General features: G+C 38.0%; 3 protein-coding genes across 7 annotated transcripts in view; 1 reads left to right on the forward strand and 2 right to left on the reverse strand.

Annotated features, from left to right (window-relative positions):
• Positions 1-6,519, reverse strand: part of LOC131427885 (V-type proton ATPase subunit E) — a 12,442-nt gene extending 5,923 nt beyond the window's left edge. Inside the window, exons 1-2 of the mRNA XM_058591452.1 lie at positions 6,366-6,519; positions 6,198-6,261 (exon numbers count right to left, since the gene is read on the reverse strand). Of these exons, the coding sequence (XP_058447435.1) occupies positions 6,198-6,230 (33 nt within the window). The 5' untranslated portion in view covers positions 6,231-6,261; positions 6,366-6,519. The remainder of the gene's footprint in view (positions 1-6,197; positions 6,262-6,365) is intronic.
• Positions 6,520-16,235: 9,716 nt separating this feature from the next.
• On the forward strand, positions 16,236-96,654 carry LOC131427498 (regulator of gene activity). Of its 5 annotated transcripts, none has more exons than XM_058590731.1 (8): positions 16,236-16,388; positions 17,768-18,250; positions 45,735-46,295; positions 73,917-74,145; positions 87,397-87,696; positions 87,779-87,983; positions 96,076-96,240; positions 96,341-96,654. In XM_058590731.1, exons 3-8 carry the CDS (start codon positions 45,738-45,740, stop codon positions 96,564-96,566), a joined length of 1,683 nt encoding a protein of 560 aa, XP_058446714.1. In that variant the 5' UTR covers positions 16,236-16,388; positions 17,768-18,250; positions 45,735-45,737; the 3' UTR covers positions 96,567-96,654. The 5 variants fall into 5 exon arrangements, with proteins under 5 accessions (XP_058446714.1, XP_058446718.1, XP_058446717.1 ...); XM_058590735.1 differs by having other exon boundaries at positions 73,917-74,139; XM_058590734.1 differs by having other exon boundaries at positions 16,242-16,388; positions 17,803-18,250.
• A 20,245-nt stretch (positions 96,655-116,899) lies between these two features.
• Positions 116,900-122,481, reverse strand: part of LOC131429448 (uncharacterized) — a 12,503-nt gene continuing 6,921 nt past the window's right edge. The window contains exons 3-5 of the mRNA XM_058593578.1: positions 118,559-119,522; positions 117,596-118,495; positions 116,900-117,533 (exon numbers count right to left, since the gene is read on the reverse strand). Of these exons, the coding sequence (XP_058449561.1) occupies positions 117,336-117,533; positions 117,596-118,495; positions 118,559-119,522 (2,062 nt within the window). The 3' untranslated portion in view covers positions 116,900-117,335. The remainder of the gene's footprint in view (positions 117,534-117,595; positions 118,496-118,558; positions 119,523-122,481) is intronic.

Here is a 122,481-nt window from a genome sequence, read left to right on the forward strand (position 1 = left end):
ACGTGTGTTTTTCTTGAGTTAATAATTTGTACCCCTATATAGAAAACAAAAATATGTTCCACATTAAAATTTATAAAAAAAATCGTTTTCCATGTAATGACCAATTTAACACACATAAGATTGGTAATGATGAAAAGACTTCATGAGTCAGTCTATATGAATACAACGTAGGTTTCGTGATCCAATTCTCACGTCTCCACACGAAAAATAAACTACAATTCATTTCTACTTAGTATTAGGTTTTTTACCGTCACTGCTAACCTCAATCGGATGAACACATTTTGACAATTCAGCGGTACTGTTTGTAAATAGACTTTTTTTGTTTGTGTTTGTTTGTCTGTTGACAAACGGATGAGAACGTTCACGGTCCATATCGCCTAAATAGTGTTTCAAAACATTTGTTAACGATTCGTTTCAGAGATTTATTGAATAAAAGTGGCTAGTTGTGAAGTGTAGAGATGATTGTTTGAGATGTGTTTCTCGATTTTGTTCAGACTTGTTTGTAAACAGTACCGTTGAACTGTTGAGGATGAATTCTTGTTCATTTGTGACGTCACGATAAAAAATCTAATTAGGTTTTTTACCGTCACTGCTAACCTCAATCGGATGAACACTTTTTGACAGTCCAGCAGTACTGTTTGTAAACAGAAATTTCTTTTGTTTGTTTATTGACAAATTGGATCAGACCATTTACGGTCCGTATCGTCTAAATAAAGTTTTTAAACATTTGTTCACAATTGAATACGGTTCGTTTTTGATATTTATTAAATAAAAGTGACTGGTTGAAAAGTGTAAAGATGATTGTTTTAGATGTGCTCTTCGATTTTTGTTTAAGCTTGTTTGTAAACAGTACCGCTGAACTGTCAAGGATGAATACTTGTTCATTTGTGTCGTCACGATAAAAAACCTAATAGAATCACAATTAGATTTTACATGACCAAGACATAACCTCACAAAATGAGCTTGAGCTTGAGCGACCACCCCTGGTTGCTACTCCGTTACTGATCGGGATTAGCTGAAATTGTACAGGGAGTTTCTAGATGATCCGACCTGGGACTGGTAAATCATCCTTCAATGTACATCTTCTGGTAATCCCAGAATTCAATGATCAGTACTGGCGCCGGCCAGGCCCGAACGTAGATCGTCTAAGGAATGGGAAGGGATGTTAGTCCAACACTTGTTGTTACTAGAGGCCGTATATACTACTGCGCACTCCACAAGTGTCACGGGAGGAGGATATTTGTTAGTAAAAATTTCAGTATTGGTATTATTCGCGCGCGGCTCAGTATGTTCCGGTTTCAAGATGCTCGGATGCACCACTAAACTCACTGATTTCCCGAGTGAACGTTTCAACAATATTCTATATTGAAGTCCCGGAAAGTCTTGATTCACAGCTCTTATTCGAGTAAACTGAAGAAAGATTTGAAACACTATCGCGAAACGAATAAAAACTTACCTATTTTTTATAAATGAAATTACGTGATACAAAATAAACGAGTGAATAGGATTTACACAAAATAGTTGATTCATTGCATTGACATATACAAAACAGTTGTTATTAAGTCATTTTAAATCACCAAATAAAGGTAAAAAGATTTCCAGCTTTATTATTTTAATTATTTAATAAAATTATTAATTGGTTATATTGGTTGATCTGGGCAGCCGGCTACCGAGAAAAATATTAATTTGTTGTTTGAAATAATAATATCAAGTGTGTTTTACTATGTATTCAATATACCGATATATGTTATCTCTATTATTAACTTTGTAATATCAACGGATTTGCGCAATAGTTATCAATTCAATTTATAATCCTGAAAGACAATCAATAACATGGAAGAAGAAAACATTCCAAATAAAACTAGACGGAAATTGATAGATTGAAACGAACGAAGCTAGACGGAAATTGATAGATTGAATGAAGAGATAATTTAGTAAAATAGAGTAATCAGAAGTGAAACATTGAAAATTTCTGATAACTGAAAGGAAAAAGAAACTCCAGCAATTGTCGCCTTTTACGACATGGAAGCAGGAACCCAGTGGATCTATTCTTGGTTCATTTTTTTCCGCCGGATTCCACACGGCATCTAGGCTGGTACTGTCCGGAGAGAGCTAATAGGTAATATCAATCTCCTAGTGGACCCCAGCCCCTTCCAAGACATAACCTCACAAAATGAACAGAATAAACTTTTTTTGACAGCCACCGGTGATTTGTTTACAGTTTAAAAGTTCATCAGATGTTCATCGTTTGAATTTAAACATTTCAAGTCGCCTCACACTAAACAGATTTATTCAAATATCACTCCTTGATGCTGGAAACGCATACGTGGCAACCTTTTTAGTTCTTTTCACTGTGGAACACATTTTTAAGGTGAAATGTAGCGGAATGCGAAAATCTCATTTTTGATCAATTATTCAAAAACTAGACCGATTTTCGAAAAACCAAAAACGCTTAAGTTTTCGAAATCAAATTTATCATAACTAAGTATTCTTAGAGTCCCGGGTTGGTGGTTCAAAGCATAGGACGCTGGTCATACAAGCCAGTTGTCGTATGTTCAAGCCCCGATCTGGAAGGATTCTTAGTGTCAGTAGGATCCATAGTACTAGCCATGCAATGATTCTGTACGCTAAGAATCGGCTGCGAAGTCTGTTCAAACAGAAAGGTCAAATTCCACAAAAGGAATGTAATGCCAAGACCTCGCTTTGCTAAGTATTTTTAGAATTTTGAAATTTTGCTTTGCCGAGCCGTAATTGGTTTTTGAAATGTATAAACGGTTACTGTTCCGTTCCACGGGAATGATTTTAGTACTGAAAAGTAGTGTTTGTAGCAGAATTTCACTAAGAATCTGAAAATGCAACTCAAAATTATAAAATTTTAGCTAAAACAACCGAAATTTGAAAAAGTTTACATAAACTTTTCCGCATGTTTTTATTGCTTGCGCGCTGCTGTTTCCTATTGAGGTGGTGTGAGAAATGCACGGTGGGCACGGTGGCATTATATCGTTAGCAAAAATGACATATCAAATAATGACGCGAATTTATGCAGTATTGGGTTTTGTGTTGAAATAAAAACGAGTTGAATACAATAAAATGGGTATTGTAAGAAATCGTTTATTTTCTAAGTAGCTGTCATTTATAATGCTAATAATGTCCAACTCTGTTGAGTTCAATGCATTGATGTTGCTGAAGCAATAATGCTTGGCTGTGTAATATCGTATAACAGGTATTATTTTAGATTGTAGCAATTTTTATAGCAAAACTATAACTTCATCATTGACAAGCTACTGAATGAATTACAAACCAAGTATTATCGTGATACAAACAATGTGATAAACATTGAAAAACAACAGGCATATACATGGTTAGCAAGTTGGTCAATACATACATATAACCTCATGTTAGTCATTCATAATTACTAAGAGTAATCACTAACAATAACGATTGAATTAGCATATATTCAAAGTGTGAAGGATTAAAAAATCCATTACGTCCAGTCTTTTTTATAAGCCAATATAACAAGAGGTTAGCCCACAGCGCTCAATCATTGAAAAAAGTTCTTGTTTCTATGTGTCCGTTTTTCTTGGTATGCTTTGTGCGACGGTTCGTTTATCTGAAGCGGATAAAATTTTGCGCGCATTTTATGACGCTACATTTCACCTTAACAGGTACATTTTCGTCATTTTTCAATTTTGAATTTGCAGTCGCGAACCAAAACAAACGACCGGCGGCTGTCAAAAATGAACTTGATTCCTCGGCAGTTCATTTGTGTCATCATCGTGTGAAACCTAATAATAACATACAACAACATTTCTTCCAATAGATTCAACATTTTGAAGCCGTTACCAGCTAAATGGTCAAGTCTTTTAGAATTTGTATCATTTGATGTATAATTCATCATCATCCGTCGTAAATGATTCAATCATTGGTCTACAGCGCAACTGTCGGAGCATCAAGTCTAAACATGATTCATTTAAAGTGTTATTTTACGGCCAACGATGTGATGAATTTGCTTTGTGTGAAATATGACTTACATCAAACATAACTTTCAATTTTAATGATTTTAACATTATTTGTCTTGATCTAGAGCTAAACTCTTCATACGGTGTAGTGAATTTAGCAATTCAATTAGATCACTGCTAACCTCAATCGGATGAACACATTTTGACAGTTCAGCAGTACTGTTTGTAAACAGAGATTTTTTTGTTTGTTTGTTGACAAATTGGATCAAATCATTTTCGGTCCATATCGCCTAAATTAAATTTTAAAAAATTTGTTCACGATTGAATACGGTTCGTTTTTGAGATTTATTAAATAAAAGTGATTAGTTATAAAGTGTAAAGATGAATGTTCTTCGATTTTTGTTTAAACTTGTTTGTAAACAGTACCGCTGAACTGTCAAGGATGAATGCTTGCTCTTCTGCATAGTTTCCTTAGTCTAGCAAGTTCAGCATTCCACCAAGGATTTCCTCTAGTAGCTCGCACAATCCGAAGTGGACAAGCCTGTTCATATGCTGCAACTATGAGTGAGTTTGTCTCACATTTTCCAAACCAATTGGCGTTTCAATTGTTGGTTTGTATCCGTAAAATCTAGTCGCCAAGCCCTCTTCATAGAGGTCCCAGTTTGTAGATTTGGGATTACGATATGTGATAATATCAAATTTAACGTTTGAATGATCAAAGAATATGTACTTATGATCAGATAACGAAGGTTCATCGGAGACGAGCCAATTTACCAACCTATGCGAAACTCTATCAGAGAAGAGAGTTACACCCAAAACCTCATCTCTTCCAGATCTCGCAAAAGTTGGACGATTTCCTACATTGACTATGTGCAGGTTTGTACTGCTCACAAATTCCATCATATCAGAGCCTCTCGAATTTATATCTGTGCTGCCCCAAATGATATGGTGAGCATTTATACCACTGCCGATTATAAGCGGTAGATAACTTTTGCAGGAGTACAGCCTTTTTAAAGTAATCGCTTGACTATCCTCCTTGCAACCTCCACTTAAACTCAACATTAGGAATTTTAATCATTTAGGTATCGAGGCATCAATCAGAAAGTAGCAAATTTTATTTCAAGTAGAATCAGGTGATGTAATACTCGACTCGATGAATATCTGATATTTCTAGGAAAGATAGCCCAGATTGTTGCTGTTGTTGTCGTTTATTAGCGGCTTTTACCACATGTGGATCGTTCGCCGCATTAGCCTAGATCCTTTCTTACACAAAGAATTATCCTTGAGTCTTCTCCCAATAATGATCCTAATAATAGTATTTTTTTTCCTGTTACAGGACTCAAAGCTGTTAGTTTGCAAAAACCCTTGCTAGATTGCATTGGATGAGTTGTCCATTTGAACTGTTAAGATGGGCATCGAATTCTCTATGGAGAAAAAAGAGCTGGTTGTCTTTCCAAGGAAACATGATCTCGCTTAACTTCAGATCCAGATAATTGCAATTCATATCTAGCCAGAGTTAGATATTACTGTTTAATTCATTTATTAATATGAATTTATTTACATATTTCTTATATGATTTTTTTTTAAATTCAAGTTGTCATGTTTATTGAATGCATTGGAAACGTGCCTCAATAACATGGCGATGCTCTTTTACACATTACGCTACGATGGTAGTGGTCATGTGACACTTTTGTTTTCACTCGAACCCGTGCCGAATGAACTAATTGGTAAAAGTTTCTACTGCGAATAGTAAACGCATTCAGTCATTTGATTCAAAGAATAAAACAATCGTTTCGAACAAAACAGTAAAACGGCACAAGTTCGTGGCTTTATAATTTCCCAGCTGTTTTTCATTGCATTGCTTTTATCTTTTATTAGTTAAAAATGGCCTCACACATACACACGGTGGCGATGTCATTCATTTCACATGACGAGTCCCGTGACCAGCAAAGTATGTGGAAACTGCTTTTTTCGGAAGATATCTATTTGATTTGCACTTTTTGCAAGCCTGCACGATAAAATAAAATACATTTTATATTCACTGATCAGGTTATCAACTTCGATGGTGCTCTTCGTTGAGAAAACCGTGATTCTCACTAGTTTTCTGGGAAACCCGTTCACAATATGACCACTTTTGCAAGAAGTTTTTATGCAAATAAGCGAAGATATCCCGGGGCAGGAGTGCATGTTACGCAACGATTACATCCTAAATTAACCAGTTCCGAAGATATCACTCACCTGCTTCTGGACATCTGCGTCGCTGAGGGCCATTTTGCCAGCGGAATTAATGGAATTTGTTCAACTGAAAATAGAACGATTTATGAAATTTGTTGCAGTGGACTTTTCGTTACCAAAATTGAAAATAGGGGAATAGTTGTAACAGAAGGGATTAACAAAAATTCTTACCGGAGAGAAATGAAGTTCACTAATTGCTGCTGTTATTGCAACTCCGCTCGTCGGCTGCTCTTATCCACTACTAAAAAGGTAGCTCCTTGCTAGTAATTTGACGTGCTTAGTAGTCAATGATGGGCGAAAGAAAAATATCTCACATGACAGATTTGCGAAGTGAGAATGAAATATTTTTATGAGAGAAACAACTTCTCTCTGAATTGCTGTGACAGCTGTTCTTTGACAACGTTGAGCCCAAGGGAAAAACTATGGTCGAATGGAAGAATGTATTTTCTCCAGCAGCGTTGCCATACGGATAGCGGCCTTGAAATAAAAATTATTTTTCAAGGGTTGAATTAATTCCGATTCCAGTTGAGAAGTAAGTCTTGTGATGAAAATTCACTTATATTACAACATCAAAATTCTTCGAAATGCACATTATTCTTTTTAATGCAAACAAGAGATGATACATCCACATGCATCTCTACAAAATATTAACGCAGCTTAGTAACAAAGTTTTTTCTGTCAACTTGAATGTTTTATTGCTTAGACTTTTCTCTACTCTAATTTGAATTTTGCTATTTAAGTTCTTACTAGTAAGGTTCAAAACGGGAACTCTTTTTCCCTTTGGTATTAAATAAAATGAGTGATAAAAAGTTACTGACTAGTTTTGGCACAGTGTTCATCATTTTTTCATCGTGAATTTGCAGCAATAGTCAACTTTTGTCATTGAAAAGTGATAGATTTTATTCATATAATATTACGACACACTATTTTTTACAAATTTATTTATATTTCGAATTACATGTTAATGTTTTTTTTTAATTTTTATTAAATCCAATATTTCCTTATTGAATTACAATATTTTGAGCAGGCAAGTGAGCAGGCATTGTTCGAGTGAAATAGGCGAAATCATAAATGCGATAAATTATTTGCTATTGATCTCATTTTATCTATAGTATTCAAATTAGTAAATAAAAGTCCTCGTTGGTCTATCGCTATTATCAATAGCTTCTTCTGATTAGACACAATGTACTTTTTTCCTGGAACAGAAGAATTATTAGGAATGTGTTTTACACCTAATACATTCAACATCTGTAGACATTAGGATTATTTAGAGAGAAAAATGCTTTGAGTCTTCTTTCTTACGTCATTTCTTCCCTGACAAATAGTTTCAATGTTCACATTTCAAATACATGGAGTTACAACCCGAATAAAAAATACTGTTGAAAAACAATACGATTTGCTGTTACAAAACGTGCCACAATTTTGCTTTGACCATTGAAAAATATTTTAATGTATTGTTATACACTATTCAATCAATTGTGAAATTGATTTCTACAATAGAATGTATAGGTTGTTAAGTATCGTAACAATTCAAATCATAAAGATTTCTCATACATGTTTTCTTGGAAAACAATAAAATGTACAGTTTACATATTGTTTGAAACACCACGTGTACAATAAATTCAATTGTAGAATCGTAGGAACAATATATTGAATCGTTGGAAATGAAAAAAATCTTGTCAAGATACAATAAAATTTATTGTAATCCATATATCTAATTGTGAATAAATTGTTTATGCTGTAAAATCAATGGTTTATTTTTTTACGGGAAGCTATTACTCCTAAAATAATAGGTTGAATTAGAAATTAATAGGTTGATAAGTTGACTTACCATCTTTCAATCTTACGAAGTGTGTGTGTGTTTAATTAGCAGATTCGAGCATGACTGGTTTAGGATTTCTAATGAAAATGAAATCTCACTGATTGCTGTCAATAATATTATTATACGTGTTGTCATAGCAGTAACCATACTACACATGCAGTATGCTGAAAAACTATTCATGAATATTCATGAAAAGTATAGATAAATTGATGATATACCTAAAAAGATCTGAAAAACGAGATTTACTTTTCATATTCTAATAATATTGGAAAAAATGACGCGCACGAGAATAAAGTTAAGCGCAGTTGAGTAAAACGCTAGCATATTTATCATTAGACACAGTGAAATGAATTACTGTCATCCCCCTCGTTATTTTTGTCATTTTTAATGATGACTAATGTCGTTTTCGCTTGATACCAAACCTAACCCAGTTTCCACCCTAACTGCTGTCAAACCGTTTGTTTGAAGCTAGTTTCGAACCTAGTTTTAACGTTGTTGAACTGAAAATCGAGTCAGTTTCGAACCTGGTTGTTATATCAGGTTTGCTCAAACCGCCGTTGCTAAGCGCGAAAACAACACAGTTTCGTGAAAAGTGTTTGTTTGAAGAAACTACCCTGGGTCAGTTTCAGTGTTCTCAAGCGAAAACGACATAAGTAAAGATATTTGAAATTTGCATAGAAAACTCGTCAATACTACACCATACACGTTCATTAAAATGATATTTATTTTTATAATAATGACACTTTTAATGATTGTGTAAGGTCCGCTGATGATTATGTACATTTATCAGAAAAATTTCGGTTGTTTAAAATCACGAAACGATTAGTTTCCCATCGAACCTAAATAATAATTGTTTCAATTGAGATATCGCAGATTCAAACAAAATATGCTAGTTTTAAACTAAAATATGATTGTTTTTTATTGTTTAAAAAAATCATTGGTTGAATCGAATCTGAAGTGCTATTGTCACTATATCAACGAAAATTCGTTAGCATTACTTGGAATGTATTTATTTTTCACAATACTATTTTCAGCGTGTAGGTTAATACCAGTTCTAATTATTGAGGTGAATAAACCGAAAACATATCTCTTGGTTAAACAACATATTGCATGATATTTCACAGTTTACAGCAAATCGAGCTTCACTGTATGAAAGTGTGCTGATTCATTTTATGCTTAGTTTCTTCTTTGTTCGTTGTCAATTTGGTGAGCAGCGTCATCAGTTCAAGATTACGTTAATATTTGAAAATACTTTTTATTAACTTTTAATTGGCTGCCTTGCTTGTGCAAGTGGCTAAGGAAATGCACCCAGCTCCAACTTTGAATGCGATAGTCAATTAATAAATTGTTCCGTGTGTTGTTCTCATATCGGTTGTAATAGATTAAATAAAAAGCGACATATTTTGTAATATTATTGTTTCGTATAATCAACTCGATAACACGACTTTTTTTTGTAAAAATTAGAAGAGAAATAATTTGTTTTATAATCTATTACATCATATCGATCACAAAGCAAAATATTCGCTTGTGAGAAATTCGGACAATCGACAGAAACCTGGCTGCTGTCAAAATTGCCCATGCGAAATTGTGTCATTCTCTTACCGGACGTGTCTTACTGATTCGCTCTTCCTCTTAATATTCTTCAGTCCTGCATGTAAAAATAACGCTGGCTGTTTTGAGAAAACAATATGTATTAACAGTGAGTTTCTTGTAAAACGAAGGAAAAAAAATATATAAGCCACCTGAGTTTGATTGAATTATGTTCATGTTTATTTATTTATCATTTATTGAAAGTACATTATACTAGCAGTTCACTCATTTTTATCACAGATTTGTCTAGAAGTTCCTCTAGCAGATTCAGTCCTCTATCCAGAATTTATGCCTCGTGAAGTCCCTTGCAAACATTTCCGGGGCTGACAAAAAATAACTGTAATAGAGCTGAAAGATAAAAAAAATTAACAGTTGATCTTTTTCCTTCAACAAAGCATGATCTTCTTACGTTTTGTACTCACATAAAAGATTTTTTCCTTAGAATTGTTCTTGATAGTTTTCAGGAAGAAAAAAAAGGAACACGATCACATGTCAAGAAAGAAATGTTTAGAATAATATATTCAGCACTCGCTGCGAGTCAGTTATTCAGTAATTGAAAAAAAAATGTTTCCTATATCGGCTGGTGTTAAAATCAACCCGAATAAAAATATTGTAGAGAAATTATACGATTTATTCGAAAATATCCAATACTTTTTTTTGGTGAACCGAATCCTTCAAACACACAACAATGAATTTCCCTTCAATATTTTTTTCTTTTTTTTTCCAGTCAAGCATCGTTTTGTATAGGGTAAAAGAGATTAGCTATCGCTCCGAAACCAAGTGAAAAGTTTTGTAAGATTGAGGCATATAGACGAGTTTACATATTCCGCATGTAAAAGTGCAATTGGGTAAGGGTATTAAATTATTCAATGCGTAATCTAAACGATATTCTTAAACGTTTGACCACAGACTAACAGACATGACAGTATGAGTAAATTCTAATAAAAATTATTTTTCGTGATGCACTAGTTCCACCTATATTGTACTGCGCGAACTATTTACTATCTGTACACCCCTTGTGTTATGTAAAAGTTTTTTTACTAGTTGGTTTCCCCTCGTTTGTCAACACCGATCAGCTGCTTGCAGGGAAGCCTGATTTCATCAAAATATTTGAAAATGAATCGTCACAATGATTTATTGGATTACGTTGATAATATATTTAACTTTTTCTTGATGTTGGAGGGTAACCATTTATTCGACTCAAATTTGTTCACCTAGACTATTTTTTATTGTGTTGGTAGTTTTCACCCGAAATTAAGTGGCGGCAGACCAGAAGCAAGTAAATATTGTAACAAAACGGGTTCGATTTTTTATTGAGTTGGAGGATGAGAAGTAGGCGCAATTATGTATATAGTCTAGACAATATCAAAGATAAACGCAAGATAGAGTAGTCTGCGATTTCTTAGGTATCATTTGAATAGGACCCCTCGATGAGCTCGGTTCACTGTCAATTTGAGTATTTTGAAGCAAAACAACAAGTGTCTGATCACTAGATGCGTCGTAACTATGACAATGATTGTTTATGTTTGGAAAAATTATCAAGTTACAGTATGAACGATATTGAGAAATTTCGCTTTATATCAGTGATTCTTAGAATAAGAAAGTGAAAACTACTTAGAACCATTGTCTAGAATTTATTTAGTTTGTTATAGCCTCATCCCATGAAGCATCAGTTGTGGCAAGAAATCATTATATGCTGAATGTAAACATATGTGTGCTTCCTTTCTAACTTGTATTGTTTCCATGGCATTTTGTCGGAACTAGTCGACGCTTGTTAACGGAGGGTCAATAAAATTACATTATTACTGAACCAACTGGTTCACGATTACTGACCCAACATTTTTCAATGAAACGTATGGAACATTGTAATCTTCAGTTTATCTTTGGCAATATGTATTAAATCTGTATCCTGCATGAAATTCGCATGGACGTATACAAATCAATACATTACAGGTAATTCTGTATGAATGGCAACTCTGTTGGTAAATGACAAAAATAAAGACAGTCTAGATGACAGACATGATGTTTTTGATAGGGTAACGTGGCGCCATCATGACACATGTGAGTACTGTCCCAAATAATGGAATATTCGAAATGACCGTTAAAATGATTGAAGAATCAAATTTGAGTGTCCTGTCTGTTAGTCTGTGGTTTGACGATATCTAGTATAGTTTGTTTATTATATTCGTTTATGCGGGGAATGTTATCATATATAAAGTTTACTCTTTTCTTTAGAAAAAATAATTCGCGAGATGGTCCACGGCCTAAGAAATGCAACTAAATTTAAAACGTAGCTCAAGCACAGACTAACAGACATGACAGTATGAGTAAATTCTTATAAAAATAATTTTTCGTGATGCACTAGTTCCACCTATATTGTACTGCGCGAACTATTTACTATCTGTACACCCCTTGTGGTATGTAAGTTTTTTTACTAGTTGGTTTCCCCTCGTTTGTCAACACCGATCAGCTGCTTGCAGGGATGCCTGATTTCATCAAAATATTTGAAAATGAATCGTCACAATAAATTATTGGATTACGTTGATAATATATTTAACTTTTTCGCGATGTTGGAAGGTAACCATTTATTTGACTCAACGTTGTTCATCTAGACTATTTTTTATTGTGTTGGTAGTTTTCAACCCGAAATTAAGTGGCGGCAGACCAGAAGCAAGTAAATATTGTAACAAAACGGGTTCGATTTTGTATTGCGTTGGAGGATGAGAAGTAGACATAACTATGTATATAGTTTTAGCAATATGTATTAAATCTGTATCCTGCATCCGCATCTGTATCCTGTATCCGACGACACGACCTGCCACTCGGCTATCAAAACTGTGTCGCAAATTTAACTACCCCTCAGTAACTCGTAATGTCAAAACTGAATCGTTCGAAAAATATTAAAAACTGGCAACTAAGAATAAACCACTGTACTTCTAATAACAGTTACCTTAGAAACTGATGTTACCGTAGAAACTGGTGTTTATTATCGAATCAAATTAATTTTGTCGAAATTCGATGAATAGTTTTGTTGAAATAAACCATAAACGTTCAAAAGACAAAATAAAATGATTTAATGTTCGAGCAATACGTCGTAAAACCTGGAGAATGAGAACAATGCTGAGTGAAAAGGTAGTGATTATCTTAGACAAACATCGTCAGTTCTTTATTGGGATGCCACGACTGAACCCAAGTAGAAAATTCGAAGATAAGAAATTATTGCATGCTCTTCATATGCTTCAGATATTTAAAAATATGTACATAAGCACCGGAGAACACTTATGTTTGAAGATTTTAAGGCGTTCTCTTTGAAAACGACGTATTGGACATACTGGAAATATTCATAATTTTTAATTCTGATTCTGATCGAAAAACTTAACAGAAGCTAGCATATGAACAAATTGGGATCAATTATTTGCATATTTCTATATCTATATAAAAAATCAACTCGCGTGTTCTCTATGATAGTTTCATAAAATATATTAAAAATATTATCGGAAAAATGCACCTTTCTCAGTCAAATGGATATAGGCAAACGATTTGTTTATAAAATTGCCCGACGTTTCGGCCGTTTTTGATGGCCTTTTTCAAGGGAAATTTGGTCTAATAGACCCTTTCCCTTGAAAAAGGCCATCAAAAACGGCCGAAACGTTGGGCAATTTTATAAACAAATCGTTTGCCTATATCCATTTGACTGAGAAAGCCGCATTTTTCCGATAAAACTCCAAAACAGTCGATATATACAAACTTGACTATATTAAAAAAATTCAGTTGAAAATTCGTTGCAGTTCAAAGGTAGCATCGTTTGCCTTCGTTATCTTGATTCAAATAAAACATTGTCAGTCACTCAAAAATTGAGTAGAACGGCCAACTAACTTTGTTGTAATTAATATACAATTTTATTTCCTCAATGTTGCTAATCTTTGATTCACATGATGAGCATACACAATTCCAAGAATTGGCGAGGTTGATAACAGTTCTTCTTCTGCGTGATTTCATTCATTGGCGAATTTTTTTTCCAGTTCTCTATAAAAGCAATATTTCGTTAGCTACGAAATGAAATTCTTTCAATTAATAATGTGTTGTTACTCGTATGCATGATAGATTCCTTGATGGCCATCATTATCACAGTCGTGATATCAACCCGATTTATCCGGTGTGCCAATACCTTTGATTCGTAATATTTTTTTTAAAACCTCCTTTGAAAAATTTTTTTGATTTCTTCGTTTAATACTTCTAGTACCGGTAATATCAAACCTGAAATCGAAAATGTTTTTCAATAAATTAAATTTTGGGCTTCGTTGATTGTCTTTACCTAAGTCATCCTAAGTCATACAGAAACAATTTGTTAAACTGAGCTTGTATTCTCGAGAATAGTATCCCGCTGAATATATAACTTTTACATTTGTTTATGTTTACTTGTACTATTGGGATACCCTGGTAACAAACTCGTAACAACCACAACAGTGTTGCTCAAGAAGATTATTTTCATCATTATCAAGGGGTCGCTATATTTGTGGTAACTGGTAGTAAATCGCTCACGGACACTTTTTATTTCAATTTTTCTTCTGAGTATCTGGTCGTGTCGTCGCTGTATCCGCATGTACGTATACAAATCAATACATTACAGCAAAGATATCATATTAACAAGATATCCAGCTCTTACATTTCCTGGAAAAATCCTTGGCAACATCCTCTTTTGCGCGCATGGCGCCCTCAGACGAGTCTGCATCGAATCTCATACATAGAAGTAGGGGAGAGAAATGTTTTTGATAGGGTAACGTGGCGCCATCATGACACATGTGAGTACTGTCCCAAATAAAGGAATATTCGAAATGACCGTTAAAATGATTGAAGAATCTAATTTGAGTGTCCTGTCTGTTAGTTTGTGATGTTATCAAATATAAAATTCAATCATTTCTTCAGTGCTCAACACTTCATATCTGTTTCTAAAAGATGCAACTATAACTAATACGTAACTCAAATTTTGTATAATTCTTGACCAAAAATTAAAGAGCACAAGGCAAGAATAATAGCATTATATGCGATATCTATTAACCGTAAATGTTTATTCAGTCTTAGATTCTCACTTTAAAATCCTGAATTATTAGCGTTCTTTTCTGGAACAAGTTATTTAAAAATGTTCAATTCAGTGAACGCGTTTTTGGCATCTCTGATCTCTCATGGTTATTTTATTTTCACTGGACCATTGAGTTAATGTTCTGTCAGGGTCCGCTCCCAGCTTTTCTGACATAATGACAGCTTTTTCGCCCGAAACATTGCTCTCTCACCTTACATTCTGTTGATTTCTCTTGCCGGCGAAGCCATAGGTACTAAGTTAGACCAGACACAGTTATCGATGCAACGGTAATGATAAGTTTTAGCACTGACTGATTCAAAAGTGGCCCTTACATGAGTCAATATTTGTCAATTTTGATAGTAAATGATTGTGTTCATGGAAATGGGATAGCCGTATTAATCACTCACTTCTCTTTCGATGGGAAGAATTTCTCCGTACTGCGACATAATATGTCGAGAAAATATTATTTTCTCGAGCTGTCACTGTCCTACGAGAGAAGTACACATTATTGCACCGCCGTCCACCACGTCCATAGGGATTTTGTTTTTAAAGTTTTCATATTCGACACTGTGCACCTCATTGTTAACCGAAGCGAATGCAATTGCGTCTCTCACGTTTAAACATAAAGTACACTGAGTTCGACGTCTTGTTGAATCGAATCTTATTTACATCATTAACGTCTAGATTCAAAAGAATTTTAATTTCGTTCACTGCTGGTCAAACTTTGCAGCGCTTGAAATCAATACAAATTGAATTTTGTCTTGAAGGCCACGTTTAGGCTTTTGTAAATCGTGTTTGCCCATTTCGTATACTCTATTGTTCATTACACTGTATTGTCTTTGTTGCTGTCATCTCGACCGTTAGCAATTTTCGACAGTGTCGGATGGGATGCGAACACGAACTGAGTTCTAAGCATTGAATTCAGGCATGTTGTACATACTTTCTGTCTTCCAGATTATATAGATTATATTGTGTATGTAAGAGTTTTAGAGCAAAGTAATGAGGACTTTATTTTGTAATATATGTAAGGGCCTATTGTACGATATGCCCTAGCAACACAATCAGAAAAAATAATATTATATTAAAATCCATTGAGCCAATATTGAGCTAAATAATTAAGAACAATGTTGCTGAGCTAGTTTTCTAGGGAACTAAGTTTAATGTTTTGTTTACCTATCTTTTGCTGCTATTTTAAAGTAAGAATTACTCATAAATTTTCTGAAATGATACGAACTGTTTGCCTTAATCATTAGTATACAGAAATTCGCATTTTGCTTGTGCTAGCTATAAAACATTCGCTTTTTTGTTTATGACGAACAATTAAACAGTTTAACTGACAACTACCTAATTTTAATTCAAAGATATAAATATTTCTTAGAATGTCGTTTGAAGCATTTTGATTATTTACTATACAGCAAACTACCTGACTGTATAGAGTCTGTGCTTCAGAGGGGACTGCCATTTTGATATGCTCTCGCGCGTATACACTCTCTTCCGCGGCTGCTGTTCAAATTTCGCCCGCTCGCTAAAAAACTTGCTCTCACGGTTTCCTATATCTCGCACATATTCCAATATGTCAGCCATTGTTTGAAATTGAACTCCCTTTACTAGAAATTGTTCGCAGTTTTCGATCATTTTCCGCGTTTTTCCTGTGCAAAGTTTAGCCAGTTTGGTGCGGTAGTAATATAGTGTTGAATTTACGGTAAAATTGCGTGTTCCCGTTGGCGTTGTTGGCCACTGTAGCGGATTATTTTTCGTGCCCCGTTTCGTGTTTCTGTGGCGATTCCTTTCCCCAATAGTTGGTTCTCGTTATTATTTTTTGTCGAAAAGTGGCTATGAAAATTCGCGTCTCGCGATTGTCCAGGTAAAGACAATCGAATGGGCTCGATTGGTGCGAACCGTGCTGGTACTGGCCAAACGGCAGTGAGAAGAAAAAGTCAATTGAAGAGTTTTTTTCCTTCATCAGCTTTGCACTGGAGGAAAACCAGCAGCAGCAGCAGCCTATCGATTGATGGAGTAACACATACGAGGAGAAAAAAAAAGCGTTGGAAAAGCGGATCCAGCGAAGACGTGGAACTGTTCGGAAGAGTGGCAAATAAAGTGGATTGAAGTTTTACTACTATTCCGGTCCGGGTTGAGCTTACCGAAGCAGATTAACTGCGATTGTTCCTGTTTTTTTTTGTTGCGGAACACATTACACTCTGTGGGTTCTGATTTGATATGGGCTATTGGCAAGAGCCGACGAGCAAGAGGGTGGCAAATGATGCAAATTGTGGAACAAGCCAAGTGGGATGAAGATGGGCTGGCTGGTGAATCTGCAGAAAGGCTACTACCTATTTGGCAATTGTTTCACGATGTTGTTAAAGTTTGACGTTTACTAGAGACGAACAAATAATGCATTTGTGACTAATGTAGCCAGGAGGACAGTGGTCTCTTGAGGCAGTTTTTAATGACTTTTTCATGAGATGAGTTGTATACAAACCTTATCATGGAAAATATGTGCTTTGCAACTTTTACTCGCAATGTTCTAACGTTGACTTTTGGGAAATGCATCCACATAAGTAGTTTTTATGATTTTTGTATTTTCCGACATAGAACGAACACAATCTGTCCTATAGAAGTGGTGTAGAATTGGCATAAAACTAACTGGGATTCTAACAGTATTTAATAAACCGGTTGATTTTTTTTTATTTTGGGAAGGTTTGTGTTTACTACAAACTGTTCAAACATCGAATGCCGCAAACCGCTGCGCTAACATACTCCAGTTTTGCGCTTTTTTTCTGCGACATTGGCCATTTTTGCCGCAAAAGAAAGTGCATCGACGTCTCTCGTTGGTCGTTCCTCGGTTGCCGTGCAATGAAGAATGCCCCAACATGCGAAAGCGCTATAGGCTAGTTTTTTTTTCGTGTGTCTCCCTCTGTTTGCGCTTCTCTGCTCTGGCTTTATATGATGATAGTTGGTTGGGTTTGTCATGGTATACGTTCTTCTGGAGGTCTCCCAAACCATCTGCTTTCCCGGTACTGCTGGGCTCAAGTGTTGTATCATTATTACACGAGTTTTGCTTGCTGTATCTTCATTCAGGTCTCTGTGTTTTTTTTTGGTAAATTTCCGAGAAGTGCAGCAAAGCCGATGAAAGTAGTGCACAAGTGAGTGGTCATTCCAACAAATACACACACGCGCGGAACCCGGCCAGCGAGTGCGAGTTGATGAAGAAAAGTGATCTGACCAATCTAGTTGAGTGAAATAGTGTGCGAAGTTTGCGAAAAAAAAAGAAAAGAAGTTGACGGAAGAAGTGTGTCCGGAATATGATTGTTTGGTCGTGATATCGGAATTCTTCAATACCAACGTCTGAAGCGTACACATAGAGCAGCAGCAAACCGTAAGGAATCGACGCGCTCTGGATTAAACCAGTTTGCTTCCTAACCCACAATAAAGAGTAATCACCATCACAGCCACCAGAAACAACCATCGGCAAACCGGTCTTCTGGTTTGAGTCGGCTGTTTTCGTTTACTATAGAGGATCCTAAGGATACAGTTTTTATGAATCATTTCCCATTAAGTTAGGTAAGTGGATTGGCGTAGGTGGTTCGATTATGTTGTCTATTAATATCTGCTTATAATGTACTATTTTGCTGCAATTAGAATTTCACGTGAGTTTGTTTACTGGGCCAGACTATCTGTGGACGAATGAAAATTTTACATTCTTCGACTACATTGTAAGTTATTTTTGTTTTCGGTGTCATGAGATGAATTGTACTTTTGAAACTTGAGAAAACTTTTCTTAGAAAATATTAGAATCAAATCCAATTCAATCTGAACCGGTTTAATTACGCGTAAATTGCGAACTTAAAACCATACCAAACTGAGCTGTTTACATTGAAGATAAAGCAAGTGTACTCAATTGGCAAACAAGACAATAAAATCTCCTATTATAATCCAGTAAAGGATAGAATGGAGACTGACTTGGTACGACTTTTTAGTGTTTGCTTGCAGTCGAAACTGCTATGTTGTTTTTAACCAGATTACCTTCTTTACATTGATCAAGATTTTGTTGTTGTTGTTACTTTGGTTCAGTAAATTCGTTCCGATAATTTTGAAGTCGTATAAAAATTGCATAACAAATTGCACTAGTCTTCGGATGATGAGGCCGTTTTTAGCGGGAATCAGTTTATGCTTCTTAGGGGTTTAGATTGAATTTCGACGAGGATCCAAAAATCGACTGTATTTCAATTGTGGATTTAATTTGACTGTACGCGCTTGAAATAGACGATTAGTCTGTTTACCAATTTGATTTGGTCTGATGCGGTTGTAATAAATCTTGCACTAAAACATTCGCCCTCATCGGAGACATTTAATTTATGCGTTGTCTACTGGGTAGGTACAAAAAGGTGATGTGAAGCAAGGGTATATTAAGCACCTCATTTTGGTTGGTTCAGGTCCAGAACTCAGTTTCCAATATTAGGAATTCAGTTCTTGAATATAGCTACAAGTTCAGAACTCTCAGTTCTAGAATCAAGCGTTCAGTTTCAAATGGAGTTAGAATATTCTGCTGTTCCCGCGAACACGAGCCTGGTGAGAAGGGTCAACAGTATAAGGAGAATCCTGGCCATGGACCAGACATGGAGCGGCCCTGGCTCAAGGTGACCGGGAAGAAAAAGAAGAAAGTTCCCATAGAACAAAAGGCTTTGCTGGTCAAAACAGACAAGGAGAAATACGCCGACGTCCTCAAGGCAATGCGGAGCGAGGCAAAGCTTGGACCGACCTTGAAAAGGAGGTTCGCTCTATTAGACGTACTAGCTCAGCAAGTTCTAGGCGACGAGGTCGAAGTGAGAACTTTGCAAAACAAGGTTAAACTTCAGTGTAAACGGCTGGACGAGATCGCGAGCGCCGAAGAGCTTATCACGGTCATTATGGAGCAAGGAGGGGTGGACGTCTCACAGCAATTCATTTGCCTGAGAAAAGGACCCCAAGGCACCCAGATAGCCACGTTCAAACTATCAGTCATGGACGCTAATAAGGTTCTAAAAGTTAGCAAGCTGAAAGTTGGTTGGTCGGTTTGCCCAGTGACTGCATACCAACCGCCGATGATATATATGTGCTTCAGGTGCTTCGAATCTGGTTAAAAGTCTTGGGACTTCAAAGGCCCACACCGGAGTAACCTATGTAAGCGTTGCGGTGGCGAAGACCACAAGGGGTTTGTTTGCAACAAAACACCACGGTGTGTGAAGAAGGCGCGAACAAGAAGAAGGCTCAAAACCACGCCATGGGCGGCCTCGTCTGCCCCTTCGGCGGAGGAAATATGACGGTCTAAACGTTAGTGCAACTACATCTCAACCACTGTGCAGCTGCGCAGCAATTGCTGCATCAGTCGATTGCAGAATGGAGTATAGACGTCGTTATCATCTCGGACCCCTATCGCATCCCCGCCGACAATGGGAACTGGGTTGCGGACAGATCCGGGTCAGCGACCATCTGGACCACGGGTCATTATCCAATTCAGGAAGTGGTGACAACGCAAGCCGAGGGAGTAGCCATTGCGAAGATAAATGGCGTATACTATTGCAGCTGCTACGCACCACCGCGGTGGCCAATAGACCAGTTCACCCAACTGGTCGACAGGCTGACCGTAGACCTGGTGGGTAAAAAGCCAGTCGTGATAGCAGGAGATTTCAACGCATGGGCAACGGCGTGGGGTAGCCGCCACACTAACCAGAGAGAGCAGGCGCTGCTAGAGGCATTCGCCAAGCTAGAACGACGGTGCCAAAAGTACCTTCCAGCGGAACTGAGTTGAGTCGTTCATCGACGTGACTTGTTGCAGTCCCGGCCTGGCCGGAGACTTAAACTGGAGAGTGGAAGATGGCTATACCTATAGCGACCACCTAGCCATACGCTACACGATAGGTAGCCTAGCGAGGTATAACAGTAGGGGGAATGCTCCCGGTACCCGAGCGTGGAAGGTTGTCGACTTCGACCGTGAAACGTGTAGTGCAGATCTCGCACTGGAGAACCACCTAGCGAACTTAGATTGGGAAGAATTGGTAGCCGTCCTGACACGGGCGTGCGACGCGACAATGCCGAGGAAGGCACGACCGTGGAACAACAAACAACCGGTCTACTGGTGCAACGAGAAAATTACAGACCTTCGAGCGACCTGCTCAAGGGCCAGGAGAAGTATGCAAAGAGCTAGATCACCGGAGACAAGAGCAGTTAGAAACGAAGCGCTCAAAGCGGCCAAGCTTGCTCTGAACAAGGCTATTCGCGTAAGCAAAAAAGCCTGATTTGAAAACCTGTGTCAGTATGCCAACTCTAACCCATGGGGTGATGCCTACAGGATGGTTATGGCCAAAACTAGTGGGGCACTAGCATCCCCTGAACGTAGTTCGGCGAAGCTGAAGGAGTTCATAAGAGTCCTCTTCCCTCACCACGACACGTCTCCGTGGCCGCCAGCACCGCTACCAACAAATGATGTTAGCAGAGTGAAGAGTTGTTGTCAGTGGCGAGATCGCCGGACACTAAGAAAGCCCCCGGGCCAGATGGTATCCCGAACGCGGCTCTAAAGGTTGCTATAACCTCCAAACCGGACATGTTCAGGAAGGTCATGCAGAGAGCACGCACACATGTGTCTTCGTGTGATCAGTGCGTACCGTACGGTATCTGGGGACGTAGCCTGCGTGGTGGCGTGCATGATGCCTATTGGACTGCTCATCAAGGAGGGCGCGGAGGGACAGGAACGCCCGTAGAACTGCCAACGCAGCCTCCCTACGCGAACGGCAAAGGAAATGGGACATCTCAACCAAGGGCAGGTGGACACGTCCTGTTCGCCTGTCCCCGCTTTGCGACACAAAGGAATGGTCTACTGAATGTATGTGGCAGAGAAACTACACCAGAGAACCTAGTCCAGAGAATGTGCCACAGTGAGGAGAACTGGAATGCCGTGTCGACCGGGACCTCCCAGATTGCGGGCATCTTGCAACGGAATTGGAGCGCAGAACAACAGACAGCCGCGACCGCCGGCTGCTAAAGAGGGATCAGCGAACAAGCGTCGGTTCGGGAGTTTTTCCGTTGTCGGGGAACTCTCCGTCGGTGTAGTCTAAATCCTTCGCCGGGGATTATACGAGTAGATTGTGACGTAGTTTCGGTATGGATCGTCGGGGCGCCAGTGAACCGGAAGCCATCTCTCAACCGGAATCATTGGAGCGACCCAGACATCCTGCAGATCGATCCGTTCACGGGTATCGGTAGCGACGGGTACGGGAGAACTTCTATCGCCGGGGAATTCTTCGCCGGTGTAGGCTAGATCCTTTGTCGGGGACTAGCCGGATAGAAGCCACAGTACCGAAGTCGAGTCGTCGGGTTGCCAGTGAACCGGAAGCTATGCTCCAACCGGAATCACCGGATCGACCTCGGTACTCCTTCGAGTGTCCCATGCAGCGTTGCCAGGTCATTTTTCCGAAAATCTATCTGTATCATATCGATATCAAAAACTCTTTTACATAAGTACCAGGAAAATGTCACCAAGACTCATATTGGTAAGCAAAAAAAAAAGGTCCCACGACAACCTTTTCTCATGTCTATTCAAGCTAAAAACCAAAATCGATATTTATCTTTATGATCCGTGAATTATCGGTATTTTGGGAGTACATAACTGCATTGCGGTATAGAGCTCAAAAATCTGTATAAATACCGAGAAATTGGTATACCTGGCAACGTTGATCCCGTGTGGCAAAACACGAGATTCGGTGTCGGGAGAAACTCTTTCGTCGGGGAGCTCTCCATCGGCGTAGTCTAGATTCTTAGACGGGGATTAGATGAGTAGTCGGCGACGTAACTTCGGTATGGATCGTCGGTGCGCCAGTGAACCGGAACATCGTGGGTGAAATTTTCCGTAGGTGTAGGCTAGATCCATCGTCGGGGATTAGCCGAGTAGTTCGTGACGTTGACCAGCCCTGGGTCGTCGAGGCGCCAGCGAACCGGAAGCTAAGCTCCAACCGGAATCGCCGAACCGACCTCGACGTCCTCCTGGTGGATCCCTTGTAGCGAAATGAGTGGCTCAAAATGGGGAGATAAATGGCCCAAAAGTAGGAGAGAACGACGCAGACGTCCATGACGATGCATAAGTCCGGGAAAGGTGCTTTGAGCACCGATTGCCTTCCACCCCGAAGTAATACCTAACGGTAGTTCCGGGGAGGTAGGGTTGGAGATCCTAGGTGTTTTAGTGGGTAGTTCCAATTATACAGTGGTAGTCCTGAGAAGAGTCCCGCACTTTGTGCGTAAATGTATTTCTGCTTGTAAAAAAAGCCCACCTAGAGATTAGAATTATTATGCCATATTCGTCGAATACCAGTACCAGTAAAAGTTACATTCCTGTTTATAATTCAGAATAGAAATATGCGGAATAGCATGAAAAAAAACGAGAGTTCATTTCGAACCCTCGTCTTTAGGAGCCGATGATCTATTCCTCTTGCAGCATGCTCGCGTGCTTCTTCGTAATCTAATGAACTGAGTAGCGAATTAATGAGCAAGAAGCTGCGGAGATTTTCGATATCACATATGAGTTGTTTATGCGGCACCCAGTTGACCACCTTTCGGAACGATCCCATTGCTTCTAAACGTAAAACAATGGCTGGTTGAGAACCGGTATAGCTGAAATCGGTTCTTTTGACCAGCAAATAGCATAACCCTTTAAGTTGAAATAGTTTTGAACTAAATTTAGAAGAATTTTAACGTTTTCTACATTATCGCTCTATATGATAGGATGCAATTTCATGCACACTTCCCTGTATTTCCGGAATGGGATCTCAGATTTAGATAAAATTCTACATCGACTAATGGAAACATAATACTTTCCATTTAAATCTGAGTTTGCGAAAATCGGTCTGGCCGTTTCTGAGAAATTGGAGTGATTTTCGATTTAGAGTACTCGATCACTTTTCCGAAACCGGGGACGATGCTCTGGTTTGATGAGCTGAGAAAATCGAGTACACTGTTTCAGTTCATTTTGCACATTACCCCGTAACGCCGGAACCGGAAGTCGGATCTATATTAAATTCAGTAGTAGGCTATGGGACTATAAAGCCTTTAATTTGAATCTGAATTAAAGAAAACCCGTTTAGCGGTCTCTGAAAAATCGAGTGCACTTTTTTCATTTTTTTACTCATTTTACCCCGTTATTTCCGAACCGGAAGTTCAATCAGAGTAAAATTCAATAGCAGGCTAGGGAACCAAGACATTTCATTTGAACCTACCTTACTTTACCTAACAGCTGTATCAAGCATACGTCTCCACATAACTCAGTCTATGGGAGTCTCGTCGCCAGCCACACAAGACCCAGTCCATCATAGCCGTTCGATTCTAGCTGTCCATACGATGGGTGGTTTTAGCTGCTGTTGCAATTCGTGGATCATACGCGGTGTCCACGTTCCATTCTCTGTTAACACAGTCCAGCGCTCCTGGCCATAGAGAACAACCGGTCTAATGAGCGTTTTGTAGATGGTCAATTTCGTGCGGAGGCGTACTTTTCTCGATCGAAGGGGTTTTCGGAGTCCAAAGTACGCACGATTTCCTGCCAAAATACTCCTCTGAATTTCTCTACTGGTATCATTATTGGCGATCAAAATAAGTCCAAAAACACGAAGTCGTCAACCATGTCTATATCGTCACCGTCTATCCATATTCGTGGTGGGAGGCGTAGTATTACTTCTCTAGAGCCTCTTCCTCTCAAGTATTATATTTTAGACGCATTTATGGCCGATCCGGTACGCCTAGCTTCGGCTTTCAGTCCGATGTATGTTTCCATCATCTTATCAAGGTTACGTGTTTAAATATGAACGTCGTCTCTTCGAATTACACATTCCAAAGCAATATTAAACAAGAGACAAGAGAGTCCATCACCTTGCCGTAGCTCTGTTCAAGGTTCGAAGGGACTAGTGAGCGTCTTAGATACTCGGCCGTAGCACATCACTTTGTCCATCGTTGCTTTGACCAATCACGTCAGTATATCCGGAAAACCGTATTCGTGCATGATCTGCCATAGCTGGTCTCGATCGATTGTGTCGTGGCCGATTTGATTTTCCGTGTGTTGATCAGGTGATCGGCAGGTGGCTTAGTGGACATCTTCAGACCACCACTCCTCGGGAGACTGCAAAGTTCACGCATCGTTGGCCGTTTTCATTTGTTGTCGCGTGCAGGCTCTTCAAACCGATCACGGACCTACTTGGGGCATTCAAGTCGCCGATGGCGAGTTTTACATTCCACTGTGGACAGCTGTGTGTAGAATGGTTCCTTCTCTCCATCGGCTCTCGTTCCATGCGGGCAGTGCACGTTGATGATGCTGTAGTTGAAGAAGCGGCCCTTGATCTTGATCCTGTTTAGAGTCCCACGCATACACAAGGGCGATAATCAACCGCCCTAATATGGAGAACATACGCTAGGATAGCTTCGCTGTCTGAAAAGAGGAGACAAACTCTTTTTTGTGCGTATGTGTTAAATAATCTCACTAGGTTTTTTTGGAGATGGCTGAACAGATTTTCACAAACTTCAAAAGAAAGGTCCTGTGGTCTCATACGGAATACCTGAGTTTCATCCGGATCCGACTTCCGGTTCCGGAGTTATAGTGTAAAGTGTGTTAAATATTGTACACCGTCACCGAAACAAAAACCGTAAAAAATGTACAAAACAAAAACCGTAAAACTGGATTCTAAACCGTTATTCATAATCTTAGGGTCAAATGAAAGGTCTTATGGTCTTATCAAAAATTACTGCATATTTTCGGATACAACAAAAAGTACGGGTGTGTAATGTCAGAGACATAACTGGATGTCGTGAATACGAATATGACACACTTTATTTATGCTTCCGAATTCGAATTGGTAGTTCATCGATTGTTTGAATTGTGCAACTTTCCCCTCTTTCATTACTAGAAATTTAAACGATGCGCCTAGACTAAATTACAGATTAGTTACATTAAACATTCTGAAACGCACTTAAATACTATGAAATATGCAGTATAGTTCTTTATAATAAAAAAATGGTGACGATTTGAGTTAGTTCAGCACGCAGACTCTGAATTCTAAACCCATATTCCAGAACTAAGCTCTAAAACATGAAGACGATTTTTCGCCATGACTACCAGAATGGGTTTTATAGAGTACAGTAAATTAAATTTCCGCATAATTCTTTAGGAGTATTATTATGGTTCTAAAAAGAACCGAATAGAAGAAGTCTGGAATAAAGAACTGGATCCTGAGTTCAAGAACTAAATTTAGAACCAATAACAGACTCAGAATCCAGTTTCAATTCTAGAATTGCAATTTCGAAACTCAAATTAGTTGCGGAATACAGTTCCAGAATCCAGTTTCAGCACGCAGGCTCTGAATTCTAAACCTATATTGCGGAACTAAAATCTGAAAATTGAACTTCTCGTTACGACTACCGAAAACCAAATGATGGCAGGTGCTCTCTCCGTCGCTGATGGTTTAACTCTCGCGATGACAGTCTGCTCGCCTTGAAGGCCAGCAAACGAATGAAAGTTGCTACCTGAGCGTTTGAGGTTTTAACCACGCAGAAGGCGCTCTCTCCGTCGCTGCTGGTTGAAGGTTTAACTCCCACGACGTCTGCTCCCATCGAACGCACGAAAAGAAATGATCGATTTTCACCAAGGTTCCCCTTTTATACGCATTCAGTTGAAGATATGTGCGTGACTACCTCAAAATCGTCGTCCTTGCGCGAAAAACCCAAGCGAAAGTAAAGAGTTTTCCGCATTATTTTGAAATTTTGAGAAAACTTAATTTTTGAGTTGTTTGTGGTTATCTCACACTGTTCAAAATATTATCCCAAATTCCTGATCATATTTTTGATGAAATGGTGAAAGAATTATGTTGCTACCATTAATACAAGTCGAGATATTCACGATTAAGTTCTGCCCATTCTTCCATATGGCTAATTTTGAAAAGGTAAGTCGTATTCACGACAAAATTTAAATCGTCGTTTAGAGTACGACGACAAAATTGTGTCACAGTCGTTCGCACCGCACGCGTATAGCTCTTGCCTTCCTGAAATTTTTTCTGGATACCTAGAGTTTCATTGATTCAAGGCTTCAGTCTTTTTCAAGGCTACTTGTATCACTAACAGTCTTTTTAAAGACTAACAATTAGTCAGCCTTTCTCAAGGCTATACAAAGAGTGATATTCTAATAAAATCAGTCTTTATTAAAACTACCACAAAATCAGTCTTTTCCAAACTAGGAGTCTAATCGAAGACTAATTTTGCCTAGTTAATTTAATTTCAAATTTCATTCATTTCAAAAATGCCTGTGTCCAACCGGGAAGGCAACAAACCTAAGGCTTAAAATAATTCAATACGGAATTAATCACAATCCGTTTTTCAACATTTTTCTAATAACATTCACGATCTTATGGAATCTGAATGTAAAAATAAAAGACAACGGACGAATTTCCCTTCCGTTGATCCTATGCCGTCTAACAATATTTACAAGATTCTTCCTGAATCCGATTGTAGCGACATAGAAGAAAATTGTTCTAAAATTCCCGAAGTGGACGCTTGTCGTTCTGGGAAGAAACTACAATCTATGCTTCCAGTGACGGTGATGATTTCCGACTTCAAAGCATTCCGTACTGAGCTTTCTACTTTTCTCCCGGAAGTAAAAGTATCATTCCAAATCGGACGAAGAGGCAAATTTTGAGTCTTGGTTGATGGATTGGAAGATTATTTTATTCATATGATATAAAATCAGACAGACCCTTCAAGGCTGTCTTGAGAGGCTTATCAAATGATCAAAGTACTGATGAAATTAAAAATGAACTGAAAGAATTACTTGGTTTTGCCCAAGTCATACTTATGGAAAAAAAGAGCGAATGGTACTTCTAAACCACGCTCTGGAATTTCCCATGAATTTGACCTAATACACTTCAATCGAAGTGATGTAAACAATTTGAAAACTTTAGAAAAAGTACGTTTCATTTCTCACATTAAAACCCATTGGGAACATTATAAACGGCATAATCGTATTGCAAACTTAACGCAATGTCGTCGTTGCCAAGGCTTCGGCCATGGAACCAAAAATTGTCATATGGATATACGGTGTTTGAATTGTGGTAAATCGCATTCGAAAGACGTTTGTCCAATGAATGAAACCACTGATAAATTTTCATGTTCAAATTGCGAAGGAAATCATAAATCCAATTATTTGAAATGTCCTGTCAGGAAAAAAATTAAACGCTCGTTCGCTTAGACAACCAGTCAAATGAACGACCTTAAATTTACAGAACATACCTGAAAATCAAAAAAACGTTACAAATGCCACGCCTAATTCTTCTAAGGCACTTATTTCTTCGAATTCGAAACAAAAAACAGGTACGCCTGCCAATTCGTCTTCTAACGAAAACAATTTATTGACAGGTAGATCGACCTCGTCATAATCTTCTTCTAATGTCAGTTATGCTAGTATAACAGGCAGAAATCTACCACTTAATTCTTCTAATGTAAATAATCAAAACACACGACCGCCTTGCAGTTCATCTTCTAACGAAAACAATTTATTAATAGGTAGATCGGTCATATCATCTTCTTCTAATGGCAGTTCTAATGACAGTTTACCTACAAATATTCCTTCAATGCCATTCGCTTCTTTAAATGAAGTTGATTTAGGCGATATAACTGAAAATAAAATGATCTACCTACAAGATCAACTTTTTCAAATGGTCATCCGAATGAATTCGACTTCATCACTTTTTGAAGCATTTCAAAACGGATGGCAATTTGCAAATAATATTATAATGAATTTAAAATTTAACAGTGATGTTAAATAATTATTTGAATATTTTAAATTGGAATGCTCGATATTTGAAATCGAGTGAAGATGAATTTTATAATTTTCTCAAAGTTCACAAAATTCATATTGCCATTGTGACAGAAACTTTCCTTAAACCAAATGTAAAATTGAAAAGCAATCCATTTGACAGGTTTACATCGATTTGACAGGTTTACTGGGTGGTGGAGTTGCCATTTTTGTCCAACGGCAAATTAAACATCGAATTTTACCTTCTTTCAATACTAAAGTTATTGAAAGCTTGGGAATCGAAGTTGAAACCATTCATGGAATTTATTTCATCGCTGAAGCATATTTGCCATTCCAATGCACCGGCGAACAATTAAATTTCTTTAAAGGCGATTTGCAAAAACTCACAAGATATCGATCGACATTTTTTCGTAATAGGGGACTTAAATGCTAAGCATGTCCAGTGGAATTGTAGGCAAAATAACAGTAATGGTAAAATACTTCATAATCAACTCTCAGCTGGTTACTTCACAGTTCTTCATCCCAGTAATCCGACTTGTTTCTCTTCCGTGAAAAACCCGTCTACAATTGATCTGGTTCCAACGGATCAAAGTCACATTTGTAGTGAACCGATTACACATGCTGACTTTGACTCAGATCATCTTCCAGTAACATTCAGACTTCCCAACGAAGCTATAATTAATCCGATTAGTTCTATATTCAACTATCATAGAGCTAATTGGTTGGATTACAGATCTCACATTGAAAATCATGTGGATCATGCAACTATTTTAGAAAATTCTGCGGACATCGACACAGCAATTGATAATTTGAATCATTACATTATCGAAGCTAGAAATCTTTCAGTTCCCAAAGCTCCAACTAAATTAAATTCTCCTATCATCGATGACAATCTTCAACTGCTCATTCGGTTGAAGAATGTTCGTCGACGACAATATCAACGTTCTCGTGATCCTGCTATGAAAAACATAGTTAAGGATTTACAAAAAGAAATTAAACATACATTTACTCTTTTGCGAAATGAAAATTTCGCTAAAGAAGATGAACAAATTAAACCATATTCTAAACCTTTCTGGAAACTTTCTAAGGTTCTTAAGAAACCTCAGAAACCAATTCCTGCTCTCAAGGAAGGAAATCAAATACTTCTTACAAATGGTGAAAAAGCTCAAAAGCTAGCTCAGCAGTTCGAGAGTGTCCACAATTTTAATTTGAACGTTGTGAGTCCTATTGAAAATGAAGTCTCACTGAAATATGCGCATATTTCAACCCAAGTGTTATCACAAGATGACATTATTGAGACGAATTTTGACGAAATTAAATCAATTATTAGGAAACTCAAAAACATGAAGGCTCCTGGTAATGATGGAATTTTTAATATTCTTATTAAAAATCTTCCCGATGTTGCCTTGAGACTCCTGGTTAAAATTTTCAACAAGTGTTTTTCATTAGCTTACTTCCCAAAAAGATGGAAAAACGTCAAAGTAATTCCTATCCTGAAACCTGATAAAAATCCAGCAGAAACATCAAGTTATCGACCAATTAGCTTACTTTCTTCTATCAGTAAACTTTTTGAAAAAATTATCTTGTTGAGAATGATGTCTCATATAAATGAGAATTCAATTTTTTTACCAGAACAGTTTGGATTTCGTCATGAACATTCAACTACTCATCAACTTGTCAGAGTAACGAACATGATAAAATCAAATAAATCTTCTGGGTTATCCACTGGAGTTGCTCTTCTAGACATAGAAAAAGCATTCGACAGTGTTTGGCACAAAGGTTTAATAGCAAAAATGTCTGATTTCCAGTTTCCTATTTATTTGATCAAAATGATTCAAAATTATTTAACTGATCGTACTCTTCAGGTTAGCTATCAGAATTGTAAATCTGAATTGCTACCCGTACGAGCCGGTGTTCCGCAGGGATCGAGCGTAGCTCCAATCTTGTATAATATTTTCACTTCTGATCTTCCAAATCTACCCGTTGGTTGTCAGAAATCGCTATTCTGTGACGACACAAGTCTGTTAGCCACGGGTAGAAATCTAAGAGTGATCTGCAGTCGCCTGCAAAGAAGTTTAAATATTTTCAGTGATTATCTGTCAAAATGGAAAATTAAACCAAATGCAGCAAAAACGCAATTAATTGTCTTTCCTCATAAGCCAAGAGCTTCTTTTCTTAAACCAAACAATAATCACATTCTCGAATTGAATGGCTTGGAATTGACATGGTCTGATGAAGCTAAATACTTAGGTTTAACATATGACAAAAAACTCACTTTCAAGGGTCACATTGAAGGAATCCAGGCAAAGTGTAATAAATATATTAAATGTTTATATCCTCTTATAAACAGAAATTCTAAGCTCTGTCTAAAAAACAAGTTGTTAATTTACAAACAAATTTTCAGACCAGCCATGCTTTATGCGGTACCAATTTGGTCAAGCTGTTGTTCCACCAGGAAGAAAACGCTTCAAAGGATTCAGAATAAAATTCTGAAAATGATTTTGAAGCGTCCTCCCTGGTTTAGTACAAATGAGTTACACAGACTCACAAATATAGAACCATTAGATGTAATGTCACATAATATTATAAGCAAATTCCGACAAAAATCGATGCAATCTTCAATTGAATCGACTCGCTCTCTGTATTAGTTAGTAAGTTAGTATATAAGTTCCTTTTCCCCATTACACAATACAAGTAGGTTTAGAATTTTCCCTACACAAAAATCTCAGAATTGCGGAAGCAAATGATGTCCTCATGGAAATAATCAAATCATATACCACTTGTGGCTGAACACCAAATTTTAATCTTAGTAATTTAATTTTAACTCATATTCCAATGAATAGTTATTGAAAAAGGTGTCTGACTTTCAACTTGCCGCGGATTTCGCGCGTTTCGATTTTGAAATTTTTCGTAACAACCCTTTAGAGCAAAAGAAATCGATAAAACTGTTTTCCAAACTTTTAAATTTGCAGTATTTCGACGAATCATAGTCTAATGTAGAAGGTCATTACCTTCATTAATATGAGAAAGGCATCATTACATCGCAAGGTGAATCAAACTTGGATTGTCGGTTAATTTTCAAGGATTTTTCTAGACGTGTGCAAAGTGTCGCCTACGTCGAAGCAAGTCGATCGTGATTTCCTGCTATTCAATTCAAGAGTTGCTTGTTAACGCTTTACTCTGATTTAAGATATAATAAAAACTAAAAGTCATAGTGACTCAGAACAATGCTTACTACTTTGCCGAAAAAGTAAAGAATTGAACAGAACAGTTTGTACGCGGGGTCGTAGGACCATTTCTGTCAATCTCCCAGGGATGAGTATGTGATTGTTATCTATGTCAAAAAGTGTATGCGTTGAAATGACCTAGAAGACAAAGAGGAGGTTCACATTGTACCGGACACTTTGACCGGAATAACGGTCTTGGGACTCGGCCGAGTTACAATTAGCCTATGGGCAGCCTGTAGCAAAACTGTGATGAATGATGATGATTCAAATGCAAACTCTGTCTAATGTCGGGGAACATAGAAGTGAGATGCAAACAAGATGACCTGCAGGTCATTGCTCTATTTAAGAGAGCACACTTGGTCGAGATAGCATTATGTCAGGATACTGTCAGTATGAAGAGCCACGCAGAGAGAGAGAGAGAGAGAGAGAGAGAGAAACTCAACCAAAAACATTCTGTGCAATTGTCACAAAAATCGGGATGCGTGGGCTTCGTTCTAGGTATAGAAATTTTTTTATCAATAAAAATCCAAATGAACAGAAAAGCTGTCTTTCTACGAGCGAAGCTTACAAATGTTTCGAACCTTTAATTTTGAATAACTCTCCATAGGTGGGCAAAGCCGGAACGTGACAAAACCGAGCAAAGGATTTAAGAGTGTTTATGCCGGCACGGCACTGCCAGAGCCCCCGTCCATGTTCCACGTTCGGTGGTAATGGATTTGTCAGATGGCGCTGAAATGTGATTATGTACCAGGACACCTTCATAGTGGCGCGAACGGGATACGTGAGCCAATGACGAAACAACGTCGCTGTGTTTGTGTGTTCCCGTAGCTACCGCGACGGACGGACGGACGGACGGACGGACCACCGAGGGGCTCTGATAAGTGGTGGGTGTGCGCACGCAAGAGGAAGCGTTGATTCGCAGCAAGCAAATGGAGATCTTTCCTCATTATGTAAGAGACGTAAGAGCGAACGAACAAAAAAAAACGAGAATCAAGAACATGGAAAAAGCACGTAAAATATTTCCGACGGGCTCTCTGGTCGTGCGATGTCAAACCGGGTTGGGTGGAATCGGAACTCATGCCGTGTGGGGAGGGGAAGGACTGGAGGAAGAACGGCTTTTGTCTGACTATGCACAGAATGTAAATAAAATTGCGTTTAACGTCGGAAATTCTGGGCATCCCTACGAAAACCGATGGTCGGGTTAGATGTGAAGCTTTACAAGTGCCGAACGTGCATGGATGAATGCCAAACAAATTTTGAACCATTTTTGCTTACTGAAGTTTCAAATCAGATCGACACGAACATTTATGTTTTGGTCGAATAAACAGCGAAGATGGAGTTTTGGCAATCGGTTAGGGATCAATAGTTTGGAGTTCCTTGTTTGCCTGCTTCACAAGTTTGGTATCAAATGATAGAAACTATCAAACTTTATTCCGTTTATTATTGAAACGATAAAATGAAAGTTAATTTACACACAACATACAAAAATAGTTTAATCCAATCAGACCTCGGAATGGTGATCGATCGAGTTATTGTGCTTTGCGATTGGATTCCGACTGTAGACTGTCACTGAAAGCAAGAGCATACTTTCCTTCTGTACTCCTACTTTCCCCTAAACGACACAGTTTTCGTCGAGAACTAGTATTTCATCGCTTTGGAAAAAGCGAATTTTTATTAAAAAAATCGCGAGAACGATGTTGCCTAGATAAACACTAGGTTTCACTGCAAAAAAAAAGATCTGGCAGGCAGTTTTCTCTTGCGGCAAATTTACGGAGTCATACATTGTTAATGAAACAATGAATGAAGATATTAAATAAATGATTGATAAAATATCTGTTACACGAAAAACCAGTAATTTTCGGAATCAACTTTACTTCTGGTCATTACGCTCCAATGTCCTGAAATTCGCACCCTTGAAAAAAGTCGAGACTCTAGTCGAGAGGTATCTTCGTGAAACAGTGAAAAAGTTCAAACCAGATTGAACACGAACGACGTTTAAAATAGTTGCTAACCATTCGGTTCAGAAGCTTGTGAAGAGCGTTAGATGAAAAATTCGAGAACTTGCTCATAAATGAAAAGGTGTGTGTGTGTGACAAAAAATGTCACTCGATTTCCTCAGAGATGGCCGAACCGATTTTCACAAATTCAGATTCAAACGAAAGGTCTTATGGTCCCATAGATCGCTGTTGAATTTTATCCCGATCCGACTTTCGGTTCCGGAATTATAAAGCAATATGTGCAAATCTATGAGAAAATGCGTACTCAATTGTCTCGAACATTTCTTAACCGATTTTTACAAACTAAAATGCAAATGAAAGGTCTTGAGATTCTTTAAAAAGTTCCCAAAAAGTTGATCCAGATCCGACTTCCAGTTCCGGTATTACAGTGCGATTAGTAGGTATTTTTTCACAAGCCAAGGCGAAACGAGGTGCACATTTTTATAAAACTTACTGCTAAATGCATCTAGTTGGCAGATCTTGTTAGTTAGTGGGTATATAAACCTACTTTGCGACTACTAGTCTCCGGTTTCCGCTTCCAGAAGCACCGATAATTGTGAAGAAAAGCTCGAAAACCGGAACTCACGTAGATTTGTCAGCAACGGTTAAACCAATTTTCACAAATCATGATTCAAATTAAAGCTCTCATTGTCCTCAAAGATACTGTGCAATTTCATACAGATCCGACTTCCGGTTCCGAAATTATAGGGCAATGAGTAACAAAACTTTCAAACTGTCATACAAAATGATACAAAATCGGTATGTGCTGGTACGGAAAAGGAAAACACCACCGCCTAGCACACAGCGTGCTTTGTTCAATTTTGTATAGCGCCCAGAGTTGCCAAATTTAAATCTACATTAACTTGACATAACTGTTTACAAATTGAAAAGGTGATGACGTAAGAGCGCCACCAGAGAAATTTTTTGATTTTATTCAAGTTTGAAAAAAAAATCATGACAGAATCTTCTAGTGATGTTTTGCAAATATAAGTAATATGAGAAAGGCATCATTACACCACTAGGTGGATTAAAAAAGGTTTTTGAACATGATATCGCGTAAATGGCCATCTTTGGCCTTGAGTACCAAATGTGTCCTGTTTTTGGCGTTTTCCTTCGTTTTGGCCAATGTATCGGCCATATCGACCGATTGTTTCATGTTGGATGTTGTCTTTGAGTTGAGATATGGTTCTTGGCAGCGTATACCTTGGATTTCATATAATTTCACAAAAAATAGTCTGGTTTTTTTTGCCAGGAATGGGATTTCGCAGTGAACTTTTTTACTTAGAGATACAAATTGAAACATGTCGCGTGTATTATTTCGTCATCAAATCGAACACCTGGTAGTTTGATTGCATGATAATAGTGGTTTACTGCAAGGTAGAATAAATGGATTGCTATTCCGAACGCTTGTAATTCCTCTCGTTGTCGTATTCCTAGAATTGGTGCTTGTATCAGAAGGATCATACAAGTGTCAAAATATACAGATCGAGAATAGGTTAGTTAGTGGTATTAGACATATGAAGTTTGTTATCCTTGTATATAACAAACTCGATTTGAAAGAATATCCACAAGTCGAATTTACCGCCATCTTGGATGTTAAGATTAAAATAAAATAAAATAAAATCAAACAGTACAGTCACCTTCCTGCTGCCATCGGATTATTGTTGAGAAACAATAATAGCTCAGGAACGAATAACTTCTTAATGCTTTCAATTCTATTCTATAAAAATCGTTATAGATTCTTTAATTACTATTAAATCGATGTTTTTTATTGAATGTTAAAGAAAACTTATTTTCAAGGTGAAAATAAGTTTTCTGTAACATTCAATAAAATTTCAATGTAAAATAATAAGTAAAAAGAACTATCAATCTTTAATGCACTAAAAAAGTGTGTGCAAAATGACGTACAGAAAATAGAACACATAATAAATGATTTATGTGCAACGTCCACAAGTACATGAAATCGTTTCGTAGAATGCCATAACTAACTATTTATTTTACTATTCTGATAATTGAAGCAATTAAAGCAATAAATTAAATTACGATATAATAAACCCAACTCTTCTTTTATTTATTTGTAAGAATCATAGGGGAAAATATTTCCCATGAAATTATAGGAAACTTATGCACCCTGCTATGTTTTTCTGGTGATGTTCTCTTAATTTACACCCCCAATAGCTAAAATATTGTCTTGTACTGACATATTTCGTCCTGCACATCTTATGGTCGTGAAAGGGTTAAAAAACACTTTCGTCGAGTAGAATTTGAATATGCGTTCTCTTAATCACTAGTAAGACTCGTTATCAATCCAACATCAGATAACTGTGATGATCAATCTAACGTTACAATCTAAACCCGAAAATTTAGCAATATGTTTCCTTCAGAAGTGTGCAAATATCGATACACTTTTGGAAGGGATTTTTTTATAGAACTTAATTCGTATCATCGATACAATAGAAGCAAATCTGTCAATTATGTCATCAATGAAACCACTCAGACGTTGCAACTGAGACACCCAAGCTTGCCAGGTCATTTTTTGTTAAATCTGTGTTCTAATCAAAAATCAGCCTGAGCATAAAAACAAAAGCTTCCGCAACTTTTGAACTCTCTGTAGGATACATTGTTTTCCCTAGCAATTTAAATACTTTCAGGGGCTCATTTTAAGTCTGTGATTTAATCTGTGTCTTTTTTTAAATCTGTGCAGCGTACACAGAATCTGCGATACTCAGATTAATCCGTGAACCTAGCATCTCTGGAGACAGCAATTTGTTTTCAACTGCCATACGCATAAACCACTGAAGCCACTGAAGTCTGAAGGTGTGCATACGAGTTCTCACAAAGCCAAACGTGACAGAGAGAACAACAAATCTCAAAGTTGAGCTGAGTGCAGCTCATGTGTACGCAATAACTCATGTGCACGGAAAACACTGCGTCAAGAGATACTTGAAATTTTAAGTTGTATGGAAAGCGTGTTGTTTTAAGAGCTTGCTAATTTAAAATTTAAATGAAATACACGCCCAATTATGAAATGGCCGACTTTTTCTAGTTGGTAGATATTTTTTTTCCATAAATACGTTTATTTCATAGGCAATATACATAAGTTTTTCTTAGCCGTGGCATCCACAATATATGTCAGGTGTACAACTTTGCTTCCGCCGTTTTTTTTTTCAAAGTTAAAAGCTTCATTGCGAAAAAGTGCTTACAGATGTATTATTCAAAGTATTGTCCGTCGCTAGCGACAACTTTCTCCCATCTTTACGGCAATTTTCGGATCCCGGCTCGAAAAAAGGAGTCCTCTTTTGACGCTATCCCTGAAACAATCCATTTTTCCAACTCTTCGAAGGATTGAAAATGTTGATCTGCCAGGCCGTGTGCCATCGAACGGAATAAGTGGAAGTCAGAAGGGGCGACATCTGGGGAATACGGCGAGTGGGACAAGACTTTCTATTTCAGCGTTTCCAGGTACTTTTTGATCACTTTTGCGACGTGAGACCGAGCATTGTCGTGTTGGAGGATGACTTTGTCCTGTAGCTCTTGATATTGTGGTCGCTTTTCTTCTAGCGCGCAACTAAGGTGCATCATTTGCGTTCGGTAGTGATCTCATGTGATGGTTTCACCCGGTTTAAATGAGCTCGTAGTAAATCACACCGAGCTGATCCCACCAAATACAAATCATAACCTTGGCGCCGTGAATATTCGGTTTTGCCTTCGACGAAGCAGCATGCCCGGGCTTACCCCATGATTTTCTGCGTTTAGGATTATCGTATCGAACCCACTTTTCATCACCGGTTACGATTCGATGTAAAACCCCCTTACGATTTTGTCTTTGAAGCAGTTGCTCACATACAAATAGACGGCGCTCGATGTCCCTCGGTTTCAACTCGTACGGCACCCAGTTTCCTTCTTTCTGAATCATACCCAGGGCCTCGAGACGTTTTGAAATGGCTTGCTGACTCACTCTCAACGATTCGGCAAGCTCTTCTTGGGTTTGGCACGAATCTTCATCAAGCAATGCTTCTAGTTGTTCATCTTTGAAGGTTTTTTCTTTTCCACCACCATGTTTGCCTTCGACATCGAAATCATCATTTTTAAAACGTTGGAACCACTCCCGACACGTTCTTTTACTCAGAGCAGCATCACCGAAAGTTTCTAAGAGCATTCGATGCGCTTCAGCTGCATTTTTTTCGAATTGTAACAGAAAAGTAAAACTTCCCGCAAATGGCGAGAATTGGGCACATAAACAGACATTTTCGAGCGTGAATAATACGAAAACAAGAACAACTACCACTGAAACGGCGATGACAATTCGTTAGGCACTGTACACACTCACTTTAAAGGCACTATCATCTATGTATTTTGACCAGCATCAGCCGGTACAGCCACCTATCGGAAAACGGCAGAAGCAAAGTTGTACACCTAATAGTACTTTAGACCTAATACATTTCGAATATCATATTAGTATGTTGGTATTCATTAGTTAATCTAAACACTGTATGTATCAAGTGAGTTGCTATTACAAATTACATTAAATAAAATACATTTATTTTGTACATGATCTTATAACTATTTCAGGTTTGCTTGTATGAGTTCATCACTTTTATTCAATATCATATAGTTGGCTGTTGGTTGAACTCATGGAAGAGAAAACAGTCTAACATAAAATAAAATTTAAAATTGAACTCCAATGGACTTAATGAAATGATAAAGAAGTTTCATGTAAGGAAGGTCACGACAAGCAAGAATGTCACGAACTGGGACATTGGATAGTCTACCTTGAGTACGCATGGAATTTATTACATCACGATACTCCACGCATGTCCAAACGACATGATCAATGTCGCGATCACCTTCGCCACAAGCACAATGATTATTTTCGGAAAGTCCAATTCGAAGGAGGTGTGCATCAAACGTGTAGTGATTGGACATGAGTCTGGACATCACACGAATGAAGTCCCTACTCACATCCAGTCCCCTGAACCATGCCTTTGTCGATATTTTAGGAATAATTGAGTGCATCCACCGTCCCAGATCATCTCTATCCCAAGAAGCTTGCCAGCTGGCAAGTGTTCTTTAGCGAGACGCGCTATAGAATTCGTTGAAAGAAATCGGTCTCTTATTAATTTCACCCTCAAAAGCACGACGTTTGGCTAAAATATCGGCTCCTTCATTGCCTGGAATGGAGCAATGAGCCGGAACCCAAACTATTGTGATTTGATAATTATTATTCAATATGACGTTCAGGCACTGTTTTATTTTGCCCAAGAAAACAGGTTCATTTTTGCCAGCAGCGTTTGAGCGAATGGCTTCAATTGCACTCAGACTATCTGTGAAGAGAAAATAATGGTTTGGAGATAATGTGACGATTACACTCAAACTATAATGAACTGCTGCTAACTCTGCTATATAAACAGATGCAGGTTCTTGAAGCCTAAATGAAACCGAAACATTATTGTTGAATATACCAAACCCAGTAGCCGCTTCCATTCGTGATCCGTCCGTGTGAAATATTTTCTCAGAGTAAATATGCCTGAACTTACTTGTAAATATTTTTGGGATTCCCATCGAGCGTAGGTGTTCCGGGTTTCCACGCACTTCGCGCTGCATGTATGAGCCGAAAAATAAAGTTGAGTCAGGGACATTTAGGAGGCTGTCACGGATAGGAATATATCTTAAAGGGTCGATTTCCTGTGACATATGGTTAAAGTATACTGTCATGAATCTTGTTTGAGATTGAAGTTTAGCCAGCCTTTCAGTACCTCACATCTTATTAGCAGTCGCGATGAAAGCTCCCAAAAACGATCTATCAATGGAAGAACTCCCGCCAGAACTTCATGACTCATTGTATGTGTCGAATGCATGTAGCCTAAGGCAAGTCGCAAACAACGATACTGAATTCGCTCAAGTTTGATAATATGAGAGTTGGCAGCGGAACGAAAGCAAACGCATCCATATTCCATCACTGAAAGTATCGTTGTCTGATACAATTTTATTAGATCTTCCGGATGAGCACCCCACCAAGATCCTATTATTGTTCGAAGAAAATTTACTCTTTGTTGGCATTTTGTTATCAGATACCTAATGTGTCCTCCCCACGTGCATTTGGAATCAAACCACACCCCGAGGTATTTGAAAGTCAAAAACTGTTGGATCATTCTTGCCATCATATGAAGCTGAAGCTGCGCGGGATCGTGCTTTCTTGAAAATACGACCAGCATTGTTTTATTTAAATATGATTTCGGACATTTGGCCGCCACGACTATTTTTCACAAAGGTCATTCTGAAGGTCTATTTTTCGACCATTTTTTCAAGCATTTGAGGGTGTATTTTAGCAATGCCACGTTGAATATTGGTTTCCAAAGCATCAATCGTTGCTGGTTTATCCACAATAAGTTGATTGCTTCGGGCGCACAGTAACACCATCCTGTTTAAATCACATTTTGTCCACATCCATATCTTGAAGATTTGGGAACAAAAATTCATTGATCATGCTTTTGTATCCATTTCCATTCACGGTAACGCGTCGTCTTTCCTCATTTTTAAAGAAATAAGGACCGATGATTCCACCAGCCCATAGACCGCACCAAACAGTACATTTATCGGGATGCATTTAATCGAGAATGCGCTCCATCACAGAAGAGAGTTTTGCGCTATGAACAGTTTTGATTGAACACAGATTAAAAAAAAATTCCACGATTTGGAGCGTTGTTCTGAAGCTAACCTATATTCGTAATGATATGCCAAACAATACTGAGTAGAGACGTAAGTTTACACTGCCAAACAACTTTCAGACATTAGAGTAATCCCTGTTGGAAAAAACCGCTCACTATTTTCTATGAACTTAGCGAAGTACCTTTTGCCGATGATAATGCAAATAGGTGAATAATTTGTTGCTGGTTAGTTGCTAATTAGTTAAAAGTAATTTTGAACTTGTTAGTCAGTTTATTTTTTATTTTTTGAGTACTTCGTTAAGCACCCCTCCCAAATAAACTTGAAAAAAATTGAAACCCATTTGATAGTTGGTTGCTAATTAGTTACGGTAAATTTTTGCTCGATTTATTTTATTTTTTTGAGTACTTCGCTAAGTTCAAATGAAGTTAAGGAAGCACCTCTTCTAAATAAGCTTGAGAGCAAATCGAAACCCAGTGGATAACTTGTTGCTAATTAGTTACGGTGGTTTTGATTTTGTTGCTATTTAGTTAAATTTTTTTGGATTACTTCGCCAAGTTCGCACTAGGTTTCGATTTGTTTTCAAGTTTATTAAGGAGGGTGTAACTAGTTAGCAACTAATAAGCAACAAATTATCCACTGCGTTTCGATTTGCTTTCAAGCTGGAGCCGGTGGAGTTAGTTTCTGTCAAACTTGCTCTCCAACAGGCATAAAACCTCCTCATCTTTTGCATCAACAGATTACAATCATCGAAATAATACATTTCACTAAAACATAGCATATCTGAACTAACTAAAACTAAAACTAATTAGATAGTAACCCTAGGAACAATTTCTTGACAACGTTTCGTGATAGATTGAAGTCGAATGAATTGGAACAGTGGTTGAATGTTCGGCACATACTGGCAAAAGGCTTGCTGTATCCATAATTAGTTCTAGCATAAGGGGTTCCTAAGAAAAGAATAGTTTCTAAGATTATGGCGATGGATATCAATTTGTAAATGCTGTATGAACTTGGAGCAGTCTATTCTTGATTGGAGTAGATCAGCCACAAAAGTAGCTTTGCTGACATCGCGACGGACAGATAACAAATCGAGATCAATCAGTTTGCATCTGGCATGGTAGCTCGAAAGGTTCCAAGGGTTTCTCCAAGGAAGCCGACGTAGGGCAAATCGAACAAATTTTCGTTGAATTGCTTCAATGCGTTGGATATCGTTATTGTAGCACGGTGACCAAACAACCGAGGCGTATTCGAACGTAGAGCGAGCTAAGGCACAATATAATGCTTTCAAGCAATGTACATCATCGAATTCTTTAGCTTAATAGAAACACACATTTTTGCCAAAATTCGTTTTTATTATTCAACATAATTGCCATCAGAGGCGATACAGCGATTATAGCGATCTTCCAGCTTTTCGATACCATTTTTGTAGTACGATTTGTCCTTTGCCTCAAAATAGGCCTCAGTTTCAGCGATCACCTCTTCATTGCTTCTAAATTTTTTACCAGCGAGCATTCTCTTGAGGTCTGAGAACAGGAAAAAGTCACTGGGGCCAAATCTAAAGAATACGATGGATGAGGGAGCAATTCGAAGCCCAATTCGTTTAATTTCAGCATGGTTTTCATCGACTTGTGACACGGTGCATTGCCTTGATGGAACAAAACTTTTTTCTTCTTCAAATGAGGCCGTTTTTTTAAAAATTTCGTCCTTCAAACGCTCTAATAACGCTATATAATAGTCACTGTTGATGGTTTTTTCCCTTTTCAAGGTAGTCGATGAAAATTATACCATGCGAATCCCAAAATACAGACGCCATAACCTTACCGGCCGATTGTTGAGTCTTTCCACGCTTTGGGTTCGGTTCATCGCGTGCAGTCCACTCAGCTGACTGTCGATTGGACTCCGGAGTGAAGTGATGGAGCCATGTTTCGTCCATTGTTATATATCTACGAAAAAAATCGGTTTTATTTCGATATAACAGCTCCAAACACTGCTCAGAATCATCAATTCGTTGTTATTATTATTGATATCATTTATTTTACCCCGGCTTTAATTTTTGGTCGTTCACCAGGGATTTCGTTGTTGTTTTTGATCGATTGTGAGCTCACGCGGCACCCATTTTGCACAAAGCTTTCTCATATCCAAATATTCGTGAATAATATGTCCAACACGTTCCTTTGATATCTTTAGGGTGTCAGCTATCTCGATCAACTTCACTTTACGGTCATTGAAAATCATTTTGTGGATTTTTTTCACGTTTTCATCGGTAACAGCCTCTTTTGTACGTCCACTGCGTTCATCGTCTTCGGTGACCAGTACGAAATTTTGTAAACCACTTACGAATTGTTGCTTCGCCCGGTGCAGAATCTGGATAACACTCATCAAGCCATTTTGTCGTGAATACGACTTACTTTACTATGGGGTGCCTTTTCAAAATTAGCCATATGGAAGAATGGGCAGAACTTAATCGTGAATATCTCGACTTGTATTAATGATAGCAACATAATTCTTTCACCATTCCATCAAAAATATGATCAGGAATTTAGGATAATAATTTGAACAGTGTGAGATAACCACAAACAACTCAAAAATTAAGTTTTTTCAAAATTTGAAAATAATGCGGAAAACTATTTACTTTCGCTTGGGTTTTTCGTGCAAGGACGACGATTTTGAGGTAGTCAGGCACATATCTTCAACTGACTGTGTATAAAAGGGGAACCGTGGTCGAAAATCGATAATTTCTTTACGTGCGTTCGATGGAAGCAGAAACCGTGGGAGTTAAACCTTCAACCAGCAGCGACGGAGAGTGCACCTTCTGCGTGGTTAAAACCTCAAACGCTCAGGTCGCAACTCTCATTTGCTTTTCGGTAGTCATAACGAGAAGTTCAAGTTTCAGATTTTAGTTCCGCAGTATAGGTTTAGAATGCAGAGCCTGCGTGCTGAAACTGGATTCTGAGTCTGGTATTGGTTCTAAATTTAGTTTTTGAACTCAGGGTCCAGCAGTTCTTTATTCCAGACTTAATCTATTCGGTTCTTTTTAGAACCATAATAATACTCCTAAAGAATTATGCGGAATTTTACTTTACTGTACTCTACACAACCCATTCTGGTAGTCATGGCGAAAAATCGTCTTCAAGTTTCAGAGCTTAGTTTCGGAATATGGGTTTAGAATTCCGAGTCTGTGTGCTGAACTAACTCAGCTCGTCACTCTTCATCACGAACGCTTTCACAAAAAGTTCTTTTCAGAGTCACCATTATTTTATTATAAAGAACTATACTGCTTATTTCATAATATTCAATTGCGTTTCAGAATGTTTATTGTAACTAATCTGTAATTTAGTCTAGGCGCATCGTTTAAAATTCTAGTAATGAAAGAGGGGAAAGCTGCACAATTCGAACAATCGATCAAGCAAATCAATCTAGACTAACTCAGACAAATAAACTAATTTTATGCCGAATAAGGATTTCTGAAAGCTCACTTACAAACACAAATGCAAATGAGATTGGTTTGTTTTCATCAGGGAACGCCTGCATTAAAATGTGCGGGTGTGTAATGTCAGAGACATAACTGGATGTCATGAATACGAATATGACACGCTTTATTTATGCTTCCGAATTCGAATCGGTAGTTGAATTCGGAAGCATAAATAAAGCGTGTCGTATTCGTATTCACGACATCCAGTTATGTCTCTGACATTACACACCCGTACTTTTTTGGTATCGGCGGCACTTTTTTTCATCAAAAAGTAGTGTTTCATCAACACACGAAATTCCTTTTTTTCCATTTTTTTCACAATAACAAAAGTAGCTTCACTCAAAATGCAATATCTCACAAACTAATAATCAGACAGCTGTCAAATTTATACACGTATCTTTTGAAGGTTGGTACTAACTGAAAATGGTATGGATTTAAATCCACAAGACTTAAGCAAATTTTTTTTTATGTCGACTGAGGTTCTTGAAATCGATTTTTTTTATGCCAAATTTCTCAGATAGACACATGAAACGTCGAGATCTGGTGTAATCTAAAAAAAGGGTTGGTGAGTTCGGGATAACATTAGATTTCGACGTTTTATTCATTTCTAAGACAAAACATGAAAAGCGGATAACTCTGTAAATTGGTGTAAAAAACAACACGTGATTTCGGAAATTCGCGTAACTTCGGAAGTCCACGTAACTTCGGAAATCCGCGTAAAAATATCATGTAGCATTGTACTAGAAGGCTAAGGAGACAGAGTACCTAATTATTGACCATAAACTAGCGAACTTCAAGTGTAGCAAATTGCACTAGGTCAATGTGGGGGAAACAATCAATATCAAAATGTCAACACAAAATAATAACCTTCAGGCCGTGTGATTATAAAATGCTTGTATATCGCACTAACTTTAATCTTTGCTTGAAAATTTTAACCAACTTTACCGAGAGGCTTCTGCGCTAGGCCGGCGCTCGGAAATTCAATTGAAACTGTTGTAAATATTGCAATTTAAATGTCCTACATAACCCCTTTCTCTCACAACCCCGTCGATACGGTCGTCGATTACCGAAACCGGTATCGGTTCTTCTCTTTCGCTCATTCGGTTAGACTGCGGAGTTTGAACGAACATTTGCGTGTGAACATTTTAGCATACCCCGAATCGAATGCCACTGGTTTTAGAAAGAAGAGACATCGAAAAAGCTGTGTTAAATGCACTTCTTTTTAAGACCGATGCAATATCATTTGTCACCAATTTTATTGCCTGCCAATACCAAGGCCTGCCTCCAATCGAAGTAAAGGCCTCTACTGGTTCCGATTATGCATGATTAGCAGAATTTAAATTCCAGGCAGGTTGTAATTGTGATTCTACCGTTTCTCGGTTTTTGACGCGCGGTTGGATCCAATACCTAAGAAGGTTTACACTAAACAATAATTTTGCTCAAGAATATTGCCGACACAAAGTGATGTCGAAGTCCCATTGTTCAGGGGAAAGAAAATTCTTTACTGTTTTTTTGCCGGTCCCGTTCCGCTGTTTTTTCTTTTTCTTTTCATATTTTTGTTTGTAAACCCCAGTCCCCAGGGAACTCACGAGGGCATGGAGCTTTGGTATTTGACTTGATGTCGAAGACAACGGAAGACACCCTCGGTGTATTTGTGAATCATGTATTTACTGCGATGCGATGAAACAAACGAATCTGGAGAAGAAGTGCATTAATTCATGTTCTCTTCTATTTTCTTCTCTCTTTTCATATGCGTTCTGCTTCGATTCATGCCATGACAATGGTATCGACAACAACAACAACAACAACCTCGATGATGCTGCCCGAAACGAAACCACGAAAATAAAACCCGATTCGCTCTGGGCAGGTTATGGCAAACTTGAATTTCCAACAGCCTCCGAGAAGTATACCAAGTAGTGCATCGTTGAGTGGGAGAGGAGGTACTGCGGGTGGCTTCGGTAGCTCATTATCGGGCCATGTCACACCAACGTCTGGTATGTTTCCAACTGCAGCAACGGGAGCAGGAAGTTTCGGATCGAGTCAACCACCTCATTCGCAACAGCAGCAGCAGCAGCAGCAGCAACAGCAACAACAGCAGCAGCAGCAACAACAGCAGCAGCAGCAGGGGCAGCAATCGGTGGGCCAAAGTGGCCAGAATCAACCCCCGCAGCTGTCGCCGGGTGGCGCTGGCGCACGAAACGGTGGAAACGGTGGAGCGTCGAGTGGTGGTTCCAGTAGCGGTGGAAGTGTGGTTGGCGGAAGCAGTGCGAACCCAGCTACCTCTAGTGCTAGCACCAACGGATCCCAGCAGCTTTCCTCCTCGAACTCATCGGCGTCCAGTGCGGCGAACGCGAGGAATAACCTCTTCGGTGGACAACGAGGTTTCGCGGACCGAAGGGCATTGCCGGCACTTAGTGGAACGACAATGGTGAGTGACGCTTAGAAGTAGCAGTAGAAATAGAAATATAATATGAACAGATTAGTTGGTGGAGTTCACGTTGTGCTTCGAACTGACCTCCGATTGCGAATGCATTTAATGGAAAATTGAACGGACAACGTTGGTTTGGGTATTATTACTAGTTACTCTCTAGTTGTTAATAGGATCATCGAACTAGCAATGCAATTGCTGATGTAGATTTGGTTGCGAAGTCTGTTGAAACAGAATGACCATAAAGAGTGTACGGAATCAAGTTGCATCACTATTAAATGGCTGTAATTTTCTTCCCTTTCTGTATTTTAAATTATAATTTTGATTGAAACTAGTTTAATGTGTAATGTTTACATCGTGTAAGTGAAGATGCAGTTGGAAGAACAGCGCTGGCGTAAAATCGTACCATCGGTAGGAAACTGGGGATAGTTCAATCTACGGTTTTTTGTATCTTAAATCAGTACAACGAAAGTTTCACTGTTAACAAAAGAAAAAATAAACCACCAGATTGGATTTCTATATAGTGAAAAAGATCACAAACAGGTAGTTCAAGATTCCTCTTGAAGTTCAGTAAAAGATGTGGTGGAAAAAAAACTTGAAAATGAACTTAGCGAAGCACCTATCGCCGATGATAACGAAAATAAGAGTATAATTTGTTGCCAATTTGTTGCTAAATAGTTTCGGTAGTGTTGAATCGGTTACTCATTTATTTTAATTTTTGACGTAGGACTACGTGTTGTTTTACTATGTTCACCTGGGTGCATTTTCAAAATATCACAACACGAAAGTGTAACGGAATTACTCCAGATTTAATTTCTCAACAACGTTTTCCCTGTTTGTGTATTGTCTCTAATTCTTTCACGAAACGAATGGAAAAAGATGTAAGATTGTTATTAATACCACGAAATATTACGAAAACAAATAGTGCGAACACGAAACGTTCAAATCAACCGAATCTATAAATAGACCCTGTTTCACGTTTGATAGCTTTAGTCAATGATAATCCGTGAACGGAGTCACATCGGGTGCGCAGGCTGCCATCTACGCCAAGACAGTGGAACTACGCCCGGCATTATTCAGTCGGTGCTTCAGTCAATGGCGAATATGAGATTCCGTTCCTCAAGCTCAAACGCAGAAAAAACAACAACTAGTTCTTCTGTGCGCAAACAAAAGTGATTGCATCATTCAGCTTCTGGTTGTTTGCATTGGAGGAAAAGAAAACGAAAAGTGGACAACGATGGGGAACATTATGCAAAATTAGCCGTTCTATCGGCTCTGAATGACATCTAAAGAACTATCAAGATTACTTTCTTTGCAAATCAAAGGTAAAAATCATCAGTTTAGCGCAAATCTAAAATAATTTGCTAGATTGTGCACTTTTCGCACCAAACGAATGCAAATGAAGTCAGCATACGGTGTATCAATATCGTAGAAAATAACACCTACTGAAAGCCTGAAATGAATCCAACGATCACATCCTTCAGTTGCTGGTCGTTTGCGTGCGAGTAATAGGAAAAATACATACAATCGCCCGAAAAATGATAATCCGAAATGATGTAGTCAACCTTTAAAATTTTATACGTTGGTAATTTTGTAGACGTTAGAATCACTCTTCTGAATTTTTGATCTATTATTTTCAGTGTCCTACATAGAATCAAGCAAGGAATTAATTATATTTCCTCATATACATTGATTTGATTTTATAAAATCGGTTTTCAACCAGAATAAGTTTTCAATCAGAATAAGTGTCGTCACTAATACATACAACGTTCAACATCATGGGTGCCACGACTCGGTGCGGAACGTTAGCGCTGTAGGGAAGGGCACACAAACATGTGGTAGATTTACTTTGTGCGTAGTTCGCCAAACGAGAAGCAACCGATTTGTTCGGAACTTTGCCCGTGGAAATAATTGTCAACTGCGTTGAATGTTGGAACAATGGCAACCTTCGTTTCTTTTCAGAATCCAAAGCATTTTACAAAGATCTGAATAATTTGTTTCTAATAAGTTATAGAAATTTTTGAATTTGCTGCCCATTTTTTTTTCGAGTAACTCGCTGTGTTCATAACACATGGGCTGAAATGTTCCGGGCCTAACACATAGATGGCGCAAGTTTCATTGCAGTCACCTTTTTTGCAGTTAATACTAATCTTCAAAAGACAGCTGTTCAAATTTCATGATATTCTATTCATTAGTTTTTGAGTTAGTGTGCTGAGAATGACGCTACTTTTGTTATTTTCAGAACAATGGATCAAAAACAATTTCGTGTTTTAATAATACACTGCTTCTTGATGGGGAAAATAGCGTTAAAGCACAGCAATGGCTTGAAAAGTGTTATGGAGACTCCGCTCCACCAGAAACAACAATAAAACGTTGATTTGCTAACTTCAATCGTGGTCGTAGAGGCACCGATGTTGCAGAACACAGTGGACGTTCGGATTTTGAATGATCGAAAAATGAAGTTGCGTGAGTTAGCTGACATCGTAAAGATATCAAAAGAACGTGTTGGTTTTATATTGCATGGGCATTTGACTATGAGAAAGCTCTGTTCAAAGTGGGCTGCATTTGCTCACTGTTGACCAAAAACTAGAACGTGTTGATGATTCTGAGCAGCGTTTGGCCATGTAACAAACCGGAATTTTTGCGTCGATATGTGACAATTGATGAAACATGGATTTAACACTTCACTCCGGAATCAAAATAATTGTCATCTGAGTGGACTGCAACTGGCGAACCTCGTCCAAAGCGCAACAATCGTCTGGAAAGGTTATGGCCTCGGTATTTTGGGATGTGCGGGGTGTAATATTTATCGACTATCTTGAGAAACGAAATACCATTATTGGAGCGTTTGAAAGCTGAAATTGCATAGAAATGACTACATATGGCAAAGAAAAAAATTTTGTTTCATCAAGACAATTCACCGTGTCACAAGTCAATCAAAATAATGGCAAAACTACATGAAATGAACTTCGAATTGCTCCCACATCCACCGTATTCGTCAGATTTAGCTCCAAGAGACTACTGGCTGTTCGCAGACCTGAAAAAATGCTCGCCGGTAAGAAATTTCGCACGAATGAAGAGGTTATCGCTGAGGCCTATTTTGAGACAAAAGATAAATCGTTTAGCAAAAGTGGTATTGAAATGTTAGAGCGGCGCTGGAATGAAAGGCGTTGATGGAAAAAGTTAATTTGTTAGGTCCGAGACTTTTCAGCCCATGTGTTATGAGGTTAACGAAGCCTAGTGGATTGTAACCTAGTCGACAATTTGATGCTAATTTGTTGCCGATTTATTTTTTATTTTTTTGAGTACTTCGCGAAGTTTATATGAATTTAACGAAGCACCCCTCCTAAATAAACTAAAAAACAAATTGAAATCCAGTGGATAATTTATTGCTAATAAGTTACTAATTAGTAACGGTTATTTTGAATTTGTTGCTCATTTTTTTCAGTACTTCGTTAAGTTTATGTGAAGATAAAGAAGCACACGTTATAAATAAGCTTGAAAACAAATCGTAGCCCAGTGAGCAATTTGTTTTTAATAGGTTGCTAATTAGTTACGGTAGTTTTGCATTTATTGTTCATTTTTGGAGCACTTCGCCAAAGTCATATGAATTCAACGAAGCTCCCCTCTAAAATAATTTTGAAAACAAATTGAAACCCAGTGGGTACTTAGTTATTCATTAGTTACGATAAATTTGAATTTTTGGCTCAAATATTTAAGTTTATTTAAATGATTTGTTGCAAATTAGTTTCTAATAAGTAACAGATTTTTTTTTATACTTCGCTAAACTCATATGAACTTAACAAAGCTCTCTTCCTAAATCAGCTTGAAAACAATTCGAAACCCATTGAATAATTAATTACAGTGGTTTTGAATTGAAGAACTTGGTGCTACCCGTTCAGTGCATCAGCGAGCGGTGTCTGTGTTGACTGTGAAGTTTAGCAGGCATCTCTGCGTAATTTTGGCGCAATAAAAAAAAGCACTGGGATTTGTCGGTTACGTTACGACAGAAAGTGCCATAAAACGATTTGAAGCTTCAATTGGTATGCTCTGATCTTGTGTCATGCAAGATTGGATGGAATCCCATGTATAGTTATAACTCTTTTGACAATCTATTTTTCCAACTCTTCGAAGGGTTGAAAATGTTGATCTGCCAAGCCGTGTGCCATCGAACGGAATAGGTGGAAGTCAGAAGGAGCGACATCTGGGGAATACGGCGGGTCGGGTAAGACTTCCCATTTCAGCGTTGCCAGGTACTTTTAGATCACTTTTGCGACGTGAGGCCGAGCCTTGTTGTGTTGGAGGATGACTTTGTCATGTCGCTCTTGGTATTGTGGCCGCTTTTCTTTTAGCGCGCGACTAAGGCGCATCAGTTGCGTTCGGTAGTGATTTCCTGTGATGGTTTCACCCGGTTTTAACACATGGATCAATAAGTCCCGAGACTAACAATGGAAACAACATTTTTTTTGCAAAATTTTTTTTTATTCATCAACATAATCACCTTTTAGGGTGATACAATGGTTCCAACGTTTTTCCAATTTTTCAATACCATGTTTATAAAAAAAACTTATCTTTCGATTCAAAATAAGCTTCAGTTTCAGCGATGACCTCCTCATTTGAGCCAAATCTTTTTCCCTGGAGCATTTTTTAAGATCAGCAAAGAGCCAGTAGTCACTGGGGGCTAAATCTGGCGAGTATGGGGGATGGGGAAGCAGATCAAAGCCCAATTCGTTCAATTTCGCCATTGTATTCATCGACTTGTGGCAGGGTGCATTTTGTTCCATCGAAAGCAATCGCGGCACCCACTTGGAAAAAACCTTTTTCATGCTCAATTTTTCATGAAGGATAGTAAATACACTTCCATATGATATCTGTGTCATCTCAGCAATCTCACGGAGCTTCACTTTACGATCTTTCATTATAATTTTTGTCACTTCACTCACATTTTCCGGTGTAACGGCTTCCGCAGGTCTACCCGAGCGTTTCGCGTCATTTGTGTCGGTACGACCACGTTTAAACTCGGCGAACCACCGACAAATCGTTGCTTTTGATGGACAAGAGTCCGGATAACATTTTTCAATCCATTGTTTCGCTTGCACGGTGTTTTTACCCATTTAAAAACAATGTTTTATCAAAACACTAAACTCGATTTTTTCCATTTTTTAAACAAACTACAAAACGACTTTACTCCAACCTCGATAACTCAGCTGTTTCTGGTTGGAACGACTAAAAATTTTGACCCGTTTTAAGCAAAGGTTAGTACTCTAGAAAGAAGTGGTTACTGGTTTACTACGAGCGCCATCTCTGCTTTAGTCTCGGGACTTATTGATCCATGTGTTAAGAGCTCGTAGTAAATCATTAGTTCATCTTTGAAGGTTTTTTCTCTCCATCACCATGTTTGTCTTCGACATCGAAATCACCATTTTTAAAACGTTGAAACTACTCCCGACACGTTCTTTTACTGAGAGCATTCTATGCGCTTCAGCTGCATTTTTTTTTTCGAATTGTAACAGAAAAGTAAAACTTCCCGCAAATGGCGAGAATTGGACACATAAAAAGACATTTTTGAGCGTGAATAATACGAAAACAAGAGCAACTATCATTGAAACGCCGATGACAATTCGTTAGACAGTGTACACACTCACTTTAAAGGCATTATCATCTATGTATTTTGACCAGCCTCAACCGGTACAGCCTCCTATCGGAAAACGGCGGAAGCAAAGTTGTACACCTGATATAAAATGCGCACAAACTTTGTATGCGGGAGAAAAAATGCTCATGGTTTGTATGAAATAAAACTAATACGGTTAATTTAAATAGTAAACTTAGTTGTATTATCACACAAATAAGATCATAGACAAATTAAACCAAATTTTTCTTGATATAATGAACTTGTTCATTTGAGTTTTGAACTTGTTGGAATCGGTTTAGTCATCACTGAGAAAACAGCCCTTTAAACTTCCAATTCTCAATGACTCAACAGTAACCTTCAAACTAGCATAAGTGAGCTGAAATGATTAACCACAATAGTTTATCGATTTTATAGAACTAAATCGGAAACTTATTAGATTGTTATGCTGGCACAATCGTGTCGTAGAGCAATTAAACATCAGCTGAGTTTGACGAGAAAACTGATGTACTTATGTTCAGCGTACAGTTTCACGGATGTGAACCAGGTTAACGTTGTCCGAGTCCTACCTCAGGGGAGGCACTTTTTCGCAAGTTTCATTTTCACTTTTTCATTAGTCTATTTTTTCAATCTATTTCTGATTGAGTATGGACAAAATGTCATTAATTGTGCACGAGTAATGCAAGAATATATCTTTGTCATACAAATGTATATTGTTGATATTCAATTTTGCTTGACTCCAGACGTACACGATGCTGATCATAAACCCGAGCATTCGAAGCATCAGTATCAGCAAACGCAACCCCGTTTCAACTCCGGGATCTCATATAACTTAGTTAATCGCTTGCCTTACTTGCCGACTCGTTCACGTCGGTGAAAGTGTAGACATGGACGCTGTTACAGCTCTACACAAGTAAACAGTAAAGTATGATGCAGAGTATCATCCATGATTTTACATCGCCTCACGTTGGGAAATTATGGTAATTACATGTATCAATGTTACCTGTAGCCGCTAATAAAATCCCTACATGCATCGATGGCGCCGGAGACGAGCGTGGAAAAATCACTAATGATAGTTCGCGTATTATTAGCAATTTTAATGTTTCTGCTAACCGGCGTACGATCGTCGTCGATTGTTGCACACTAATATGTCAAAATCAGTTGAATCAAAACGGAATTGCTTTTAAACCTACACACGGTAAGCATTGTAACAGCGTTCTGCGTGCCCTTGCCTGAAGGGGAGGCAGACGACGACGACGACAGCGGGGTTTCAGTGTTTGAAAAAATAAACAAATGATAATCCACGCGGTCAGCTCACCAAACATTGGTTGGATAACGTTTTCTGATATGAGATCCAAATGTGGTAGGTCGTACAGACGCACGAAAACATTTCATTTGCTAATGAGATGCCCTATTTGGAGTGGTTGCGAAATTTTCAAACTGAAACATTACGACCGATCAGTTTAGTTTGCCTGCCCAATCTATTAGGTTTATGGTGATCGTTATAATCAAGCATTTTTTACATAATAATGCTTGAATATATATGTGATGTTTGAACTTGACGTAGCATATTTTCACCCGCATATTGCGTTGAAAAAACTACTATTATTAGGCGGAAAATCAATAGTGAACAATTTTGTAACAGTTCTGGAGCTCGTTTCATGATTCTGGAATAGTTTTTCATGTGGAGCATCTACGTTCCCTCTAAAGGGATACAATTGAAAATTTAATAGAACTACATTAAAATTGATTAGTTTTTAAACACATGCAGCTTAGATTAGAGATATTTTCGCACCCACACTGGTTGAAACTATATATATTTTCAATATTCAGGGCCAGCAATTTGAATTGAATACTGTGTTGTTTCACTGGTTGTCTATGCTTCGGCTTCTCGGATATCCATGGAAAATGATCTTCAATGTTAATTTCCCATTCCAAGCATTTTAGTCTGCCAAATAATCAAGGGTTTAACATTTCGTTTTAGACTTATCAAAGCATTAGCAGCTTATGTTGAACTGCTTAGCGATTCATGTTGAATCACGAGGTGGCATTACAAGTTCAACATAAACTGCGAATGCACTGATGAGTCGAAGACGACACGTAAAACATAAGAAAATGATCAATACAAAACGGATGCCCTTTGAGGTTCAAAACCTTCAAATGACCAACCAAGTAGTTTTGGTAGTTTTACTCAACTGGTCTGGCCAGAGGTCGGGTAGACCGTTTGACATCCAACCAAGTACCCGAGTAGAGTGTGAGATCAAAAAGAAAACTCAATTCGATGTTGGGCTGTTCGTATACATCGATTACTTAATTTGCTATCGTTTTGGTCGGGTTAAACGGTTAAAAGTTCCAAATCGAAAGCAACAAAAAAGAATGCTGTGTGACATCAAACTGGAAACTAGTTTTGCTCTCAGTAAAAGCACTTTGAGAACTTAATATGATATATATTTTCTCGAAATGACACGTCACGAGCAAAAGGTAAAAATAGAACAGTCCAAAAAGGTCCGGGATAGTGTACATTTAGGCGATATTACTCGCAAGCAAGAAAAAAGATTTTATGCAATCTCCACATTAGTCGCAAGCAAGAAAAAATATTTCATGCAATCGCCACACTATCGCGGAGAGAATCCGGTTTCGAATTTAGGTGATTTGGAAAGCGAAATTTTTGCGATTGCTATGGACTGTAAGTGCTAGCTATAAGGAGATGGAAAATGTTCGGTTATATGACAATCAGTGTTTTTTCACAAAGTTGTATGCAGGTAATTTCTGTCAATGCACACTCGTTGCGTCGCTTCCATCCCGCATCCATCGTGAATAGCAGTGTGGCTATTTGAGCACAGTATGAAAATGTTCTCTTTGTCCTTCTCATATCCAAAGCTGTAGCATTCGAACATTATAACATTAAATTGAGTTATCTACTTGATCTCACAAAACTTGCACATGTAATCACTTTGAAATACGAATTTAGAGGCTCTGAAGACCGAACGTTTTACAGTGAAGTCTTCTACAACACAGGGAACGTGGATTAGGAATCCGGTAATAAGGTATCCCAGATCATTTGTTTTCTCGACTAATTGGGACAATGAACGATTATCTCGCTTCTGACCACAGATAGAACCAGAATCTTTTCAGTAAATTTTTAGTTCTTGTGTAGACTTATAATTTACAATCATTTGGTGCAGAATTAGTCATGTGACTCAAAATTATGAAGTTAGTTAGACGGTTTCTTTAGAAAAGTGTATTAAAGTTCCAAGATCTATTAGATGATTGATAAAATACTTCTCATAGTATCTAGCGTTAGTGACTATATGAAATTCTAAGCATTTCCCAAGTAGCAAATGTAACTTATTGAACTTTCAAGATGTTATACAATTGATTTAGAAATGTTATTTATGTTAGATATGTTTAGAAATATATCATAAACTTGGTTGTGCAACTTATCACTGTTAAGTTACACAATACTACCGAAAAAATCACTGTAGAACAACTTTCAGTACATCTAAAACAATTGTGCAGTAAATAACCAACTTATTAATGTTTCACTAGAAGCTCTACAAAAAATTTCACATCGTCGTGTAAAACGGGAGTAACTATAACAATTGTGCAACTTATAAAAAACTTTCTAAACGGCTGTCATAATTATACCGGGCACAATATGTCGAAATTGCTCTTCCATTGAAACTTAACTTTGTATTTTTGTGTTGCCATTTGAAATTTGCTCAATTTCAATGGATTAACTAAGTTGTTGATTTTAATATTTTCATTTTTTGAGTTTCATAAAACGTTTGCCTTCAAACAGCAAAATGATAACATAATGTGATATTAATTAAAAATTGAATGAGTCGATATCATATTAGGATTTCAATCTGATGTTGCTATCATAATCAGATTTCAATTTGTTCTCATTTTGATGTTAGACTTTACTCGGAGATTGATGCACTGAATTTCGGTTAAACGACGTGAAAGCTACTTAAAAGACAAGAACTCTTAGTTCAAGATGTAGCTTCGTACTGACGGCTTGATGAATACAAGAGTTTAAATGGGTTTATCGTGAATGGAACATTTTGGAGCGATATTCTGACTCAATGGACGTTTCGATTCTTCAACATTCGAAGTATTTGAGTATGTTCTAGCTATTATGGTTCGGGCCGTGAAGAAAACTTCCTCGTCGGAAAGTTGTTAAATCCGGTATAAGCAGTTTTTAGCAAATTTTCGTGGTCCACGTGAAATGCCTCGTGCGTGCATATTTGCAAATAGTTTTATCTATGTATAAAAAGTATTTGAGTTGTTACAGTTAGACTGACAATTGATAATATAGACTAAAATGTGTATATTTTGTGGTTTAGTGATGATTTCGAAAAAGTTGTATCACATACTGCAAAAGTATTTCGTCGCTAATAACCGGTTATGATGGAAATTTATAAATCAAACGAAAAACGTGAAATATCATATATTTACTTATTATGATTATCCACAAATATGAAATGCTGCAACTGAATGCCATGCCATGAATTGATTGCCAAAACTAGTTGAATATTTTCATTGCATTTGAATTCCAGACTGGACTCTGACTGGACATTGAAAACTCAATTATCTCACGATTGTTCTTCATTGTATTGAGTGTTATTTGTTTCATGTGATTGATTATGAAACTTTATGTCACTCAACATGTCGCTGTTGATAAATAACAATAGGTACTTTTAAAATCGCACATTTAATATTCCATAATTTATGATCTGAAATCATCAAGACATGCTATCCACGAATGTTTCGGTATATTTTTTCGAAAATATCTTCAAAACTTCCAACACACTCTATTGTGACATTTTAGGTCGATATACTGTCATTGGTTTTCGCTCTCATGCTAATGCCTATTGCTTGGCAAGAGGTAAAAAAGCCTATGGTGTGTATTTGTTTTTTGGAAACAAATACACAGTTTCGAATACCTGTTTTTGACAAGAATGAATTTTGACCTTCTTTCATATCCGAGAAATTTTTGTGCATCAAAAGACACTGGGGTTTGTCATCTCTTGAACCGGGAATGTTCGCCATAACCTTTCCAAATTTGAATAACATTGCTATCTTTAAAAAAATCCTAAGTTTTCTGAAATTCGTTGAGTCGTCTTCGAGATAATTCAGTCGATGAAAAATGTGCGGCTAATAGGTTACGACACTTATATCATTGTATCTCCGGAAGTGACAGCCATTTACTTTTTGAACTTGATCCACAACTCATTAGTAGCTTCGAAACGAGCTTAGACTCAGCTCACTTCGAAAAAAATTGTGTGATATAAAAACAATGCGTTTTGTCGGTTACGTCGTTGATATCATTATATCTTCAGAACCAGAAGTGACAGCCATAGCAAAAGCTGTTCACGTCAAAACAACTTCCTTTTTTCTTTGAGAATTTATTCGTGGATTCTGTTCGGGTTAAAAACGTATCCGAAGGAAATCTCGATGAACATGAGAATATATGTCCTATGTGTAAATGACAAACTCTCTTTGTTTACTTTCTCTTTCGATTATTTCGGTACACTTAGCAATCCTTCTCCCTAACTATTTGCAGAGAATAATTACTAAAACTATCGTATTTTTATCTACACTGAAAAAATTATCGAAAAATACAGAAATATTCCATAATAATTGAAAGAAAAAGTAAACAAAGAGATACTGCAATTTGCACTTGGGCCCTAATCTAATGTTCATTTAGGCATACTTATACTTATCCAGCAAACTGCAGTTCAAGGCTGGGTTCCTCCAAAAACCGTGTTTTTTTCAATTCCACTTATTGTTGAAACAATATTCCGAAATTATTCTTTATAATACTCTAAAAAAAATCTATTTTCTTCAATATGGCGGCTCTGAACTTCAATATGGCCGCTGCTTAAACTTGTTCGATTTGCTGGTGGGTGTCATCATTTCTTGAAAACCAATAATCGGAAAGCAAAAAGCAAACCAGTTTCATATTCTGTTTTGAATAGGCTATAGTCGGAACTAGAATTAAAAATTTCCACTGAGTAAAAACAAAATGGCAGCCATTTCGACTCTTTTCTTGCAGTTTTAATTGATAATAGTTTCGAACCGTGTATATTTTTTTTGAGAGCAAGCCTCCAGTTCGAGTTCTAGTTTTCATAAATCTATGGAAAAAGACGCACGAGCGTTCATGCTTTAAAGCTACGTTTAAATTGAATGATTTGCGGTACAGATTGGTCCATCATCCCCCATATTCTCTTGACCTGGCCCCCAGCGACTATTATCTATTTTCAAAGAAGTTTTTTGTCGAATGCTGAGGTTATTGCTGAAACGGAAACCTATTTTGAAGGTCTTGACTAATCTTTTTTTCCGAAGGGTTTCAAAAAGTTGGAGGACCGCTGGGTCAAGTGTAATCGACTGTTTATTTGTTAGGTACGGTACTCTCTCCATGTAATAACTTTTTTAAATAACAATGAATATTGTTGGATGTATTTGGTTCATGTTGATACGTGCAAAAGTTTTGGAATACGAGTGACACCCAGTTAAAAAAATGCGGTTTCGAGAGAAAACCGATCAAAGTTTTCATTCGCGACTAATCGTGTCTGGACGCGCACCGTTCCCCTTTGTTTTCTACCAACTTCTCGGCCGCGTGTACTAGGGACTAATTCTATATAATTTCTAAAAGTATTTTCTAGAAATTTATTGAAAAAAAAATTTTCAGGTGTTTTAAACACTGTTTGGAGGAACCTGGCCTTAAGGCTTGCATGTGACCAAATTCTAACAGATGAATTTTGGAACAAAACAAATTTGCCGTTAGTTCAATACAAGATTAAATTTTTTTATTCGTTTAATTGTGCATTTTAAATCATCTTAAAACTAATTACAGCTGATTAAGAAGGCTGCCTGAAAAAAAACTACCAACTTTTGAGTATACTTCAGCCGTTCGGGTCTTTGCAGACTTCTCTTCAACCGATTTACACGCTTTTGTCCAAGAATTTTGAAATTTCTCCATAGTTGTATATTGCTGTTTATATTAAGAGAGTTTTCTCTAAACACAAGAGCTCAATACCGCTCGATAGATCGCAACTTTAGACAGTTAGATGAATTTGTTTCTTTCGGTACAACATGGACTCCGTTCGCTTTATACCATTCCAAAACATCTTTGGCGTAGTGGCAAGATGCCAAACCAAACCAGAATAGCGAGGAAGGGAGCGTCATGGCTACGTAGGTATGGTAACAATCGTTTCTTTAGGCATTCTTCACTGTATACTACTTTGTTTGCCGTTCCGGTAGTGATTAGGCGTTGGATTGCTTGACCACAGCTGCACATTACATGCTAAACCGAATATTTTTTGGGAAACTGTCTTTTTCTTCCTTCCTGAAATGCTCCTCTACGCTGTTCCGTTGCATGGCAGTATAAAAAGAAAGCTGTTTATTGTCTTCCAGCACAAAATTTCCATGGTCCATTATCGCTGTGCCAAATATTTGCGATGCAACTTGCGAGACCACACTGTGGACAGTGCTAAACCAAGCTTTTTTGTATGTTTCCTTACTGACAGATTCGGTTTTTTTGCTCTTGCTCTTCTTTCGACGCCATCGTCGATCTAAAAGCTTGTAGTATCATCAAAAATAAATTTTAAATGTGTAAACAGACATACAGATGAGCATGAATTTAGCGAGGCATCTCTCGCCGATGATAACGCAAATAGGTGAATAATTTGTTTCTAATCAGTTACGGTAATTTTGAATTTGTTGCTCATTTTTTTAAGTACTTCGCTAAGTTCATATGAAGTTAGCGAAGCCCCCATTCCAAATATGCTTCAAAACAAATCGAAGCCCAGTAAATAATTTGTTGCTAATTAGTTACGGTAGTTTTGAATTTGCTGCTCAATCTTTTATTTATTTCTTCAAGTGCTTCGCTATGTTCATATGAGGTTAGCGAAGTACTCAAAAATACAAAAAAGGCGGGTAGGTAATGTCAGAGACATAACTGGATGTCGTGAATACGAAAACAACTGACATGTTCCTTAACACTACTGAATATCAATTAGTTGATCAATTGTATGAATTATGCAAGCATTCCCCTTTTTCACATTTTTTGCAAAAACAAAGAAGGCTTCATTTGATCTCGATTACTGTGGATTTCACACAGCGAAAAGTGCACAAATCTGATCAACCTGTTCTAGATTTATACTAAACTGAGGATATTTACCTTCGATTTGCGAGTAAGAAATTCTAATAGCTCTTTAGAAAACTTTTAGAGCCATTAGAACGGCTGATTTTGTGTAATGCTCTCCACCGTTGTTTTTTCACCAATGCTAATGACTGGCAGCTGTGACGTAATCGCTCTTGTCGGAAGCGAAACTAGCTTTGCAAACGACACACAATACATCTGCTAGCAGTGGCGATAAAATCCAAACTGATCCAATTTTTGTTAAGAGGTTTCTTTTTACGTGTTTTCGTCTGTAGCTTTACCACTAATGGGCGATCTTAACGGATATAAAAATAGCAGCATATAGAATTTTAATTTCGATTATTTAATTTCGGATTTGCATTTCAATGAAAAAAACTATCAAGATGCTGTACGGGATTCATTCTTGCCTTTCAGAAGGACCAAATTGTGGTACTCACTACGATATAAAGCACTGTTCGGAACATTTTTTTTCGAAAGATTTGTTGTACAACAGCAGATATTTTGTTCTCTTCCTCAGAACGCGTTCTGATTAACTGGCGTTGATATGGGTCAAATGAGACAGGTTTTTCAATAGTGTACTATTGAAATACTTCAATGCTGTTACTATACACGTTTAAGTTGAAATATTTCGATTCTCTTGGTAGTTAGATTATATAAATCCTATCGCAGATCACTGAGCTATGAGCTTTAAAAATACGAGAAAGGCAAACGCGCCTTATGAATTATTCTCTTTGATACTCGTTTATACCAAACATTTCAGAAAAGTTTAATTTTGAATTATTTGAGATTATGTCACACAACTGAAAATTTTATCATAAAATTGTGATCATATTTCCGATTACGTGTAGCAAAAATTATGTTGATTCGTTAGATACAACAAGAGATATTCACGATCAAAAACTTATCACTCTCTCAGAGGGTAAATTTTGAAAATGCACCCCATAGTAAAGTAAGTCGTATTCACGACAGAAAATTGAGCAGCAAATTCAAAATTACCGTAACTAATTAGCAACAAATTATTCACCTATTTGCGTTATCATCGAGGAGAGATGCCTCGCTAAGTTCACGCTCATGACATACAGTTTGCGAAATATTTCACGCAATAATCCAGATATTTTATACGCATTTAGGGGTCTTCAAATTTTATCGCTAACGAACCTTACTGCTTTGTAGTTATCAAATTGTTACCAAATATTACAAAAACTTCGCATATAAATATTCAATTTAACAATTCGTGTTTGAAAATCCGATTTATCGTTCTGCATAAAGTGAATAATAAAAAATCTAAAATCTGATTATGTCAACGTCTTTAGTATTTAGCTTCTCACGGCACGAAATCGTTTGAATATCCATTTTTTGTTGTTTTTGATTTGTTTCGCTCATCTAGCAAACCCCTTCGGAGTTATCGTGCGAAAGGCACTAAGTTCAGAGACGGCGGTCCATTTGCCGACCACTGATTATTAGCTTTTCCACAACGGTAATTTGATTGTTTGTAGCAGGTGGTGCTGGTGCTAGTGGCTAACTAGTTACAGCGACCACCATGCGTGTTTATGAAAGTAATGCACCTGTCGTGTTCACACTGTTATGACGTCGATTGTGAACTCGCATCCAAACTCATCTAGTAAAGGTAGAACGCGAAAATAGCAATATTTGCCACTTGATCTCGAACACCGTATCGCATTGATCATCGTGAAAGTTCGAGCAGAATTCGACGTGGACATTTCAAAAGGGCCTTAAAATAATTGACAGATTCTCTTTGTTTAATTTCTCTTTCGATTATATCTGCATTATTACGCAATTGTTCGTTACATGTATGATACTATTACAAAGCTGGAGATATTTTCTTTCATTTTATATGCATATTTGGTAAGTGAACGTCAAAATTCAGGTGTTATTAACAGAAGAGAAAGTAAACAAAGAGAATCTCTCATTGGTTTATGTGCCCTAATGAAATGTTCGCGTCGAATTATGCGCTATAGAATCTGTTTTGCATATCATTATCGGAGGGGGTCAAGTCACACATGGCGATTTGTATATGCATCCAATGATGAGCTGAATAATATAAACTCATGTTTCCGATTGTCGATAAGGTGGCGTTCTAGTTTGGATGGGAAGCCTCCGAGCATCGGCTGGTGTTTGTTTGTTAGAACCTGACTTTTGCATTCCCATTATGTAAGTGCCAATAGCAGCAGATGTGATTCTCGCTGTTTTGTACTAGCGTTGGATCCGCAAAAAAAAAATCTCACCGGTCAAACCCCGTCCATCATTGATAAGATTTCGCTTCCAACAGTACTCAAATTCATCAAAACATTGCGCGGGAAGAGCAATTGCAAACATAAAAACAACGAGGCTAGATTATCACAACTGATATCTCCCTGGGTGTGTGTGTGTGACCAGTCTAATACTGGGGAGTGTTTTGCGGTGCTTCACTTCGGCTCAAGGTGATATTTCGTCAACAACGTAGTAATAATGTTTTTTTTCTGTGTGGAGCAGGATGAAGTGTTGTTTTTATTTAATCAGTAACCGAGGGGTTGTTGATAGTCGTCAAGGGGAAAAATGCTTTTTTGTTGGCTAATCGAATTCCGATCCACTACAAAGTTTCAAGAGTGCTTTATATTGTGTTTTTCGAGAAGATTGAATACTTAGAACGTTTCCAATATGGTGTTTCACTTTTTCGATGCGCTTCCAGTGGTCGAATGATTTGTGACAGCAGCTTTTTTTACCAAGTGTTTAACATGTCTATTGTGCATGGTTCAAGTCTCTGAAATTTACTGTTTGGCGATAGCTCGGAAATAGTAAACCAGGTATACTAACAAAGAAAACGCGATTATTGGTGCACCTTGCAGCACGTAAACTTTTCAGAACACAAATCTTATTAGTCGGAAAGTTCAACAAAGCATCGATGTTTCACCGACAACTACAATAAAAGATATTAATGACTGAATGTTTTCTATGGAATACTGAAACAAGATCTCATATGAAAAACGATTCTCGGATTTTTTAGGCGTACGTCATCTCTACATTTGATCTTCTATTTACACTTTGACGTAGTTGGTTGGTAACATCTTCTGTTCGAAAGAACTATAGGCGCATACACTTTCTTACTAAAAAAAATCACCTCTGTATTTGTTCTACAACAAATCAAACATCGAATTTAACCTTTTTTCAATACTAAAGTTATCGAAAGCTTGAAAATCGAAACAGAAACCACTCATGGGATCTATTTTATCGCTGGACCATATTTGCAATTCCAATGCGCTGATGAACAAATATTTTTTTAAAGGCGATTTGCAAATACTCATAAGATATCGATCAACGTTTTTCGAAATAGGGGACCTAAATGCAAAACATGTCCAGTGAAAATGTGGAAAAAATAATCGGAATAAGAAAATACTTGATATTTATCTTTTGCTTGTTATTTTTCAGTTCCTTCTCCCAATAGTCCAACTTGTTCCTTTTCCGTGAGAAACCGCTCTACATTTGATCTGGTTCTAACGGATCAATATCACATTTGTAGTGAACTCATTACTCATGCAGACTCAGAATCAGATCATCTTCCTGTAACATTTATAATTTTCAATGAAGCAATCATTAATCTAATTAGTTCTATATTCAACTTTCATAGAGTTAATTGGATTGAATACCGATCACGCATTGAATATCATTTTAGTCCCCAAAGCTCAAATTTACTTCAGTTCTCCTATTATCGATGACGAATCTTCTGCTGCTCATTCATTTGAAGAATACATACAAAATGAAATTAAACATAGGTTTACTCGCTTAAAGAATTTAACAAACCATGTTTTGAATTTTTCTGGAAGCTAAGGTTCTTAAGAAACCTCAGCAACCAACTTCTGCTTCCAAGGAAGGAAATCAACTACTTCTTACCTACGGCGAAAAAGTTCAAAAACTCAGCAGTTTGAGAGCGTTCACAACGCTAATTGGAACGTTGTGGGTCCTATTGAAAAAGACGTCTGGGTAAGTGGTGCCCTCTGGCGGTCAAAGCATAAAAATTTTCGATCTTAAAAAATCATCATAGATGAAACCTTCGAAATCGAAATTTTTTTTGAAAGCAAAAGTCTTAGAATTGCACGAAACGTCGAAATTTAGTGCCATCTCGAAAATTTTTTTTGAATTCGAAAAATTTTGAGATTTTCGAAATCGAAAAAAAAAATTTGTTGATTCCAAATAGCTTAGAATTGTCTGAAACGTCGAGATCTAGTTAAAGCAGTAGCGTCTAGTGACAAAATTTACGGGTTGAGTTCGTTGTAAGTGAAAACTAAAGATTGAGGAATGAGCATTCGCTTATGTTTTCCAATACAATGGAATAACGATATACGTTTGGATGGGAATTCGTTATTAAACATCGATACAATAGAAGAGTTCGGTGCCTCGCACGTAGAGCGAATCTGTAAATAATTTCATCAAGAAAACCGCCTCGACGTTGCAACTGAGACAGCAACTCGTTTTCAACTGCCATAAGCATAAGCCACTGAAGCCTCTCCTGAAGATGTGCAAACAGGTTCTCATAGAATCAAACGTGATAGAGAGAACAAGTCTCAGAGCTGAGCTGAGTAATTCTTTTTTATGTGCACTGAGAAGACACTAATCTCGTTTTCGCTTGAGAAAACTGAAACTGACCCAAGGTAATTTCACCAAACAAACACTATTAATAAAACTGTGTTGGATTCGCAACGAGATCTGAGCAAACCTAATATAAAAAACCAGGTTCGAAACTGACTCAATTTTCAGTTCAACAATGTTGAAACTAGCCTCAAACAAACGGTTTGACTGTAGTTAGAGTGGAAACTCCAGCGAAAACGATATTAGGATAGAGAGGTCTGCAATTTCTCATGTATCATTTGAGTAGAACCACTCGACGAGCTCGGCTCACTGTCAGTTTCAGTCTTTTGAGACAAAACAACATGCGTGTGCTCGCTACATGCGTCGTAACTATGCCAATACTTGTTTGAAAAAAAGTTACAGTATGATCAATATTGAGCAATTTTGCTGCATATCCAGTGATTCTTAAAAAAAGATAGTGAAAATCACTTAGAATTATTGCTTAGAATTTATTTAGTTTTTATATTTTCTCATCCCATAAAGCAATAAATTCAATTGAAGTAAGAAACTCGGCTTTTCTGGGAAGATTTTGAGAAAATCGAAATCGAAATTTTTGGTCGTCAATATCTTATAATTGCATGAAATTATTTCGTGATAATACAAAATTTCTACGTTTCATAATTCCTAGAGTCGAGATATTTAAAAAAAAAAGAGGAATGTATTGCCAAGACTTTGCTTTTTATGTCCCTCGTGGGATCGGAGGAAAGGCTACAAGCACTTCTGTAGGCTTTTTTTCTTTATATATTTGGCCGTTGATGGTGCCAGTCTTTATGTTAGGCTTACTAAATTAACCGCACCCACAGATCGCCTGCCGCACGAGGTACCTCTTGGTAAACCATTCGACCTTCTTCTTCTGAAAGTTCTACGGAATTTCCAGACGGGACTTTTTGATGAAAAACTTCAAAACGGTTTTGAACGAACCAACGTTGGCCTCTTTCCGAATCAAAAGGATCGGATGAAGTAATTCCTTATCTGTTGCCAGCTCGCCGCGGGGTCGTCTGATGCTTCTTGAGCGAAACACAACAAGATCCTGGCAAATTTTCAATTTCAAAATACACCAAGGTCTTTTTTATGCGAATTTTCAGAGTTATGCGAAGTTTCAGAGTTATGCGGTTTTATTATGCGAATTTTCAGAGTTATGCGGTTTCCTTTCTGCGGTTTTTTTTATGCGAAGATTCAGAGTTATGCGGTTTTTTAAGCGAATTTTCAGAGTTATGCGGTTTTTTATGCGGTACATAAACTCGCATAAAAAAAGATTTCAGTGTACTTTCGGTTAAGAAAATGTTACCGAATAAACGACGTAAACGTTGAAGTTCTGTTTTTTTTAATATCTTACTCAATCGGTAAATTATTGGACCTATCCGAATTTGAGTAAAAAGTCATAAAGATACTATTTGAATGACAAGAGAAATGAGTTTTTGACGAATTTCGTGCTTAATCGTATTCGCAGTTGGCAACACTCTCTCAGATTTGAATAAAAGGGTTATGCAATCACTGTGAAAACCGACTTTCGAACCGAGGCCTGTAGAGCCTAGTTCGACCTAGTTCGTCGAGTACACAAAATGTCTGTGTGTGTATGTAACGTTTTTTCGCACACACTTTTCTCGAAAATTGCTGGATCGATTTTCACAAACTTTGATTCGAATGAAAAGTCTTGTGGTGTTATACAAAATTCCTGAATATTATTTGGATCCGACTTCTGGTTCCGGAAATATGGGGTAAAACGGGTAAAACATTGTTCAAATAAGTGCACCAACTTTTCTCGAAGATTACTAAACCGTTTTTCACAAACTTAGATTCAAATTGAAAGTCTTGTGATTGCATTCAAAATTCCTGAATTTTGTTCGGGTCTGACTTCTGGTTCAGGAGTCACGGGATAAAATGTGAAAAATATGAAAATATGCGTGTTACTTACTACGTAAGTAACGTTTTTTGCACAAACTTTTCTCGTAGAAACCTGGATCGATTTTTACTAACTTAAACTCAAATTAACGGTCTTCAGGTCCTCTACAAAATTTCTCAATTTCACCCGAATTCGACTTCCGGTTCCGGTATTAATGGTATTAGTGTAAAAATTCCAATTTCAAATTACTTACTCACTTTTCCCAGAGATGGCATGGCCGATTTCTACAAACTTTAAATGAATGATCTTTTGACTCTATTCAGAACTTCTGAATTCATCAGGATCCGACTTCCGGTTCCGGAATTATAGGGTAAAGTTTGTTAAAAATTTTATACCATCACTTAAAGGGCAAAGCAAAAAACGTAAAAAAAATTTTTTTCCTTAAATTTACGTTTCGTCTTAGACTCATCAGTATGTAGCAGTTTATGTTGAACGGCTAGAGAGATGTAAAGTTAATGCTATTTGCAAAACACTTTTTATATATTATACCTAAGTGTAATATCAACACTGACGTCTCGGACGAAACAAGTTTCGACTTGCTAGCCGTACAGATTGTGGTAATTTCTTAATTTCTAAATCGACATCAAAACTACTTCGAACGGTAGTCATTATCAGTAGACGGCCAAACAAAGCGATTCCGATGATTCTTTCAAGAATCGAAGGAAATTATTTTGAAGAATACCACAGTATTATATATGGCATCAGGGTCATTTTGCCGAAAGCCGTTCCGCCGAAAGGGTCATATCGCCGAAAGGATCATTTCGCCGAATGACATTTTGCCGAATTGGCCACTTTGCCGATTCCTGCAATTCTCTTAATATTATAAATGGAATTATTTAAAATAAACACAAATAATTGATAATACCTCAGAACGGAGCCATCTTGACTTCGGTATGTGGCTGTGCCACATCAGTTATACAGGAGGCATAATAGTACAAATAATAATATGATGTATTCGAAATTACCCTTTCGGCGAAATCACCCTTTCGGCGAAACGACTTTCTGCGAAATGACCTATTCGGCGAAAAGACTCCCGGCGAAATGGCTTTCGGCGAAATGGCTTTCGGCGAAATGACCCGCTCTCTTATATATGATAGTATGGTTGCTATGAGAAAGACATCATTACACCACTAGGTGGAATGAAAGTTTGTTTTTTCAAATAGTTATTTCCGAAAAATGACAATTTTTTCAAAAAATTGTTGTACTAGTGATTTTTACAAATCAGTTCAATTTTCTAATGAAGAAGGCTGAAAAAATCTTTATAAATCTTTATTTATAATCGATTTTCCCCGTTTTTGATTTTTATAAAATTTTGGTCCCAAGATAGGTGATTATATTCCTTACCAACCGTTCATGAATTGCAAGATAGGCACTTTAAAGTAAAAAACCAGTAAAGTAAATCATATAATACTGTGGTATTCTTCAAAATAATTTTCTTCGATTCTTAAAACAATAACCGAAATCGGTTTGTTTGACCGTCTACTGATAAAAACTATCAATTAGGAAAGATTTGAGGTTGATTTAGAAAACTTTTTACAGGTTTTCGCCCTTTTCAGTGATGGTATAAAATTTTTAACACACTTTACTCTATATATCCGGATGTGGAAGTCGGATCCGGATGAAATTCAGGAATTACGTATATTACGACCACAGAGCCTTTCATTTGAACTTAAGTTTGTAAAAATCGGTCGCGGTTCTATGAGAAAAGTTAGAACACATATTTTCATTTTTTTGTACATTTTTCCCCATAACTCCGGAACCGGAGTCGGATCCAAATAATATTCAGAAATTTTGTATGGGACTACAAGACCATTCATTTGAATGTAAGTTTGTGAAAATCGGTTCAGCCTTCTCCTAGAAAATTTAGTGCAAAAAAAACCATATACACACATACAAACACACATACACACACAGACATTTTGCGTACTCGACGAACTGAGTCGAATGGTATATGACACTCGGTTCAAAAGTCGGTTTTCATAGTAATTGCATAACCTTTCTATATGAGAAAGGCAAAAAGTTCTTATAAAGAACTGTTTCTTTTTCGAATTTAATATTTAACCAGTATCTTTTTATCGAAAACTAAACTAAACTGAGAAGCATTATCATCCAAGATTCCAAGGAAAATCAATTTGTGAGGAAATTATACCGAATACCCTAGTGCTAGTGGCCCAATATTGGTATAAAGTTTGGCACTTTTCAAAAGACAGCCTTGATTAATTTTGGAAAAACAAAATATTAAAAGTGACTTTTTGTGACAAATTTTATTCAAATCTGAGATGGTGCTACCATCTTTTGTTCAAGTTGGCGCTAAATTCGTCCTAAATATCATTCGACTCAGTTTGTGATCACAACATGTCTGTGTGTTTGTATAAATGTGTGTAACTAAATTATGCTCTCGATCTTCTCGGAGATAGCTAAACGAATTTTCGAAAACTTAGAAAGGTTTCGTGATCCAACAGCCTGCCATTAAATTTCATTCTAATCGGAATTCTGGTTTCGAAGTAACGGGGTAAAATGTGCAGAAAATATTTTCTCAGAGATCGTTTCAGCGACTTTCACAAACTCCGGTTCAATGAGTGGAAACGAATTCAAAACCGACTAACAATAGCCACATCTGGACCAGAGGAAATTATCTCCAAAGTCTTATAGTCGAATCCACTCAGACTAAACAATGCGTATTTCCCTGAACATTGACCACAGGACCAGTCTCTGGTTGGTCTAATAAATACTAAACGAAGCTTCAAAAGAAAGCTAGTCCAGTCAGAAGCTAGGTGCTTCCAATTAACGTTAACTGTGCTTCTTGAATCGATTTATAGATGACTTCAAATATACATTTCAAACAAAATTGTTACTGCATCTAACAGAGTCTAGGAATATATACTCTAAACAGATGAAATTTTTCAATCATATAAATTTGTTCAGTGTGAAAACCATTTAAACCAGTTTCCACTCTTCACAAAAAAAGGATTATTCTTCTGAACTAAAACAATACAAGATGAATACTCACTTACTGGAACTTCAGCGCCAAAAATAGCAATAGGTGATGAGCTAGATAAAGTGTATTGAAATTAACGAAATCAGTCTAAACTATTTCGGATTGTTTGTAAACGACTAGTTTTTTTTTTTCATAAATACGTTTATTTCTTAAGGCAGTTTACATAAGTTTTTCTTCGCCGTAGCATCACTTTTACATAATATTCTTATCCTAATTTAATTCTAACATAGTCACAACGTTTTGCATTTATTAAAACATATTCTCTTATTACTTAAATATCATCTTAGGTAACTCGTCATTAATTATGAAATCTACTCGGAAATATTATTTGAACCAAACGATTAACTTCTATAAATTATAAAATAAGCTGTTATTTTCAGACATTTTGTTAATAATTTCATAAACTGTTTCGAGTTTGTTTGTATCATTACATTATTTTTATTCTAATTTAGCTATTGGTTGAACTCATGGACGCAGCTGGGATCAGAACTAAGTCTTGAAAGGGGCCTTTATTAAATTGAAACTCCAGTTTTCTTTATGAAATGATAAATAAGATTCATGTATGAAAGGTCACGACAAGCAAGAATGTCTCGAACTGGGATATTGGATAGTCTACCTTGGGTACGCAAAGAATTTATTAGTTGAGATCTGACATCACGATACTCCACGCATGTCCAAACGACATGATCAATATCTCGATAACCTTCGCCACAAGCACAATGATTAGTCTCGGAGAGCCCAATTCGAAGGAGATGTGCATCTAACGTGTAGTGATTGGACATGAGTCTAGACATCACACGAATGAAATCTCTACTCACATCCAGTCCCCTGAACCATGCCTTTGTCGATATTTTCGGAATAATTGAGTGCATCCACCGACCCAGATCATCTTTATCCCAAGAAGCTTGCCAGCTGGCAAGTGTTCTTTGGCGAGACGAGCTATAGAATTCGTTGAAAGCAATTGGTCTCTCATAAATTTCACCCTCAATAGCACCACGTTTGGCTAAAATATCGGCTCTTTCATTGCCAGGAATGGAGCAATGAGCCGGGACCCAGACTATAGTGATTAGATAATTATTGTTCAATATGTCGTTCAGGCACTGTTTTATTTTGCCCAGGAAAAACGGTTCAGTCTTGCCAGTCATGTTTGAGCGAATGGCTTCAATTGCACTCAGACTATCTGTGAAGAGGAAATAATGGTTTGGAATTAATGTGACGATTACACTCAAACTATAATGAACTGCTGCTAGCTCTGCTATATAAACAGATGCAGGTTCTTGAAGCCTAAATGAGGCCGAAACATTATTGTTGAACATACCAAACCCTGTCGCTTCTTCAATTCGCGATCCGTCCGTGTAAAACATTTTCTCAGAGTCAATATGCCTGAACTTACTTGAAAATATTTTTGGGATTTCCGTCGAACGTAGATGATCCGGGATTCCACGCACTTCGCGCTGCATGGATGTATCGAAAAATAAAGTTGAGTCAGGGACATTTAGGAGGCTGACACGGATAGGAATATATCTTGAAGGGTTGATTTCCTGTGACATATGGTTAAAATATACTGTCATGAATTTTGTTTGAGATCGAAGCTCGACTAGTCGTTCGAAATTATTAATTACCATGGGATTCAGCACCTCACATCTTATTAGCAGGCGTGATGAAAGCTCCCAAAATCGATCTTTTAATGGAAGAACTCCCGCCAGAACTTCAAGACTCATTGTATGTGTCGAATGCATGCACCCTAAAGCAATTCGCAAACAACGATACTGAATTCGCTCCAGTTTGATAATATGAGAGTTTGCAGCGGAACGAAAGCAAACGCATCCATATTCCATCACTGAAAGTATCGTTGTCTGATACAATTTTATTAGATCTTCCGGATGAGCACCCCACCAAGATCCTGTTATTGTTCGAAGAAAATTTACTCTTTGTTGGCATTTTGTTATCAGAAACCTAATGTGTCCTCCCCACGTGCATTTGGAATCGAACCACACCCCGAGGTATTTAAAAGTTAAAACCTGTTGGATCATTCTTCCCATCATATGGAGCTGAAGCTGCGCGGGATCATGCTTTCTTGAAAAGACGACTAACTCTGTTTTCTCCGCAGAGAATTCGATACCAAGATGAACAGCCCAATCGGACAAGTTATCTAAGGTATCTTGCAATGGTTTATGCAGATCAATAGCTTTGGGTCCAGTAACTGAAACCACGCCATCATCTGCCAATTGTCTTAGTGTACATGGGGTTACTAGACAGCTGTCAATGTCATTTACGTAAAAATTATAGAGGAGCGGACTGAGGCATGAGCCTTGCGGGAGACCCATGTAACTATTTCTGAGTGTTGCCAAATCGCCATGTGAAAATGCATGTGTTTCTCTGACAAAAGGTTGTGCAAATAATTATTTATAACCGCTGGGAGTCCATTTTGGTGAAGCTTGTCTGAAAGAACATCAATGGAAACTGAATCAAATGCTCCTTTAATGTCTAAAAATACAGATGCCATTTGTTGCTTTTGAGCGAAGGCAATTTGGATGTCAGACGAAAGTAATGCAAGGCAATCATTCGTCCCTTTATTTCTACGGAAGCCAAACTGAGTATCTGACAACAAACCGTTCGTCTCGACCCAAGTGTCGAGACGTCGTAGAATAATTTTTTCGAACAATTTTCTGATGCAGGACAACATCGCAATGGGTCTATATGAGTTGTGATTGGAAGCTGGTTTCCCCGGTTTTTGAATGGCGATAACTTTCACTTGTCTCCAGTCAGGTGGAACAATATTTTGCTCAAGAAACTTGTTGAACAATTCCAACAAACGTCTTTTTGCGAGGTTGGGCAGATTCTTCACCAAGTTGAATTTAATTCTGTCCAACCCTGGAGCGTTATTGTTACAAGACAAGAGTGCTATAGAAAATTCCATCATTGAAAATGGGTTATTAATAAAACCATTATTTGGAGGAGATTCCCGTATAATGCTCTGCGTAGGAACAGAATCTGGGCAAACTTTCCTAGCAAAGTCAAATATCCATCGGTTCGAGTATTCATCACTCTCATTGCCCACGGTACGATTCCTCATTCGTCTGGCCGTGTTCCAAAGAGTGCTCATTGAGGTATCTCTTGACAAACCTTCGACAAAATGTCTCCAATAGCTACATTTTTTGGCTCGAAGTATGCTCTTGTACTTGGTTTCTAAAACCATAAGTTTTTCAAAATTCTGAGGAGTTCCTCCTCCCCGTTTTAGAAACGTCTTGCAAGCATTTTGTTTTGCGAGTTTAGCCTCTGAGCACTCTTTGTCCCACCAGGGGTTGGGAGGCCTTCTGTTAGTCGTTGGCCCAGGAAAGCGTTTAGTTTGGGATTGTTCTGCTGCCTCCAGAATCGAACAAATGAGGAAGTCATATTCTTCAAGTGGAGGGAGCTCTTCCATATAAACGACTAGTTAGTAGGTTATATCTTACAAAATCAGAAACGTAAACAAATCCGCTCCATGGTAAATAATGCTTTACACAAACAAAAAAAAAGGTAAAACACTCACAAATATTCGCACAGATACCGCTGCTGTTGTATTGCCAGCATAATCGTACCATCGGGGTGGTGTTTAAGTTTTGCCGAAATCATGACTGCGAAGTCTTAGTATTGCTGCGGCAAGTTTGCATCGAGAATCGTCCATCATTCAGTGAATTTCTTTTTCGTAAAGCGGTTCCGTGTTCTTCATCAGAGCTCAATACTAACGAAGCTAACGAAACCAGTTCCAGGCAGACCGCTTTGCGTTGTATGATGGTGCTGCTGAAGATAAGCCAGGGGGAAGCATAAATTTAAACGTCAGTGGTGGTGGTGGCGGTAGTGGTGATAGGAAAAACGTAGGAAGAAGCCAATAGCTGTGCGAAATAATAATAAAAAATCTGGCGTAAACAACACACTTTGTTATCTGCTCACCTTCATTTACAAACTCTTAGCCGTTCGGACACAGAAATAAAAAAAAACATCGACGGCAATTAAGGTAACAATTGTGCGGCATAGCGCAGCATAACCCTACGAGTACGATTTTGGGAACCATTCATGATTCACTGTCAGAACCGTGGTGGAGTGCGTGTTACGCGGCCACTCAGCATTTATCGGGCGCAGTGATAAATAATGTAAACATGTATGACTCTCCTACTGCGCATTTAGATCGGTGCTGATACGGGGGAGCCCCACGTGCTCTCACTATTTTGTTCGTTTAAATCGATCTCCCGGTGATCATTCGTAATTTATTGATTGTCTAATCGTTGTTTTTTTTCGTCTGTTTGGTTTTCTTCCAGTCCAACATGGTCTCGTTCATGCAGCCACGAGGATATGGATCTCAAAGCGGGAATAGCATCAACAATTTCCATAGTGTGTTTGACAACGGCACGGCGGACACGGGCACGCCTCCACTGCTCGACCTGTCCGAGTTTCCATCGCTCACGAACGCGCGGGGTGGCCAGAGCGATCAATCGTTACCCCAGTCGAACGCACTGCAGCCTCCTGGGAGTAAACCGTACGGTAAGTGTAAGTCGATGCATCATTTCTTACTATCAACTAGCACGTAAGCCGATTTCGAACGGTGATTTTCAACACGATCCACCCTTGCAAGAGTGGAATCCATTGTCCAAAGTGGCAGTGGCAGCATGAGCAAAGTTGCTAGACGGTTTGAAAATCGCTGATTGAAATCATATCCGTTGGTGGAGTCGCATTAAAAATGTATGTTTTATGAGTGTACGTGCATAACGTTGCCAATATTTCAATACCGTTGTCGATTGAAAGAGCTTCAACAAGTTTCCAGAGAGTTGGAGAGTCAATAAATAATGTCCTTTTTTCGTTTCATCGTCGACTCATCAGTCCATGAGCAATGTTTAACTTCTAATTCTGATTGGTTCATCATGAACCGTTGAGCAGACTGTAAAGTAAATGGGTTTGAAACTCAACAATGATGGTTAATAATTATTTAAAAATTCACAAAATTCATATTGCTATTGTGACAGAAACATTTCTTAAGTCAAATGTCAAATTGTAACGCAATCCAGTTGCCATTTTTTCCAACGGTAAATTAAACATCGAATTTTACCTTTTTTTAATACTAAAGTTATCGAAACTGAACCCAGTCGTGGAATTGATTTTATCGCTGGAGCATATTTGCCATTCCAATGCATCGTTGAAAAATTAAATTTCTTTAAAGGCGACTTGCAGAAACTTACAACATATCGACCTACATTTTTCGTAATTGGGTACTTAAATGAAATGCATGTACAGTGCAGTTGTAGGCAAAATAAGAGTAATGGGAAAATACTTCATAATCAACTCTTACAGTTCTTTATCCCAGTAATCCGACTTGTTTCTCTTCCGTGAAAAACCCCTCTTCAATTGCTCTGGTTCAAACAGATGAATTTAACTTTTCGCCTTTCTCATATAGAAAGGTTGTACAATCACTGTGAAAACTGACTTTTTAACCTAGGCCCGGAGGGCTCAGCTCGACGAATTGAGCAAATGTCTGTGTGTATGTGACATATAATCTCATTCGATTTTCTCAGAGATGGCTGAACCGATTTTCACAAACTCAGATTCAAATGAAAGGTCTCAAGGTCCCATAGATCGCTATTGAATTTTAACCCGATCCGACTTCTGGTTCCGAAATTACAGGGTGATATGCACCAAAAAAATGAAAAAAATTGTCACTCACTTTTCTCAGAGATGGCGAGACCGATTTTCACAAACCTTAATTCAAATGAAAGGCCGTATGGTCCCATAGATCGCCATAGAATTTTATCTTCTTTCGACTTCCGGTTCCGGAATTACAAGGCAATATGTGCAAATGTATGAGAAAACTCGCACTCCATTTTCTCGGAATTTTCTCAACCGACTTTTACAAACTAAGATGCAAATGAAAAGTCTTTAATTTTTATTAAAAATCCTTGAAAAGTTTATCCAAATCTGACCAAACCCGGTTCCGGTATTACAGAGCGATTAGTGGTAATTTTCAATTTCATGAGTATTTTTTCACAAACGATGGCGAAACGAGGTGCACATTTTCGTGAAACTATAAATCTACTTTGGGACTAGTCTCCGGATTCCGGAAGCATCGATTATAGTGAAGAAAAGCTCCAAAACCGGAACTCACTTCGCTTTCTCAGCAACGGTTAAACCGATTTTCACAAATCATGATTCAAATCAAAGCTCTCAGTTTCTTAAAAGATACTGTGCTATTTCATCTAGATCCGCCTTCCGGTTTCGTAGTTACAGGGCAATGAGTATGAAAACTTTCAAACTGTCATACAAAATTGGGCAAAATCGGTACGCATCGGTACGTGCTGGTAAGGAAGAAGAAAACGCCACCGCCTTTATTCAAATTTGAAAAAAAAACTTCACAGTATCTTCGAGTGATATTTTCGGAAATATAGGTAACATGAGAAAGGTATCATTACTCCACTAGGTGATTAAAAAAAGGTTTTAGTGAATTGATTACTCATGTTGACTTTGACTCCGATCATCTTTCTGTAACATTCAGACTTCCCAACGAAGCTATAATTATTCCCATTAGTTTTATATTCAACTATCATAGAGCTAATTGGTTGGAATACTCATCTCACATTGAAAATCATGTGTATCATGAAATTATTTTAGAAAACTCTGCGAACATCGACACAGCAATAAGAAGTGTATCGAAAATAAGCTATCCACAAATTTTTCTTTCAAATTATGATAAAAAACGATATTTTATTCAGAATAAAAATTGATCCTTTATTGTACGAGGTTAAACTTGAGCATAATGAAAACTGGATGAAATTTAAGTTATTCATTCAGGAATTTTCGAACTTTTGTTCGAACGCTTTTCACCAAGTTCCGGACAAGTGTTGCATCGCATTTTTTGGACGCTTGAACCCAATTTTTTTTAACTCCTGCATATTCCCAACTGCCTTAGCAGTCTTCCCGATTGCCCAGTAACGGGAACCCTCTTCCCGATTGCCCAGTAACGTTCGATGGATCGAAGCTGAGGGCAATTTGGTGGATTGATATTTCCTCAACGAAATTTATACCCTTTTCCGCAAGCCAATTGAGAGTGGGTTTGGCATAGTGAGCCGACGCTAAATCCGGCCAACACAGTGGAGGTGTACTATGCTTCTTATATAAAGGCAGCAATCTCTTCTGGCGACACTCAGATCGATAGATTTCTGCATTTATAGTTCCGGTAGTGTGAAAAATGGTTGACTTCAAACCACAGGCACATATTGCTTGCCATACCAGTACGTTTCGACCGAATTTCTTCACTTGAATCGACCTGTCCGAATCGCTTACAACCTCCACAACGACGACAGTAAAGTATTGTGGGCCTGGACGGTTTTTTGAGTCCTCCTTTACATAAGTCTCATCGTCCATCAAAACGCATGCTTCCGGACACTGAAAAAGACGCGAATACAATTTCCGGGCCCTTGTTGCTGCACGCTTCTTCTGTTCTACACTTTGTTTCGAGATTTTCTGCTTCTTGTAGGTCTTCAAGTGATTTTGCCTGGATCATTCCGACACTCGTTCCTGCTTTTTTGGCCAAATCACGTATTGACATTGATTTGTTCTTCATGATTAGAGATACCACTTTCTGGTCCAGTTTCGGATTGGAAGAACCGGGTTTATGGCCTCTTCCTGGTAGCTCATCCAAAGAATAGTGTTCCCCAAACTTATTAATGGTGGTTTTAACACTGGTATGATGAATTCCATACCGCTTTGCCAATTTTCGCATAGTAATACCCTTCTCACTTAGCCATTTGTCCAGAACCTTAATTTTCATTTCCTTTTCAATACGCGACATTTGGAAAACGCAGAATTTCAACCGCACAAACAAGTAAACAAACGAAAGCTGACAGCCAAACGCACAGCGTGCTGTGATCTGAGCATACAAAACCATCACAAATACATGCGTACAACACAAATGTATGTGGATAGCTTATTTTTGATACACTCCTTAGATAATTTGAATGATTACCTTATCGAAGCTAGTAATCTTTTAGCTCCCAAAGCTCAAACTAAATCAAATTCTCCTATCATCGATGACGAATTTTCTGCTTTTCGTTCGGTTGAAGAATGTTCGGAGACGACAGTATCAACGTTCTCGTGATGCTGCTATGAAAAATATAGTTGAGGATTTACAAAATCAAATTAAACATAGATTTACTCTTTTGCGAAATGAAAAATTCGCTAAAGAAGTTGAACAAATTAAACCATAATCTAAACCAGTGATTCCCAAAGTGGTCCCTACAGCCCACTGGTGGGTTCTAGCTCATTTTTAGTGGGTAGTAAACTTAAAATTGACAACAGGTGGGCAATGAGTTGCAAATAGTGGGCTTCGCTAGTAGAAAAAAAATCTTTCTGAGATAGGCCCTGGGTAAATGTGGAAAACTTTTCCATATATCAATACAATCCAGAATCAAACCAATCTATTTGTTGTAAGAATGATGTCATTAGTAAATCGTAAAAGTGAGAAGACAAATGCTTAAGTGGTGTTAGGAAATTCAGGTACAGGTTCAAAATTCAGAATTAGAATCCAGGCCCATATTCATGATTCAAATGTATACCTCGGATCTTTGTTGAATTTTCAGAATTCGAATCCAAAATCTTGTTCAAATCCAGAATTAAGATCCAGAATTTTGCTTCCCAAATCAGAATTTAGGTTCAGATCCAAAATTTCTCCAGAAATTCGAATCCAGATTCTAGGTCTGGGATAAGAATTCAGGTCCAAAACTGAAGTCCAGGTTTAAGTTCAAAATTCAGGTCACGGAAAACTATGAATTCCTGTCAGGAGTTCAAGTCTAGAACCCAGAATTCGGATCCCGATTTCCTCTTAGTAATCCAGGTCCTTATTCTGAAACTAGGTGCAGAATTCAGGTGAAGAGTCAAGGTTCAGGATCTAGGTTCCAAAACTCTGTTAGGAGTTCCAATCCTGAATAAACCTCTATCAAGAATTTTGGTCCTGAACCTTCCTAAATCTGAGAATTCTGGTCCAGAATCGAAGTCCCGAATTTAGGTTCAGAATTCAGATTGTGCACTTAGATTATTCAAATACATATACAGAGGCAGTGGCGTCTCGTGCACTGCACAACTGGTCAAATTGAAGGAAATTACTGCATCCCCTTCCGCATTCAATTGTTCTTTAGACTCTCTATTTATTCGCCGAAATTGCGTGTATTTACACAGATCTCATATACATCCAATTTAAAATTTCCAGTATCTCTTGTCGCCGTGACACTAATTTCAAGCTCTGGCACGTTGTGCTCTGTGAGAACTTGTATGCACACCTTCAGGAGAGGTAGAAGTGGCTTATGCTTATGGCATATAAAAACCAAGTGCTGTTTCAGTTGCAACGTCGAAGCGGTTTTATTGATGTAGTTATTGATAGATTTGTTCGACGGTGAGAACCGAATTATTCTGTTATATTTATGATACGAAAAAAGTTTAATAAAAAAATCCCATCCGAAGTTATATCGTTGTATTGAAGACCACAAGCGAATATTCATTCCTCAACCTTTAGTTTTCGCTTAAAATTAATTGTGACATCTAATATCATACCACAAAAGTAGTGCACAACCCAAAAATTTTGTCCCGAGACGACATTGTACAGAGGTTAGGTCAAGTAACTCCACTCATGTCCAGGTTCTGAATCCAAGCAGAGAATACTGGTTCAGGATCAGAATACAGATCCAAGGTCAGAATCTTTATCCAGAATACAGGTACAGAACTCAGATCCAGAATTAAAGTCTTTATTCATGTTACAAAATTTGGACCTAAAATCCAAGTCCAGAGTTCTAGGTTCAGGTTCAGATCCCAAAATTAGGATACAGTTCCATGTTTACAATTCTGGCGCATGTCAAATTATCAGAGTAATCTTGTTTAGAATCCTGAATCCAGGTCTATAATCTTGCTCCATATTTAGACTCAAAATCTACGTCTGTAGTTCAAATCAAGAAACTAGGTTCAGGTTTGGAATCCGAGTCCATGCTCCGAATCCAAGATTTCTGCTTCGAGTTTAGAAGTTTCTGTCAGAATTCTGGTTCAAAATCCATGTCCATATTCAGCATTAAGATCCGGAAAGCTTGTTCGATAACCAGATCCAGTGTTCAGGACCAAAATACAAATCTAGATAGCGCTTAATTATTGTTGAGTGAGAGGACTTGCGAGTTTTCCTAACAATCATAAAAATAAATACTAACAAAAGTTTCGTTTTTGTCTCTTACACAAGTGAAACCTAAACAATAAATTCTCCTAACCAGAGAACTTTCTTTTTTTTTGTAGAAACAGACAATGAAAATTATAGAATGATAGTACTCAAGGGAGAGCAAGGATGTGAAAATATAGAACGGAAAAGTGAGACGTGACAGAGGGTCATTTAAGCAAGCAGAAATCTTCTAGTAACTTAACTTTTACCATCTATCAGAGGAGTTGGGCTTAGGCATCTGAACAATGCGAATCACCCAAGTCTCTGGTATGTCGGAAAGTAGTGATAAAGGTCTTTTACCATTTACTATCCGAACCGGCAAAAGAAAAGTTACCAGAAGTTGTCACTTTCTACTTGCGACGGCATTCTCACACACAATGAGTTCTTCACTGCATGGATGTTTTTTCTTAATCTCTATACGGCTAGTTGAATATCGGAATGGAAGGTTTGTGCGAACTATTGCTTATGTGCCCAGAGTCACAGCGTGTTGGCTGTTTAGCCTAGGTTGTAAGCGGCGTGCAGTTAGCGCTCCATTCATCGCTACCCCGATGGAAACCCATCATGTTAATTTTTACTCTTTTTCTTTTTTAACGACTAAGTTTAGTAGTCAATATTTCTTTTTTCTTTTTGCGATATTCTCCCTCTGTCCGATAAATGACCCTCTGTCACGTCTCACTTTTTCGTTCTATATTTTCACATCCTTGCTCTCCCTTGAGTACTATCATTCTATAATTTTCATTGTCTGTTTCTACAAAAAAAAAGTTCTCTGGTTAGGAGAATACCGCAAAAAGAAAAAAGAAATATTTACTACTAAACTTAGTCGTTAAAAAAGAAAAAGACTAAGCAATAAATTACTCGAAAAGTTACTTTTGGAAGAGCACCTGAAAAAAAATCACAGTGCCACAAGAAATACACTGGAGTTGCTCTTCTAGACATAGAAAAAGCATTTGACAGTGTTTGGCACAAAGGTTTAATAGCAAAAATGTCTGATTTCCAGTTTCCTATTTATTTGATCAAAATGATTCAAAATTATTTAATTGATCGTACTCTTTAGGTTAGCTATCAGAATTGTAAATCTGAATTGCTACCCGTACGAGCCGGTGTTCCGCAGGGTTCGAGCGTAGCTCCAATCTTGTATAATATTTTCACTTCTGATCTTCCAAAACTACCCGTTGGTTGTCAGAAATCGCTATTCTGTAACGACACAAGTCTGTTAGCCACGGGTAGAAATCTAAGAGTGATCTGCAGTCGCCTACAAAGAAGTTTAAATATTTTCAGTGATTATCTGTCAAAATGGAAAATTAAACCAAATGCAGTCTGATTGAGCTAAATACTTAGGTTTAACGTATGACAAAAAACTCACTATCAAGGATCACATTGAAGGAATCCAGGCAAAGTGTAATAAATATATTAAATGTTTATATCCTCTTATAAACAGAAATTCTAAGCTCTGTCTAAAAAACAAATTGTTAATTTATAAACAAATTTTCAGACCAGCCATGCTTTATGCAGTACCAATTTGGTCAAGTTGTTGTTCCACCAGGAAGAAAACGCTTCAAAGGATTCAGAATAAAATTCTGAAAATGATTTTGAAGCGTCCTTCCTGGTTTAGTACAAATGAGTTACACAGACTCACAAATATAGAACCATTAGATGTAATGTCACATAATATTATAAGCAAATTCCGACAAAAATCGATGCAATCTTCAATTGAATCGATTCGCTCTCTGTATTAGTTAGTAAGATAGTATATAAGTTCCTTTTCCCCATTACACAATACAAATAGGTTTACAATTTTCCGTACACAAAATCACAGAATTACGGAAGCAAATGATGTCCTCATGGTAACAACCAAATCATGTATATAATAGGTCTGAAAAATCACCACTTGTGGCTGAACACCCAATTTAAATCTTAATAATTAAATTTCAACTCATATTCCAATAAACATTTATTAAAAAAAGTAGATAAAATGGCAGACGCTGTAAAACTGATTGTGTAATATTTTTAATTTTAGATGAACTTCGCGCCACATCGGTTTCGCAGTTTTGAATGACTTCATCACAAAAACCCACTTTGCATACTTTGTTTCTCAAAAATTGATCTAGGCCGTCTTTTGAAAAGCTCCAAACTAATTTAACCATTTTTTCGAACAGTTGTTGTCGAAAAATGACAAATCCTTCAAAAAAGTGTTGTGCTAGTGATGTTCTCAAAATCAGTCAAATTTTCGAATAAAATACCGAAAAAATCCTTATCGAGTTCTACACTGATAAAAATTGATTTTTGAATTTAAAATCGATTATTGAAAAAAATCATTTTTGATTTTGATAAAATTCTGTCCCAAGATGGGTGATTACAAACCGTTCATAAATTGCAAAATGGACACTTTTAAAAAATCTCTAACAAAACTTTTTCTTGACCATCTTTTTCATTCAGCGTATTTTTAGTTTTTGAAAACTAAACTCAACTGAAAGTTATTATTATTCAAGAATCAAATTTGTAAGAAAATTACACCAAATACCCTATTTCTAGTTGCCCAATATTAGCCGAAATTACCAGTACTGAATAAGAAAAATTTTAATTTAAAACAGAAAAATTATTCCATTTAAGACCAGGCTCCTTCAAAAAACGAAGATGGCTCTGGCTGTTATGAATATTGAACTGTAACAGCTGATGTCGATTGTTTCAAGAAGTTAGACATCTTTCATGAATATTCAGTTCATATTGCTTTGAGTTTTTATTTTTTTTAAACAGTTTTTCACTGTGTTATTTATGAGCAATTTTGTGTTAACTAAGCAGCATTTGCGGGAAGTTGTAGTTTTCTGTTTTGATTGGAAGGAACGTTCGAATAAAGTGCATCAAATGCTTGTGGATGTTTATGGTGATAATGCTCCAACTGATAAATCATGTAGGGAAGATTTCAGCGTTGAAGACAGGCCTCACTCTGATCAACCGAAAAAGTTCGAAGACAAACAGTTGAAGGTATTACTAGGTGAGGATCCGAGTCAAACGCAAGAAGAGCTTCCAGAATCATTGGAAGTGACTCAACAAGCAGTACCTGTGTACCACTTGCGAGCAGCCGATTCAAAGGAAAGGATTTTTTCCATCGAATTGTTACTGGAGATGAAAAAAGGATATTCTATGATAACCCCAAGAAAAACAATATCACACAATGCCCGTTCAATTGTTTCCATCGACCTCAACATCCACATCAAAGCCGAATATTCATGGTTTGAAGGTCATGTTGTGCATCTGGTGGGACGAAAAGGGTGTACTATGAGCTGCTACAACCAGACTATACTATAACGAGCCATCGGTATAGGCTGTAATTGGTGCGTTTGAGCTGTGCATTATGAGAAGAACAAAATACAAGCAAAGACATTATAAAGTTATTCTCCTGCATGACAATACTCGGTCTCATGTCGTGAAAAAATATTTGGAAACGCTGAAGTGGGACATTTTGCCACACCCGCCGTATTCTCCTGACATTACTCCATCTGATTACTGGTTGTTCTGACGGATGCAGCCCGATCTGGCAGATCATCGGTTTACTTCTTTCGTAGAAATCGAAAACTGGCTTCAAATTTGGATCGAACTCAAAAGACGAGACATTTTTCCGAGATGGAATTCGAAAATTACCTCAAAGGCGAGGAAAAGTAGTAACTAGCCATGGACGATACTTTGATTAATTTTTAAATTCTTTTTGTTTAGAAATAAATGCATTTTTGACCCAAAAAAAAAAACGAACCTAATTAATTTGTTCTCACAATACATTAAGAGCTATAAGCTAACGCTACGTTAATTCTTGGCACTGGTTATTTAAATAGATATAATTGTAGTGAGAATGTTTATTATAAATAAACATGTTAGTGGAAATAATGTCTGTAATTTATTTTAAATTAGAAAATTGTAAGTTTTGAATTATATGGAAAACTTTAAGTTTCGTTAGTCGTTTAAATTCCGAATTGGATATAATATTTTTCTCTCTTACTCTTACTAAATTATCTGAATATAACTTTTGAGAATAGTTCTCTTGAGTAGTACTAGTTTTGGTGAACAAGGCGAATATTCATACAAAACAGCAAGTCAGAATCAGAGTTCTTAATTACGACGCGGAACTCGAGCTTCTCTTTCAACAAACTGATCCAGTGTATAAACAGGTCAAGGCTTGTCCATACGATAACTTACTTATAAAACCAACTCTGAACTTTTACTTTGAACCTGACAAAAAAAATCAAACTTACATCAACAAACCTCTAAAGCAGAAGGTATTGATGGTTGTATATAGTTGTGAATATTGATGGTGATCCGTGTTCCCGGGTAGGTGTAAATAGCAAACAAAGGTCAAAATAATAACAAATTTTACCATCATATCTTGGCTTGATGTTTCTGTGTTGTCAGAGCGATACTTGATATTTTCGTGATATTTCATCAAGGGATCAAGACATTGTACAATATCTGTTCAACATCAAAATTAGTAATAATTACTTATTTCGTTATTGATGAGCTATTTCAATTTCATTAAGTAAATTGACCCAGTAGTTTTATCTTTAAATAAAATACCATTTAATAAACTGCATCAGAATCAGATGAGAGAAATACTTAAGATATTACTCTATTCTAAATGCTAGAATATAAAATAATTAACAAATTCATCTTCTATAAATATTTTGTTCTTGGTTTGATATTACAATGACAGAATTTTTTATTTTGTTGCTATTTTATCATGCAGGTTTTGTTATGATTTTTGATATTTTAACTCTTATTTCAAACTAAATAATGTTAATTTCTACCATTGAGATGTTTGATTTTAATGACAGAATTTGGTATTGGTTTGCAAATCACTTCTACCCGGGTTCTGCCTTTGGTAAATGTTTTTTTCACAATATTTTCATTCATTAAACCTGGTAAACTTTTTCCATGAACATGAGCTTAGCGAGGCCACTAACAAGCAACAAATTATCCACTGGGTTTCGATTTGCTTTCAAGATTATCTAGGAGGGGTGCTTCGTTAACTTCATACAAATTTAACGAAGTACTGGAAAAATTTAACAAGATTGAAAAACAAATTCAAAATTACCGTAACTCATTAGTAACTCATTAGCAACAAATTGTATTATATATTTAAGAAAAGTCTAGTCTAGATGATAGTTTCGTAAGCCAGTTATCGTAATATAATTGAACTATTAAAAATCAAGTACGGATTTCGTAATAAAAATTTTATTCCTGTGAAATAGTGGAAATATATATCCGGTTTTGAAATATTGACTTGGAACAGAATTTTTACATGAATATGTTCCAAATATCGAACAAGCATGTTGTTAATTTGTTTGCTGTGTTTCGATACTTAATAAATTTTACAAAAAGAATTTAAATATTATTAAAATATTTAAGATGTTATTTGGAAATTAATTTCTCAGAAGTATTGTGATAATTATTTTGTGTTCTTTTATTAGAAGATGGTTGTAGAAGATCTATGGAAACAAATTCAACAGAAAACAAACACACACTGCACTACAAGGCTTTTTTTCCTATTCTGCTTTGCCACCGACACTGAGTTCTGAAACTGAATTCAAGACCTGGATTCTGAAAATGAGTTCAGGTTCATAATTCTAGAACTAAATTTAATACCTCATCTCTTGATATGGATTCCGAAACTGAATTCTGAGCCAGTCCCAGATTTCGAATTTAGTTCTTGAATTCAGTTTCAGAATTCAGTCCCGGCCCTAGCCCAGATGGCAAAGAAGATTCAATAGTTGTAAACATTGGACAAACTCTGCAAATTTTAGAACCATTAAAATATTTCCAAGGATTATACGAAAAGTACACCTACTGAGTGTGTAAATCTACAAAAAGGTGTATTTGCTCTGCATGTTATTTAATTGTATGGTAGAATAGATTTGTCATCAAAAAGTAGTACTTTAGTATAGATGCACCGTTACAACTCTGGAAGCGAAACTATAAAAGAATTGCGAGAATTGCGTTAAACAAAAAGCATGTAAGAAAAATTGACTGGTTCTGACGAATCATTTGAACCATGAACAGGTAGATGTGCAAGAAGTTAATTTTTCAACAGGGACTTTTGATCAGTGTTGCGAAAATATCAAATTATCGAATATCACCGCTGAATAAAAATCATGCCCGATCTTAGACATCGACAAAATCTCTTTCAATACCACTATAGTGATGTTCCATAAACGCCATCGCACGGTGTCACATTCAACATATCATGTCAATTGTATGGGTGCGCAGTGCTGCTATTTTGGCGCGCACGAATTTGACATTTCTTTCCCCTACATCTGTGTACGAGATCCGATGCGAACTCGCCTGAGGGCGCCATGCTCGTAAAAAATGTTGTTGCCAATGATTTGTTCGGGAAATGTGAGAGCTGGATATCTTATTAATATGATGTCTTTGGTTTAATCTAATTAGAGTAAATCAGCCCTGGAATTGAAACTTGGTCTTATGTCTCTACAATCAATATTTAGAATGTATTTTTTTACTGTTTTGACATTTTACATTGCTATTGCGTACTACATGAAATGAAAAGTTCCGGGCCCAATACCAAATTTCATGACAATCTATCCACTAGTGTTTGAATAATAGCTGATCGTGTCAGACTAGTTCTAGTTTTCATTAAGCTATGGAAAAAGACGCACAAGCGCATTTATGCATAAAAGCAACGAATGATCGAGAATGATCACTCATAGTCTTGTGCGCATTTTTAGAATATCCTTGTAGTGATATTGAAAGCAATGAAATTATACTCAGCGATGATATTTGACTAGGTGATAGTTGCGCAACAATGATCAGAAATGATAATGCTGCTCCAATATCAATCTTAGAGAATCAAACGATTTTCGTTCTCATACTCGGTGATGATTTTGTAAACGATAATCACCGACGATTATTATCGGTGATGAAAGCCGATTGATTTGATTTTTTGAGAATGATAATGCCAGCACTGCTTTTGGTTCGTTATAGTTGACGCGGGAGGGTTGATAAACTGTCGTTATGTTTTCGTTCAATTTTGGTTTTGCCTCATTCGCCTGTTTACATCAGTACGTATATTTATCGAACATCACCAACGATCTTTTATGGGGAATTTTTAATGTTTACCGTAAAGCACTAGTATATTTCAACCTAAAGAAGCTGGAAACCAGGGCTACAAATGAAAGTTGTTAACTCGATCGTACCACGACAAAAAGGTCAAATTACAAATGATTTTGTTTACTCTTTCTTTCGCGAATTACTAGATTGATTTGATATATCAATTCTTCACGTGACTTTGATTGCAAAATCACAAGCTGACGATTAATATTGGAAATTGATTTTTTTTAACAGCTCCGTGATACTCGAGAGAGAAAGTAACCAAACAGTGACTGTCATTTGCAGTGAGGTTCTTTTTTCTATGAATTATGTAAAAATCTTTTTACATCAAATGTTTATATTAGTATGGTAATTGGGATAGTCTTAAGTAGCTTAGTTTAAATATAACCTATAATGTACGGAGACATTGGCCTAAATTTTCGCCCTTTTCTGTTCTTTTCCCCCCTTTACAGTCGGTATGGTAAAGCAGCCAACGTCCGAGCAAACGGAGTTCACGATGTCGAGCGAAGACTTCCCGGCACTGCCCGGTACGCAGAACGCGGAAAGCGGTCAGCTGGCGGCGAGTCAAGGGCTGCAGGGCGTTCATCATCATCATCATTCAGATCATCATGGTGCCGATAGTCTAGGTAAGACGGGTGGTCCGATCGGTGGTGCTGCCGGCCTGGGAATGGACTTGCAAAACGACACTGGCAATTCCAACGTGAACATGGACAAGGGAGCTATGAAACGAGGCGTACAAACATCACCCAATGGTAACTATTCTTACGATGGCATCGGCTATCCGGCCCTCTGTGTCACCTTCAAGCTCACCACTCACATTCGACTGGTTTTTAGGAATGGTAACGAATATTCCTGCTAGTATGGTCAATAACCAATTCGGTATGGTTGGTCTCTTAACGTTCATCCGCGCCGCCGAATCCGATCCAAACCTGGTAACGTTAGCGATGGGCCAGGACCTAACGGCACTTGGACTGAACCTGACATCGGTCGAAAACCTGTATCCTAGTTTCGGCGGCCCCTTTGCCGATTCCCCGGCGAGGTAGGTGTTAACCGTATGTGTGTATGTATATGTGTGGTAGTGTGTGAGAGCTGATGGCGGTATCGGAGTATAATGCTTTTAAATTTTGCGTTTTTAATTTAACTCTTTATTTATTTTTCACCGGAATAAACTGGTAACAAGCCGGGAATTTTAGTGCGAAAAATATTACTAGGCCAAATCTGAGTAACGTTTTTCCTGACTCAAGAGCTGAAGTAGAACCGTAGTTGCACTTCGTGATTGATCTAATGAGTGAAAATGCACAATGAATCAAATCATTTTCACTGTGTATACTCACTCACTAAAAACTTTTCATTATGTGGACAATAACGACACCGGCCACGACCAAAGGCTGTGCTAGTGAGGAAAAAAGGAATCGAGAAACTGCCTCTCTACGAGTATCACAGAATAGGAGATGTATTAAGTAGGGATGGGAGAAGATCTTTGATATTTCTAGGTACACGAAACGATCTCATTAAAAAATATAGCGTACGAAGCGATAAAGTTCAAGAATTCGTAAAAGCTGACAGCCAGTAGATCTGGCACATAATTCATTTGTCAATTTTTCCACTTTTGAACATGAAGCGCGATAAAAAACTATTTTGAAACCTGCTCTCAAACCAATATATTCAAAAAAGTTTACCAGGGTAGCTGGCTACCGGGAAAAATCATTGGTTTTCTTGTAAACGTTTGAAGTTTGACGTGTAAAATAACTAAAGATCTACTATCGATTATCAAAAGTGAGCTATATTTATTTATTTACTTTATTGTTTGATTCCATCTGATTGTAGTCTACAAGAAACATTACTTTTTACGAGGATTGTTACTTCAGTATTTAGCGTAAAAATCAAAACAGTAATATATTTGATCGGAAATGGTTTTATTGTTTTTCAAAATATTCCCCTAGATGATCAATACACTTTTGCATACGCTTGAACTAATTTTCATAACATTTTTTCCAGACTTCATGAGGTACCCCCAAAACATGGTTTTTGAACGCTTCAACAGCTTCTTCAGGAGTATTGAATCATTCTCTACGCAGTTTAGGGAACAAAATAGAAGTCGTTAGGTGCCAAGTCAAGACTATACGGCCCATCAATTCAACGTTTTGGGTGCTCAAATATTCGGTTGTTTGAGCCGATGTGTGAGAGCTTGCATTATCGTGATGAAGAATGATTTTGCGTCCTGCGTTCGTTTTCCTAATTTCACGAAAAAACTTCTGGCAAACAAATGGCGGTATGCCAATCACAATTTACGGTCTTACGGTCCTCTAAATCAACGGTACCGAGGTATCCGTTTATACCGAAAAAACAAGCCATCATGTTCTTTGAAGTGTTTCGAGTGCGACCAACTTTTGTTCTGCTAGGGGCACCCATACAGTCGACTGCTGTTTAGTTTCGGGCTCATATGTGTAAATACATGTTTCATCACCTGTGTAGATGTTATATACAGAATTTGAAGCACCACGATTGATTTTTTTCAGCATTTCTTTCCACCAATCGATACGAGCCTTTTTTTTGCGCGATTGTCAAATAATCCCACCAACGCGAAAACATGTATTTCACGACTAAATTTTTATGTCTCCATTTCACGATACGTCACATGACGATCTTCCATTATCTGATTTTTCAAAGCATTTTTTGGTAAGCGAACTACGAACACGATTGAATTCGTTGTTCCCAGTTTTTTTTTCAGTCGCATAGGATGGTGCTATACTGCCAAAAGTCAAACTAAGTTGATTAAAGCACTCTTGTTTTGATAATCCGCGACGAAAATCGTAATAAATCATTGCATGATAATGTTTACGATTTAATTCCATATTTTTGTAGTGAATACGACTTACTTTACTATGGGGCGCCTTTTCAAAATTTACGGTCTGAGAGAGTGATAAGTTTTTGATTGTGAATATCTCTTGTTGTATCTAACGAATCAACACAATATTTGCTACATGCCATCGGAAATATGATCACAATTTTATGATAACATTTTCAGTTGTGTGATATAATCTCATATAATTTGAAATTTAACTTTTCTGAAATGTTTGGTATATACGAGTATCAGAGAGGATAATTCATAAGGCGCGTTTGCCTTTCTCGTATTTTTAAAGCTCATAGCTCAGTGATCTGTGAAAGGATTTGTATAATCTAACTACCAATAGAATCGAAATTTTTCAACTTAAACGTGTATAGCAATAGCACACTATTGAAAAACCAGTCTCATTTGACCCATGTCAACAGCAGCCAATCAGAACGCGTTATGAGGAAGAGAACAAAATATCTGCTCCTGTACAACAAATCGTTCGAGAAAAATGTGTCGAACAGTGCTTAATATCGTAGTAAGTTACACAATTTGGTCCTTCTGAAAAGCAGAAATGAATCCCGTTCAGCATCCTGATAGTTTCTTTCAATGAAATGCAAATTCGAAATGAAATAGTCGAAATTAAAATTCTATATGCTGCTATTTTTAAAGCCGTTAGGACCGCCCATTAGTGAAAAAGCTACGAACGAAATCACGTAAAAAGAAACCTCTTAACAAAAATTGGATCAGTTTGGATTCTATCGCCACTGCGATCAGATGTATTGTGTGCAGTTTGCAAAGCTAGTTTCGCTTCCTACAAAAACGATTACGTCACAGCTGCTAGTCGTTTGCATTGGTTAAAAAACAACGAATAGGAGACAACGGTGGAGTGCATCACACAAAATCAGCCGTTCTAATGGCTCAAAAAGTTTTCTAAAGAACTGTTGGGATTTCTTCTTCGCAAATCGAAGGTAAATATCCTCAGTTTAGTGCAAATCTAGAACAGTTTGTTAAGATTTGTGCACTTTTCGCTGTGTGAAATTCACAGTAATCGCGATCAAGTGAAGCCTTCTTTGTTTGATCAACTAATTGATATTAGGAAGTGTTAAGGAACATGTCAGTTGTTTTCGTATTCACGACATCCAGTAATGTCTCTGACATTACCCACCAACCTTTTTTCTGAGGCCAAACTTTCAACTCACTGTAAATAAAACCAATTGGCACATTGCCGCGAAACTGAATTACCGGTAGTGACACCTGTCAATTACAAATGGAACCAAGAAAAGGAGGATTCTTTCGAAAAGTTTCATATCGGCAGTAGTGATTTGCAACATTTTTATCGTTTATTCAAAAGTACAAATAGATTTCAGCAATAAAAGTACACTCGGAGTAGAAGAAAATCGATTTCAAAGTGATTACTACTACTTTTACAGTATGAACTACGATTAAACATGGAAAATCTTCAGAAAAGTGAAATTGGGTAAGGTTAGGTTTTTTCGGATCAACATTTTTTCCAACAGAAACCAGTGTAAAGTTTGATTTCTTGAGTACTAGAATGTATAGCGATCGAGTACTATTTATTTTGGATACTTTATTTGTTATTTCCAGGCATTTGAAAAATGGTATCAAACCAAGTTTAATGCTCTATTCTGAATGAACGGTAGATTTCGCACAATGAACTAAGATCAACATTACCGCCTCAGAGTAAAAACTTTCTTATCAACTTCTACTATGATTTTTTAAATGAATTTGCCCGTTTTCATAAGAAATCTTTGAAAAGGTGGAGTAATTAGAAATTTTCCTACCGATTTGACAGCTCTTGCTGAAAGTATCATCTCTAAACAAGCAGCGCCTCTTCATTTCAGTTTGGCGACAATATGCCAATAACGCACAAATGAAAGAATGTTCTAGATGGCACTGGGATGCTTAACGATGACAGCAGAGATGCCAGGTCTGCAGATTTGTCTGTAAATCTGCAGATTTGGGGTATAGTGCTGCAGACATTTTTTGTTGTGCAGACTTTTGCAGACTTTTGAAATTCTCGCAGACTTTTACAGACTTACAGAATTCTCGCAGACTTTCGTCTATATTTACAGACTTTTGAAATTTCCGCGACCTTTATTTTTTTTTTGCTCGCCAAATCAGTTTTGCGTGTCATACTTTATAGAGAAATTGCTGCCAGCAAGACATACTTGCGGACTGCAGTTTGTTTTTCAGATTTACAGACCCTGTCTGCAGATATTTGAAATTTTTACCTGGCATCTCTGGATGACAGTAGGTTGCGGGCTGTCGACTTCCCCATTCAGTAGATTTGCAACAAATCCATTCTGTTGGATACAACGACGTCGTTTCTATATTTAGCAGCTTGCAGCGAATATCATACGGTGGGAGATTTATCGGGTCACGCCAGGAAAGGTTCCGCAATGCAAATTTGATTAACTTTCGCTGCACGTTTTCGATCCTCAAGTTCCAAGTCAATTGATTAGGATGCCAAACGATTGAATCGTTCTCCTGTATTGGTCAGTTAGTTTTTTTATATCTCCCTGATAAACTTTTGATCGAGTAACAACAACGACGAATTGATCCAATATTGGTTAAAGGTAAACGCAGTCCTCAATAGATCGAACGATGATGTAAATCTTCAAATCATCGGCAAACGCTAAGTTTAAGTTTGATATTCGACATACCAGAAAATCCTTCTAAGACTAACTCTTTTCACATTTGCATTCTATTGAAAAGATCACTAGTTAATCATATTAGGCTCTCTGACAGCTCACTTACAACCACAAATGCAAATGAGATTGGTTTGTTTTCATCAGGAAACGAATGCATTAAACACAGTTCAGACGATCAATCAACTTCGGTCGACGTCCAGATTGGTTTATTAATTTTATTTAGCCGAATATTGCTCACGCATCCGACGTTAAAAAGTACCGTGAACTTGACGTAGTGTCCTTTCATATGAATTGCTTACAATTAATGTTGTTGTTCCGTAATCGTTCCATTCAGGTGATAGCCGCTTGATGCTGCGTGTGAATCGCTTTTACATATTGTTTTGTTTTCATCAGGAAACGTGTTGGCCACCCATTTTTCAGTAGGGCCACCGTTCATTTTTTACCGGGCATAGAAACCTCAATAAACACTAAATCAAGCATCACATAGCCTGTTCAGTAAGAAAATGAGAAATAAAACTACTTTAAAAGAACTGATTTAAACCACTTAAAACTGATACACTGATGAAGGTTGCAAACACCGAACTATTAGTATTTTTGTCTGTTACTATCTCTTGACATTAGTGGCGAAATAGTATAGAGTTATAGTGGAATCAAGTGGAATTAATTTTATTTTGAAGCATTCACAATAAAGTGTTTAACTACATCAGCAATAGGACGTCAACCGAAATAGTTCATCTATTTGAAGGATTTTTAGATAATTTTCGCATTTCGAAGGACCCTCACCTTTTGACGACCATTTATTATCAAAAATAATAAATTACGTGTAACCAAAACCCCTAGATGACTACTAACTGAAAACGACTAGTGTGTCGTAAAGTTTATTGCGTTCGGGATTTCATCAGTAAAGACACTGTGCTTCGGTACAAGTTTAAGTGTCTCAAAAAGAGATAACATTACGTCTGCTTAGCGGTTTATGTTGAAATGCTGAGTGGCGTGGCCGTTCAACATGAACTGCTTTGTACTGAGCTAAAGACGGAATGTAAATACAAAAGAAAACTCGTCATGTGTGCTCAATACAAATCTTGTACTTGTCTCCAAAACCTCTAGATGACTAAAAAAGGTCGTTCGCTTCTCTTATATACACTTTAAATAATGAATATTTTCTATTTATATATCGACATACCCGAAAAATACCTCAATCCTCAACTACCGGAGTAATGTTTTTTTTGGACATCGGATCTATGTTTAAAGCTTGAACGAAAGAAATATTTAAAAAACAGAGGAAACTATTTGAGCATATTCTAAAAATTTGGAATTTTTATCTCGCTTAATTTGCGTTAGTGACGAAATAGTGAATGAATTAAATAGTAGGGATGTCCGATACCGAGTCGATACTTTGAGGTATCGATACTTTCTTTCGAAAATCGGGTATTTTTGGTATCGATATCGCATCAGAGCAATATTGTTAGTATCGATACTTTTGGTCTCGATGCTTACAGTATCGCAACAGATTAAACTCAATTCCCATTACGACGGAGCATGTTGTTTTGTTTCAATTATAAACACTTTAACCTGAAGGTCATCCGCTTCTACGGGCCAGAAAAACTTTTTAATCATATGTGCGGGGTTGGGAATCGAACCCAGGTGGGCTGCGTGAAAGGCATCACGCTATACCCGTCTTCAATGCAACTTTTTTTTTCTTCGACTATAACGTGGACTAGCCGTCGTTGAAATTCGTTCTCGACAATCTCGCTTCGTCCCACAGGTGCGCTGAAAGAGAGTGCAATGAGAGAAAACCATCAACAAAACACACACATGAAGGTCATACTCTCAGAGGAATCAATCATTTCAATTTTTCACACTCACTTCACTCTCTTTCAGTACGCCTAATAGCGATGGAATAATAGCAATAGGAATTGGCTTTTAGTGTAGTATTCGTGAATCGACATAAAGGTTATGATATGAAAATTGTTGAGAAAATAAGTGAAACACACGGTAGCGCTTAAGACATTTCGCTTCGCTGCCGCAGTGTTAGGGTGAGTTTGGGAACCACTACTTTTAAACGACCAAGATTGTTTTGATATTATATTGTAATCGCTGCACATCAGTAGTGAGTAGTGATGTGCAACAGTTTTCATGTAATGTCACAAATGTGTTAGTGTCTTTCTAAAGGTTGTAATATTACACGAAAGAACGCATAATCCTATCCTATCAAAATAGTCTAAGTATTCAGTCAAGCTGATGTTATCTACTCAATACGTTGTTTTAATGTAATAAAGAATGATTTATCTGAAATATTTCTTAAAAACAGAAAATTATTGCATTCGATGTTCAGTGCGCCTATTTTTTTCACATCGATTAATAATCACATTGAGATTGTTACATTTTTTTGCTGTGTGGAAACACCTTTCTGTACATCATAAAATAACGCCAAAGTCGACAATTTTATTTCATTTTGAAATAATTGCTGCGCAAGTATCAATTGATACTTACAAGTATCGATACTTCATTGCCTTTTCATACCTTGTATCGATTCCTAAAATTTCGGTATCCTGATACCCTAGGTATCGATATTTTGCCTTCCGAGTACCATCCCTATTAAATAGTGGAATTAGAGGGAATTTCTGAAACGATGCCGATGAAATATAGATCTAATCGCATTCCTTAGGAGTTACTGATCTTTGAAATTAACATAAAAACTGCAATTTCTGAAATTAACAGCAGAAAAGTTTAAAAAATCAGGTGTGACTTGCTTTAAATTCAACGGAACTTTGCGCTCATCTACAGTATGGCAAATCATTTGTTTCGCATGAATGCAGAGATTAATTTGTCTCAAAACTGATTTTTTTAAAGTGCGAAAGGACGTTTTTCATACACTTTATCAAATTGTTCGAGCTCTGGATCTATTAATTGTGCAATACTGATGTTATTTGAGAAATTTTAGTAAACCGATCGAAACTCTACAAAAATGTACGATGAGAAAAATAGTTAAATACTTTTCAAGAATTATAAAACTAACCGAAACAATTAAGTTAGAAGAAAAGAAGTTGGTATTTCGCACTACTTGCGTTGTTATCGGTGCGAGTCGCACAGTTTCTGGTTAAATAAATGGCGAAAGCAAAATTATTGCAACACAGTAAATTTAGAAATTCAATTTTACGATTTATGCCTAAGTGCTCTTCTACCACCTACCTATTGTCATTGTCATGTTCTACGTTTTTAAAAACCATGGTTAAATAGACGATTTACCTATGTGATCAGAACTTGTCAATAGGACCATATCGTTTATGTTAATTATACTTATACCGTTTTCGTTTATTGATCAGAGCAGCCAGAGAGCTGACCCAGAGTCGCTAAAACAACTTTTGATGAGTTTGTTTTAGTAACCGGGGGTCGCTCTAGATCGGACTCCAATCGCGTAGTTTCGCTCTGAAAATTTTCTCGGGTCGCACCACGCATCCACCACGTGTTCGTTTTACTCGGAGTCAGAGTCGCCGCGTGTAGGTTCTAAAACGAAAACGGTATTAAATAACTATATTAATAAATAAAATCTTAAACAAAACAATGCATCTTATTTCGTCGAAAATTTCATCGTTTTGTTTTTCTTTTTTCATTCTCTTCAGACCCCAAGATATCGACTACAACGTACCACCAGAGTATTTGATCAACATGTCAATAAGGGATAAGCTGTCGAAGCTCACGTTGCAAAAATATAAGGATGATCTATTATTTTATTTATTTTACACGAATGTTGGTGATGTGATGCAGTTAGCAGCCGCAGCAGAACTGTAAGTATTCATTCCATGACTCGTAGATGAATCCATTCGTTTTCAAATCTTTCCTAAAATTAAGTGTGCTAATCGGATATTTCTTTCGGTTCTTCCGCAGACATAGTAGAGATTGGCGATACCATACGGAAGAGAAGGTGTGGATTACGCGTGTGCCGGGCATGACACCGTACGAAAAGAATGGCACAACGGAACGTGGCACGTATTACTACTTCGATGCGCAAAATTGGCGACGAGTGCCAAAAGAATTTCAAGTGGATACAGTGAAGTTAGATAAATGTCCAAATCTAAGTGCTTACGTTACGATGAGTGGACAGCCTGTATAATATTTATTAATTTGTAATTAAAAGAAAAATGCAGAAAACAAGAAGCAGATGAAAAGAAAAATTAAAAATTTTCTGATTCAGTAACGTTTGTCGGAGTTGTTATTGATGGTTCCATGTTGTGTTGCCGCCACTGGCTGGGTGGACTGTAGCGAAGCGTCCATGGTGTTGTCGTTGTTGTTCGAGCGTTGCGCTTCTCGGAAGCGATGTATTTCCGCTAGATATTTGCAGTTGTTTGCCACAATAATACTGGTTGTCAGACGACTAGTTTTCACTGCAAAAAAAACAAAAGCCGAGTCATATGAATGACTTTTAAACTTGGGGATACATACCGCGTAATTCCAATACTCGATTGGTCACTCGTAATATTTCATTCATGTTTTTCTTGAGGGTTTTATCGTTAATTTCCATTGTGTTACTGATTCTGGAATGAATGAAAAGATTTTAATATTCGGAATGCGCGTGTTTGAAAAGCAATACATAACCTTAAATTATCACAACTGATATAACACGGAGAAAAAAACTATGGTAAAAACAATTATACTTTAATTTGTTTCATTCGCATTTCTACGTTGAACCAACGACGTTGCACATTGCAAAATTTGTTTTTGGTTTGTTTTAACTCACTAAGAGGCCCTTATTACACGGTGAAAACCAAGTGAAGTGATTGTGACCCTTATTATTGGGATCACTTCACGGTGAAAATCGAGTAAAATGAATTTAGGTCTTTAGCACGGAAGTCGCTTCAAAGACAAAAGTAATTATTTGGAAGAACTTGATGTCATTATGAACATCACGCCACCAACATTTTGTCGAAAATATTAGTTTTTTTTTCCACTACAGGGATCACTTCACTATGCGTGATACTGGTAATAGGAAAAATCAAGTGAAGTGACATGTAAGTGAAGTGAATGTGAAAGTGGAAGTGAAAACGGTAATAAGGGCCAGAACTTTGGAATAAACTGAAATATTAGGCTGTTATTCACTTCGATTCTGTATTTCTTCGAATCGGATTATTTCGATTGAATACAAAATTTAGCATTCTGTACCTCGATCGAGTTCGATTTAAATTCAAATTTTCAGGTTTTTCGGATATACAGAACTGGTAAATAACGAGTTCTCTTAGAATTCCAGCATGAACTGTTGAAATTCGCTGGAAATGCACAACAAGTCCTACCCTATTCAGCATCATCCATACCTCTAACTGGAGTGTAATAAAAGGCGTAAGTTGCCTAAATTTTACACTAACACATACATGAAATGCGAGAAAATTCAATGACATTTATAATCGGGTTGATCGAGCACCCAACTTAGGCGAAAATTCTAGCACTGAACCTATCGAGCACTGAACAATCGAGCAGTGAGTAAGAATTCATTACTCATTCCGTCATTTCGATAATGTGGGAACTTTAGTATAGAAATTACTACTTCGTTACAATTCTCGAAGCGAAATAGTGAATGTTGCAAAATTCACACAAACAACTAATATGAAAGATTACTGGTTTTCGAAAGTAAAAGAATGATGTAAATTTTATTCGTATTCACGTCCTCCAGTAATGTAGGTGACATCACCTATCAGCCTTATTGTCATCCTAATGATCGTAGGCATTTTCGCTCTAAAAGTGAACTAATCTTATTAAGAATTTTAGCTTAGAATTCTTAATAATAACGTAGTAAGGGATCATTCAGTAATAGCCGTTCAACCGAGAAGGTTGTGTATAGAAGCGTACAGTTTAATAACGCTGGTTGGTTTACACGCGTTAAATACGACAACGGTTGAACTTCAGGTAGAGACCTGTTGGCAGCAGCCGTTAAAACGTATAGTCGTGCTGCATAAGAGAGCCCTAGTGCTGGGCCAAGCTGGTGAAGGAAACAACAAAGGGCGTTTTCCAAACTCTACCCAGGCCGCAATATACAGCCACAAGTGCTGAGCAGGAGAGTGCAAAGGCACATCGAAGAGGAAGAGTGCAAAGGCACATAGAAGCAGGAGAGTGCAAAGGCACACCGGTGCGAAGGCACTTCGGTGCAGAAGCATATCGGTGCGGAGCACTAGGAAGAAGGAGACAAGACAACTCGGTCTTTCCACTGCCATACAACACGCAGGTATACTCCGGTGACCTGCGCTGGTTACAGCTGGCGAAGACGAAAGCAAATCGGAATTCGAGTGGTGCTGGATGTCAGGTAGCAGTAGCATCACATCATATTCTATCGCTACAGTGAGCTTCAGCATTGTATCAACGTCCAGATACATCCAACAAGAACATCTAGAGCAACGAGGATCTACACGGCAGTGCAACGGAGATAGACAACAATTTCAAGGTAGAAGTTTTTTCTTTTCCTTTTGATTGAGTACTGTGTAGTGTTGGTTTCAAATTTTATTTTAAAGTTTAGTTAAAAATTTTAATGTAATGGATGAATCCATGGACGTAAATCCTAGCATGAATCCGATACCCCCACGAACGAAAAAATATCAGGAGAGCTCTTCTGGGCCTTGGATAGTCTTTTTTAGACGTATATCAAAGCCATTAAACATTTTTCAAATTAATAAAGGTTTGACATCACGATACTCTTCAATCAAAGAGATCATAAAAGTAAATAACGATAAAATTCGTGTTGTGGTAAATAATTTGAAACACGCGAATGATATTGTCTCTTCGGAACATTTCAATAAAGAGTATAAAGTTTACATACCCTCCAAAGATGTCGAAATTGACGGTGTTGTTACCGAAGCGAGTCTTTCGGTAGATGATTTACTCAAGCATGGTGTTGGTCGTTTCAAGAACTCTATGCTTGAGGGTGTGAAAATACTGGAGTGCAAACAACTGTACTCAGTAGTTCATGAAGAGGAAAAAAAAGTTTATCGCCCATCAGACTCGTTTCGAGTGACATTTGCCGGGTCTGCGTTGCCGTCCCATGTCTATGTCGATAAAATTCGCCTCCCTGTTCGGCTTTTTGTTCCAAATGTAATGAATTGTACGAACTGCAAAAAATTCGGCCACACAACTACTTACTGTAGTAATAAACCAAAATGTATTAAGTGTGAAGGGCCTCATAAAGATAATGATTGCAACAAGGAAATTGAAAAATGTATTTATTGTGGGAATAGTCCTCATGATGATATTTCAGTATGCACTGCATTTAAAGTGCACAAAGACAAAATTAAGCTTTCTTTAAAAGCACGGTCTAAGCGCACATATGCAGAAATGCTTAAAACGGTCATTGATGTCCCCCCTTTGGAAACCGAAAACGGGTTTTCAAATCTAGAGGAACCAGAGGACTCTGACTCTGACGAAAATAGTGAAGGTAATTCGTTTATCACTACCCAAGGGTCAGTTAAGAGAAAGAAGTCTTCCTCCAAATTACCAAAAAAGACACCTAAAATTTCATCTTCAAAAAAAGATCCCCGTGTTAAACAAAAAAAGTCAAAACCAAAGACTGTGCCTCCTGGTTTGTCAAATTCACAAACCAATCCAGGATCTAGTACAGAAAAAGATAATAATCCAGTGGGCTCCATTTCACAGCCACCAACAGGATTACTGAAGTTTTCGGAAATTGTTGAATGGATTTTCTCAGCATTCAATATATCTGAACCCTTAAAGACCCTCATAATGGCATTCCTTCCAATAGCTAGAACCTTTTTGAAGCAGTTATCAGCTCAATGGCCAATAGTCTCAGGTTTTGTATCTTTTGATGGATAATTTATCACCCGTCGCAAATGATACAATCACTGTCCTGCAGTGGAATTGTCGAAGCATCATGCCAAAACTTGATTCATTTAAAATATTATTGCATAGTCAAAAATGTGATGTATTTGCTTTATGCGAAACATGGCTTACTTCAAACATAGCTTTAAATTTTAATGATTTTAACATTATACGTCTCGATAGAGACTCTCCGTATGGTGGAGTGCTTTTGGGAATTAAGAAATGCTATTCCTTTTATAGATTAAACATCCCTTCAACTTCTAGTATAGAAGTTGTTGCTTGCCAAATAAACATTAAAGGCAAAGATATTTGCATGGCTTCGGTTTATATTCCTCCAAAAGCACAAGTTGGACAGCAACAGCTTAATGAAATGGTTGAAGCCCTTCCTGCTCCACGATTGATTCTGGGGGATTTAAATTCGCACGGTATCATGTGGGGTTCCGTTTACAATGATAGCAGATCATCTTTAATACAAAACATTTGTGACAATTTTAGCATGACGGTATTAAATATGGGTAGCATGACACGGATCCCAAGACCTCCGGCACGCCCAAGTGCATTAGATCTATCTCTTTGCTCAACATCAATTCGACTAGATTGCACCTGGAAAATACTGCCTGATTTACACGGTAGCGATCATTTACCAATCATCATCTCAATTAGCAGTAGCAATTGCATTGCTACTTCCGCTAGTATTCCATATGATTTGACAAAAAATATCGACTGGATTAAATACCAAAGTAGTATCTCTAGTATTTTGAATTCAATGGAAGAGCTCCCTCCACTTGAAGAATATGACTTCCTCATTTGTTCGATTCTGGAGGCAGCAGAACAATCCCAAACTAAACGCTTTCCTGGGCCAACGACTAACAGAAGGCCTCCCAACCCCTGGTGGGACAAAGAGTGCTCAGAGGCTAAACTCGCAAAACAAAATGCTTGCAAGATGTTTCTAAAACGGGGAGGAGGAACTCCTCAGAATTTTGAAAAACTTATGGTTTTAGAAACCAAGTACAAGAGCATACTTCGAGCCAAAAAATGTAGCTATTGGAGACATTTTGTCGAAGGTTTGTCAAGAGATACCTCAATGAGCACTCTTTGGAACACGGCCAGACGAATGAGGAATCGTAACGTGGGCAATGAGAGTGATGAATACTCGAACCGATGGATATTTGACTTTGCTAGGAAAGTTTGCCCAGATTCTGTTCCTACGCAGAGCATTATACGGGAATCTCCTCCAAATAATGGTTTTATTAATAACCCATTTTCAATGATGGAATTTTCTATAGCACTCTTGTCTTGTAACAATAACGCTCCAGGGTTGGACAGAATTAAATTCAACTTGGTGAAGAATCTGCCCAGCCTCGCAAAAAGACGTTTGTTGGAATTGTTCAACAAGTTTCTTGAGCAAAATATTGTTCCACCTGACTGGAGACAAGTGAAAGTTATCGCCATTCAAAAACCGGGGAAACCAGCTTCCAATCACAACTCATATAGACCCATTGCGATGTTGTCCTGCATCAGAAAATTGTTCGAAAAAATTATTCTACGACGTCTCGACACTTGGGTCGAGACGAACGGTTTGTTGTCAGATACTCAGTTTGGCTTCCGTAGAAATAAAGGGACGAATGATTGCCTTGCATTACTTTCGTCTGACATCCAAATTGCCTTCGCTCAAAAGCAACAAATGGCATCTGTATTTTTAGACATTAAAGGAGCATTTGATTCAGTTTCCATTGATGTTCTTTCAGACAAGCTTCACCAAAATGGACTCCCAGCGGTTATAAATAATTATTTGCACAACCTTTTGTCAGAGAAACACATGCATTTTTCACATGGCGATTTGGCAACACTCAGAAATAGTTACATGGGTCTCCCGCAAGGCTCATGCCTCAGTCCGCTCCTCTATAATTTTTACGTAAATGACATTGACAGCTGTCTAGTAACCCCATGTACACTAAGACAATTGGCAGATGATGGCGTGGTTTCAGTTACTGGACCCAAAGCTATTGATCTGCATAAACCATTGCAAGATACCTTAGATAACTTGTCCGATTGGGCTGTTCATCTTGGTATCGAATTCTCTGCGGAGAAAACAGAGTTAGTCGTCTTTTCAAGAAAGCATGATCCCGCGCAGCTTCAGCTCCATATGATGGGAAGAATGATCCAACAGGTTTTAACTTTTAAATACCTCGGGGTGTGGTTCGATTCCAAATGCACGTGGGGAGGACACATTAGGTTTCTGATAACAAAATGCCAACAAAGAGTAAATTTTCTTCGAACAATAACAGGATCTTGGTGGGGTGCTCATCCGGAAGATCTAATAAAATTGTATCAGACAACGATACTTTCAGTGATGGAATATGGATGCGTTTGCTTTCGTTCCGCTGCAAACTCTCATATTATCAAACTGGAGCGAATTCAGTATCGTTGTTTGCGAATTGCTTTAGGGTGCATGCATTCGACACATACAATGAGTCTTGAAGTTCTGGCGGGAGTTCTTCCATTAAAAGATCGATTTTGGGAGCTTTCATCACGCCTGCTAATAAGATGTGAGGTGCTGAATCCCATGGTAATTAATAATTTCGAACGACTAGTCGAGCTTCGATCTCAAACAAAATTCATGACAGTATATTTTAACCATATGTCACAGGAAATCAACCCTTCAAGATATATTCCTATCCGTGTCAGCCTCCTAAATGTCCCTGACTCAACTTTATTTTTCGATACATCCATGCAGCGCGAAGTGCGTGGAATCCCGGATCATCTACGTTCGACGGAAATCCCAAAAATATTTTCAAGTAAGTTCAGGCATATTGACTCTGAGAAAATGTTTTACACGGACGGATCGCGAATTGAAGAAGCGACAGGGTTTGGTATGTTCAACAATAATGTTTCGGCCTCATTTAGGCTTCAAGAACCTGCATCTGTTTATATAGCAGAGCTAGCAGCAGTTCATTATAGTTTGAGTGTAATCGTCACATTAATTCCAAACCATTATTTCCTCTTCACAGATAGTCTGAGTGCAATTGAAGCCATTCGCTCAAACATGACTGGCAAGACTGAACCGTTTTTCCTGGGCAAAATAAAACAGTGCCTGAACGACATATTGAACAATAATTATCTAATCACTATAGTCTGGGTCCCGGCTCATTGCTCCATTCCTGGCAATGAAAGAGCCGATATTTTAGCCAAACGTGGTGCTAATGAGGGTGAAATTTATGAGAGACCAATTGCTTTCAACGAATTCTATAGCTCGTCTCGCCAAAGAACACTTGCCAGCTGGCAAGCTTCTTGGGATAAAGATGATCTGGGTCGGTGGATGCACTCAATTATTCCGAAAATATCGACAAAGGCATGGTTCAGGGGACTGGATGTAAGTAGAGATTTCATTCGTGTGATGTCCAGACTCATGTCCAATCACTACACGTTAGATGCACATCTCCTTCGAATTGGGCTCTCCGAGACTAATCATTGTACTTGTGACGAAGGTTATCGAGATATTGATCATGTCGTTTGGACATGCGTGGAGTATCGTGATGTCAGATCTCAACTAATAAATTCTTTGCGTACCCAAGGTAGACTATCCAATATCCCAGTTCGAGACATTCTTGCTTGTCGTGACCTTTCATACATGAAACTTATTTATCATTTCGTAAAGAAAACTGGAGTTTCAATTTAATAAAGGCCCCTTTCAAGACTTAGTTCTGATCCCAGCTGCGTCCATGAGTTCAACCAATAGCTAAATTAGAATAAAAACAATGTAATGATACAAACAAACTCGAAACAGTTTATGAAATTATTAACAAAATGTCTGAAAATAACAGCTTATTTTATAATTTATAGAAGTTAATCGTTTGGTTCAAATAATATTTCCGAGTAGATTTCATAATTAATGACGAGTTACCTAAGATGATATTTAAGTAATAAGAGAATATGTTTTAATAAATGCAAAACGTTGTGACTATGTTAGAATTAAATTAGGATAAGAATATTATGTAAAAGTGATGCTACGGCGAAGAAAAACTTATGTAAACTGCCTTAAGAAATAAACGTATTTATGAAAAAAAAAAAACGTAGTAAGGGAGATTCCAGGATCCTACATATTCTATCCCGGGTTGGCGGTTCAATGCATAGGACGCTGGTCTTACAATCCAGTTGTCGTATGTTCGAGCCCCGACCTGGAAGGATTCTTAGTGTCAGTAGGATCGTAGTACTAGCCATGCAATGGTTCTCTGTACACTAAGAATCGGCTGCGAAGTCTGTTGAAACAGAAAGGCCAAATTCCACAAAAGGAATGTAATGCCAAGACTAGACTAGACATATTCGGGTGCAAACGAAAATCGGTAGGTTTATAAAGAGTGTAGCAGATATCTAATGCCTTCAGGAAGGTGCAAAGTTGATAAAACAAACTACACATTAAGAAGGTTTAACGTTATCTTTTCTGATCCGACGACGACCATTAAGGGGCATTAAATCATTCTTCTTTGACAATTGAGTTTTTACTGCTGACTAAAATGAACTTGCGCTAATTGACGTTTTTACTGATTTTCGGAGTTCACACGAGATCGTTTTTCAAGCTAGGATATTGAATTTTTTTATCGTGACGTCACGAATGAACAAAAATTCATCCTTGACAGTTCAGCGGTACTGTTTACAAACAAGCTTAAACAAAAATCGAAGAACACATTTCAAACAATCATCTTTACACTTTGCAAATAGTCACTTTTATTTAATAAATTTCATAAACAAACCGTATCAAATCGTGAGCAAATGTTTTAATACTTTATTTAGGCGATATGGACAAACAAAAAAATCTCTGTTTACAAACAGTACTGCTGAACTGTCAAAATGTGTTCATCCGATTGAGGTTAACAGTGACGGTAAAAAACCTAATTGCAAAAATTCGTAACTGACAAATTGACACACACTGCATTGCACTTGATCGTTCATCCTCATGGTGTCTGATCCACGTCTTCGCTCCACGATCAATGGTATTCAATCAATAACCAAAAGAAATTATCGATTAGCAAAATCAAACAATTGCAATCTTGAAACAATTGATTTAAAACCAATTGATTGAAAATCAATTGAAAAAAGTGCTTAATCCACCGAGCAATGAGATGATCAAAAACCGAATATCGATAAAACTGAAATAAGTTTATTTGGCCATCGATTATCAAAATCTACAATCCCGATAAATTTATGTGAAATTGACATTTTCACACTAATTATTCCGTATTTCTTCTGATTAAAAAACCAATCATTTTTATGGGATCTTAAGACCTTTCATTTGAATATTAGATGGACGAAATCGGAGACATCAACAAAAAAATGAATGTCATTATTTTAATTTCGTTACAAATATCATCCTGTAGTTCCGGAACTACAGAAAATTAAGGTGAAATTCAATAGCAGGTTATACATAGAAATCGAAATTTTTTACTCAATTTTCAACAGCTTAACGTTTGGTAATTGAATTGATTACCGATCGTTCGGTAATTGCTGAACTGTCAAACAACTACCGTAAACTGTAAACCAAATGGATCTAACGGATTGTTCGGTAATTTTAGTTTGTGTTTGTTTTCTTTTGGTTAAAATTCTGGATTTTCGGGTTTCGAAAAACAACACAAATTTTAAACTTTTTCGGATTCGGATTTTTTTCACAGAAACGAATGAAGAAAATTCGAACCTGTTGTAGCTATGTTTTTATACCACAAAAAAATTAAAGTGTCCCGGTTCACCGGAATTATGAGCGCATTCCAAAACACTACACAATTCGTCGAGTCCACCAGAAATTACCATCGAACGATTCGTGTTGGCAGCAAGTGAACAAGTGATACGAAATTATTTTCTATCTATAAGTAAACAAAAAGCTTTGAGTGGCTCTAATGTTTTCAAAACTTTAGCACCTGTCATTCGATGAACCCTTCAAAATTTTTTTCGGTTGGGTCATAAAAAGACACTTACTGAACATTTTAATAACTGTTTGACATTTAATTTCACGACAATCAGTTTTCACAGAAGTTCGGTTATTGGAAGATAATTTTACCATATGGACAGTATGGTTTTTACCGTACTCGGCGACTATTCAGATTTACTGTATGAATTGTATATCTATTCACAACATTCTGCAATGAAAATTTACATAAAACTGATGGTCCGGTAAAAATTTGCATAATTATTTTAAAATAAAACTCATTTATCGAAATATCGGATATTTCTGATGATTACCGAAAGTTCTTGTCAAAAATATTACCGAACAAAGGAATTAAATCTTACACACAAAGTTCTCTTTCGACTTTAACTTTAACATTTTCCTAATTCAGTAAAAAAAATTGCCAAATTTCGGTGAATCAATTGATGAAGAACTTGGAAAATATTTGTAGAATATTAGAAAATTCTTAATAATCATTGAGCAAATTTATGATGAAAAAACTACCCTACTAGTAACTACTTTGGGCCGTCACTAATTTTAACTCGATCAGTTAATAGAGTTATTTGAATGCTTTAACTTTTTTGTACAATATTAAACTAACGTCACTACACTTTCACGGAAGTCACAAAACTTTCACAGCAGTATTACTAATGTTATAATACAGACACGTATTTCGGAATGCTTTGTACATCCTCTTTCAGTGTATTGGTTTCATAAGTAATTGTATTATAACATTAGTAATACTTACTGTTATTGTATTATATCGTTAGTAATACTTCTGTGAAAGTTAAGGACTTTTGTGAAGGTGTAGTGACGTTTAATTAATATAGTAGAATCGAATGTTACGAAAAAGTTGAAGCATACATTTTGGGGCCATTTCCATTTAAAGAGTTCATGTGTTCGTCGTGTTTTCTTGTAATAATATGATCTACAACTGCTCCGAAGAAATGAGTTCTCTATCCCGCAATGTAGACAAATTATAACTTTAGTCTTACTTCTAGGTGGATTAATAACATTAATTGTATCAAGAGAAAAAAGCAAAGTCTTGGCATTACATTCCTTTTGTGGAATTTGGCCTTTCTGTTTCAACAGACTTCGCAGCCGATTCTTAGTGTACAGAATCATTGCATGGCTAGTACTATGGATCCTACTGACACTAAGAATCCTTCCAGGTCGGGGCTCGAACATACGACAACTGGCTTGTAAGACCAGTGTCCTATACATTGAACCGCCAACCTGGGACATCAAGAGATCATCAGTATCAGTATCAGTATCAAGAGAAGGGGACAGTTATAATCGAAAATTTTGACATAAAGCTTCGTATAATTCTAAAAGTAAACATTTGATCTCAAACGCATTCAATAGCGTTCAGTGCGACGGGGAGACCTTTCGTTTGCGACTAGTTTGATCAAAATCGGTCCAGTCCACACATACATACACACACGGACATTTACTCAGTTCGTCGAGATGAATCGATTAGTATATGACACTCGGCACTTCGAGCCTCGGAATTTTTTTTAAAGTTTGAGCGAGTTTTATACCGACGACACGACCAGGCACTTCTAAGAAAAATCGCAATAAAAAGTGTTCATGCGCGATCACTATCAGCAAAGACATCTTATTAACAAGATATCCAGCTCTCACATTTCCCGAACAAATCACTGGCAACATACTTTTTGGCGAGCATGTCGCCCTCAGGCGAGTCCGCATCGAATCTCATACATAGAAGTAAGGGAGAAAATGTCAAATTCGTGCGCGCCAAAATAGCAGGGCTGCGCACCCATACAATTGACATGATATGTTGAATGTGATGCCGTGCGATGGCGTTGTTGAACTGAAAATTGATTTCGCTCCGAGCTGACAGGGTCTGCTGTGGTTGCTACGAAATAGCACAGATAACAGATATACAGGCTCACATATGAACTGTGTGTAAAATTTGCTCAATCAGCGTGGCGAATACTTGCAGATGTCACCACGATCGACACGAGGTGCCACTACTATTTGGGTGCCGCTTTCACATGAGCCACAATTTTGGGTGTAACATTCACTTCACGCTAGATTTTTGTGTTTTGCTGTTGGTTAAAATGACAAGTTTATTTTTGTTTTATTCCGATCGAATTCTCGTGTGATTTATGCGACATGGAAATAAAATTGTCTTCAACACTTAGGGAAATCGTGTGATAAGTGTTAAAATTGTTATAGTTGGAATTTTCTACAACATGCAGGAGGATTTTGTTATCGTTCCGGAACGCAGTGGAACGTTTTGAAAGATCGCGGCGAACAGTGGAGTAGGTGGCAGTAGTGTTTCCAACGTACAGCAAATTCGAAATTTACACAGGATTTTGAAAAATTTTATTCGAGCCTGTATATCTGTTATCTGTGGAAATAGTAACCATGCACAGCATAATAAACAAACAGGTAATACTTTAAAAGATGTATTATAAGTAAAACAGTTCATTCGTAACCGAATGTTCGAAGTGAGCACACGCGTTTTTTTTAACAATCGACATCGGTAAGACGAAGGTGCCTATCACAGCAGAGGCTGTAGTATAGGCATTAAATAAAAGTGATAAAAAGTAGCATCCCCGCAAGTGAGTTCTGTCTGTGCACCGGTTTTGTATCGGTATCAACAGTAGACGCTATTGTGCTATCCTCGGGCAGCAGTTATTTCTATTATTCGCATCGCAGCAGCCAAATCCTGAGTCAAGGTCACGCTGAAGCACAACGAAGGAGTGAAGGAGCAACTCACCTAACAGCTTACCGTGACATACTGTTAAGTATTTTCTCAAACTTTTTCTTTCAACTTTTACTATTCATATATTTTCTTTTCATTTTATTTCTTTCTTTCTCATTTCAAGTGCGGGAGACTTCTTTACTCCCGCACTTTAAATATGAATATTGATGACAGTGGGGGTGTCTCGGAGGAGGGCGAAGCTGAACGAATGAACGAAGAACATTTAGAGGCTGAGTTTGCTTCCGAGATGCCATCTACCCCTCCTATACCATCTCCCCCTCCGATACCATCTCCCTCTCCGATGCCATCTCCCTCTCCGATGCCTCCATCTCCCTCTAAGATATTGCCTGCCCGCCAAAAAGTTTACCAAGACGATGGCTCGGGGGGTCCGTGGGTGGTATACTTCCGGCCCAAATTAAAGTCTCTCAGAGTTTTAAATATTGCTCGGGACCTGGAAAAACATTACTCGGCAATAAAAACAATAGATAAGGTTTCGCCAAACAAGTTACGCGTTGTTGTGTCCGACCTGAAGCAAGCAAACGCGATTGCTACCAGCGAGTTGTTCACGAAGGAGTACCGCGTGTACGTCCCGTCTCATGTGGTGGAGATCGACGGTGTGGTCCGTGACGAAAGTCTGACAATCGAAGATCTGATGAAGGACGGGGTAGGCCGTTTCAAAAACCCCGACCTTCATCCAGTGAAAATTTTGGAGTGCAAGCAATTGCACTCCAAATCGATAGATGGTAAATTTTACCAATCGGACTCATTTCGCGTGACTTTTGCCGGATCTGCACTTCCAAATTACTTGGTAGTGAGTGGAGTTCGTCTACCTGTTCGGCTGTATGTACCGCGGGTAATGCATTGTACAAGCTGCAAACAGTTAGGTCATACGGCAACCTATTGTTGCAACAAACTGCGATGCGGCAAATGCGGAGAGGCCCATGAGGACGATCTCTGCAGAAGAGCAGTGGAAAAGTGTTGCTACTGCGGGGAGAATCCTCATGATCTTTCGGTGTGCCCTACGTACATACAGCGTGCGGAGAAATTGAAGCGATCCGTGAAAGAACGTTCCAAACGTTCTTATGCGGAAATCTTAAAAAGAACCACTCCATCGACCCCTGAGAACCCGTTTGCAATCTTGCCAGTTGAAGAGGATACCTCTGACGACCCAGGCGAAGGACCTTCGTACACACAGGTTGAAGGAAGCAGGAAAAGACAAAATCTGGCTTCTCCCAAGCTTCCTCGTAAAGGCCTCAGACTGTCCTCTTCGTCACAAAAGAACCAAACGGAAACAAAAAGTGCTGACTCAAAACCGAAGCAAACACCTCCTGGGTTCAAAAAACTTAGGGATGATAAGGAGTACCCAGCACTTCCTGGGGCATCAAAAAACCCGAATGACCCCAAAGCACAACCAGAAAATCCAACAAACGCTGGATTATTGAAATTTTCTGATATCGTGGACTGGATATTAACAGCCTTCAATATTACTGATCCTCTGAAAAGCTTCCTAACTGCTCTACTGCCAACAGTAAGGACATTTTTAAAACAGTTGACTGAACAATGGCCCCTCCTTGCAGCGATCGTATCTTTTGATGGATAATTTACCACTGAGAATCGAAGATATGATCATTGTGCTTCAGTGGAATTGCAGAAGTATCATCCCAAAACTTGATTCTTTCAAACACTTAATACATACTCATAATTGCGATGTATTCTCCTTGAGTGAAACTTGGCTTACTTCTAACATCAACCTCGACTTCCATAATTTTAACATAATCCGCCTGGACCGAGAAGACTCTTATGGAGGGGTACTTTTAGGGATTAAAAAGTGCTATTCATTTTATCGTATTAACCTCCCCTCGACACCGGGAATTGAAGTTGTTGCTTGCCAAATTAATATTAAAGGCAAAGATCTATGTATAGCTTCTATCTACATTCCTCCCAGAGTCTCGATAGGGCATCGTCGGCTTGCAGACATCATAGAACTTCTTCCTTCACCGCGGCTGGTTTTAGGGGACTTTAACTCGCATGGTACGGGATGGGGCTGCTTATATGATGATAATCGTTCTTCGTTAATCCAAGATCTGTGTGACAACTTCAATTTGACAATTCTAAACACGGGAGAAATGACACGGAACCCTAGATCGCCAGCACAACCAAGTGCGCTGGATTTATCCCTTTGCTCGACTTCGCTACAGTTAGATTGCAAGTGGAAGGTAATCTGTGATCCTCACGGTAGCGATCACTTGCCGATCATAGTTTCTATCACCAACCGTGGAAGACCATCGGAAACAATCAATGTTTCGTACGATTTCACACGAAACATTGATTGGAAACGTTACGCGAGCTCGATATCTGAGAAACTAGAAACATCACAGGAGCTTCCTCCGGAGGAAGAGTATACATTTTTGGCTGGCTTGATTCTTGACACCGCAATTCAAGCTCAGACGAAACGACTACCTAGCGCGCAAACTAGTATACGTTCTCCCAACCCATGGTGGGACAAAGAGTGCTCAGAGCTGAAAACGAAAAAAGCTTCAGCCTTCATCTCGTTTAGAAGGAACGGAACTCCAGATAATTATCGGAAATACGCGGCGTTAGAATTTCAAATGAAAAGTCTGATTAAAGCTAAGAAAAGCGGGTACTGGCGAAGGTTTGTTGACGGATTAACGAGAGAAACAGCAATGAGCACTCTTTGGAATACGGCCCGTCGCATGCGCAATCGAAATCACGCGAACGAAAGCGAGGAATATTCTAACCGCTGGATATTTGATTTCGCTAAGAAAGTATGTCCTGATTCTGTTCCGGAACAGAAGATATCCCGCGTCGCGACATTGAATACAAACGAAACACCGTTTTCGATGGTAGAGTTCTCACTTGCGCTCTTGTCGTGTAACAATAGAGCCCCGGGGTTAGACAGAATTAAATTCCACTTGTTGAAAAATCTGCCCGACTCTGCCAAAAGGCGCTTGTTGAATTTATTCAACAAGTTCCTCGAGGGTAATATTGTCCCACACGAATGGAGAGAAGTGAGAGTTATTACTATTCAAAAACCTGGAAAACCAGCCTCCGATCACAATTCGTATCGGCCGATTGCTATGCTTTCCTGTATTCGGAAATTGTTGGAGAAAATGATTCTCTTCCGTCTAGACAATTGGGTCGAAACAAATGGATTGCTTTCAGGTACACAATTTGGGTTCCGCAGGGGCAAAGGAACGAACGATTGTCTAGCGTTGCTCTCAACAGAAATTCAAATGGCATTTGCTCGTAAAGAACAAATGGCATCAGTTTTCCTCGACATCAAGGGGGCATTCGATTCAGTTTCCATTAACGTTCTATCTGAGAAGTTGCATCAGCATGGTCTTTCACCAGTTTTGAACAACTTTTTATATAATCTATTGTCCGAGAAACACATGCATTTTGAGCATGGTGATTTGACGACAAAGCGATTCAGTTACATGGGTCTTCCTCAGGGCTCATGCTTAAGCCCCCTTTTATACAACTTTTACGTAAATAACATTGATGAATGTATCAACACATCTTGCACGCTAAGACAACTTGCCGACGACAGTGTTGTGTCTATTATAGGACCCAAAGCTGCCGATCTCCAAGGACCATTGCAAGATACCCTCGACAACTTGTCGACATGGGCTTTTCAAATGGGTATCGAGTTCTCTACGGAGAAAACTGAGCTGGTTGTATTTTCAAGGAAGCGAGAACCTGCGCAATTACAGCTTCAACTAGGGGGTGAAACCATAGCTCAGGTTTTCACATTTAAATATCTCGGGGTCTGGTTCGATTCCAAAGGTACCTGGGGATGTCACATTAGGTATTTGAAACGAAAATGCCTACAGAGAATCAATTTCCTTCGTACAATAACCGGAACTTGGTGGGGCTCTCACCCAGGAGACCTGATCAGGTTGTACAAAACGACGATATTGTCAGTAATGGAATATGGATGTTTCTGTTTCCGCTCCGCTACGAATATTCATTTCATTAAACTGGAAAGAATTCAGTATCGTTGTTTACGTATTGCCTTGGGTTGCATGCAATCAACCCATACGATGAGTCTTGAAGTGCTGGCGGGCGTCTTACCGTTGAAAAACAGGTTCTGGGATCTCTCATATCGACTGCTAATCCGATGCGACATTTTGAATCCGATGGTGATAGAAAACTTTGAAAAGCTCGTCGAGCTTAATTCACAAACCCGTTTTATGTCCTTGTATTTTGACTACATGGCTCAGAATATAAATCCTTCTTCGTTTGTTCCCAATCGTGTTCATTTTGTGGATACTTCTAATTCTACTGTGTTTTTCGACACATCCATGAAAGAGGAAATTCGTGGATTCCCGGATCCTGTACGCCCTCAAGAGATCCCAAAAATTTTTAATAATAAATTTAAAGAAGTCGACTGTAATAAAATGTTTTACACTGACGGATCATATCTAGACGGGTCCACTGGCTTCGGTATATTCAATGTAAATTTCACCGCTTCCTATAAACTCAGTGATCCAGCTTCAGTTTACGTCGCAGAACTAGCTGCAATTCAGTATACCCTTGAGATCATTGACACTCTGCCCACAGATCACTACTTCATTGTATCGGACAGTCTCAGTTCCATTGAGGCTCTCCGTTCAGTGAAGCCTGGAAAGCACTCACCGTATTTCCTGGGGAAAATACGGGAACAATTGAGTGCTTTATCTGCAAAATCATACCAGATTACCTTGGTTTGGATCCCCTCACATTGTTCCATACGGGGCAATGAGAGGGCGGACTCGTTAGCCAAGGTGGGCGCACTAGAAGGTGATATCTATGAAAGACCAATCTGCTTCAATGAATTTTTCAGTTGCTGTCGTCAGAAAACTCTAGCCAGCTGGCAGAATACATGGAATAGTGGAACTCTGGGACGATGGTTACACTCAATAGTCCCACAGGTATCGACGAAAGCTTGGTTCCGGGGGTTAGACGTGAGCCGAGACTTTATTCGTGTAATGTCAAGGCTCATGTCTAATCATTATATGTTCAGCGCGCATCTCCGTCGTGTGGGGCTCGCTGAGAGTGGTGTCTGCGTTTGCGGTGAGGGTTATCATGACATCGAACATGTTGTTTGGACATGTGTCGAGTATTGTGATGCCAGGTCCCAACTCATAGGTTCCCTTCGGGCCCGAGGTATACCACCCTTCGTACCAGTCCGCGACGTCTTGGCAACTCGAAATCTTCCTTATATGACTCTCATCTATAACTTCTTGAAAACTATCAATGCTCAAATTTAGTGCTCTCCCTATCTCTTTCTCGTCTACAGCTCTACCGCACTCTTCTTTACGTTGCTGGAAGTATGGCCTGTGTAAACGATGCTTCGGAGCATGCACCTGCCTTGAACTGACTGAGTTGCTGGAAGCTACCCAAAAACGTCACATCAACGTCAGAACACACCAACGAAGCATCCCAATACAGAATAATCTCTTCATTGCTACAAGCTGAAAAACATGAAGATTCATCGAACGCAAAATGTGTCTAAAAGATGTATGCCACAAACCAATGATGTATTCAAATTTCAATTCAATACTGTGTATAACTTCAAACAATGTACAACAAGACGCATCTACAGCAACTAGCAACGAAATCAACAACAATACCATGGCAATGGATGACGAAACGAACCACGAACAAACTGCCCCTCAATCCTCGCAGGAGGAAAATGGAAGCTCCTCTCCCCCTAGAAAAAGGGTGACAACGAGATCCAATACAAAAAAAAATGTCCCCTTACTAACTGGGGAGTATGCCGCCCCGTAATACGGCATCCCTTTCTCTCCCCCTAACAACAAGACAATCGGCCACGTTAAGCTAAAGCAAATGAGCCTAATAAAAATTTTATTTGAAAAAAAAAAAAAAAGTAAAACAGTTTATTTCAAGTTAGGCTTATTATATTGATTGCAGGAATAAACCAGTTTTCATGGCGCTAACAATAAAGCGATGTAATGATGATCGAGAAAAATGGAACATATCCGTATATATTCGCCACTGAATTTTTCGTTTGCAATCTATAGAAAAATACAATAATACAAAAATACAATAAATTATTGGATTACGTTGATAATATATTTAACTTTTTCGCGATGTTGGAAGGTAACCATTTATTTGACTCAACGTTGTTCATCTAGACTATTTTTTATTGTGTTGGTAGTTATCACCCGAAATTAAGTGGCGGCAGACCAGAAGCAAGTAAATATTGTAACAAAACGGGTTCGATTTTGTCTTGAGTTGGAGGATGAGAAGTAGGCACAATTATGTATATAGTTTTGGCAATATGTATTAAATCTGTATCCTGCATGAAATTCGCATGGACGTATACAAATCAATACATTATAGGTAATTCTGTATGAATGGCAACTCTGTTGGTAAATGAAAAAATAAACACAGTCTAGATGACAGACAGGATGTTTTTGATAGGGTAACGTGGCGCCATCATGACACATGTGAGTACTGTCCCAAATAAAGGAATATTCGAAATGACCGTTAAAATGATTGAAGAATCTAATTTGAGTGTCCTGTCTGTTAGTCTGTGCTATTAATTTTCAAATATTTTGATGAAATCAGGCATCCCTGCAAGCAGCTGATCGGTGTTGACAAACGAGGGGAAACCAACTAGTAAAAAAACTTTTACATAACACAAGGGGTGTACAGATAGTAAATAGTTCGCGCAGTACAATATAGGTGGAACTAGTGCATCACGAAAAAATATTTTTATAAGAATTTACTCATACTGTCATGTCTGTTAGTCTGTGATAACACCAACATTAGCGGTCATACTGTTCATCTGAGTACTACAATGCAATGGTTTGAAGATCATTCTGGTCTCACGGTGAGATTTTCTTCACCCTCTAAGCATCACGCCGTAGATAAACGCAAAAGCGGTTAGTTTCGGGTCTTTACGCACTTTGAAGAGAGGCTACAAGAATACATATTATAAGTGAACAGAATATATAATTAAATACAAAATTAGCAAGCCATAAAAACTCTCAATTCCGATTTAGATCTGCAGTCGACGATGAGAACTTTTGAGATGCTCTAGATTGGGCATGTGCAATAATGAAACCGAGAACGATTACCTTGAAAAGATAACTGTTATTTCGAAAACAACAATTTCTCTGACCGCGTTCCCAATTTTAAACTTTTTTCATAAGATATCATTTTGACATTACCAGTTACTGAGGGGTAGCTCGATTTGCGATACAGTTTTAAAAGCGAGTGGCAGGTCGTGTCGTCGTTTATACCTTTTTTCATATTTATAATTGAGTAGTCCTATATTTTTGAAGGGACTATGTGGGATTGAAAGTTCTGTATTATAAGGAAAACGATCGATTTTTACCTCTCTCATATCATATATAGTCCCATTGTCCGAATTTGACTGGTTCCGAAATTACAGAGTGATGAGTGTTTTGTTTATAAGTAAAATTGTAAGAAGGAACAAAGACTTTGAAAGCTTTATCAGTAGCTGTCCTGGTTTGAAAATGTTGTTGATTAATTGTCGAACAAATTTAGTTCAAATATAACGGTTTCGAAATCACCAGAAAAAGTGGTAAAAAATTTCGAAATAGAACATAACATCGATTTCTTAGAGACAGCTAAACCGATTTTAACAATTTTATATTCAAATAAAGTGTCTTATTATCCCATATGATCCTATTTAATCACATCGATATCCAACTATCGGGTCTGGAAATACAGGGTGATTTCACTTCGTCATTACAAGTTACGATCAAGCAACAGAACAATCTTCTCGGTAGCAATCAAAAACTCGCAGTCAAAAACGGATCTCAAAGTCATGAGTTGGGCATGTCATTAGGATACCGGACGATAGCCAAGTGAATATTGCGCTTGACCCGACAAACGTTTCTATGCGGGCTTTCGGAAAACAGTCCGGTAGATGACTGAACGATTAAATGCAGATTATATTTACACAACACCAATATTTATTCTGTAAACATCATTCTATTTGTTAATACTTATCGATGATTCAATTGATGCACATTATAAATTATCTATGATCAACAATTGTAATGGAGATTTGTCAGGCACACCGACCACTTATCACATACTTATTACCAGTGATTGAACAAAAATGGCAGAGGTTAGGGCAGTTTTACTTTCTTTCTATAAATGATAACCTGGTAGATATGTATTGGGAACACACTTTTCACTAACGATACATCGAAGGCATTTCTAGGACCAATCGGTTCCGGATTAGCACTACTGTTTTACTCTAGAAGCTTTTTTTGTTGCATAAGCGCTTTTGGGCAGTCACACCTTTTTAAAATTAATTGCTACTCTCGTTCTGGAGTACATCGACAATCTCAAATGAGTAAGCGTCAAACACACATTGGATTTTAAGTTGGTGTTTAGGCAGTTCCTTTCAGTGCATTTATCTTGGACCGGTAATCAGCCTCGAGCTTTGAGATGTGTTCTTTCATGCTGCGATCTTTACTTTCCAGTGCTTCCTTCATGCGGTTTTGTACTTTCAAAAGTGCAGTATTGTATCCCTCCTTGATGCGATCGTACTCCTTCAACATGTGCTGTTCCTTGTCCTCTGCGTATTTCTGATAAATGGAAATTAGTTTATATAAAAATTGGCAAGTGTTCTATCAGAGAAAGTGCTTACCTTATAGTTGAGAGCCGTCTTTTTCACCGAGTTGTACTTTTCGGTTACCATCTCCAGACTTTTGTTGTATTCCTCTTCGATTTCCTTGAATTTTTCGATCACTTCACTTTCCCGCTCGTGAAACATCTTGCGCTCGTCGGTGATTTGTTTCGTCAGCATTGCCATCGATTCGCGCTCGGACTGGATTAGTTCTCGCTTTTCCTGCAGTTCACCCTCGAGAAATTGCACCTTCTGCTGAGCATTGTTCAGTTCGGCTTTATATTTTTTCATCACCTCAGCCTGTTTGTCGAACAGCAACCGAGCATCGTTGTCCTTTTTGGCCAACATTTCCGCCATCTTCTCCCGTTCGGCTTTGATGGCAAACTTCAGCACCTCGACTTCTTTGCTGCGTGTCAACAGCTCGTTGACCCGATCGTGCAGTTCGTTTTTCAAAGCCGAAATGTTTTCCTCAAACTTCCGGAATTGCGTCTTGAACTTTTCCTCGATAATTTTCATTTCGGCAGCGAAGGCCCGTGCCATTTCCTCGCGTATCCGGTGTTCCTGTTCGCGAGCAACCTTACGACTTTCCTGTTCGGTTCTTTCCAGCAGCTCCGGAGAGGTACCCACACTCTGATCACGTGACGGATGCTGTGGGAGCGGCGATGTGGCACAGTCCTTCGTTGAACTGTTACCGCTGCTGGTGTTGCTGTTGTTGGCGTGTTGATTGCGCATGAATTCCTCGAACTGGACAGCCTTCTGTTTGAGTTCATCGATCAGATAGTCCCTCTCGGCTTTCAGGTCAAGCTTATTGTTAAGATCGTTAATGGTGGCACGTGATTTGTGCAAGGCGTTCTTTAGTTCGTTGATTTCACGCAGATGCGAAGCACATGTGTTTTGAAGTTGTAGATTTTGAATCTCGACCTGTGGAAAGAGAAAAGCTTAACATTGTATGGTCCATAGTGGGACACAGCATCCGAGACTTACCTTTGACATCTCCGTTAGATTCTCAACGCATCTTTCACAGCTGTTCGTGCTTTTATTGGGATCCTTTGCTTCGCGATCATTCTCGCGCCTTTCGCTGAGATCTTTCAGAAGTTTTTCGTGATCAAGTTTTTCCTTCTCAAGCATTTTACTCAACTCAGATGCCTTCAACTCTGCCAGTTGTAGAGCACGTTCCAAAGATGCTACTTTCTCATGCAGAATCGAAAGCTCCTTTTCCGTGTCCTTGCGTTTGAGAGCTTCCAATTCCCTGCAAACGTTATCCTTGCAGCTGGACATTTCAATGTACAGGTTCTTCAACCGTTCGCATTCACTCTGAGCGTCTTTGAGGAGAAATTTCTGTTTTTCTAGTTCCAGCTTGACACCATCAAAAGATTTCGAGTCCGTTTCAAACTTTTTGTTAATTTCTTCAAGCTTTCGATATTCGTTTTCCAACCGTGTTAGCTTCTCTTCCAGTTCAACTTTTTCCTGCTTGAGTGCAAATATTTTATCCTCCAAAACATCCTGTTTATCGTAGCTGGATCTACGTCCCTGTTTGGAAGTGTGCTGTTCCTTCTTGTAATACTTCTCCAATTCGTTCTCTAAAATTTTGAGTTTCGAGCTGACCCGAAAGGCTTCCTCCTTGTATTGATTCATTTGAACCAGAGCCATACTTTCATCTTTTTTCAGTTGCTGAATTTCCTTATCCCGGGATGCCACGTCCGCTTCCAATTTTTTAATTGCTTCTCGTTTCTCTTTTTGTCCGTTCATGCAAATTAACAACTCGTGCTTCAGTTTCGTAACTCGTTCTTCCGTATTTTTCATGCTCGGATTGATGGGAGTGCTGCCGACCAGATTTTTCCGGGTAACGGCAAAATTACAGCCGGATTCGCCGGCCAACTCACCTGTTTCGTCCTTCGCACAAACCAAACTATCCATCAGTTCCAGTTCGGCGTTGGTTGTTTCCAGTCTAAAAAAAAAACAGAATATTAAAACATGTCAATTGAAAAAAAATAGTGCTTATCCATGGGGCCAAAATTATAAATGGCCGATAAATTCTATGAAACAGCTCAACGAGAACCTCATTTCATGGATGCTCTTTCGCAATACAAAAGCTTTTGGTTTCGTGTGAAAATTCGAAGAACATCGAACACGCGAACCAAGGGCATACACGTTGTTTGCCTCGATTTGTATTTGTCAAATTTTCTTACATTTTCAAATTTTCTTACATTATCAAATAATCAATTTTTTGCAACAGATTCTAATATTCTACAAAATACAGCAAGAGCGGTAAGAAAATTTGAAATTAGTTCATGTTTTTCACGATTAACTGGCAAATTCATTTGAAAAAGTTTTTACTATGAAGTGGTATCGTCGATCTCAATTCATTGTGCGAAAACTAGAATTAATTTAGAGTGGAGCTCTATGTTTAGTTCAAAACCGTTTTTAAAACGCTCCGGGATAACAAGTAATGTACCCAAAATAAATGGTACCCGATCGCTAAACATTCTTTTTTAATCCACCTAGTGGTGTAATGGTGCCTTTCTCAAATTACTTATATTTTCAAAAACATCACTAGAATATTCTGTCAAGGTTATTTACTTTCAAACTTGAATAAAATCAAAAACGTTCTCTGAATATAAACTACCCCAATCTTTTCAGTACAGTAAACAGCTATGTCAAGTTAATATAGTTTTAAATGTGGTGGTGTTTTCTTCTTCCGTACCAGCACATACCGATGCGTATCGGTTTTGGATTATTTTGTATGACAGATGGAAAGTTTTGACACTCATCGCCATCTAATTTCGGAACCGAAAATTGCACAGTATCTTTTAAGACAACAAGAGCATTATATTGAATCATTATTTGTGAAAATCGGTTTAACCGTTGCTGAGAAATCGAAGTGAGTTCCGTTTTTGTAGCTATTCTTCACTATTACCGGTGCTTTCGGAAACGGAAACCGGGGAATTATAGTCTCAAAGTAGATTTACATATTCACTAACTAACAAGGTCTGCCTTGTGAAATTACCAGTAAGTTCTATGAAAATTCACACCTCGTTTCGCCATTACTTGTGAAACAATACTCATGAAATTTTTCACTTATCACGCTGTAATACCGAAACCAGCGTGATAAGTGAAAATACCGAAACCGGCAGTCGTATTTGGGTTTGGTAAACGACTGGACAATGCGCAATTCAGGCCCCAATGTGGTTCTTAGCCTCTTGTCCAGTAACTCCTATTCCTACCTCCCCGCGGTGCCGGCTGGGGTACGAGTAACCATAGGAAAGATCGGGTAACCAACCCCGGTGGGACCTTGGTCGTATGCTGACAGGGAAGGGGGGGGGGGGGCTTCCCTTCTCTTTACAGAGAGCGAGCCTACCCGAGCGTCTGTTCCCCATGTTGGGGCGGCTCGAAACAGCGTCTGTTCTCCATGTTAGGAGCGGCTGATTACCGTCCTTGTGTCATTGTGGGACTATAAACAGTGCTGACACGATGGCCCTCCGGCGAGACAGGAGGTTGGTGCAGGCCTAACAAGCCGTCCGGAAAACACTTGTTACGAATAATCAGGATATAAATACGACTCGGAATAATCGGCAAAGACCCACGCAACGAACAAAGGACTACGATTGGAAGCTTGGCACATGGAACTGCAAATCGCTTGGCTTCCCAGGATACGACCGAATGCTGCATGATGAGCTTCAAATCCGCGGCTTCGATGTCGTAGCACTGCAGGAACTTTGTTGGACGGGACAGAAGGTGTGGAAAAGTGGGCATCGAGCGGCTACCTTCTACCAGAGCTGTGGCACAACCAACGTTCTAGGAACGGGATTTGTAGTGTTGGGCAAGATGCGCCAGCGCGTGATTGGGTGGCAGCCAATCAGTGATAGAATGTGCGTATTGAAGATCAAGGGCCGTTTCTTCAATTACAGCATCACCAACGTGCACTGCCCACATGAGACGAGACCCGATGACGAGAAGGAAGCATTCTACGCGCAGCTGGAACAAACCTACGACACCTGTCCACGGCAGGATGTAAAACTCGTCATCGGCAACATGAATGCTCAGGTAGGCCGGGAGGCAATGTACAGACCCGTGATCGGGCTGGAGAGCCTGCACGCGGTAACAAACGACAACGGTCAACGATGCGTAAATTTTGCAGCCTCCCGAGGAGTGGTAGTTCGAAGCACCTTCTTCCCCCGCAAAGATATCCACAAAGCCACCTGGAGATCACCTGATCAACATACGGAAAATCAAATCGACCACGTTCTCATCGACGGGCGATTCTTCTCCGACGTCATCAATGTCCGCACCTACCGCAGCACCAACATTGATTCTGACCACTACCTTGTTGCAGTTTGTATGCGCTCAAAACTATCGACGGTGCACAATATTCGTCGCACAGGAACGCCGGGACTCAATCTCGAGCAGCTACGTAGCATTCGTACTGCAGAGGAATACGCGCAACAACTGGAGCAACGGAAGAGCAGCTTGGCGCGGCGACTTTCGAAGACGGCTGGAGGAACATAAGGTTCGCCGTGAGTAGCATTGCTGCAACCGTTCTAGGTACGAGGTTATCGAATCGAGGAAATGACTGGTTTGACGGCGAGTGTCAGCAGTTGGTCGTAAAGAAGAATGCAGCAAGGGCGAGGATGCAACACCGCACGAGAGCGAACGAGGAACGATACAGACAGGCGCGGTACAGACAGAACACGGTTTTCCGGAGGAAAAAGCGCCACCAGGAAGACCAAGATCGCGAAGCGGTGGAACAGCTGTACCGCGCAAATGACACACGGAAGTTCTATGAAAAGGTGAACCGCTCACGTAAAGGCTACACGCCACAGGCCTAAATGTGCAGAGATACCAGTGGTAACCTTCTCACGAACGAACGTGAGGTGATCGACAGGTGGAAGCAGTACTATGACGAGCAT

The sequence above is a fragment of the Malaya genurostris genome, chromosome 2 (assembly GCF_030247185.1).
Source record: "Malaya genurostris strain Urasoe2022 chromosome 2, Malgen_1.1, whole genome shotgun sequence".
NCBI lineage: Eukaryota > Metazoa > Arthropoda > Insecta > Diptera > Culicidae > Malaya > Malaya genurostris.

Excerpts from the sequence above, each read along its gene's own strand:
- LOC131427498 (XM_058590731.1), top strand. The coding sequence starts at position 45,738 with ATGGCAAACTTGAATTTCCAACAGCCTCCGAGAAGTATACCAAGTAGT. Across the intron at positions 87,697-87,778 it reads CGTACAAACATCACCCAATG|GAATGGTAACGAATATTCCT; the intron begins GTAACTATTCTT and ends ACTGGTTTTTAG. Across the intron at positions 87,984-96,075 it reads TTTGCCGATTCCCCGGCGAG|ACCCCAAGATATCGACTACA; the intron begins GTAGGTGTTAAC and ends CATTCTCTTCAG.